The following is a 109,167-nucleotide window of genomic DNA, read 5'->3' as shown; positions in this document are numbered from 1 at the left end:
AATGATGACACTGACATGTTAGATTGGCTGGGTGATAAAATATGTGCAATGCAAAATGTGCAAGCATTGTGAACTATAACAAATAAATATCACAAATGCCTATCTGGGCATTTGTAGCGTACAAACTAATTAGAATACTACACTACCAGTCAGACTGGATACCTATTGGCATAACAAAACCTCTTACTATGTGAAGGGAAACATAACCAACATGTTCCACATGTTATGTCTCTTGACATGTTTGTGATACTCAAGCCATGCTGTAAACAACTGTGATCAAACTGGTTTTATGAAAGGAAAGCGCAGGAAAAAAAAGGTTGTTTACCCTGAAGACATGCTTGTGGTTTGATGGTTGCACTAAACGTGTGTCATCTGCAGCCTTTTGTCCAACCAGCTTTCAACCTGGTGCTTTTACCATTCCTTACCATCCCATCCCATCCCATTGCAATGTTTGAAACTGTCTTGCTGTGTAGACCAAATTTAATCAAACAACAGCAGCCAGGCACTAATCTCCCTGAAGACAACAAATGGAGCCTTACAGTGTTTACTCAACTGCTATGCAAAAATGAGTCACGACATGCTGAACAATGGCTGCTGAGGTCCAAAGAGAAAGCTGTCCAAAAGATGTTTTGCACTTGTTGGTTTTACCTACATTTTCTATGATTTCATCTGAATTTGTTGTTTGACCTTCCATAATTTGTATTTCCAGTCTTTACGAAAGCTCCTGTTCCACCAATCAGTTTTGATGGATGGTAAATGGACCTGTACTTGTATAGCGCCTTTCTAGTCTTCCGACCACTCAAAGCGCTTTTACACTACGTGCCACATTCACCCTTTCACACACATTCACTCAGTGATGGCAAAGTCCATCAAACAGAAACTAACATTCATACACACTCACACACCGATGCACGGCATCGGGAACAATTCGGGGTTCAGGATACTTCGACATGTGGCACCAGGAGCCGGGGATCGAACCCACAACCTTCCGATTGAGGAACGACCTGCTCTGCCTCTGAGCCACAGCCGCCCTTTTGATGGCACCTCTCAGGTTGAATGTTGTCTTCACAAATGAATGGTTGCTAAATGAAGTCAGCTTGTATTTCTTTCATGCCAAAAACAATGACTGACTGTACACAGTCAGTGGTCATGACTCAAGTAAATGTTTATTACCAGAATGAAGAGACAAGGTACTGTATTTGTACTGCTATGTACTAAAACAGTTTTTTACATTTAGCTGTGTAGCCAAGCCATCCATGACAAATGTATCTATGCTCTTTGTATGGAGCTGAAAACATTGGTGCTATCACTGTCTATGGCTGGTACAAGACATCTGTCATAACTAATATTTTTGGTTTATAGTCTCACAGACTACATTAGCAGAATCAGTGGTTGTTGCTTGCGAGTTTTCATTTCATTTTTCATAACTTTCATAGATCAGTGTTGGCCAACCTTTTACCGTAAGTGAGCCCTTTTCTCTCATTGGGTAAACTGACGGCCCCTGAATGACACATTTTCATGTATATTTCATATTCAATAATAACAATAACAGAAGAGAACCACTGATGAACTGTACAATGAACCTGAACTGAACACAATAACTGCAGGAAGTTTGGATGAATTCTGAGCAGATTATTTCCTGTGAACACTGATCAGAGATGAGCTTCCTGTTTTATGTATTTTATTTATAACAATCATACATACTTAATCTTTTTTTGACCAATTTTAAATTTTCTTCTCCCTGACCCCTTAAAATCATGGCCTCACAAGTCCACGTGAAAATTTGGTGACCTCTACAGAGGGTCAAGACATAAAGTTATTCCGATACCGATACCAGTATCTGGATTTCCTCCGATACTGCTTAAAATGCGGTATCAGGTATCAGAGCGTACGCCTGTCTGCGTACTGATCCGATGCTACGTGAGTTATTATCCCTGAAATGGACCCTGCCCCCAGGATAGTGAAGTCATGACCCACCGTATTGTGACTCTGACAAAGGGTTTAATCTGAACCAGGACATACAACAATAATAGTAATCATAGTAGTATAGGCTTGTAAAAAAAAAGAAAAAAACAATATATATATATGTATGTATACATATATATATATATGTATATGTGTGTGTGTATACAAATGGTATCAGAAAATCTCTAGTCAGGACCCCCGGTTGGGAACCAGTGTCATAGAGTGTATTTAATAACTGAATTGATATCCACTATGAGTAACTTTTAAAAGTGGCAATAAAAAAACAAAATGTTTTTTCACCTGAATCAAACTGCCTGAATATTGATTTCTCTTTTTATATATATATAATAATATACTCTTATTCTGTACATGTCATATGGGGTTACAAAGAGGATACAAACTGACAATTAGTGACTATGTCTGTTTGTGGTCATTTGTTTGTCATCCAAATTAGCTTTCAATCACAAAACCAAACTTAAGTCGTCATCATAGTGGTTGTCATATTGTCCCGTAGCAGCTGTTCATTATTTACTGAGTATGAACAACCTCATCACATCAGTGTGTCGCTGTCATGTTCAGCTCAAGAACACTTGTTGAAATTAAATCCACAATAGTGCACAAAAAATAAGAGTAATTTTCCCTTTAACTGCTCACATAATAATTTTAGGGGATGCATATGCACAATATCTAGAGGTGTGATTAGATTTGAAATACAGTCGGTTAGAAATGGAAATAGCACAGGCAGAACAATTTATCAACCAATATGTAACAGTTTATAAGCAGATCATCTCTTGCCTGATGACTCCTTGTGGTAGTCAGCTGATAGAGAGGTTGCTGAAGGAATTCTCATAGACAACACTGGTGGTTATAGTGAGATTACGTAATAACTGACATGCTTTTTATTCACAGTTGAACACAGACTTTGCAGCTCTGTGTTAATAATTGAAAGTCAGTTTATTGGTAAGTTTCTGTTCTGTTCATTCGGTCTTATCAGTGGGATAAAATGTTATCCCACCAAACATTGCATTGCTCTGCACTAATACAGTTTTTCACAGCAGCCATTTTGACATGAAGTAGTAAACTGGTGTTACCAACGATAATAAATAAGGTTCTGTTCCATTCAGGTCAAACAGAGTCAGGGTGCAGCTGTGTTTACCCTACTATCTTATGTCAAAATAGCTGCTGTGAAAAAGGTCATCATGCTTGGTTGGCAATGTGCATTAGCAGCAAGTCTGTCTGTCCTGCTTTATCTACGGTTTGTCTTACTCATGAACAGTCGGGAGTACTCGGGGGGCTTCAACATTTAAATAGTTTGATAATTAAATTCATTAACACTTTTTGTGTTGCTATTGCTTATGCCCAGAGTTTCGGATACGTTCGGTATTCATCGGCTCTGTCCGTACAGCTGCAGAAAATTACGTCACATTCGGTGAAAAAAACAAAACAGCTCGAGCTCCCCATCCTTCGTCGTCGATCCGCCTGGACAACCTCCTCTTCTTCAAGCTCTTTCGAAAACACACCGAGGTATGAAAAATATTCCTATTTTTATTGAGTTTGCCATTTGAAGGGAGATTGGTTGCACAATGCAGACTGTGCTTTCACGGCTGCCTTGTTCTGTTAACGTTAATTCATTTTTCGCTAGCTCGGTGGCTAACGTTAGCTAACGTTAGCTGCAATCATTCCTTTTGTTGAATGATATTTACAGCACAGCGGGTAGAATAATAGAATAATAAGGGTATACAGTGTATGCCAGTGTGCCTCTGAAGCTGTCTGAGGTTATGGCAGATATGATCTAACGTTAAATGTCAACATTAACAGTCCACCAAATGACATTATGTTAGCTTGCAATGACATCAGTCGACCCGGGTTCCATTCAAACAACATTGTTGATTTAGTTAAACGTTCATATGTCTATAAATGTAACGCCAGCTAGCTAACTATTGTGTTTTCCTAGTGTAACGTTTTATTGTTTGTGTCGTTAAAATGCTCAAGTGAGCCAGCGAACACAGCCAGTCGGTTATCGGGAGCTGCTGCCTGCTAGCTTGTCCGCTAGTATAGAACATAAATTTGCAGCAACCAAATTTCCTTCACCGACATTCAATCGAAATAGATCTTCTCTCCCAGTTTGTACACTGTGTGTTGTGACTCATTTAATCAAATACAACTTCATTTAGAGTGACATGGTTGTGTAGGTGCATTAGGTACGGTAGCTTGTCGGCCATGGCTGAAAGGGAGCCGCCCAGAGCAGTTGAACAGTGAATACCTTCGGACATATGGCCCCAGCTGTCGTCCTCTTGTTACCCTGCATTTATTTAAATATCGCGGTTAATAATTTACACCTCTTCTCTGGTAGACGGATATTCTCATATAAACAATTTGTGACACAGTTTTGACTCATTTATTGCCAAAAGAAGCCCTGGTATTTGCAAAGGAGCATGGCGAACTACAGTTGACATGAAGATAGTGTGTAGTTTGCATAAATACGGTTGTGGACAGTAAAAAGAGCTGCAGTTGTTAGAACGTGATGGCGCTATCTCACACCGTTGCTACTGGCTTTGTCAGGGTGGTGCCAAGTTCTTCACATACCAACAACTGCCCCTCCACTCTTAACAGGAATTCAGATAGATAGCTGCAGTACACAGCCGACAAGATGGTGATTAAGCACCATGGGAATGAAAGTACCATAGAGCAGATAATTGCATTGTTACTCAATAAAACACAATATGTTAAATGGTTTTGGCAATAGAATTTGAATTAGCTTAAGAACAGTTACTCCCATGATAGTCATATAAATTCTTTTGGAAGAAACAGTTAAAAGGTTGTGTCACAAAACCCTTTCTGGAATTCAACTTGAATGTAGTGTGTGTGTGTGTGTGTGTGTGTGTGTGTGTGTGTGTGTGTATAGTGTAAATTAGGTCTGTACAATTAATCTAAATATTATTGAAATCGCAGTATGGCCATGTGCACTATAATTTTTTTTTTTTTTTTTTGATACAGGTAAAATCACAAAACAGCATTTTAATGAAGTACTGTAGTTCTGCAGAGATGCCATGGTCTAGATATTTTCCTCCAGATTTAAGAAAACATGTTTGTTTGGAACGCACCCCCAAAAATTCACTTCACTTCAACTTTGATGCAAAAATGCTTGTTCCCAGACAACATTGCTGTGTTTTTTATGTGTACCGGCTGAGACTTAAGTGCCCCTTACAGTCCACCGTACGTATTGTGACATGCGCAAATGAAAAATTGTTCATGCAGTTGCTACAGTGTAGAAAAGCTCACCAATCACAAGATTCCAAGCCTATATTCCCATTAATATTCATATTTTGTCAATAATGACCCTCTCGCCTACCCCCCTGCTGTATCCGCCATGGCTGTGCAGCTCAGAGAATGAACTCGGCAGTGTTGTGTTGTGTTGAATGTTTTGGCAAACAATATTGATTTAAAACATTATACAAACTACTAAAATAACACATTATGAAGTAAGGTAATGAATTGAAAAGAATGCCAGGCAGAACTCAAGAGTAATTTTCATTTTCCGGTGGAGCCATTACATTGGCGCACTGCTGATGAGACAGAAAAACAAAACCGTGCAAAGCCGGCTTATTAAGTGAATGATGATCACAGGATATCATTAACAAAGGGTAAGAATGTATGATCTAAACACTAGTTCACTTCCATGTGTTGGTGTGGACATGGACAATATTAAAGACTAGTGCTGGGCAGTATGACCAAACATTTGTATCACTGTATTTTTTAAAATTTTGAAGGTGAAGGAATCAGAATGTAAATGTAAATGTTTTTATTGTGCAAACTGCAGGGTAGTAAAAACTGAACCAAACCGAACTTAAAACTAAAAAAGAGATGCTAGCAACTTTAACGTTGCCTCCTTTTTAAAAGAAAATATTTTGAAATAATTGTATAAAGATTATAAACTGACATAAGTACTCAGAACAATTTAAGTATTCAAAGCGATATTTCTCAAATGTTCTATTGCACCAGTGTAAAAGTGGGACAGCTCTTAAATTAAACCCTACATATTCCTCTTCTCCAAAATCCCTTGCAACCTGTACAGCCTACAAATTGTCTCTCATCATCGGAACTGTAGGGTGACCATGACCCAAATAGAAAATAGGCCTCCTGTCTCCAGGGCTGTCAGGTCTGGTGTTGGGCCTGCAGACACAGTACAGCCTGCTAACTCATTGTCATTCTGCTGCTGGCATGAACTACTTACAGACATTTTGAGACTCTGTATGGAAGTTGCTGGTTGTTTCCATCTCAAATGTACAGTGATTCTTGATTGCATTGACTGCTGAAACATTATCATGATGCACTGCAAACATAATGCTTCCTGTGAAAGCATCTTGTTGTTGTGACTACTCACTGCTGATAGCTCTTTACTGATCGATGTTATGCCCTACACAGATAACGCAACATGTCAACCTTTACTAAACCCAAACTCAAGGTAACATCCATATTTGTCTCACTTGTGTGCTGTGTGTGTGCGCCTCTGTCTTTCACTTCATGTATAAAGGAAGGTTCCAGAGACTTGTAGGGCAGTGGTGATGTTTTGCTGAGTAAAGGGTTGAGTGAGAGCTGAGGGAGGGGTAGGATGTACAGAGAGAAAGAGAGAGAGAGAGAGAGAGACGCATGGGCTGGGCTACATCTTGGCTTGGCTCTTTTGTACAGCATAGTCATTGCAGGTGCAATGCGTCTGTCTGCGCTGCGTATTAGATGAGACTTTGCTCCTTCAACCCCTGTCAGACTGTTAAGGAGTGTACTACAGACGTACACACTACTGCCGACTATGACTTCGCCACAGATGTAGCCTCCTGATCATCCAAGATACAAGAAAACCTGAGGATCCAGACAAGAAAAATCTAATGTGTGTATCGTGGTTGGTTTTGCACTAGTTGCCTTCTGTTTATCCTGTCGAATTATCAACTCAGATCTGTTAGTATGTAAGTGTAATGTGGGTTTAATTTGAATGTCATGAAGATTTGGTAAACTTAGGTCTGGTGATCTGAACTGTGCATGCGTTTGTCTGTTTCTACTGGCCTTTCACTGACCTAGGATTATCATGGTTTATCAGTGAATGGCTCTTTTCTCTTGCACTCTGTGTGGAAAAAAATACACTAGTTGATTTTTACATGTGATTCTTGCATGTCTTCTGTTGGTGTGACACACCTTGCATGAAAATGAAGTGCAAGCCTACCTCTTTTTAATAGGAAAACAATGCAGTGTTCAGTCCTTCAGAAAACATTGAAATTAGTTTGCATACTCCTTGATGTCTGCTAGTTATCCTAATATGAGTAGTGAGACTAGTTTAGCTGACTGGAGAACAGCTTCTGTCAACGTTTGAACGCCAAGACTCAGCAAATATGAATAGATTGTGTTTGAGCTCATTGGTGTTGTTTATTAGAACCTTTACTGTAGATACTATTTACATAAATTCAATTTCAGATGTGGATTTTATATTTGTTAACACTTGTAAAAGACTACGGTTGCCTCAAATTCCTGATTCAACTATTTACAGTTATTGTGAACTTGTAGATGACATATTTCTCTTTAAATGCCCGTCTGTTTTGACGTCATTCCTCACTTTCTTCTGGCTGGCCATGCAGTAAAGCAAAGGGCCAGCTGCAGGTTGTACATAGTTCAGTTTGAGGAAAAGGAAAAGACAGGGTGTTGCAGTTATATCATCATCCTTTCTCCTCGTTTCCTTAGTATTAGAAATAGGCTTGCCTAGTGTCATGAGACTCTCCCATTTCCTGCAAATTCCTTTAGCTTCCATCCTCCCAAAATGGCGTCATTGTGACCCCTATTCATAACAGATGGTTCACCATAGTAACTGGGAGTTGCTAAGTAAATGACTTCACTTGATCCATTCCTCTGTGGACCTCTAATGACAACAGAGGATTTAGGGAAGGCCAGTACAATCCAAACTAATGTCTGGAAAGACTAAGACTGCTGTATTCACTGAGAGTCAGAGTCTAATGTCAGGGTGTACCCTTGCTTCATGTTAACAGCTACGCACACGATTACTTTACGTATTCTTGACTTCGCTAACAAGCCTCTTGTTTTTATTTAAGTGGATCTATTAAGGCTCACCCTGAAAGTCATAATCAGTTGAGAAGAGCCTGAGTCGACTCACATTTTGTCAGTGGAATCTCTGCACTTTAGTTTTTTAGCTGCGTCATTGTACACAGAAGAACAGCATGGCAGGCTGTAAACTTTAGAGTCTCAATGACCACAAACCACAAAACTAACTGTGATGGAAGCGGACAAGAGTGAGAGAAACAGAGGGCTGGGTTGATGCTGGATGCCCTCTGCTCTGGTGGGGGAAGTCGGCTAAACCTCTTTCGAACCAGACGGTGGTCTAACCTCTGTACTGCCGTCCACAGTGACTGACTATTAGGGACTATTAGTAGCCCGATAACAGAGATGGTCTGTGGTGAGCTGGGATTTAAAAACTGAACTCTGAGCAAGAAGCACTCTGACTGTGTTGAAATCTGATGTTTTCACATCACAGATGTCAAAACCATTTTCAATGTGAGTTTCTCATGTTTCAGGTAAAACATGACTCGTAGGCTGTTACAAGAGTTTAGTGTGGCGGTGTGGTAACTGAAAAAAATAAAAAGGAATGGATAGTCAAATCTTCGTACTGAACAGCCAAATCCGATATCACTGACAAAATTCTGAGTTGGTTACAGCCCTAGAGTTCAGCTTTAACATGGGTTTAGGCTCAACCACTTTAATTCCATGCTCCATAATGGCTTTTAACTTAATCAACAGCTAGGTCTATTAAATTGACCTCCTCTGACCCCATCAAATGTGCACTGAGCTGCTGTTTAATTCAGAGAAGCTTCAAAACATTTAAAGCCTGAGGTGTGTTTTGGATCAGTGTAGCAGTTAGTTGGTAAGGATTTTTGTTTCTACCAGGAAGATGCATGATGGCTTTTTGATGAATAATCCATGTAATGCTGTGCTGTAGTATGTGGGCAATCATTTTAATGGAGTGAATCGATGACCATTGCCCTCCATTCATCCACCTACACACTCATGGTTTTTATCTCCTGGCAGAGCAAGTTTTCTGTCAGCACTTAAAGGGCCACATGGGATCTACAATGCATCTAAAAATATCAGTGCTGACTTTTCAGTATTGATTATTATTGATAGATTATTCTGACAATAAACTAATCGAATGAGAAAAGTCTTTAAGAACAAGTATTAACAGAAATTGGTAGACCATGTCTCTTGAATGAGAAAAAAATGTTTTCCCTGAACCATAATACATTAAAATTATATTGATTATTTACTCAAACAACTGGTAAATGTCTTATAAATGGCATGATGCACTTCCACTGGAAAATACTTCTCATAAGCAGGTGCATTTTTTAACTGGTATGCCACTGGGTGATGTGATCCTTGCGTCAGCTGTTTAGGCTATGAGGTAGCTAAGCTAGCAGGGCCTCCCAGATAGCTGAATGCAGTCCTTCCAACTGTACTGCTGAAGTGCAAGCATTTGCATTTTGCAAGTTCCTTGTCAGTGCTTGTTGCCAAGTTAGCTCAGGGAGTTCTAATATCCATCCATAGGGAACATAAGACATTTTTGTCTTAATGTTCTGCACAAAATAGGCACATTTTCTGCATCATTTCCGAACAGAGAAAGGTGGTAAAAGTGACAGTAACTTTGCTGTGTCTGTGCCCGTAAAAGTGGATAATTGGACTTTGGAAGGGTGATGACTTTGAGAGTCACATGCAGCTGGCATAGTTTGAAGTACCCACCCAGCATTACATTTTGAATATGCCTGTCGGAAATGGAAGAAAGCGAGTAAGGGTTAGGACTACCACCCCCAATAGAATGGCAGCTGATAGTACTGCTGGCTGATATCGCTGTGTGTGTGGGTGTTTGCTGGAGAGAGCAGAAACCCCCCTCAGAGGCAGCAGTGAGGTGAAGAGGGAAAGCTGTTATCTACTGATACAAGATGGGAGGACGTGCTATCAGCAGTTGCAGGGCTGTATTTACAGGCGTCAGAGACCTGTAAGAAACCCTGCTCTAATTTTGTCTTGTTTTTTCACATGTATTTAATCCAGTGTGAAGGATTTAGTGGCATCTAGTGGTGAGGTTGCAGATTGCAACCAGATGAATGCCCCTCACCTCACCCTCCCCTTCCAAGCTTCTAGGAGAGCCTTATTATATTCCATTATACGTGCATTATATTCTGAGCATTTTATCTGCTTCTGTTTGTCTTACTTTTTCTCTTTAAAATCCCGATTCCTTGTTTCAAGTAGTAAGAAATGTCAAATGGGTATTCCCGTGTGGGAGAGGAGGTGCGAGATATATGATTCCTGAAAAATCGTCAAATATGTGTAACCCAATGACTTTAAAGTTTGAGGAAGTGCCTGTTACATTTGTCTATCCCCTTTTGCTGCAGACATCACTGTGCAGAATGAGGTTGAGGTCAGTTAAATCAGAGATGATTTAAGCTCTCTGTGAACTGGGGCAAGTTAGGGGATGGGGGAGGGGTGCTGGCATCCCGGATAGTCACTTTTTTCTGGCAGTGGGTTGATGCCAATAATCGGCTTACAGTAAATTCACTGTGAAACTATATTGTTGCGTGTATGTGTGGGCTCACTGGGATGCTTACTTGTGTGGAAAGCTAATGGCGCCTCTGGGGACCAAAGCATCTCTGTCCTCTGGCTCTGGTTAAAAAGCCCTGCTCTGCTGACTCCACTAATCCTCCCATTGAGTTTAGACGTAGACCAGGAGGCTGTTTCACATCTAGCCATCGCTTTGTGTCTCACTGTCTGCAACATCAACAAAAACCCCATGTTCCTCTACATTTAGGCCCGACACACTCACACACACCCCCACACCCACCCCCACCCTGCACTCAGCTTGGGCGTCAGCTATTGTGCTTGTTGACCTTGGTTTAGTTAGACAGATCAATATCTCTATCTCTCTTCCTCTTTGTGTCCGTCTCTGTTGATGGGTGGAGTCTGAAAGTACTTTTATATTTCTCACTGGTGCATCCACCATATAACCACAAGGTGAAATTTGCAATCTGGTAAAATCTCCAGCAGTTACACCTCAATTACTTTCACTGAGAATTGCTTGCATTTTCAATTGTTTCTGAATGGTTTTCATCTCAGCTCTTTAGACTGCTCTTTTGATCGCCTGATTCCTAAAAATGAAGCTGGTGTTGGGTGCCTGTTGAACTTCAACAAGGGTGCTAGCTAGACATTTCCCACAGTTTGAAGCTACACTGGCAGTGGGGCCAGAGGCACAGTGAACAGAGAGGCTGACTGCAGTGATCCCATTGTGTTGTGAAGCTGGGTAACTGTTTGCATGCATGCGGAATTTCCGCCCCCACCCCTCTTTGGCATTTTACTATTTCAGCTGCCGGCCCCTTGGTTTCTCAGCTTGAGACAGGATGGGGGATTTTTGTTTAGGCTTGTTTTTTATATCCTGCCTCACAGTTCCAAGCCAAGCTTCTGTTAAAGGAGAGGTCTTATCAGAGAAAATAGAAAGAAATGAATTTGATGAACATTATTGTGTGAGATTATCTGCAGCTGGGTTGTATCTATGAATGGTATGGTATCTGAGAACAACTGATTTGGAATTATAAAAAGTGAGGTCACTGTCTTGGCTCTCACATACTCTCCCTCTCCTTTCCTCCTCGTCTTGATGAGCCTGTTACCGAAAACTATAAATAGCCTATGCCAGGGTATTGCAAATTAAATCCAGCATGGCTGGAAATTGATCTTCATAGTGATTGGATTTTGTCTCCAGACTGCAACCAGGCACATTTTTGTCATACAAATTATATAATAGGGACACCATTATATATAGAAACATCAGTGCCCTTAGTTTTTTTAAATATTGTATATCAAGTGAAACACCAGGATGGAGAAAGAAGAGTGTGTGTGTGTGTGTGTGTGTGCGTGTGTGCGTGTGTGCGCATGTGCGTATGTGCGTGAACAGAACTTTGATGATCCGTGCGGACCCTCTCCTGCATGCATGTGAACCACGGATTAATTAAATTCAGTGTGAAATACAGTTTCAGTTGCCGCTGTTCATTCATTCCCTAAATCTCAAATTGCAGTGAAAAACAAGTAAGATGTTTACTGTGTTGCACTCTGAAGGCAATGACTCAGGGCAATTTAAAAGCTGTCATTTTCCTCTCCATTGAGTGAAATCCTTTGACACGCTTGTCATCTTTATAAATAGATAATGAGATTGTGATGTTTATTGTAACTTTGGACAATATCTGCATCTCCTCTGCTCACTCACTAGGGCAGCCCTGAATAATTCAGTTATTACAGCTGCTTTACTGAACACAGTTGGTATGTCAAGGATATTTAAACCAGTTTAGTAGAAAACAATCTGACATTGTACATGATCAAAATTAACTTATGAGTCTTATCTTTGGTGTGTTTCCAGAAAATGGACACCGCAGGGGTCAAAGTGCTGGAGACAGCTGAAGACATCCAGGAGCGCAGGCAGCAGGTACTGGACCGCTACCGGCGTTTCAAGGACCTGTCGATTATGCGCCGGCAGAAGCTGGAGGACTCATACCGCTTTCAGTTCTTCCGCCGTGACGCCGATGAGTTGGAGAAGTGGATCCAGGAGAAGCTGCAGATCGCCTCTGATGAGAACTACAAGGACCCCTCCAACCTACAGGTTTGTCAGCCTGGTTTCTCTGTGCACAGTATTAGAACTTCATTAGACTGCTTATATGCCATTAGTACTGTCCCAGAATTCTTAGTTCACGGTGCATAAGATTTTGTTGTTAAAGTATTTGGTTAAACCTTAACTTGTCATAAGCTTTGACTACAACAAATGTTTTCATGATAGTTTTAATACATTTTGGTTTTTTTTCTATGTTTCTCCTACACAGGGTAAACTGCAGAAACATCAGGCCTTTGAAGCTGAAGTCCAGGCCAATGCTGGGGCCATTATCAAACTGGATGAGACTGGAAACGTCATGATCACAGAGGGCCACTTCGCCTCTGAGACCATTCGGGTAAGACACACACTGATGAATATATGGTCACTGTAATATGAATATGAATATGCATATGTATATGCATATGCATATATCCTGTACCTTTTAACCTGCTCCATCTGATTCAGTCCTACACGCCTTACCGGACAACACAGAGACCCATAGTTACAAGTGTTAATATGGCTGAGTATATACAAGTAGGTGTTGAGCTGCTGTGGATGATGTGTGACTCTTGAGTGCTGTGAAAATCCTTCCATATCCAGCTCTTCACAACAGCTATCCGTTCTTGTCATTCTGTTGTAAGAAATGGACTGACATTTTATTGAATTCATATTAGGTTTCCTTCAGCTTATGAAGGAATTGTGTTTCTGGACATTTTTTTTGCTTCCAGGTAGTATTTTAAACAGATGTCTGACTTCATTTAATACATTTAAAACGTCAGGACCCAAGTTTCTATTTTAAATACAGAAATCTCTAATTCATTCATTTTCCTCTTTGCAGTATTTGTTGAAAAACTCCCTTCCTTTCCCCCCTGTGCACTAGACTCGTCTTGAGGAGCTGCATCGCCTATGGGACCTCCTGCTGCAGAGGACCAAGGAGAAGGGCATGCGTCTCCTGCAGGCCCAGAAACTGGTTCAGTATCTGCGTGAGTGTGAAGATGCCCTGGACTGGATCAGTGACAAGGTCAGATTCGCACTGGGGGGAAAGATGGTGTATGTGAAAAATATTGCTACTGGAGCGAACAAGTATTTCAGTTTAAATCTGTTTTCTTCTAGTTATTTGGCAGAATCTAAAAAAAATATTTCTGCTCATTTGAAGGAAATGGTAATTGGAGTTGCCTGAGGCCATTAATCTGAATGAGGAATGAAAATTAGGTTAATATTATCAGATAACAAAATGTCAAGAGGGAAACTTTAGCTTCACCATTAGCTAAGCAACTAAATTTCAAAATACCAGAGTAATGACAAGCTGTAGGTGTACATGACGGTAAAGCTAAGTGCATGAATAATCTGAAAAGTTGAATCGAATTGTGAGGTTATCCAGTTCATTTGGTAGGAGGAGGGATAAAATATTGCTCAAATGTTAACTGTTAGCCACCTTAAATTACATTTTGACATTATAATCAGAAATGACCTTATTCAAACCTTGTAAATTAAATCTAATGCCATTTTTTGTGGCTTTAAAGTTTAGCAATTTGATATGGGTCTCAATGTTGTCCATTTCCACCCTTAGGAGGCCATGGCTACCTCTGAGGAGCTGGGGCAGGACCTGGAGCATGTGGAGCTCCTGCAGAAGAAGTTTGAGGAGTTTCAGACAGACCTGGCTGCCCACGAGGAACGTGTGAATGAGGTGAACCAGCTGGCAGCAAAGCTGATACAGGAGTCCCACCCAGAGGCTGAGCTCATAGTTCGCAAGCAGGACGAGGTCAATGCAGCCTGGCAGCGCCTGAAGGGCCTGGCCCAGCAGAGGCAGGGCAAGCTGTTTGGGGCTGCTGAGGTCCAGCGCTTCAACAGGTAAACGACATCAGAACATGTGGATGTATAGTGCTAGACATGTAATAAAAACACTCACTTTAACAGGGAAGCTGTGTAAAAATACATACTTGGTTTAATTCCAACAACAGGGATGTGGATGAGACCATCAGTTGGATCAAGGAGAAGGAGCAGCTGATGGCCTCAGATGACTTTGGCCGTGACCTGGCCAGTGTGCAGGCTCTGCTCCGCAAACACGAGGGTCTGGAGAGAGACCTAGCGGCCCTGGAAGATAAGGCAAGATCCTCTACACAATATCCTCACATATACAGAACAGCCATGTAGTTAAAAACTTGGTCATCTTAACTTCTTATTGTCTCCCCTTTTTCTTCTCTTCCAATCAGGTTAACACATTGGGTGGTGATGCAGAGCGCCTGCAGCAGACACATCCCCAAAATGCCTCCCAGATCCATCTGAAGAAGGACGAACTCATCACCAACTGGGAACAGATTCGCACTCTGGCTGCTGAGCGCCATGCCCGCCTGAACGACTCCTACCGGTAAAAAAGCCAGACACAGCTTGGTGATAAACTGTGTTGAGCCACATCTCTGTTACTTGTTCGATACATCAAATATGCTGCATATGTTTTTTAAAAATTAGAATATGAAAACTGCTTTTCCACAGACAGATATTAGTTCAGTGACAGTATAGAGGACATGTAAGGCTGCACCAGAGTGCCACTCTGTTAAACATATCTCCACAGAAGCCTGCTCACTCCTGCCCTCTTGTGACAATCTCTTTTAGGCTGCAGCGTTTCACTGCCGACTTCAGGGATCTGACCAGCTGGGTGACAGAGATGAAAGCCCTGATCAATGCTGATGAACTGGCCAATGATGTGGCTGGAGCTGAGGCTCTGCTAGACCGCCATCAGGAGCATAAGGTAAGGTCTCCGATAACAGACCACGTCATAGCTTCTTTGATTTGATGACCGTTTTAGCTTTGTCCTTTTTAAAAGCTGCACACTAAGTAAAATATATTTATTTCACCTGCAAAAAGAAGCAATGTATAGTTGGTTATGGGTTTTTCTTTTTTGTTTCCCAGGGAGAGATTGATGCCCATGAGGACAGTTTTAGAGCCACTGATGAAGCTGGCCAAGCCTTGCTCAATACAGGACACTACGCCTCTGACGAGGTTAAGGAAAAGGTAAGACTCAAAGCAGGTTTCACTTTCTTTCTTTTTTTTGTGTTGATATTATCCTACTGTATCTTCACTACACTACCATATACCATGTTTTAACGTTTAACATGTTTATAATGTTTTATGCATAGCTGGCCATCCTTTCTGAGGAGAAGGAGTCTCTGCTGGAGTTGTGGGAGGTTCGCAGGCAGCAGTATGAGCAGTGCATGGACCTGCAGCTCTTCTACAGGGATACTGAGCAAGTTGACAACTGGATGAGTAAACAAGAGGTAGCCTGACACACCAACTGACCCCAATACCTTTCTACAGGAAAGAGTTGTATAACCTAGTAGATGCCAGTTTTTAATGTTGTGTGTTCAACATTTAGGCTTTCCTCCTAAATGAAGACCTTGGTGACTCCCTGGACAGTGTAGAGGCACTGCTGAAGAAACATGAGGACTTTGAGAAGTCACTGAGTGCACAGGAAGAGAAGATCACTGTAAGAAACTCAAGTTTTTCTACTTTCCACAATTGACTTTCCAGTTTGGAAGTTGTACAATCAGTCAGATTTTATGCAGCTGTTTCTAGGGTTGTGTTGTTATGAAATACAATACCCAACATTTAGAATCTCTTTGTCTTGTATCTCAAGGCCCTGGATGAGTTTGCTACCAAACTAATCCAGAACAACCACTATGCCAAAGAGGACGTGGCTACCCGCAGAGATGCTGTAAGTACCACTGTCAGCTTCCACCAACTTCCCTTAAATTGAATGTATAAACCAAGCAGCAGGCAGGATTTTGTCATTTCTGTCAGTGTGAACTCAAAAGCAACATTTCTTCTCTTTGTTTGTACATTTATAGCTCCTTAGCCGCCGCAACGCTCTGCATGAGCGTGCTCAGTCCCGTCGTGCTGCCTTGGAGGACTCTTTCCACCTGCAGCAGTTCTTCAGGGACTCTGATGAGCTCAAGAGCTGGATCAACGAGAAGATGAAGACCGCCACAGATGAGGCTTACAAGGTAGTTTGGAGATCTTGTTATGTGTGTCCTTTTACAAATGTGTTTGTGCAGCTCACTGTTTCTGATCCCATTCTCCGGTCTATGTGCCTCTGCTCTCTTGACTACAGGACCCCTCCAACCTTCAGGGCAAAGTGCAGAAACACCAGGCTTTTGAAGCTGAACTCGCAGCTAATCAGAGCCGCATCGATGCCCTGCAGAAGTCTGGCCAGGAGCTGCTGGATGGAAAGCATTATGCCTCCACTGAGGTGGCTGGCCGCATGGAGGAGGTCAGCTCCCAGTGGAAGAAACTGCTGGAGGCCACTGAGCTCAAAGGTACTGGTTGCAGGCAAGCTTGGGTTGACCAGGTTTTCTCTGAACTTAACTGATGTTAATGTAGGTGCTACATTTAATTTAATCAAAGTACACATTTCATATCATCAAATGTTAAAATTTAAATCAAATATAGCAGTATTATGTCATACAAATTATATCATACCATAATTAAACAACCAGCATAGAAGAACAACCTGTATGAAACCAGGCAGCCAGTAATCAAGCAACAACTGGAATCAATATAATAAAATACAAAAGTCAAACGGAACATTAGAGGGATTTAAAATCTCCAAGGGCAATGTAAGAATCTAGCTTGAGAGCAGTTTGCAGTTCCCACCATTTAAATGGTGCATAGTACCTGAAAGTAGTCCTGCCAGGTTTAGTGGGTGCTTATGGGATATCTGAGGTTCAGTAGTTATTGGATTGTGTACTGTAGTTATAAGGCGATTATAGAGTCATAAATTCTTGCTGTGATTTAGCCGAGAGACATGATGGACTGCAAGTTGGTCCCCAACCAAGCATAGCCTTCTTTCACAACCTGCATGATGTCATCAGAAAGGAGTCGCTAGAGACCGACTTCAAGATTGTAACAAATCGTGTGTATGATACTGGCTGTCTCGTGTTTGGAAAAAGAAAAACCACAAACGTCATCCTTTCTCTTTGCTTAGCCATGCTTAAAATTGTGCACGGTAGAGCACTCTGTGCATCTATTGGTACAGAGGACAGTGTGAGCTGAGTTTTCATTGTAAATTTGCTTCCTTTAAATGTATTTAGGAATCAAGCTCCGTGAGGCCAACCAGCAGCAGCAGTTCAATAGAAACGTAGAGGACATTGAGCTGTGGCTGTATGAGGTTGAGGGCCACCTGGCTTCAGATGACTATGGAAAAGACCTGACCAGTGTCCAAAACCTGCAGAAAAAACATGCACTGCTGGAGGCTGATGTGGCTGCTCACCAGGTACCCAACACTAGATATGCATCATTATAGCATACCTGATATGAATTGAAGCTAGTGGGCGGGTTTTGTATAGAACAGTGAAATCGCATTATTTATTTTTCTCTCTCAGGATCGCATTGATGGCATAACAATTCAGGCTCGTCAGTTCCAAGAGGCTGGGCACTTTGATGCTGACAACATCCGCAAGAAACAAGAGGCCTTAGTTGTGCGTTATGAAGCTCTGCGCGAGCCAATGGCTGCACGCAAGCAGAAACTGTCAGACTCTCTCAGGCTCCAGCAGCTGTTCAGAGATGTCGAGGATGAGGAGACTTGGATCCGTGAGAAGGAGCCCATTGCTGCCTCTACTAACAGAGGTAAAACTTGTGTAGTGTAGTCTCCTTCAAATAGACAGTTTACATAAATAAGCAGTTAACTTTGAAGATGCTTCAGTTTCAGTTGAAGCCCACCACCCTCAGATGATTGATTTTAAAGTTCTAAAGAAAAGTTTCTCTTGGTGTTTTCCCCAGGCAAAGACCTGATTGGTGTCCAGAACTTGCTGAAGAAGCATCAGGCCCTGCAGGCTGAGATCACCGGTCATGAGCCCCGTATTAAGGCTGTCACCCAGAAAGGAGATGCCATGGTGGAGGAAGGTATTCCTTTAAATTCTTGTTTGGTATCTTCTATAAAATGTTTGTGACCATCAGCAAGTGAAATATTGTCCCAACATTCAAAATGGTGATCATTCATGCGTGTTCCCAGGGCACTTTGCTGGTGATGAAGTGAAAGCTAAGCTGGTTGAACTACATGGACGCTGGGACACCCTGAAGGCTAAGGCATCCCAGAGGAGACAGGATCTGGAAGACTCTTTGCAGGCCCAGCAATACTTTGCTGATGCCAATGAGGCTGAGTCTTGGATGAGAGAGAAGGAGCCTATCGTGGGGAGCCCAGACTACGGCAAAGATGAGGACTCGGCTGAGGTACATGAACTGAAGGGTTTTAACAAAAGACACTGTCACCAATTTGTCCTCTTTTTGCTATGCTTGCTAAGTATAACGTATAATTTATTGGACTTTTTGTGTTTCCACTCTCATCTCTATGATCATGTTACATTTATAGTCCAGTTCTCTTGTTTATATTCCTTTGTCACAAATGCAGTTGTGCTGAATAGTTTTTCTTCCACAGGCTCTGCTAAAGAAGCATGAGGCCCTAATGTCTGACCTGAGTGCCTACGGCAGCAGCATTCAGGCCCTGAAGGAACAGGCCCAGTCTTGCAGGGTAAAACCCAATTCCTATTCACACCTCAACTTTGCACATGTGCTCAACTCTATGGAAGGGCTTTTAAATGCACACTGAAGCCTCTGATCACTAGTAATTTTCAAATAATCAAATGTTCTCCAGTTTAAGCAGTAATCTCAAATCAATTCAATTTTATTTGTGGATGGATGGATAGATGGATAGATGGATGGATGGATGGATAGATAGATAGATAGATAGATAGATAGATAGATAGATAGATAGATAGATAGATAGATAGATAGATAGATAGATAGATAGATAGATATTGTTATTTAGAAAGTCACACAACTGTTTGGCGACTACTTTCTCCAGAATCTTAGAGAGGAAGGGGAGGTTAGAAATCGGTCTATAGTTGGCTAAAACCCCTGGGTCAAGAGTGGGCTTTTTAAGAAGGGGTTTAATTACAGCTACTTTAAAGGACTGTGGTACATATCCTGACAATAAAGAAAGATTAATCATATCCAGTAAAGAAGTGCCAATTAAGGGAACAACTTCTTTAAGCAGCCTAGTTGGGATCGGGTCTAACAGACAGGTTGATGGCTAAGATGTAGAAATTATTGAAGTTAAATGATGAAGATCGATAGCAGACTGTCTAAATATATATATGATTTTACATTAGTTAAAGTTCCTGAACTTGGAGAGCAGGTAATAACTGTTGAGGGCATTTGGTTATTAATTTTGTCTCTAATAGTAATCATTTTATCATAAAAGAAGCTCATAAAATCGTTGCTACTGAGGGTTATGGGGATACGTGGCACTGGCTACAGTGCTGAAGAGGAACCTAGGGTTGTTCTTATTTTCTTTTATTAGTGTTGAATTATAGGCTCTTCTGGCATTACGGAGGGCCTTTCTATATTTTTTTATAATTTGGAAGAACACCATTTCCTTTCAAATTTACCGCTTTTTGCTTTAATTGGCGGGTTTGGTGGTTGTACCACGGTGCTAGTCTCCTATGTTTTAATATTTTCCTATTTATAGGGGCAATAGAATCTAGTGTTGTTTGCAGTGAGCCTGCAGCACTGTTAATCAGTGACTCAAAAGTTTTGTTTAAATGAACAGCAACAAGTCGCACCAACTGATGATGAGACTGGGAAGGAGCTGGTCCTGGCCTTGTATGACTACCAGGAGAAGAGTCCTCGTGAAGTTACCATGAAGAAGGGAGACATCCTCACCCTGCTTAACAGCACCAACAAGGTAGAGGAGCCATAGGATTATATAGAATATCAATAGAAATATCCTGTAATTTTGTGACCTGAAACAGCCATTGAAGCACTTAAAGTGAGTAAACTAACAAAGTAAAAGTGATGATTTACATCAGAAAATATCTCCCTCTCCTTCTCCTCTGTGCTGCAGGATTGGTGGAAGGTGGAGGTGAACGATCGCCAGGGCTTTGTTCCTGCTGCTTATGTAAAGAAGCTAGACCCCACCCAGTCCTCTTCCAGGGAAAACCTGCTGGATGAGCACGGCAGCATTGCACTGCGCCAAGACCAGATTGACAATCAGTAAGGAACCCACACACATCTTCAGTTTTGTGGAATGTAGATTACTAACTCATTTCTCCTTTCCTACTAGATTTGTTTAACTATTCCTCTTTAAGTGTTCAGGCTTTTCTCTGCTCTTTAACCTAACCTTTCTCTACTTCCATCGAATCATACTTTCTGCTCAGTTTTTAACACAAATGACCTTGCCCCTGGCCTCTTTCTCTCTTTTCTGGTGTAATTAACAACTAAATCTTGTCTTGCTGTGCGTTCGCCTTGCCTTGCCTCGCCTCGCCTCTGAGCAGGCTTGTCACCAAGGAGGCCTGCAGCGTGTCTGTGCGCATGAAGCAGGTGGAAGAGCTGTGAGTAGGAATCGGCGTCCCTCTGCGTGTTCTTGTGATCGTGATACCACTACATATCATCAGCAGTTTTACATCCTTCCCAACCTCAAAACCCCTCATGTTGTGTGACACCGTGTCTTCTTCACCCTTGTCTTCTATTCAGTACAGGGATAGAAGTACCTTGGATGCACACTTGTCACATCCTTCTCATCCCAAGCTTGCCTTTGGATGTTGATTTCAGATTTTCTGTCATGTCATAAGCTGTTCTGTTCTGCAGATATTGGGCTTTGATTCATCTTTGTACGGAATTTTTCATTGTCTGAGGCTCAAGGTACTAGTCAGAGAGATTAGCTTGAATTATTTTTCAATAATTCAACTGATGTGAATGTTACTGATCCTAGTGGCTCCAAGATTCATGATCATGTGCTTTACCATGAGACAATATCATATGTCCATTTAACAAAATCAGTTACATGATAACCAGGATAGTTAACAGTTAAGTGTAACTTCTTTACAGTCACAAATATCTGCAGTCAGTAACAGGTTTGAATTGCAATTGTCAGGGAGAAGAGGGAGGAGAGTCAATACAGTCAGTCACTTCCCAGCAGAAACAGAAAATCATCCCTCACTCTCTAACTGCCTCTCTTTAAAAAAAAAAAAGTTATTGTGCTTTATTTCTGATGCACAGTAAATCCCTGCTGTGAGATCTTAGAACAGTTTTGTTGTTATAGTCGAGATTAGCTTCGCTCAGTCCCAGCAGCAGTACAGTCCTACCAGAAGTTGTAACACTGATCTTCCTTTACTAACGTCAAACTAGGAGTTAAAATAGGGTTACCAGGGCTCCAGACTAACTTTCTGCATTGGTTGCACTGGTGCACCTAACTTTTTTTTTTAGGTGCACCAGCACAAAATTTAGGTGCACACAAATTTTTCATTGTGTTGCCTTTTCTTTCATATAATGCCAATGATTTTTAAACAAGAATAAGGTGTAGAGAAATTATTCTTTATTTGAAGCACAATTATATATAAAAAGAAAAATAAAGTGCTTAAAGTGCTTCACTGAACTGAAATTGAACATTTCAAACTCAAACATTTCAAGTAAAATAATTATTAATGATAATAATAATGATTACTACTGCCTGCTGCTGAAATACAGCTGGCAGAGGGGCCACTTTCTCCACACACACTTGTCACGGCATATCGTGTGTTTTTTAGACATGTTTTTCGATACGAAACATTGTTGACCCGCTCACCAATGCACTATTTCCAGCCATATTCTGACCGCACTCCTGACAGTACACGCAGTGCATTGCGTTACGTCCTTTGTTGTACCTCAGCCAGGGAAATTGTTCCATGAGTGTGTGAGTCCGGTCACAGGAGAACACAGAGAGATGATGCGCTTGTGAAATAAATTATGTTATGTTTTCACCCGGGCAGCGTCGGGTGCACCAGTGCGACCTAGAAAAATTATTAGTCGCACTCTTAAAAATTTGGTCGCACTCTGGAGCCCTGGGTTACAATACAGCAATATAAGCCTGTATCAAACTTATTATTGTTGGGAACACAGTACTCACTTTTAGTCACAGGTACTCTGTTAGCGAGCAGCAACATCTGATCTCATGTCAGAAACACAGCTAGAGGAAAAAACAGAACAGCAAGTTATTCCTGCAAAGAAATTCAACTCAGTTAAACCATCTCTGTCATTGCATCTTCATAAAAACGGACAGATGACAAACGTTATCCTACTGTGTAATTCCTGTTTGAATGTTTAGGAAGGAGATGAGCTTGGACAGAAACAGACACAGACATGCAGAGAATAAAAAAAAAAAGGCGTATCTTTTTGTTTTCACTTTGCATCGATCATATTGGATCGTTGATTATGAAATCCAATCATCAATCCAGATCGATCGTTACACTCCTAGTGTCTGGCTTTTTTTTTTTTTCAACTTGTGAAAACTGATTAATTATTGCAACATGGTCAGTCAATCTTCTGCTAAGCTGAATCAGACACTGAATACTAAATTGGTTAATGTACTTGCTGCACACAGATTTGTGGCCTCATTTTCCCTGAATCTTAATAAGCCTAAAGAATACAATGTTGTTAAGAAAGTAGATCATGTCCACTATAACACTCTGTGAGGAAACTATACTTACACTATCGGTGTACACATTGAAAAAATATTTTGTAGTTTTGATTTGAGAACCATCCAAATTTTCATTCTGTTCAAGCAGATTCTTCATTATTATCAACAATCATTTTTAATCTTTAAAAATGAGCCACTGTATAAGAGGGAGGATAAGCTTTTAAAGACACTTTAAATGATCTGATTCGACTGTGTGGTTGCAACTTATTCAAGGTACGGCACCCTGTTGGAGCTGGGAGAGAAGCGCAAGGACATGTTAGAGAAGAGCTGCAAGAAGTTCATGTTGTTCCGTGAGGCCAATGAGCTCCAGCAGTGGATCAATGAGAAGGAGAGCGCCCTCACTAATGAAGAAGTCGGCTCTGACCTGGAGCAGGTCGAGGTCCTGCAGAAGAAGTTTGACGACTTCCAGAAGGTAATGTTCACTCACTCAACTTTTAAAACGTCTTTTTCTACAGAGAGCCAAAGTCATGACACTACATCTGAGTTAGCCTATGCTCCACTAGCTTCTGTAAAACCCTGCCCACACTACTCTCTTCTATCAATTTTTCCATTTTTTTTTAGCTCTAATCTCTGCTGTCTAAGAACTTTTGCAATGTTCAGTCCTCTCTGCCCTGCTGATGTCTGAGCTATTCATGACCCTCAACTGTCATGAGCCGTGACGTTTTGCCCAGGATGGTCAAGGGCTTGTGGAAAATAATGGCCCCTAAAAACAGAAATGTTGGATTTTAAAAGATATTGTCTTTGTTAAAACATGAAATGAACTACACAACATGCTGTGGGGAGGATATGTACTAAGGCTGTGACATTTTTAGGTTTTATCACTCCTGGAAAAGAACACAGAAATTCTGGAAAACGTCTGAGCTTCATTTCATTTATCTCCCTGTAATGTAAATGTAATTCTAATGTCATTTTTAGGATGAAATCATGTTAGGTGTGTAATTGATTAGTCAGAAACTAGAAGCTGATATTGAATCTTCAACTTGCGTTACTATGCTCATTTCTGCTTAAGTACTCTCTTGGCTACTGTGTGTATTTGTTGAGACTAATTGTATGTCTCTTGTTTGGTCCAGGACCTGAAGGCCAATGAGTCTCGTCTGAGGGACATTAACAAAGTGGCATCTGAGCTGGAATCTGAAGGTCTGATGGCTGAGGAGGCTCCCATGGTCCAGGCTCAGGTAAGTTCTACCTCCCGGGCTGTGACTGTATGAGCCATCTTCCATGTTTTAGCTGTAATTTAATTAAGAGTATTTTTGCTCTCCTGTTTGCAGCAACAAGAACTGCTTGGTGCTGCTCCTGGCAAGGTTATAATTATTTCTGTAATTTAAACACATTTTACTTGATATTTAAGAAATATTTCAAATATCACAACAATGAAATGAATGTCCGATGCCTTATTTCTTGAACAGGATGAAGCAGATTCCAAGACTGCATCTCCATGGAAGGTAAGCTTCTTCTGACACTTTAATGTTAATCTGTATGCAGAAAATACATTCAAACATTCAGATGTTTTATGTATTTTTTTAGACAAACTGCATCAACTGCAAAGATTCGACAGCCTGTCAATCTTGATCTGATACTGTAACTGTGCATGGCTGTTCAGCATTGGGTTGATGTTTGATACTGGTGTGTCACTTCTGGAATTTACTGCAATCATGCCCAATAAGACATTTTGCTAGCATGGGGTTAATGTTACATGTCCTCATGGAATATGATTAGACATTGATGAGACAACCGGGGAGGCTTTTTTTTTTTAGCATACCTTGAATTTAAAATTAAGTCTCAAGATGTCTCAATCATTGACAAGTATATTGTTTGATTCATCATAATTCAATGTTTGGGGCAGGTTGGCTGGTTCTGCTCTGGCCATGGTTGCAGTCTTCACTATGTCCTGATTGGTGTAAACTCTTGGGAGTTTCCATAATACTCTTGACTGGTGTGGTGTTTTTCTGTTTTTGTCCTCCTCCCTTTCCCCCCTTTCTTTCTGCCATGTTTTGTTCACCTTTGACTATAGAATATACGCTTGGCTGTTCAAACAACGGCTAACTTTAATACCATCAAGGTAAGATTAACTAGTCAATCCCAACCTCACTTATGAATCGTTCCCCACCCAAGCTCCCCTGTCCTGTATTATGATCAGAAAACTAACCCCATCGTCATGGTGTCACATGATCCGTCTCTTCCTGTTGGCTGAAACCTGACTCTAACTATAGTGCTCAGTTTTGTTTGGTTCATCTTGTTTCCCATGGCATTTGTTTGTCTAATGATCCATTTTGTTTATTGTAGTGTGAATGATTGTTGGCATACTACATTATTAGTCATGTCTTCCCTTGTCCTTTTGTAGATCCTGACTTTTTGCTGTTATTTTCTTTGTCCTCATGCCATGCATCTAGTTCTGTGCATGTCACCCCCACCATCCACCTGCTTTTGTTTGTCCTTCACTGTCTCTGCCTATCAAACACACTATAGAAATTACCACACATCTTGCACATATTGTATTTGCATGATTATGTTTAGTTATGTTTAAGTTCAATATGTTAGCATTCCTCACCTCACCTTAAATCATGATCTCTAAGGGTGCTTTCACACCTGACCTGTTTGGTTTGGGTACGGACCCTTAGTGCAGTTCATTTGGGCTGTCAATCGAACCTGTTGTGGACCAAACAACTGGACTGAGACAGCTTGAAAGGGTAGACTTTCAAGCAGACTCTGGTGTGGATTGTTTGTGGTGTGAAAGAAAATGAACCAACCACAGGAGTATATGATAGCAGATGTGTGATTTTAGCATTATTTATTAATCCATCTGCTAAATTGTTCAGGAAGTGATCTGAAAAGGCAAGATGTTCCTTTATTGATCCCCTGTTGTGGAAATTCAAATTGGCACAGCAGCACAGAGGAATGTAGTACAAAAAGTAAAGAAAGAGAATAAAATAAAATATATGCACTACATACATATAAAGTACAATATGGTAAAACTGTGTATATCTGGACGTGTGCATGTATAAGTTTATATTTATACAAATTGTTTGGTAACCATGTATGCACGTCAGCGCAGGTATTTTCCCTGATTTAAGAAGTCAAAAGCTGTTAGAGCTGCTGTGCTCGTATCCTACTTTGTGTACCTCATCCGTTCATTAAATGGTAAATGGTTAATGGACCTGTACTTGTATAGTGTAGTTTCTAGTCTTCCGACCACTCAAAGCGCTTTTACACTACGTGCCACATTCACCCTTTCACACATATTTACTCAGTGATGGCAAAGCCTATCAAATTGAAACTAACTCATTCATACACGATTTGTAGTCTAATAATGCTTATTATCATAACCATAAACAACATAAATATACACATCAGAAGCATTGAAGTGCTGCATAAACATCTGTCATGTCACTGTAATTTGATTTCCTCACTTGGGTCCTGATGATGGAGGATGACAGTCTCTAAAATAGTCCAATCAACGAGTTACCTGTCAGTCTGTATAACTTCATGTTTACTTCTCTTGGTTTGTTTGTTAAAAGTCAATGTGAACATGAACCAGACCAGAACAAAATTGCAACAATGTATAATTTTTTTGGTTTGGATCAAATGAACCGAACTACATGTGTGAAAACACCCTCAAACACTCAACAAGTCCCTCTTTAATTTAGGGTATGTTTAGTACACATACTGCAAATCTTTGCAGAGTTTCCCACCAACATTTGAAGGAACTTTCTCTGGAAGAGCTGAGCAAACTCTGAAGAGTGTAGAGAGCTATTTAATTTTGACTGTGTTTTATGTGTAGGAGCTGAATAATCGCTGGAGGTCCCTGCAGCAGCTTGCTGAAGACAGGAGCAACATGCTGGGCAGTGCCCATGAGGTGCAACGATTCCACAGGTAAACACGTGTCTGTAACATCACCTACAGGTTTGTGTTTACGCCTCACCATCATCTTTGACAGTTACAAGAGCAAAGTTGTGTTTGTGCCTCCTCAGGGATGCTGATGAAACTAAAGAGTGGATTGAGGAGAAGAACCAGGCCCTCAACACTGACAACTACGGTCATGACTTAGCCAGTGTCCAGGCTCTGCAGCGCAAACACGAAGGCTTTGAAAGAGACCTTGCAGCCCTGGGTGATAAGGTCAGATTGTCTTTTAGTCATATATGAGACTTGTAGCTGATCTACAACCAAATATCTGGTGTAGATGTAGTATTTGTCTTGATGCAAATTTTTGCTATTCCCCTACCCAGGTGAATTCTCTTGGGGAGACAGCGGAGCGTCTGATCCAGTCCCACCCTGAGGCAGTGGATGACATCCAGGAGAAATGCACTGAGCTAAACACTGCCTGGAGCAGCCTGGTGGGACGTGCTGACCAGCGCAAAGACAAGCTTGGCAACTCCCATGACCTGCAGCGCTTCCTTTCTGACTTCAGGTAAGGAGAGAAGAACAGGTGGATGCGACTGGGTCTCATATGTTGTTCGGGTGATGAATTAGATTGAAAATGGGGTCTAACTGTCTAAGACATGCAGTTCATGTGTGGTATTTTTGGGCTATAACTTCTTCATCTCTACACAGAGATCTGATGTCCTGGATTAATGGCATCCGAGGACTAGTGTCCTCAGAGGAGCTGGCCAAAGACGTGACGGGAGCCGAAGCCCTTCTGGAAAGGCACCAGGTATTGAATTCTTATTCTTTTTCTCTGTGCAAAACTGTTTTTGCCCATCAAACACTGACTATGCATCTTTCATTTCTTTTATTATCTTTCCAGGAACACCGCACAGAGATCGATGCTCGTGCTGGAACCTTCCAGGCCTTTGAACAATTTGGTCAACAGCTGCTGGTGCGAGGCCACTATGCTAGTCCCGAGATTCAGCAGAAACTGGAGGCTCTAGATCGCGAGCGTGCTGATCTGGAGAAGGCCTGGGTGCAGCGTCGCATGATGTTGGACCAGTGCCTCGAGCTCCAGGTATTGGTGTTGAGCCATGACAGGACCAGTTAAAAATGGTTATTATGGCATTACTGTTGATGGCCCTTCACTGACTAACTGTTGTCTTTGTCGCCCTGCAGCTCTTCAACAGGGACTGTGAGCAGGCTGAGAACTGGATGGCGGCTCGTGAAGCCTTCCTTGCCAGTGACGACAAGGGTGACTCCCTGGACAGCGTGGAGGCCCTCATCAAGAAACATGAAGACTTTGACAAGGCCATTAACGTGCAGGTCAGTAAGATGATTCGACTCTCAAAAAGCTTTTAATATTGATTGGTAGTTGTGTTCTGTAAATGATAAAATTTTGCCCTGCTGTACAGGAGGAGAAGATTGCTGCTCTGCAGTCCTTTGCTGACCAGCTGATTGGAGCTGACCATTATGCCAAACCTGAGATCTTCAATCGCCGCAATGAAGTCCTTGACAGGTAGGAAAAGTTGGATTTTTAATATTTATTTTTTCTATTGATGGACACTTAAAGTGGTCCCAAAAGTTTAGAATACAGACACAAAAACATGTAACATACAACTGATCAATGGGGAAAAAAACAAAATTGCATAAAAGATTAGTACCTAGTTCAATAAAATGGCTTAACAGAAGAGTAATTGGTTCAATATCTGTCCTACTTGTGTGACACTTCTGAGACAGTTTCAGTTCCATTACACACAACTTTCAACCTGTTTGCCTTAAACAGCTTCCTCTCAAATCGAATTGAGTTAGTTTTACCTAAATGTATTGAAAGGTACTCCATTACACATATTTAATATCCAAGAGTGAACTTAATCTTGTTTATTTACCAGATGGCAGTAATGCAGAGTCATCAGCATATAACAGAAGTCAGCTTTTCACATCTCATTTTTATACATATTGTATTTTATAGGGATAAGAGAGGCCCTAATGTGGAGCCTTGGGGAACCCCACATGTAATACCGTAATACCCACTGTATCAAAAGCATATTACTTAATTTGCTTAATTTAATTAATTAATTAAAAACTTAATTTTATCTGGCATCCTACAATCAAAAGGATAGACAATTGTCACTAGAATATGCTACCGTAAAGCCAGGCTGAATTTTGTTATGTGAGACAAAGTATTGAGCCTGATTAAACACCCAATTGCTCAAAAACCTTAGACATAGTCATAAAAAATGAAACTGGCCTATAACTCCTTACACCTGCTTTGCTATTCTTCTTAAACAACAGGATAACTTTTGTTGTCACTTAAAACAACAATTACTTGAGAATATAAGTGATGAAACTACACTGCCACTATCCATCAAAAAGCTGACTGGGATAAGATCCAAACCAGTTGCTTTGTTAGTAGGTAGCAAGGGTACACAAAGCATTGAGACGGGCAGCGCCACATTTGGCAACTAAACTAGAGGCAACTGTTGTAAATGTTTGAATTGTATATGCCTGTGTTTGAGCTCCATTTTACACTTTAAATTCTGATGTTTGAAAGGTGGCGCCGGCTGAAGGCCCAGATGATTGAGAAGCGTTCCAAGCTGGGTGAATCCCAGACTTTGCAGCAGTTCAGCAGGGATGTGGATGAAATTGAGGCTTGGATCAGCGAGAAGCTGCAGACAGCAACCGATGAGTCCTACAAGGACCCTACCAATATCCAGGTACACATTTGGCTTCTACTAACACAGGGCTAACTAACAGAAGTTCATATCACGGACAGTCTGAGTGCAAGTTCCGCTCATTAATTTAGTGAACAGAAAAGATAGTATTTGTTTCTTTTTTTAAAGGAACATAGAAATGTTCCTAGATGGTTACTGATTCTAGGGCAGGCAAGCCACAAAATAAGCCAGTCGTGTGTCCTTAGCTAAAATAAAAAAATGCTAATCTGTTTTGTCTCATTGTATTGACGATACTCTTAACTGTGTCAAATCCCTCCCTGTGTCCTGTCTGAAGTGAGACTGAATTTTTCTCCCACTGTCTTATTTTTTTTTTATAGCTGTCCAAGCTGCTGGTAAGTTTGAGTAGTGTGTCAGCTGACTAACAACCGAGCAGGTTATCCATGTGTCCACGTCTTTGCTGTGTGTGTAGCCACAATGTAGAATAGGCACTCCATCTTGAGTTTGTCCCTCATCAGCACTGTTGAGTGCCAGCTTCTTTTCCATCTGGGTTTTAATTTTGTTAATTTCAGTGTTTTTGCTTAATTCTGTGTTCATTTTTTGTATTTTATTCTAGGTTTGTTTTGTCATCGAAGGCTACTAGTTGTTGGGTGTGGCTTCCATTTATATTTTCAATTCTTGAAGGGGGTTATCTTCAAACTTGTAGCACATATTTAATTCCACAGTCAAACAAATTTCTTTGGACCATTAAATGAAAAAGTATTTCTGACTAATAGCAGAGCTGACAAATTCTAAATTATAAGAAGCAATCACCAGCCCCTAAGTGGCTCTGTGTATGATCTTTAAAGAGTAAATAGACCAGCTGAGAAGGTCATGGAAATGTAGAAGGATACAAACATGAAGCAACTTTGAAGTGACCCTTCCTTCATTAAGTTTTTTTCAAGGTAGCTCTTTTGCAGATGTTGTCCTCTCCACCATTTTATGTTCTTCACGTTTGTCCTCTGTGTCTGTCGTTGTCATGGTCGGTGTCCTGTGTAATTTTTATATTCCATTCTCTAGTTTTTCAGTTCCAAACACAATTTTATAAACTAATTCACAATTGCCAATAATGTTAGCCATATAGTACTTCAAATACTTTGTTGAACTGACTTAAATTTTAGGTCTGGCTTACAACGTAAGTATAAAAGCAATGCTAATTGTTAAGTGTTAAACAACTTATCTCAGTTTAAGGAGAGTTCTGAACATTTACACCATAAAACAGAAGCGTGTTCACCTTGTGGTTCTCATTTTGTGTCTGTGTTCACTCCCACCTCTGTGTGTGCTGTCAGAGTAAGCATCAGAAACATCAGGCGTTTGAGGCTGAGCTGCACGCCAACGCAGACCGAATTCGTGGGGTCATTGATACTGGCAACGCCCTGATCCAGAGAGGAGCCTGTGCCGGCAGCGAGGATGCAGTCAAGGTATATTCAACATGTCTGCATACTGTGAATGCTCTATAACAAAAGTCTGTTATTAAATATCCATTAAATATTAGGCATTCAGCAGACACAAATGCAGCTTAATAGCAGAATGAGATTAACAGGTATTAGCAATTAACAATTTGATTTGATTTTATTGATATATATTGAAATAATAATAATAAATAAACACAATTTAAATTCCAATATTGGTCAGAATAATCCCATGGATGTTATCTTTAAATTGTTCAGCCCCACAGCAAGACATGGATTCTGTATAAAATAAACTGAGGCCTATTAGCTCTCCATAAGTTATGTGTAAGAACTGATTTAAATGCAATAGTATAGTGACAAAGTGAAAATAGCTGTTGTCTGTTCCTCAGGCACGCCTCAATGCTCTGGATGAACAGTGGCAGTTCCTTGTCAACAAATCAGCAGAAAAAAGCCAGAAACTCAAAGAGGCCAACAAGCAGCAGAACTTTAACACGGGCATCAAGGACTTCGACTTCTGGCTGTCTGAGGTGAGACTCTGCATACACGATACATGTGTACCAATTCTGGCACACCAATGTTGTTATTATTATTATTAATATTATTATTACTACAGTTACTATTATTACTGTTGTCACTGCTCATTGTCCCCCATCGTTGTTGTCGTCATCTTCATCATCTTCTTCATGTTCATCATCATCAGTCACTACTATTAGTGTAGTTGTTGCTGTGTGTCTAGAGCCGAAGGATCTGTCCTAGGTTTTTAACAGGCAGTTTTTCCTTGCCCTTGTCGCCAAGGTCTTGCTCATGGTCATCTGTAAATAATGTTATAAGGAGTTCGGTCTAGACCTGCTCTATTTGAAAAGTGTCCTGAGATAACTGCTGGTATGAATTGGCGCTATACAAATAAAATTGAATTGAATTGAATTCAATGTGCAGAAGATCATCTCAAAGTCTGATGCATGTTTGTTGTTTCTCAGGTGGAAGCTCTTCTTGCCTCTGAGGATTATGGCAAAGATCTTGCCTCAGTCAACAACCTGCTGAAGAAACACCAGCTGCTGGAGGCTGATATTTCTGCCCATGAGGTATGTGGGTCAGCTGTACCTCAGGGAACAACCTTATTTCACAACATTTGTGAAAATTTTGTCTCACAGATTACAAAATACCCACCTAGAGAGTTGGTAGTGAGTTGGTAACAAGAGTTGAAGAAGTAAACATGAAAGTGCATTCATAGATTTAGAGACTCTGACCCCCTCGCTCCTCCCTGCAGGACCGTCTGAAGGATCTAAACGGCCAGGCTGACAGCCTGATGGCCAGCAACGCCTTCGACACCTCACAGGTGAAGGACAAGCGTGATGCTGTTAATGGCCGCTTCACCAAGATCAAGAGCATGGCTGCCGGTCGCCGTGCCAAACTCAACGAGTCCCACCGCCTGCATCAGTTCTTCAGGGACCTGGATGATGAAGAATCGTGGATCAAGTAAGAGAGTTGCCCCTCGGATCAGGGAAATTAGCTGTGGAGATGGGATGAGATGGTCTTTTTTTGTATTTAATTTATGGAACATAAACAACTGAAATACACATTTCTGCCCCGACAGAGAAAAGAAGTTGCTTGTAAGTTCAGAGGACTACGGACGTGATTTGACAGGAGTACAGAATTTGAGGAAGAAACATAAGAGGCTGGAAGCTGAGCTGGGAGCCCATGAGCCAGCCATTCAGGTAAGGTCATCCATTCATCCATTGTGCCTTTGTTCAGTAAACTTAAACCACAAAATTTTTGTTCCCCTCAAAAAGCTTACACCTTTTTAAAAAAAAGGCTATAGTTGGAGCGAGAAATTCCCCATAAAATGTTATACAACAACAACATACAACATGTTTATTTGTGAACTTTTGAGGTTGAGGTAGGTGTATTTTCTTAACTTTGGACAGAGTAAGGCTAGCTGTATCCCCCTGCTTCCATTCTTTATGCTAAACTAACCTCACTTTAGCGCAGCGCACAATGCACAGACGTGCAGTATTAATCTTCTCATCTGACTCAGAAAGTGATTAAGTGTATTACTCAAAAAGAGGAACTATCCATAATTCATATTTCTCATTTGAGCCATAGTTCAATCAAGGCCTCAAGCAAGTTGTCATGTCATAGTAAATCTAGCAAGTCACTTGCCCTGTCGGGCTAAGAAGGCTGCCAACAAGGCTCGATCGAAGTGAGTTGCCCCAAGGACGTGGGTGAAACTCCTAACGTAACCTAATGTACTGCACAGTTTGCTGCAAGTCTTAGGGCAGGGCAGAAAGAACAGAGATGTTTTTCAAATGTCAAGTTTCCAAAAAACGTTGCTGGAGTGACAACAAATGTTGACAGCATCTCGGTTACATGGCAGCTAAGAGTGCTGCCGACAACGCCTCCTCTGGGGCCTTGTCGGTGCTTGTACTAAGCATGAACACAGAAGCAAGTCAGAATTTCGCAGAACTGATTTCCCCCGTGTATTATGTTTCAAAAACTATTGAACTCTGTCATCTGTAAATTGAATGATGCCATGATACCATAGCAAGTTGCATTATTTGACTATTGAATACCTGACTTGGACCTGAACCCCACTTGAGCTTGACAGTTGTATTTGGTCCACATTCTGGTTATATTCTGGGATAAAGTGTAGCTTTAGTATGCAGGGATTATATGTTCTGTGTGCTCCCAGTCGGTGCTGGACACTGGGAAGAAGCTGTCCGATGACAACACCATCGGCCAGGAGGAGATCCAGCAGAGGCTCGCCCAGTTTGTCGACCACTGGAAGGAACTCAAAGACTTATCTGGAGCGAGGTAAGCCTGCTGAGCTACACACTCTAAGTTCACACATACGCACAGATGGAAGCAGGTGTGTAAGTGTAGGCATGTGTGTTTGCTTCCAGGGGACAGAGGCTGGAGGAGTCACTCGAGTACCAGCAGTTTGTGGCGAACGTGGAAGAGGAAGAAGCTTGGATTAATGAGAAGTTGAATCTAGTGGGGAGCGAGGACTACGGAGATACACTGGCTGCTGTGCAGGTGCTTTTCTGTCACAGACAACACTCCCGTAACATAACTTAAAGTGTTTTTTTAACTGTAGAGTGCTAAGTTGGACCTTTTTTATTTCAACAGGGTTTGCTGAAAAAGCATGAAGCATTTGAGACTGACTTCACCGTGCACAGGGACAGAGTCAACGATGTGTGCACTAATGGAGAGGAGCTCATCAAGAAGGTACTGACTGTGTATCACTGAGAAAATACACTTAAAAATACACAAAAGCAGTGAAATAATCATCTACAGAACAAAGGTTTCAGGATCATTTGCATGTGTTTCAAACAGAACAACCATCATGTGGACAACATCAGTGCCAAGATGTCGGCTCTACGAGGCAAAGTGTTGGAGCTGGAGAGGGCAGCGGCTCAGAGGAAGGCCAAGCTTGATGAGAACTCTGCTTTCCTGCAGTTCAACTGGAAGGCAGACGTGGTGGAGTCCTGGATCGGTACGAACACATTAACACTTCTGTCTTTCTTTTTTCATTCTAAAACAAACTTCTATCAATTTTCTATAGTAGTGTATGTGTAGTGTGTACTGTAATCCCACTAAAATATATTCACTTAAAAGATACCTAATAATATTTATACTGTAAAGATCATTCTGAAAAATCATATATATTATATTATCTAATGCTCAATCACAATCCATAACTGTCTGACTTTATTTTCGTGTCTGAACCTGTGGATGCTCTTTGTGTTTTAGGTGAGAAGGAGAACAGCCTGAAGACTGATGACTATGGCAGAGACCTGTCCTCTGTGCAGACCCTGCTCACCAAACAGGTACTCCATCCTCTGAAACACTCTTCTACTTTTCCTCTGTGCCATGTTACTCTTTCCAATATCTTTTTTTTTTTTCTGCGTCCGTCTACAGGAGACGTTTGATGCCGGTCTCCAGGCCTTCCAACAGGAGGGTATCACCAACATCACAGCTCTCAAGGACCAGCTGGTGGCTGCCAAGCACGTCCAATCAAAAGCCATTGAAGCTCGTCATGCTGCTTTGATGAAGCGCTGGAACCAGCTGCTGTCCAACTCAGCCGCTCGCAAAAAGAAGCTTCTGGAGGCTCAAGAGCACTTCAGAAAGGTAGAGCGTCCTGTTTTTTTAACCATAAATCCTCAGCAGTGATGTCCAAAATGAAAGCTTTTTCTGAGGTTTTATCAGTAAGCCGGACTTGTTTTAAGGAACGTATCTTTTCCACCTACCCCAGGTCGAGGACTTGTTCCTGACATTCGCCAAGAAGGCGTCGGCTTTCAACAGCTGGTTTGAGAACGCAGAGGAGGATCTGACGGACCCGGTGAGGTGCAACTCCCTGGAGGAGATCCGGGCGCTGCGCGAAGCCCATGAAGCCTTCCGCTCTTCACTGAGCTCGGCTCAGGCCGACTTCAACCAGCTGGCCGAGCTGGACCAGCAGATCAAGAGCTACCAGGTGGTGTCCAACCCCTACACCTGGTTCACCATGGAGGCCCTGGAAGAAACCTGGAGGAACCTGCAGAAGATCATCAAGGTCTCCACATCTAAGATGATATACTTGTTCACACAAAATTCAGCACCAAGTATAAACGATTTATTGTGATTTGCAGAGGTTGGAAGTAGTTTTCAGTAAAAATTACCTTGCTGCTGTGTCTTTCTGTCCGTCTGTGAATGTGAGTGTAGGAGCGGGAGCTGGAGCTGCAGAAGGAGCAGAGGAGGCAGGAGGAAAACGATAAGTTGCGTCAGGAGTTTGCACAGCACGCCAACGCTTTCCACCAGTGGCTGCAGGAGACCAGGTAGAGCACATGTTCTTTCAACTCATCAGCTCTTCTTTCATGTAGTTCAACATTTCAACCTAGCATGAATGTTTTAAAGCTGAAAATGTCTTAGTTGCATGACGGTCTTGACACACACACTGGCATATATTTTTCTTAGCAGCATGCAGTATGAAACTGTTAAATGGATCTATTTTGCAGTATGCTAGACCGGGCTCAGCCCGTTTCTGATTTTGGAAAAAGGAAGTAAACAATAGCATGGCTAATGACAGACCACAGCTACTGTGTATCACCCCATCATGCTCCAAAAAAGATCATTTATAAAAGTGGATGTTTATGATTTGCCCAAAGTTACCACACAGATGAGTAATGCCTATCTGACGATTGGAAGGAACCAGATTCAGCAGCATTTTGTCGCTTTACTTCACTGCAAATGTAATGTGTGTTTGAGCTTGTTCCAACAACCACTTCCCAGATGGGTCTGTTTAACAAGTAAGATTGTCATGATACCAGATTTTTAAACTTTGATACAATGCTAGTGTATAAACATTATAATAAATACCTCTTTTCGATACTACAGCAAAAAAAAAAAGGAGGCACACTAAATAGGAGATAAACTACCTTCCCACAGTGCTGGTACTGGTCACTGAGCACATTGAGGACCAGTTGATTTTCTTCCCCGTTGAGTAATCTGTGCAACCTTTGGTTGAAAATCTGATAGATCTTTTTTTATAGTTTGGGTACTTTCCATACTATCAAGTAATATGTTTGTATTATTTTCAACAAGTGGTATCAAAGAGTATTTATATCATATTATTATTGTATCAGAGTATTGATACTTTTAACAACCTGAGTAACACACTAGCTGACACAGGTTATGATTTGCCATCATTTTTCCTAAAATTGCCAATATTCAAAATCTACCACATTGATTTCCTCAGAAATGATCACAAGTGGATTTATTCATGTTGTAATATACAACATTTGCAAACAATACTTCCTCTTTGTTTGTTGTTGTGATTGCTGTGATGGTCCCAGCGCTTTGCATTGTGGGATACAGTAGGTCAAGGAGACTGGTCCGATCCATATTGGAGATTTTTTCCAAACCAGTATGAAATCTGGGTATTTGTGGCATGCTGCAGACGTTGCTTTGCATACTGTGAAGGTGCTTTCTGCAGTGTGTGTCTTTGTGTAAACGAGCTCAGCATGCTTACTGGTGAAATGTTTGCTCTCTCACAAACATTCACACGTGTCTCCATTTTCAAAGCTAGGGCGTCAAAACATTGAGCGCTGTCCACACTGCTGTTAGCATTTTCTGTTTTCAGGGTTGTTTGCACTAAGCACTGTGTCATTGTTAACGTGTATTTGTTCTCTTTTTTCCTCTCTCCATCCCTCCCCTCTCTTTCTCCCTCGTTCCTCTTGACTGCTTCCACGCTGATGCTTGGGATTACTGTGCTTATCAGGACATATCTTCTGGATGGGTTAATATCACTTTTCTTATTTATACGTGTGTTTATATGAGTGGGTGTGTGTGGTGGGTGGGTGGGTGTGTGTGGGTGGGTGGGTGGGTGTGTGTGGGTGGGTGGGTGGGTGGGTGTGTGTGTGTGGGTGGGTGTGTGTGTGTGTGTGTGTGGGTGGGTGGGTGGGTGGGTGTGTGTGGGTGGGTGGGTGGGTGTGGGATGTGATGATCTTAAAAGTGGGTGTTGAAATGATGAAGCTTATAGGACCAGTCTAAAATCATTATGTTCCCTCTGTTTCTCCTTGATGTACATGATTTTCTTTCTGGAAAATCCCCTGTGTTTTCACTCCATTTTCTTGTCTGATGTTTAATCTCTGGTCCTTCCTCCTCCCCATCCTCTCTTTGAATAGCATAGCCTATCGGCGGGTTATCTGTGTCTATCAGTACCAGGTTGCTGATGATCTTTCTGGAAGGTCAACCTTTTTCAAGCCTTGCTCTTATATTCTTTTGCTTTTTCTGACCCACGCGGTGCCGTCAGGCCCTTGTGACCTTATGCACTTCAGTCTAAAACCACCATGTTGGGCTCTGGCGTGCTCAGTACCTTCCTCCTGTACTAACATCCACACGGTCCTCAAACTTAGAGTTGTCACCATGTTTACTGTGTGTACCTCAGGGGTGGAAACTGCAAATTATTGGCTTCTAAACAGTACAGGAGTATTCTAAGCAACTTTAAGTGGAATTTGGTCCCATTGAGTTATTGTGGTTTAGTTTTCAGCATGTGTGCAGTGACTTCACAGTGCACCATTCATCTCCTGTAACAGAAAACTGACTCACATTCATGAAGTACTAATGATCTGCAGCAGTTTCCAGTCCTGTGTGCAGTAGCCCTAGCCTTGCATGGTTTGGGTTACCAGTAGATCTTTGGCATGAATGCAGCTCAACTGTCATAGGACAGAGTTAGTCTGTCAAATTAAAGATTTGTTAAATTGAAACTTAATAGCCAGTTTAATTTGCACCTCGAAACATTTGATTGTAGTTCATAAAGGTTTCTGTGGGAATACTGGATGTATGTCTTGTTAACAGTGTGTCAGAGTGAGTGCTGCTTCCCTGCTAACATCAGTTTGTGTCGGTGTCAGGTCATGTATGGTGGAAGAGTCTGGTACCCTGGAGTCCCAGCTGGAGGCCACCAAGGTAAATATCACTCACTGTTGTTAACTAGGCTCGTGCAGTATCTGGTTTTTCTCATACCTTCCTAACATTTCACCAGGGTATATTGTGTATGACTGCTAGTGACAGAAGTCGCTGTATCATACTGTTTCTGTTATAACCAGCGTAGTTTTTGTAGCCAGTCTGGCATTAGTTTAGAGCCCAGAATCATCCTGCAAATCTGCACTGAGTGAGATACACTGAACACAGCTTGTTTGACACACGGGGGACGACATGAGACACAGTCCGAGAAAATTTCACTTGGCACGCTCATTCTTTCCACGCACACACTATGGCAATTAATGAAATATTAATAAAATAAATGAAAATGAAGAGCCAAGATCTGGTCTGTTTTTGACTGTACTGAAAAATCATACCTTCAGGATTAGTAAATACCCTGGTTTACCTTCATACCACCCAAGCCTCATGTGAACTCTTCTGCTGGTAGAGATGAGCATCAGTTACCAGGACTCTAATGGAGCACAAGTATTGTCAAAGAGCAGCTGAGGTATAGGGCTTTGTTGATGTACTGTGTGTGATTGTGTGTGTGTGTGTAGCGTAAGCACCAGGAGATCCGAGCCATGCGCAGCCAGCTGAAGAAGATTGAAGACCTTGGTGCAGCTATGGAGGAAGCACTGATCTTGGACAATAAGTACACAGAGCACAGCACAGTGGGCCTGGCCCAGCAGTGGGACCAACTGGACCAACTGGGAATGAGGATGCAGCACAACCTGGAGCAACAGATACAGGCCAGGTACACAACAACACAGCACTGAGTTGGCACACTGAAGGTCCACTGTAGGCAAACATAAGTAAGCTGTTGGTGTTGAGAGATCAGTGAGCTGCTCTGCTCACGTTCCTCCTTCGTTGTCTTTCAGGAACACCACTGGAGTGACAGAGGAGGCTCTGAAGGAGTTCAGCATGATGTTCAAGTGAGTGAGATGAGCTGATGACATCGTGACATGTTTCTATCAGGTCTGACAAAGTCTCATCCTCATCATCACCTGTTCATTTGCAGGCACTTCGACAAGGAGAAGTCTGGTCGTCTGAACCACCAGGAGTTCAAATCGTGTCTACGCTCACTGGGCTACGACTTGCCTATGGTGGAAGAAGGCGAACCCGATCCTGAGTTTGAGGCCATACTCGACACAGTGGATCCCAACAGGTTTGTCACACGTTGAGGAAATGACTTTAATAGGGATGTACAGTGTAGGCTGTATGGCAGGCTGTCTGGCTAACTGTGAGGATTGTGTGTCTGCAGGGATGGCAACGTGTCGTTGCAGGAATACATGGCGTTCATGATCAGCCGGGAGACAGAGAACGTTAAGTCCAGCGAGGAGATAGAGAGCGCCTTCCGGGCCCTTAGCACCGAGAACAAACCCTACGTCACTAAAGAAGAGCTCTACCAGGTCAGATGTGTTCATTGCTCGCTCTCTGGATTCACTTTGAGTGTCAAGTCTTCCCAGAGGTCTAACTGTCCCCCTTCTCCTTTTCAGAACCTTACCAAGGAGCAGGCGGACTACTGCCTCTCACACATGAAGCCCTACCTCGACGGCAAGGGCCGCGAGCTGCCATCGGCTTTCGACTTTGTCGAATTCACCCGCTCGCTCTTCGTCAACTGATCCCCCACCCACCAGGGACCAATCGGGACGCGTTTTCCCTCACACACTTCAACACGAACACACGGCTGAAACTGCATGACTGTGGCACTAGGAATACTCACTATTAACAACTACCTGTAATATTTATCTCGCTCTACACTTAGCATAGCATAGTGGATCTGTCTGCATTTGAATGTGATTGTTTTAGCTGTTTTAGCTTGTGCTTTCGATGAATTTAAGAACCTAATAGTACCAATAATGTCATAACAACACCTTAACAACTGCAGTGTGCTTTAATAAACGCTACTGGTTAGAACTGGAACCTTCTACTCCTGTTTTTATTTCACTTCCACAATTTAATTGTTTAGTCTTTGAGATATGAGCATTAAAAACGGTTCACGTAAATCAGTCAGTGAGCAGTCTTCTGTCGCAGGCTAATGTCTCATTCTGCCACCTGATTGGCTATCTGCTCCAGCTGGCTGCTCTCTCTGGGGCTCTGCTCCGTCAAATCTGCACTCAGCTGCCAAACGCTGACTGTCCCGTCCGTTTTCCCAACCGCCAGGAGGTGGGCGTTCTGACGGTTGAAGGCCAAACAAGTTGCAGCTCGCCCTGCAGCACCCTGCTCGATGGTGGCTGCCGGCCTCAGAGACCTGCGGCCCAGGTCCAATATCTGCACCTCACCTGAGAGAGAGAGAGAGAGAGAGAGAGAGAGGGGAGGATACATTCACATACTATTGCTTCATTTACATGACACATCGCGATGTACTGTAAGAACTAATAGTATTTGTTTATTTACCGGATTAATAACTCATCCTTCATTTTGTAAAAGGTAGAAATCAGAGCAATGACAAAGATCTGATGAGTGACCTTAAGATAGACTGGCTGATGTCACCAACTCCAATTTGGAGAGCAGGTCTACTTCCTGATCTTAATCTGATATAGGAGGTATAAACTCAGCTTTTAGCCCATAATTGTCCTATAAAAACATGGCCTAACAGGAAATGAAGAGATCATTTTGAAGGTTAATTAGACCAGGTTATGCTCTACCTTGTCCAGTGGCTGCAGCAAAGACCAGCGGTCTGGTTGGAGACCACTCCACCTGAAACACGTACGAGTCTGAGACCCTGAGTGAGAGCAGCGGGTCGGCCTGCAGCAGAGAGTGGAGGTGGGCCAGCCCGTCTGTCCCTGCACTCACAAACACGTTCCTGCAGACGACACGAGACATGAGTCAGGACGATTGAGTCACCTGTCAGTGATGATGGTGGGTTTGGTTGGTGAGCTGAGCTGTGACCTGTGGAAAGGGGAGCAGTGTATGGAGTGGACAGGGCCGCTGCGGGGCCTGAACGAGAAGACAGCTGGGGCCCTCGGTGTCACACTCTGGCCTTCTGAGGGCGCTGCAGCCGGCTTCTGGGAGGAGAAGGAGCATCTGAGCAGCAGGCCGCCCTCAGAGCCCACCAGGAAGGTGTCGGGGTCCCAGGGAGACAGAGCCAGGGAGGTGACACCCACAGTGCTGCTGCCTCGGGCCTGTGGGCAACACATAAACTACACGTTTTCACTCTGCAGCACACAGGAGCACTTGACACTCTCATTCCTACAGCCATCTTACTGATATGGTTTAAAAAGAAATCTAACATAAAGGAGCATCTAAAAACTGGCTTTTGTTCCTTGCAGTCAACCAGGTTCCTGCATTACATTTATATTTTATTTCTACAGATAAGTAAAACAGCGAGTGAATCTGACTTTGGATTATTCTGTTTCATCCTGTACATTTTGATTTTAATAATAACTAAATTCAATGTAGACACGCAGGCTGTGATACATAATGGTGGGGATTGGGACAGTGAACACAGTGCTGCTTTCTGCCTGCTCTCAGTTCAGTTCGGTTTCAGTGTGAGACTGACCTTATAGCTGATGCTGCTGCTGTGGGGAACCTGCTGTCGTACTAAAGCGTAGGCAGCGCTCAGGACCAATCTGCCCTGGTCAGAGTCCACCGTCCATAGCAGCACCTTTCCTCCTGAACTGGCACTGAGCACCCCAAACTCTCCTTTCTTCTGCAGGGGCACCCAGGCAACCTACACACACACACACACACACACACACACACACACAGAGAGAGAGGACATAGTGTCTTTTAATCCACCAATCAGTACAGTATGGCTCTGTCAGTTCATCTTGTTGAAGTGTTCTTTATTCTTCTTCCCCCCTACAAAACAACAGTAGACTGGACTGGAGCTGTGAGCTCCACAGTCAAACAGACCCAGTATGGTGTCAGGGGAGGGCTGTGCTGACAGAGACAGACTGTGGCGACTCACCTGATAAACAGGCTCTCTGTGGCTGTCCGCCGACATCCCGGTTTGAACCAGCGTCGAGTCCTGAGTCCGACTGGTGTCCCAGACCACCACCTCTCCACTGTACAGACCCCCTGCAGCCACAGCAGCACACACAGTAGTTTGTATGTGATTGCACTGGTTCGGTTAATGAATGACAACAAATATAACACAACATAGACAGCTACTTTAGGCTATTGATCTGGTGGGACTACAAGGCTATCAGTGGGGCTAACAAATGTAAATCTGATCGTCAATAGGCTGTGTGAGTTTAGATATGACCATTTACAGCATTTCAAAAATAGACTTGATGCTAAATGTTTGCTGTAAGAGGCGTGAACAGCTCTGATCTCTGATCACGGATCTGATTGAGGGGTTAAAATACAATCAAACCTTTCCAGGACAACATAGTTCATTTCCGGGATATTTGGTCATTTTCATCCAATTCCAAGTTTTCATGACTGGAAAACTAGTCTCAAAATTTCTAGGTTTTTTAGGACATGGGAACCCTGCACAAGAACAACCGGAGGTTTTTCCATTTCTACCATTCTGACTGACATGAGCTCATTAGCTAGCTGCAGGGTTTCTGCAGGTTACATTTAAGACATTTTAGGACCATTATGAATGCAATTATTCCCACATAATCCTTTCCTATCTGACCATTATTTAATAACTTTTGAATTCATACTATTAGATTATAAGCCATTAGGCAAAACTTCCTACAGCAGATGTCTATCTGACAGTGCTGTAGCTAAATTTAAGGAGGAGATTCCTTCAGTGTTTAATTCAATGCCATGTCTGAATTTAACAGAGTCCTATAATAACTTTGGTCCCTCTGAAATTGATAATCTTGTCGATAGTGCTACAGGCTCACTACGACCAACATTAGACTCTATCGCTCCTATAAAAAGGAAATTATTAAAACATAGGAGACTAGCACCTTGGTATAACCGCCAAACCCGCCAGTTAAAACAAATAGCTAGAAAATCTGAAAGGAAATGGCACTCTTCCAAATTATCAGAATATCACTCAATGTGGCAAGACAATCTTAAAACTTATAGAAAGGCACTCCGTAATGCCAGAGGAGCCTATTATTCAGTACTAATAGAAGAAAATAAGAATAACCCTAGGTTCCTCTTCAGCACTGTAGCCAGGCTGACAGAGAGTCACAGCTCTATTGAGCCACATATCCCCATAAACTTAAGTAGCAATGACTTCATGAGGTTCTTTTATAATAAAATTATTACTATTAGAGAAAAAATTTATCACCAACTGCCATCAACAGTTATCAGTGGCTCTCCAAGTTCAGGGACTTTTGCTAATGTAAACTTAGATATATATTTAGACTGTTTTTCTGCTATCGATCTTCATCAGTTAACTTCAATCATTTCTTCATCGAAGCCATCAACCTGTCTATTAGACCCGATCCCAACTAGGCTGCTTAAAGAAGTTGTTCCCTTAATCTGCACTTATTTACTGGATATGATTAATCTTTCTTTATTATCAGGATATGTACCACAGTCCTTTAAAGTAGCTGTAATTAAACCCCTTCTTAAAAAGTCCACTCTTGACCCAGGGGTTTTAGCCAACTATAGACCAATCTCTAACCTCCCCTTCCTCTCTAAGATTCTGGAGAAAGTAGTCGCCAAAGAGTTGTGTGACTTTCTACATAACAATAGTTTATTTGAGGATTTTCAGTCAGGATTTAGAGTTCATCATAGCACAGAGACAGCTCTGGTTAAAGTTAATAATGACCTTCTGATTGCTTCTGACAATGGACATGTCTCTGTACTTGTGTTATTAAATCTTAGTGCTGCATTTGACACCATTGACCATAATATTCTTTTGGGGAGACTTGAGCATCAAATTGGCATTAAAGGAACCGCACTAAGCTGGTTTAAGTCATATTTATCAGATCGTTCGCAGTTTGTACATGTTAACGATGAATCTTCAATAAATACTACAGTTAGTCATGGAGTTCCACAAGGTCCTGTACTTGGACCAATACTATTTACTCTATATATTCTCCCTTTAGGCAACATTATTAGTAATCACTCCATTAACTTTCACTGTTATGCAGATGATACGCAGTTATATCTATCGATCAAGCCCGATGAAATTAATCAATTATCTAAATTACAAACATGTCTTAAGGACATAAAATCCTGGATGAGCTGCAATTTTCTGATGTTAAACTCTTGGTCCCAAAAACCTTAGAGACTCACTGTCTAAAGATATAGTTACTCTAGATGGCATTAACTTGGCCTCTAGCACCACTGTCAGGAATCTTGGAATTATCTTTGATCAGGATTTGTCTTTTAACTTCCACATGAAGCAGACCTCTAGGACTGCCTTCTTTCATTTACGTAATATTACAAAAATTAGACACATACTATCACAGACGGATGCAGAAAAACTAATGCATGCATTTGTTACTTCAAGGCTGGATTACTGCAACTCTTTATTATCAGGTTGCACCAATAAGTCCATTAAAACGCTCCAATTAATTCAGAACGCTGCAGCACGAGTACTGACAGGAACTAGAAAAAGAGATCACATCTCTCCTGTACTAGCTTCTCTGCACTGGCTCCCTGTAAAATGTAGAATAGAACTTAAAATCCTCCTCCTCACCTATAAAGCTCTTCATGGTCAGGCCCCTTCATATCTTAAAGAGCTCATAGTACCCTATTACCCCACTAGAACACTACGTTCTCTGAATGCTGGGCTACTTGTGGTTCCTATAGTCTCTAAAAGTAGAACAGGAGCCAGAGCCTTCAGTTACCAAGCTCCTCTCCTGTGGAACCAGCTTCCAGTTGTGGTTCGGGAGGCAGACACCCTCATCACATTCAAGAGTAGGCTTAAGCCATTCCTCTTTAATAAAGCTTATAGTTAGGGCTGGATCAGGTGAGTTCCTGAACCATCCCTTAGTTATGCTGCTATAGGCCTAGACTATCGGGGGATTTCCCATGGTGCACTGAGCTCCTCTCTTCCTCTCTCTTTCTGCACTCATTCATGTTCCATTAATGCATGTTACTAACTTCACTTCTTCCCCGGAGTTCTTGTGTTTTCTCGTCTCGCAGGTTCTTATCGATCCTGGTGGAGCCTCCTGCCATGGTCCTGCTAGATTGCCATTACCAATACTGTTGTTGCTGTGCACCTGTGTCTGTCTGTCTGTCTGTCTGTCTGTCTGTCTCTCTGTCTCTCTCTCTCTCTCTCTCTCTCTCTCTCTCTCTCTCTCTCTCTCTCTCTCTCTCTCTCTCGGCACTATACAAATAAAACTGAATTGAATTGAATTGAATTAAAGACCTATTTTACGTCCATACTGGCAAAAAAAGAGGTATGGAGAATATAAAGGAAAATCAGTATTAGTTCCATGTTGGTTTGGTTTTGTAGTCACAGCATGATCAATACACATTTTTGTCAAAAACGCATTTAAACACAGACTGAAAACTGCAACTTTATACAATTAACCTTAACTTCATTAGTGCAATCAATTTTAAGAAAACTGTCAAATCAGTCAAAAGTATTTAAGACTTTTTAAGACCTCACAGATAACCTGTATCTGAATGAAGTGCAGCTGTGTTCTTGTACCACTCTGCTTTGGACCCATAGAGCCAGGCTCAGATAACAGGACATTTACAGAACATCCGCTAATGTCAGCTGCTGCCAGATAAAAAATCCCCTCTGTTCCTCAGGTTGCCAGCAGGTTTTAGTAGTTTTGAAACTCTGCCATTCAGGTGAGATAGTTGTGTTTGACCAGAGTCTGTGTGTTCTCCGCTGATGATGTGAAGGCACAGCCTGGCGGTGTACCTGCAATGAGAGCGGGCTGCTGGGGGTGGCAGCACAGGGCAGTGACCGCAGTGGGAACATCTACGACCAGGTCAGCTTGTTTGGGGTTCAGGCCTCGCCGGTCCAGGTTCCACGTACAGACGTAAGACCTCTCGGTGTTCCAGTCTCCATCGTCAATCCTGCCCAAGGGAAACACACACATCTGAACCATGCGACAACAGGACAGGAAACACTTTCCTGTTGATTTCTTCAGTTATTTTATATATCAGGTGAAACACTAACATACCGACCGTAGGCACAGGCAATAACTGAACCTGTACAACTCCAGGACACACTGGTTACATGAAGACCCCTCTCTACAGCGCTGGGATGTTGAAGGCAATGGAGGCAAGAAACCTGCAAACATGGAACTGTGTCACACAAAGAACTCTCCATGAAGAGCTGCTCCAAAATATTCAAACATCGAGACATCAGGCACAACTACAAACTTTCAGATTCCCCTCTGGCTTATAAAGCTGTCCATCATTGGTCCTCCTCACCAGATTACTGTGGTCTTCCCAGTTCACCTGGAACCCATCGAAGGCGTGACTCCTTGTATTTCTGACCAGCTCCCTGATGACCACGTCCTCAACCCTCTGCAGGAAGTCCTTCAGGCCTGGTGGCTCCGGCTCCTCGTGGTTTTGTTGGAAGAGCTGCTCTGTCACCTGGTACTGTGGTTCCGTCTGGGTGCCGCTGATGGTAGTCGACACAGTCTGGACCTGTGCCTCGGTAATGTGCACCGCTTTGGTCTGGCAGCCTCTCTGAAATACCAGCAAATAGGCCCTTCTACTACTAATCATACTGTCAGCCAATCACAATTTAGAGTTCCACAATTAACCAGATGTTTTGCCACATGGGGCAGAAATAGAAAACTTCTTCATAGTGAAGAATTTAACTTAATATCCGTGGGGGTTGTAGGAGCCAAATATTTTAAGTTCCATTTATTTCAATTGGTTTTCCTAAATGTTACACAGTGGACCTTTAAACGGTTTAAAAAGTGAGTTTTAGGTGAATGCTTCAACTGTAGTAACGTTGTTTGCATTATCCTTGAACACATGTTATTAATAAGTATTAATGTAAGTCATATTGGCATTAGTCTAAAGCTACTGGTTGTTCTCTTGGGGAAAGAAATGTCAGCTAACGTTAGCTAACTACAGTTACGTTAGGAACAATGCTGTTACAGTAGATTGTTCGACTACTAGAAGTAACGCACACATTGGGATTTATGCTAACGGAGCTTAAGTTTGCATTGTTGCTGAAACTTACCGAGTCCTGCGCCGACTGCTGAGAGTTCCTCCACAGAGACTTAATACACACTGAGTCCAGGGCTTCGTCTGTAAACATGCTTATAAATGTGCTTTGCTGAGACTAAAGAACGTTTGAATAATTCACATGAAACGTTTTAATTAGCGTTAACTGCATTCAGACGTGGTTGACAGCTTGCTCCATCAGGTAGCTAGCTGTTGTGCTAGCATTGACGCTGTAGCCATTGTTCACCAAGCTAACGTTACCTTGGTTACGGAGAGACTGTGCAGAGGCAAGAGAGAAACCCCGTGTTCACTTCCGGGATAAACATTCTGGCTTTTCTTTCCGTAGTGTGTCGATGTGGACCCTTTTATTGTATTGTATTTAACATTAAACAAAATTAACAAGGTTAACATCGCCTGGTTATCTGTTTCCACCATATGTTACACTATAGTTAATGATATACCTTAGTAATGTCAATAAAATGGATTGTGGACGCTTCACCACTTCCTGTAAAGGCCCAGCAGTCCACTGTGGGGTTCAAACGTGCGGCCCGCTCTGTTCAATGATAACATTTCTGCTTGTGAAATAATGCTTCCTGAGAGTAGCTAATGTGTTGCTGCACGGCGTGGTCTCCTTCAGTGTCACAGTGCTGCCAATATGGCGAGGCAGGCTCCTTTTCTTTGACCCGGTAACGTCATTAATTATTCCAGTCTCCTGAATGGCATTGTGATCTTACAGTAGCCCCATTAGCCGTCCTGCTTTTCTGCACAGCAAACAAGCTGTTGCACACATTAGTTTATACAGTGAAATCACTGGGAACAAAGCAGCCATGTTCAGGATGACCACCAAACACCATCAAAGCTGTCAGCACATTTTTATTTACAACTCAATGTCGTTTTCTCTTGAGAATATTGTTTTCTCTTGTATCAAGTGAATTATTATTAAGGAGTTTTAAGCTTTGTTGCTTACATGTAGTATTTGTAGTGACATTACTGCAACCATGGAACATCTAATCACTTAAATAAATAACGGATGTGACGAAAAATAAACTATTTTTGTATCAAGCCTATAGAAAAATGACTTCGCCTCAAGTGACAATAAGCCTGGTTGCAGCTGTCCATTTATCTCCTCCGTCCATGTGTGATATGTCTCCACCTGTTGGTGGGAGAACTACATGGCATGTTTTATATCAAGAGAATGTGATTGAAGTATGTTAAACCTGACTTTAACTACTTAAAGGAACAGTATATGTAATATTGTATTTATTTCTATGCAGAGTGCAAAGTCAGACCAGTGAAGTGGTGAAGACCAGCTTTAAATGTGTATCATCTGTTTTTACACACCCTTTACCATGCCACTTCTCTAAGTCATTGGTCCTGTTGTGAAGGTCAGATAAGATACTTACATAATGGGACATTTATACTCACCAGCTCCTACTCTAACATACAAGAGAAGTGTGTGTGCGCATGTGTGTTGTTCAGCCTAACGTGAGTCCATAGACTATTTTTCAGGTTGTTTCTCTTTGCATCGAGGACCTCATAGTAGAAAGACCAACTGTCTTCATCATTCTACTTTATTCTTATTGCTCTCATATGCTTCAATTAAAAGTCTTCCGACTTTGTGGCTCATGTAATCTATCTGCAGTTGTGTAGACCCTAAATGGATGGGCTACTATACTATGACTCGTAGGGATTTAATCCCTACGAGTCATACGATCGAAGTTAATTTGGTGTTTCTGTTCTGCCATGTGTTCAGTAAATATGTCTCCATTTGGGCCAAACTAGTGCTACAACTTTAGAACAATGGTCCTACACTTACACTACTTTTTCCCAAAAAGATGGTTTCTGTCATTTTAGGTAGTTTTTGTCGTGCTTATTGTATGTTCAAGTGTACATTTTTCTGATAAGTTTGGTTGTAATGACTTATTTGAAGCTATAAAAAGGTGTTTCACATCATGATCGACAGCTGAGCCCTGGTCACAATTGAGTTAACCAGGCGTGAGGGCAGGACTTTCAATGCCAACCCTGATAACTGCTCAGACTGGCTCCAAATGGCAAAATATGGCAGAGGCAGTATCCAGAATATTTTGGCTTCATTTTTGGACAGTGGGAGGAAGTGGAGCATGACATCCATGTTTTATGTGTCGATGGTTACATCTAATAACTAATGTTAGCAAAAACACTAGCTAACAATTGGTGTACATTAGCCAGCTAGCGTTTTGATAATATAATATACACATGTGCACATATGTAACTTATCTTTAAACCAAACTTCAAAATTACTTTACTTAACATACTTAACCCTTTTCACCAGATTAGCCTAGCACATAGCATATCTAAGTACAGGAAAGGCAGAAGCTGACCAAGGATCTGAAAGGGCCAAGATTTAGTAAAAGTCTATTACTTGTGAACTGGCCAAGTGTGGGGAAAAAAACAAAAAACAAGCAAGTCTTGTCAAACAACTGCAGCTGAAATGTGATGGAACTACTCCAAACATCATGTATACATTTATTGTAACAAAGCAACTGGTACACTTAATTTAATGTGAACAGGATTCCAGCGGAACAGGAGAAACCGCTGCAGACTCCACAGAGGACTCTACAGAAATCTTTCTCTCTCCCATCTCAAAATGTTAAGCCAAGCTCAAAATTAGATTTTTAGGTTGTTTTTGTTTTATAAAAAAATGTACATTTCAAACTTTTGTTGTGGGTGCCTGAAAAAACAAGATAATGAAAACTTCTTTAACAGAGTTGGTGTCAAAGCCCCGCTGCCCCCACCACACCTCCCCATTAAACTGTGTACAATTAACGACCGTCTTACCAACCAACATACATGTATATCCCAAAAACATTTACAATGGTTGAAAGGAACGAGCTGGTGCTTTCGATCAGTTCCATTAGTACAATAAGTCACAAAGGAAAATGCAACTTCTAATAAGCCTTAGTACCCCCACCACTGGATATATTATAATGTACATTTATATATATAAAAGTGGCTAAGGATGCTATGATTAAGTTATCACTGCACCATGGCTTATTATTGAACTCACAACTTCAACAGAAATATTTTACATAGAAATTGCTATTGTACGTATTTTAAATCTACGTAGGATGACGTGCAGAATGCTACAAATTTTTTTTTATTCTTTTGCATGTCTTTGGGAGATGTAGAGAAACAATGACAGGTGAGACTTCAAGAAAGCGACACCCCACCAGCCCCCCGCACCCAATGTAGACCTGCTGTGTATGGAGCTGGTCTTTAGACATGGCGTTATGGACAGGTCGTGGCTGCAGAGGAAGGGGACGGACACGCTAACGACACACAGGATTTTTTTTTTTTTTTTTTACAAACCCCCCACCCCCCCCAAAAAAAACCAAAAACAAAATATTTTGCTCCCGTGGGTTGTAGGATGATCACAGAGGGAGGGACCAGAAAAGGTGTTGGCTGAAATGTTTAATCATCGTCACCATCATCCTGAAAGAAAAAAAGTAGTGGTCTTTAAGAACTTCTACAACACAGAAAGTGTCTTCTTCCAATTTATCATCGATAACAATAACTGATTTAACACGAGTGTGATAATGCTGCATTCACATGGATTCAGGCTGATGGAAAGCACCTTCTGGATGGTATGACAAGAACAAACAAAACAGTCCTAACAGAATGGCAGGCAGCGTTGGGTGACTGGACAAATATCTGCTATCCAATTGTTTTTTACAGCTTTAGAGCCCATGTATTTTCACATGTAACTGACGGTGGCCGGTTGGAAAACTGTGACATACAGCCCAACCCTAATGCAGTGTTTCCTCTATGTTGATTTTGGAGCGGCGGCCCGCCGCTGTTAAATTTCTGCCGCCACGGTATCAGAAATGGGGCAGACGCACAATGTAGTCACGGTTGCCTTTTAAATGATCCTGCCGACATAATGCACCCCCGTTGGCTGCCGCTCACATTGCAATTTAACAAGTAGAACTATTCAGAGGTTATTGGGGCTGTCCACTTTAACTCCACATACGGTTGTGTTGATGTAGCTTATTGTCAAAACGTTCGCTTTCTTCCAAGTCGACTATTAAACTAACAGCTCCACCAAAAACGCCACCGCAGTGGGTCTGTTTTAATTGGACAACGTTCAACTTGTCAGTTCTCAGCTCAACGTCCTGATATCAAACAGCTGGAAACATTAAAACTGTAAATATATTTGTTTGTGTTGCAGCGAAGTGTCACTTCTGTTTCATACGTAAAACGTTTGCCGACGTGGGGGGTGGGGGGGTGTTCGGACAGGCCTGCCGCCGCTGCTAAAAAAACTGATTTAAACTTTTGAAAAAAGATTATGTTACTGTTGCCAGTATTCTCTGCCAGCCTCGCCTAATTTACCGTTCTGCTCTTGTACACTAACATGATGTCCGGTTTGCCATCTACCGTCTTCCTGAATCCATGTGAATGCAGAATCTGTGTGCATTTCTAAAGTAATCTTACCTCTCCATCTTCTCCATCTCCATCCTCGTCCTCATCTTCACCTTCCTCTTCCTCCCCCTCATCGATATCTTCAAGACCCTCCTCTTCATCGTCATCATCATCGGCATCGCCTTCCTCATCCTCCATGTCGGGGACCTTGGGAACATTCAGACATTAACCACCTGATCCTGGCCAGGGTGCCTAAATACAACTGTTAGTAACAGTATGAGTTTGAATTGAGTCATGAGAAAAGTAGTGCTGACACTGCACTCTCATGGCATATTAGCACCATTAACCAGTACCACAACTAGGTATGTGCGTGCTTAGTCGACTAATCGTTGAAAAAGGTTGCTAGTTGGTTAGAGAAATATTAGGTGGTTAAACTATTATTAATTTTTTAGAAAAGTAGGCATTGTACAACGCTAGTTATTTGTTGCATCTAAGATGTTACACAGACACACAGCAACCCACTTCTCCCTGCACTCAGATGTAGCTAAACCAGCAAGGGGGAAAGAGGGAAAAAGATGGCAGCATGCAAGACCAGAGCAGTTTGTCAGTGTTATGATCCAGTAGAAAATGAAAATAAAGTTGGTCAGAAATAAATTGGCGTATAACCACTCCGGCCAGAGCGATGAGTAACCACATTAATAATTAATTGTGCTCAATTTAAACTTTTTTCCCCAGTGTTTTCTCACTTTTAGACTAGACTGAATTTAAATTTCCATTTAAACAAGGAAATTTGCCAGGAACATCCCTAGGCCTGATACCATTAACACCTATTTTCAAGTCAAAAAGGCTAAAGTCAAATTTGTGACTTGAGTCCGACTGAAGTTCATGCCATGTCGAATACACACCTCTGGTGATGTATAACTCTGTAAGCCTGGTAATGTAAACCCTGTCACTGTGCTAACTTACCAGTTATAAAATCTTGTCACTTTGTAATGTTTTAGTGTCTAATAAGCCTTCAAATTCATTGATATGGACTTAATGATCGTATTTTAACACATCAACAGTACCTCAAGCAATAAGCCCCCACCAACAAAGCACCTTGTGTTGTTTTAGCACAGGGCTGTTTTCTGTCTGCCCACTTTCTAAGAGGAGAAGAAACCACAGTGAAGGGTGATGAGCCTACCAAGTAGTACTGCAGCGGGTTGGGCCAGATGTCGTCCTTGATCACTTCTCCCAGTTCGTCTGCGCCTGCGTCCGAGTGGTCGGTAAACCAGGTAAAGAAGCTCTCTGGCTCCTCATGCTGCCTTTTCTTCCCAGCTTTGTTTGGCGTCTGGCCCGTACGCTTCGTCAGGTCCTGGAGAGGAAAATGTGTTCGAAGGTTAGAACGTGATTATTGATAAGAGAATAGACTTTTTTAATGAAGGCAATTTAAAGGACACTTCCGGTGCAAAATGAACCTGGGGTTAATAACACGTGTATCGAGTTGGTCCGTTCTCTCAGAGAGTTGCTCTGGTCGCGACTGTTTTCCAAAGATAGCGCCCGCCTGTATACGTGAACGCTACTGTTGTTCTAAACTATCTTTTTAATAAACTGTCTGTACACTAACAAAGTTCTCAATGCTTCGGTTTACATGTAGGGGCCCTCATTATGCTACCGTGTAAGTGTGGTGCTATTTTGAGCCTTGTTAGTGGTATAGAAATAGCTTTCTTTTCACGTTACTCTGTGCCCCGTTGACTAGCGTTATAAGGTAATTAGTGGTTTGTGCTAAAACTGGTCACGTTCGATTAGAATGAAAACATATCCCAGAGAACGGACCCACTCGGTACACATGTGTTATTAACCCCAGCTTCATTTTGCACCGGAATTGTTCTTTAAGACCCATTTCATCTTCATACTGGCAAAAGAAGTGCAATGGACATGGAGGGAAATTAGTATTCACTTCGTTTTGTAGGGCCTGAAGTTCAGATTATTTGATTTTAGATTTTTAAGACCCGTAAACACCCTGTGTTACACATGCAAAAACCTGAAAAACATCTACAAATCCAAACACTGGGAGGGCTGGCGAAAGTAAGAAGTGCAATGGAAGACGTAGCACTAAAGTGAAATAAAATGTAGCTGACTTTTCATTCAATTCAATGTTTTCCTACTTCTTGGGTTAACAAGACTGTGTAGTTGTATTTTAAAAAAACGGAATACATTTTCATAAAATCCCATACAAGCAAGCAAGCAAACAAACAAACAAATACAAACAAACCTTTCCAGCTTTCCATTTGATTTCAGTTGATTTGGAAACAGGATCACCACTCTCGTTGACGTTGAACTCTTTGGAGAGGGCTTTGTTCTCAAAGTACGGATTCTCGTCAAAGTACTAAAGAAGAGGAAATACACCTGTGTCACGTCTGAAACAGTATGGTATGATGTTTACAATGTACAACTACAAAAGCGAACCTGACAACTTACAAAATCTATTCTATATCCGGACTTGATATCCTCGAACTCGGTGACCTCCACCCTCGACAAGTAATGAAGTGCTTCCTCGTCCTCCTCTCCCAGAAGAGCTGAAACTACAGGACACGGGCAGAGCGCGCACACTGTTAGTCACTCATCAGGCCATGAGAAACGCATTAACAGAACATTTAAAAGCATGAACCAGTTGTAAAGAAACGGATGTCAGGGTCTCTACAAATACAGACCAAAAAAATAAAGACTACAAAATATTTATTTATTTAATAACAAGTTTACCTTGTGGATGGTTGACGAATGTTGTGACCCAGAAGTTGGGGATTTTGGCTATGAGTTCTGATCGCTTCTGGAAGAATGGCTGGCGTAATTTGTTGTACTTCTGCTCTACTTTTAAAATTTCTTCGCTGGCCTGTTCGTTCAGTCTGCAAAGAAAGAAGAGAAAACACTGTTAATAAGAAAACTGTCTCAGTGCACCCATCTGTCACTGCTCAAAGCTGAGATCAGACTCACCTGTCAATTTCATTCTGTACTTCATCAATGTGTTCGATTGCTTCCTGTTGCTCTTTTTCTGAAAAGAAATGGAAACATTTTTAACATTTGATTTTTGAATAAAAATAGGTACGTACCACTGCTAACAACAACAAAACATTTTGTTATCAACAACACAACACAGTTTCTGAGACTGAAGTAGGCCAGGTGATTTACAGCGGCTCCAACCAGGACACTGGCAAGGATGGGAGAGGAGCGAGCTGATTTCAAAGTAACATTGTACATCATCCGTAGTATTTGTTCTAGTGTTTGGTTAAACTGTGTTGAAACAAATGAACTAAATGTTCAGTCTCCTTGCAGGTTGTTCTTACATATTTAGAATCATTACCACTTTTTCTGTTAGCACTTAGCAGGCAGCTGTTCAAATAATTAAATTAGGGCTGGGGGGTAAACAATTTATTAAATGATTAATCGGGCGATTATTTTATTGCTTAGTCGACTAATCTAACGACTAATTGGACGATTAATCTAACGATTATTTTTCTGTTAGACAGATAACATTAAAAGCTACTGCAATCTGTTTGCTACCGTTAGCTAGATCTAGCAGCTGTGCACTTTGGTGGTGCTAGGCTAACCAACGCAACTTAGCTCTCTGTGCAGTTTGTTCGTGCTAGGTTAGTAGCTAAAGTTCACGTTAGCCAACGTTAGCTACTATAGATAGCTGAGTTCTGCAGCCTTAAGCTAGCTACCATTCAAGCCAACAATAGATGATAACTAACGTTAGCTAAACACAGCTGTCTAGGCGCCAGTAGCTAGCTTACGTTAACGTTAGCTACTGTTAGGGATAAATATTTCAATAGCAATACAAGTGCTGTATTATATCAGAAACAATGAGTGTTTTTATACTACTTAACATAAGTGTTATGATGTGCTCACTCACAGAATAATTGTGTGCACATTAAGGGCGTGGTTTGGTTACACATAGGTTGTTGTTGTTAAAGATCTGCACACCCAGGGTGTAATATAACCGACAGCATGCTCTTATTGTGAAGGGAGTTAACAGTTCGGAGAGGCAGCGCAGGGTTCTTCCTCCCCAGGTTGCTGACCCCTTCCGATTGGAGACAGGAGCAGAGGACGGACATCGAGATGGGCCAATCAGGGGGGAGCTAAGTCTAAACCAAGGGTTCCTCCCCATCGACACTTCTAGACCAATAAGATAGCAGCACATTCTCATACAAAACTCTGTATACCTGTAAGTTAGGCACTTCTTTTTGGGACGTGGGCTGCAGCAACTCGCTCACTCTTAGAGTCAGTGAACTGTGTACATGTTCTTTAATTCTTCAATGCTCAAATACATTTTCTAAAACGGACTTCCGACTTCGAGTTCTCCTTACTTGCAAATCAACAAACGCGCTAACACTACTAACCTAGCACGGACAAACTGCACGGAGAGCTAAGATAGTTAGCTAGCACCACCGAAGTGCGCAGAGCTCAAGCTACACAACACACTACACAAACATGAAATGAATTTAGCCAACGTTAGTACTTCATTGTTATTGTCTCCTTCACGAGTGACAATGGGCTGCCTCCGTTTCAGATGCTCCCACATTGCTGTTGTGCTGGTGTGGTATGCCAACTCCATTTGGCAAAGAGCGCAAAGAACGACACCTTTAAGTTTGGGACTAAATTTGAAGTATTCCCATACCTACGATGATTTAGGGCGAGCTGTTTTTTTTAGGACTTTCTTTTATTGGGACTTTTTGCAGGGCTTTGTTGGGAATTCTGTGAGGAGGTTGCTGTTTCGTCCTCCATTCTGTAATGTTTTGGTCTCCCATGTGTGTGTCGAGCTGTGGCGAAGCGTCAACGTAAAAATATGACGTCGACGTAATCGACGCGTCGCTACAGGCCTAAATTAAATTAATATTAAATGTTCAACGACTAGTCAACTATTGACTTCATCTAACAACTACTAATTGACCAGGAAAATCAATCAATAAATAATCAGTCTATAATGGGAACTTTTGGTTACTATGTATTATTCCAATAACTAAATGATGGCAGATACAGTTTCAGTCAATAATAACTTGCATTGAATTCTTATGCAAAACATGTGATATGCTTTATGTTCTATAAAAGCCAAAGTCTGTTTGTGATAAACTTCAGTGGAAAAAATAAATTTACATTTTTAGAGTCAGAAGGGTTTTGGTTCGGTTAACAACAGTGATGTCAGTTACATTTGGTTAGGTCAGAGCTATGAAATTATTGAATAACTCGCCTGCTAATTACATCTCAGTCTCTCTTAACCCTCAAGTGCGCATAAACTACAGGTTAAGAACTTCTTTTTAAAATACAAAAATGTGCAATTTATCCATTAAAGACCATGAGATGAATGGATTATCCATATTGGCTGGACAAACAACCAATACCATGCATCCATGCAAAAGAGCACTACAAAATTAATTTTTACAGTCAAATATCAAGCTCAATAAATATCTAGGCCACAAATCTAAAAAAGATAAATGTAGGGCTGTTTGGGAAAATGCTATTTAAAAATATTAAATAAAAACAATTGTCAATTGCATAATAATATAACTGATGTGACCTGCCAAATACTGATAGTTGACATGCCTCAAAAATCCAGTATCAGTTGGGCTACACCGTCTGACAGTTAAACACCATAAAATGCCACACAAACATCACTATTTGAGAAGACAATAGTTTGTTCATATAGACTGGAACTATTTGCTACAATACGTGATTAGGTGTTTCCCACTATGCACCTCACATTGACTTCATTGTATCTGTTTAATGAACCATGACTTTACCGGGGATCTAGAGCTACAGAAATAATCATGAGGTGGCCAGAGTGTGCCGAACAATCACATATGAATATTTGCTTTGAAAGTTGAATTCAAAAACATTCTATTATTGTGGCACATTAGTAAAGCATTAAATAGAAATATCTAAAAGGCGGCATCAGAAGTCATTACACCGTTTTATTTCCAAATCTTCAGACATTTTTCAAATACATGTCTTTTTTCAATAACTGAAGCCCATCACCAAGTCTAAAAAGAAATGTGGCCAAAAGAGATCATTAAATTTATGTGTTTTTTAAATGTGTGATTTTAAATATTAATCTAAAAGGAATGTGTTAAATTTGACACCAACAACCAACCAGACATCCTGCAGCCACGGATAGCTTTAAACAACCTGTAACGTTACTTAAACAAACACAGATTTTCATGTTTAAACGATTCCCTAAGTCCTTAATTCAACCTTTTTAAAATAATAAAGTCGAAATAAATTATCTTTCACTTGTCTCACGTATAAAAACACATTTACATTGATTACATTTAATTTAGGAAACGATCATAATTTGATCATTTAAAAGTATTCTTATTATTTCAGTAAAGGAAGAAGCCAGATTCTCCATTGCATGCACGGTGTGTTAAATAACGCGGGACGCCAGGAGTGGTGTGTTTGGTTGGTGTATGTGTGGATCCATAGCAGACAGACCCTCTGCCTCCTGCAGTCTGGAGCTTCCTGTTGCTGCTAAAGGCGGCCTGGTTTGAATGAGAGGCTTAACGACGTCTCGCTGAGAAATGTTATCTGCTTCACACTCATATTAACATACAGCGATGTCCATTTAGGACTCTGAACGAATGTTAAACGCGTATTAGCATCCATACTGCCACATTATAGCGACATTAAAGCTACCTAAACCAATAAAACGCGCTTGTTTACATTCTGCCCAGCTACTAACTCGCACACAAAAGCTCGCAAGCATGCTTCAGTTGAACGTTAGCGGTGCTCGGCCTTTCTGGACCGATGGGAAACGGGATGCACTTGCTAATAATCTGTCCAAACTCTCGTTTATGGAGCTACAGTCCCAAACGTGCACGAGGAGACTCCGCGGCTGCACGCGACCGCATCAATACCTAGCGACAGCAAACCCCGCGAACGGTCCACACGAGCAATAACTGCACAAATAATACAGCTTATGCAATGCAAATACACGGCCTCCTTCATAGGAACTAACGTTAGTAGCTAATGGAAGCTAATGGCTAGCTAACCTCTCACGCTGGCTAAAGTGTTAGCATGCTACATTGTATTGCTACAACACAGCAGCATTCTACCCCGGCGCCTGCTTGTAGGAAAATAAGCTGCTCATCCATAAACATGCACCATTAAAACTCGATACCACACAACAAACTACAGTGAAAAATAACAAAATGACGAAAAACAAATGAAAATGGCGTTGGACAGGATAACCGCCATTCCTTAACGTTACCAGAGGTCTCGTCCGCTCCGTCATGATTTGAGTTCTCCTTCCTACTGACTTTCGCCGATGAGGCCGACATGGTTATCGTTTGCCGTGACACTTCTGACCAGATGTATATAACGGGTGGTTTCTAACTCTTCTCCGGAGGATAAAAGTTACTTCCACCTTACATAGGGTGCGTGTCTTCAAGCCCACGATAAGGAGGAATGAGCGCAGCTTCGCACGCTTGTTTCTCTCTGTGGCGCTCGGTCGGTCAACATATTTATGATGCTCTACTGCCCCGAGCTGGCCGGAGTGCGGTACTGCAACTTAAAGCTCTATTCAGTACAACAAGTCAAATCTGTTGGCGCACAAACAGTGGTGGAACAAGTATTCAGATACTTATCAATACCACACTGGTAATGCTCTATTATGAGTCAAATTCCTGCATTTATAATCACACTGAAGTAAAAGCATATAAATATTCTAAGCAAAACCTACCTAAAGTTTCAAAAGTAAAAGTAGTCATTGTGCAGTACATTTTTCACTGTCAGTGATTTACTATTATATATGATGGTTTTGGATCAATATTTACGCATTAATGTGTATGTGCGCATTTTGCTGCTGTAGATGTTCTACAGCTCATTTGAACTGTTGGGTAGTTTCATCTACAACTATACATCATATTCTGTAAAATCATAATGTTTGCAGCATGGCTGTCCTCTGAGAATCATGTCCACCAACATAAACTTTTTTTTTGTTTTTCAGCTTTGTGACAAGGCATTTTCCTGCTAATCAGAGATGGTTTTTAAGAACAATGAGAATTTTCTCAACCCATAAAGGAACACTTCAGTCTATAAGAAAAAATCACAAACTAAAGTAATACATCTGAAGATACACTGTTTTCATTGAAAGGGTACAAAAAACTATAATCTTTACATACTTTCTTGTTACAAAATCTGGTTCCTCTGGCTCCTCCTAGTGCTCCTAATGGTATTTACAAGAATCCGCCAGGCCAGAGCGGAGACAACCAATAGATGCAATAGACTGCTGCAAATGAGACTCAACAAGCAACTATCATCAAACATCCAACCTAAAGTATCCTTCCATATGTCTCGACTGTGATTGGTTGTTTTCGCTTGGGCCCTGTGGATTCTTGCACATTTTCTTTCTTGGCTTCAGAGTCTAAAAGCAAAATAAATTATTCAAAAGTCTTCTTCTTCTTTTAGTCATGCCATGCAGTCCCCCTCCAGTCAGAAATCAGAGTTTCTTCCTGTTCCTACAGTGTGCTGTTTGAATGATGTATGTGCAGAGTGTGACAGTAGAAGGATGTTTTCACATTCATCTGCTGAAAGTTTCTCTGTGCTCATTGAAAATCAGATTTTAAGGGGCGGGGCCTACCAGCAGGATTTGTGACATCACAAATAGTTTGGTTCGTTTGTACAGTGTGATGTAGAAACCTGAAGCCACCAGTGCTCATCCACTGAGAATGGACTTTACAGTGAAGGAGGAGACATCTTGTGTTCAGCAGGAAAACTTTAGAAATGAACAACATTTGCATATTCAGAGATTCTGGAAGGTTTAATGATGACTTTATAAGGATTTTAATGTGGCTTATTGTACTTATTTTGCAGAAAATAAAGTACAATGCAGATAATTGACTTAGAGACCCCCGGTTTGACCTCTGTTTTCTCAAATATACAGCTGGATTTGTTACCATGTGTGCTCAAGTGCATCACTGAAGGGCCAGCAATTACTTAACCTGCCATTCATAGTTAAACAGGGATGCATTCAAAGTCATGTTTACACATGGAGCAGAAAACTACCAGTGTATAACCTCATGGAGCAAACGAGGAAAACACACTTTTTATTTTACATGACATGGACATGCCCACGGTACAACAACATTTAGACAACATTTCCAGCCCCACCTACTCTCTGTGTGCGGTAGGCAGCTGAAGTGTTTTTCCCCTAAAAGCTTCTCTCATGAAGATAGGCCTCTGTCAGCCATAGGTTACTACAGCAAACAGTTATGTTAAAAATGGCTCACAGAGAAGTTGTTTTTCCAGTTCACTTTTTGTTCTTCATTTATGTTGTTTGGTTTCATTAATGATTAAGCAGAAATAAAGATTTAGAAATTGTAGTTTATTTCTCTCAGAGCTGTGCGTATAAATCAGGTACGGCAGTTATCTTACCCCTATTTTCTCTGTGTTCTGTTTTTTGTTTGTTTGTTAATTAAGATAAGATAAGATAAGATAAGATAAGATAATAAGACAGACTTTATTGATCCTGCATTGGGGAAATGTACTCACTACAGCAGCTCCAGATACAACACACCACAATAGATATACGTTAAATTAAAAATAGAATAGAGATATAAAAAAATCAGGTATGGTAGGAGATGATAGGCTACGTGTGCGCATCACCTCAGCAGGTGTACTGAATAATCGCATGTGATTGGCTCCTTCCGCATCCGCCTGCCAGCCAATCCGGCCGCGCTCTACTGACGTCAGTTTTGCGTCGAGTCCCAGTTGAAACTCAAATCAAACTTTTGCTCAGATTTGTTTCAACGATGAAAACCAATACGAAGCGCCCGTGAGCGGCTTTAGCAGACGTTGAATTTCACATGCCGCTGTCAGTTTACTTAAGCTAGCAGTGCCATTCCTCCTGGAGCCGTTTCACACACTTTCTGGCCCGAGGGAGACCGTTGGGAGCCGGAGCGGACGTTGACGCGGTGTGAATGTCCAGCGCGGACGACTGACTGACAGACGGACGTTCCACCATGTCAGGTTTAACACTACAGGTAAATATAACGCCGCAGGTTGTCTTATTCAAGTGAAGTTAAATTGTCGTGGAGATATGAGGTGCCAACATTACGCCAAATAATATTACCCGACGTTTAGATTGGTTAAATAGTGCTAGTGGCCGTATTGGCAGGCGCACTGGATTTTCCTGTTTGTCTTGTTCTCCTCATAGTTCCTCTGTCTTTCTGCTGTTCTCCTCATAGTTCCTCTGTCTTTCTGCTGTTCTCCTCATAGTTCCTCTGTCTTTCTGCTGTTCGACAAGTACCGATAACGCTACGTCTTCCTGAGCCTTAACTATTGAAACCACTCAATTTCATTAAGAAAATATAGTAAGAGTTAAACTATCTTTTCCACATGGCTTTAACTTTCTTCCAGAGTCGGTAGAGTGAGTTTCTTATTCGAGCAAACACCCAGTCTCTACCTTTTTAAAGGCTTTATTTTAATAAAATGTAGCTTACTTAGCTACTGTTTTTAGCAGCCCTCTCTCCTGGTGAAAGAAGTGCCTTTTGAGTTTAATTAAGTTGAGTTTTAGCCTATATCTAACTTTCCATCTAAACAATTTTTAAAAAGTAATTTGCTATTTTTGCATTATTACAAAGCAGTATAATAAAAGTATAACTTCCCATAGGTCTAGCCTAATTAAATGCAACAATTTTCGAGCGATGTGCCATCCATTGGTCACTGTGATATAAGGTTCATTGTCTTTTAAAAGGATCCAGACATTACAGCCCTTCCCAGGACAGAAAAAGGTGTAGTTGTTTTGACTGGCAGGAGGTGTGTCCCATTAGTAATACAGTAGATAAAAGCTATAGAAAATAAATAGATACCAGTAATACCTGACACAAAAGGCCTCAGCAGCTGTTGAAGTAGGCTCAGGCCCAGTGGCAGAGGAGTAATGATGTAGTGTAGGTTCATAGTTTGTTTAGGTATCTGGGCTGTGTATCCAGTGGTGGAGTGGAATGATTAATGTTGGGTAAATGGCTTTAAGGCTAAAGCATGGCCTTAAAGTTTACCTAAACAAATTCAATAATATTGTCATGAATGAAACATCATGAATAAATAATTTGTTTATTGTTCCTGTATGACATGTTTTCATGTAAATTTGGATCTGTTGTTGCTCACTATGATATAGCCTGCCTTATGAATATCATTGAGGGCTATTATTTGCTATCTTATCGCAATAATATATTGAATCGTAACCCCTGTATTGTTAAATATATCATATGGCCAGGTCCTTGCTAATACACAGCCCTAACCACTTTTTTTTCAAGACCAAACGAAAGTTCAGTACTTACATTTTGGCACTTGCTGATACCGAGCACCAATATGAGTGCCCAATAATGCCATACAGTTCTAGCAATGACTTGGAAACATGTTTTATTATCATCGGGTGTTCTTCACTTAGACTGTAACAAATGAAATGATATTAATATTGTTGTAAAAGCTGTTTAAAATATCTCCAAACTGCTGACATTGCCGCCTACCTGCTCAACTAATGAGAGGTTACGCAACGTCACAATGCCTTAAAGTGGTATCGAGTGCAGTATCAGAGTAGTTTTAATGAGTACTTGTACATCCCTACTTGTTAATTTGTCTGACAAACAGTCCAAAGCTTTAAGATATTATAGAAAAAAAGCAGCAATTGAGAAGCAGGAATTATGCAGTTTGTTTTTTTCCTTTTCCTTGAAGTATCACTTTAACAATCAATCGACAATAAATTGCTGATACATTTTCTTTCCATAGACTAATCAACTAATTGTTCTCCAAACTAATACAAAAACAAAGCATTTCATTGAGGTATGGAATAACATTTATAAAGCCTTATAAAGAACTGGTGGGTGGTGAATGTGAGTAGGTGATATAGTAAGATGAATGGAAAGTGATAGTGTAAGTAGCAATATACATTTATATCTTATATATTTGTATTCATGTTTGAAATTAGCTGGACATCCACCTATGATACTGTACAGTGATACTCAACTTCTGGCCTGCAGGCCAAATGCAAATTAGGATGGATGTTTTCTTACATCTGGAGAATAACATTTGTAGACCAGAGCATCTGTACAGCGCTACAGTACTTCATTATAATGCTGTTTGTCACACATTTTTACCTTTAACAAAAGCTGCTGCTTCTGTGATTTGAAGATTGCACTTGGCCATATTTACTTTCCATACAGCTCAATGGCCAAAGTAACTCTGTTTTGAGTGTGCAAATGTACTTTGAATATGTTAAATAACATACAGGATAGGTGAACTGGACAAAGCTGCCTCTCAGTGTGTCTATGGGTGTCTGTCTCTTTGTCAGCACTGCGATAGACTGGACATATCCAGTAGGGCTGCAACTAACAATTATTTTTAATAACAATTAATCTCAAAGTCAATCGTCTCAATTAATTGATTATATGTTTTTGATTAACTGTGAAAAATGTTGATCAGTGTTTCCCAAAGCCCAAGATGAACGTCCTCAATTGTCCTGTTTTGTCCACAACCCAAAGACATTCAGTTTATTGTCATAGAGGACTAAAGAAGGCAGAACATATTCACATTGGAGAAGCTGAAAGCAGAGAATTTGCATTTAGCAAATCACAAGTATCTGAGTTACTACAGACTGTGGTGCAAAACATGATTAATGATATAAAGAATGGATCTTGACCAATTTGTTGATTTATATAATCTGCAACAATTTGGGGGATTTATTAGTAATTTCAGCTCTTTAATTAAGCAAAAATGACAAATATTCTCTGGTTCCAGCTAAATGTGAAGATTTCTTGCTTTGGTGTATTTTACATTACTTTATATTAAGTATATTTGGACAGTCGGTTAAACAGAACATTTGAAGATGTCTCTGGACTCTCAGAATCTATGATGGGATTAAATGATTAAGATTAAGATCAGAAAACAGAACAATTGATAGAATCACAGATAATGGAAATAATCATTAGTTTTCGGCCCTTATCTTGACAGAACACACTGAGAGGAGGCTGAAACTCACCCTGTATATATGCATTACATTAATGCACTCCCGTTTTCTGTACAGTTTTCTTATCTTTATTTATTTATATTTTAAAAGTACTTTTTTGTGTGTGATTGTTGTGTGATTTGTATATTCTTGTGTGACTGTATATTTTATGCACCACTGCACCAAGATGAATTCCTCGTATGTGTAAAAACCTACCTGGCAATAAATCTGATTCTGATTCTGTAGCCACTGTATAACTCTAAACATATGTTTATCCACAAGGGGGAGGCATTGTGCCATTTATAGTTATTGATCCATTCTTGGTGACTGTCATAGCTTGGTTCAACTGAAATACTTTACTTCCTTAGCAGTGGTTCCCATATTTCTATTCTTAATTTGTGTACAGCAGTTTATATTATAAACATACATCAGGTCAAAAGCTGTTTTATTTGGTCTGCGGTCCACAGTTAGAAAAAAAAACAAAAAAAACTTTATACAATTTGGAAGAGGTAAACACAAGAAATGTCTTCATCCTCCCGTACCAAGCGCGAAGAAGAAACTACAGTGAAGGTGAAAAACAGGAATGGCCCTATCTAGTGCTGGTGTTGGGTTTGTCCATTCTGGGCTACTGTACTGTACTGTACATGGTGGTTTAACATGGTGACCCACAGCATCTGTAGATAAAAAGGTCTCATTCTAAGGTAACCAAAACACAACAATCAATGATTTATGATTGATGAAAACATTCCTATGAATATTATATTCCATTTACGGCAATAGATCCTCCTAAATGTTACACATTGGACCTTTAATTTAACATTCTTTTGAATCCATGGAGTCTAGGTGGATGGTACTTTTATTGCAAATTACATACGTATTCATGATTCTTGTATTAATGTAGTCCAGTGTGTAACAAATAGGATCTATTGGCAGAAATATAATATTCATAGGTTTTGTTACCATAGAATGAACTGTTTTATGTACAGATGCCGCACAGACTCTGCTATGTTGAACTGCCATGTTTCTACAGTATCCCAAAAGCCCAGATCAAGAATAACCCTGCCTTAGGCGATTATAATGTGTTGATATAATATTTGTAACGGGATACATAAAGACAAATAAGCAGAGCGATGAGAGATTGAAGCAGTTATGGTATGTCCTTCAGAACGGTAACCTTCAGGGTCTGGATGAGGGGGATATTCTGGACCCAGAGTTCCAGCTGCGTTTGGAGGATGCCCGTACTACGCTCAGGCAGGAGATCCAGCGGGAGCTGAAGATCAAGGAGGCAGCTGAGAGGCTGCGGCGGGCCGTCACCAACCGCAAGAGTGCGGCCGACGTAGAGGGTCAGCTCAAGGCCTCGAACCGCAAGCTGGAGAAGTTGCACTGGCAACTGCATGAGCTCAACGCCAGGTCTATGGCCACAGAGAAAGACACCACCACAGGTAACTGAAACAGATCATCTGCTGGAGTGCAACTCTTGAACTTATCATCCATCCAACATAGAAACACACAGAAATACTTTGAAAGAAGTCAAAAGTCAAACGTTGGTCCAATCATTGTAAGAAGGATTGGTGCAAAAATCTGTATATAGACATTCATGATTCCAAGGGGATTAAAGCTGCAGTAGGTAGTTTTTATAAAATAACTTTTTGTCATATTTACTGAAACTTTTACTATATACCGAAAGTAGTAGAGGTGACAGATAATCTGTGAAAAAATCAGGTTCCTCTGGCTCGTTCTAGTGATCCTAATGGCATTTGCAAGAATCCACCAGGCCAGGATGAAAAGAACCAATCAGAGCCCAGAAAGATATAATGAATTGGAGGCTTCAAGATAGTTGATGTTGACTCTCATTCCCAGGGTCCTAAAGCATTGGATATTTAAGTTCTCGTAAGATTGAACCCTTGCTTTTTGATAACCGCTGAACTCTGCTGACTACAAAAAAGTACCATGCTGAGACTACTTTAGTTTGGGTTTATGCATTGTATTCCAAGGCACTGCTATTCAGAGGTGCAATATATGGGGGCACCAGTTACCAGATGAGCTACCAGGGTACCCTGTAAGCCACTTCTTAACAGTGATTTCCCCACCTCTCTCTGCTTTTGGTTGGTTGGATACATGAGTGATGCAAGCCCATAGTTGTAGTTAGTTTAAAGCTGCAGTGTGGGACTTTTCCATATAAATGAACTAATGTTATATACAAGCCTTTGCCAAATTAGTTTGCATAATGCTGATTAAGCCTGTAAACGGCAGGTAAATCTCTCACAGTATGGAAGTTGCATGAGTTTTTAAATCTGGCGTGTGTGGCGATATATCCCTACTGGTACACCAGTTGTGATGTATTTTCCGTCAAATAGGAATGATTGGTTTGACAGACCTGAAGGGAGAAGCAGTCGTAGCAATGGAGTAGGCTACAGCAACTATAGGAGTATGGCGGAAAAACGTTAGAAGCATCCAAGAAGACTGCAAAAAAAAGCTCTGCATTACATGTTTGATAATAAGGTTTAATAAGGCCCCTTTGAATATCATTTTTAATGTTTTGGACAATGCTACCCCAGGATTGTGTCATGGTACAAATTAATTGATATTAGTCATGGTTTAAATGTTTTTCACAAGTTTTGTGGCCACCAAAGTTTTCTTTTTTATGCTAAATTGAATGACATGATTTCAGTTAGTTGCAATGTGCAATCTCACCGATAGATGCCACTAAATCCTACACACTGGTCCTTTAACGTATGCCATAATTGAAAGATGGTACAACGATAAAAATTCAGTAAACCCACTCTAATGACAGAGAATTGTTTCCCAAGATAAAGCCTGACCCACCATGTGATCATTTCGAAGCAGGTTGCTTGGAGGAAGAAGACAACCAGTCAGCAGAGTCGTGCCAGTGGGAAGAGGTCACGTCACCACTAGCCAGTCGAGTCAGAACCCTGAAGAAACAGCTTACCATGGAGATCAAAGTCAAACAGGGCGCTGATAACATGATCCAGACTTATACCAACAGCTCAGTCAAGGTAAGGTGTACGCACACACGCACACACACACACACACACACACACACACACACACACACACACACACACACACACTCTCTTAGTCAGTCTGTAGCAGTGAGTTGACACTGACTCATGTGGTAAATTGCTGGCCACAGCAGAAAGCATCTCTGATGTGTAGGAAAGGACAGGGGAGGGACACTGCAGAGAGAGCTGGTCCTCTCAGTGGGAAGAGAATGGTACTAGCATGAACTCTACTGCTGTTGACTGTTCTAATTACATCCCAAACTCCTTGCTATTCATTTCTATTCTTTCATCTTTCTTTTATACTAAACATGTAAAATAAGGGCAGTGTTGCAATAGAATGAAAGAAATAAGGTGATACAGAGAGTAATCTAATGTAAATGGTAAATGGACCTGTACTTGTATAGTGCCTTTCTAGTCTTCCGACCACTCAAATCGCCTTTACACTATGTGCCACATTCACCCTTTCACACACATTCACTCAGTGATGGCCAAGTCCATCAAACAGAAACTAACTCATTCATACACCTCTGAGCCACAGCCGCCCTATGTAATGTATGGTACCTCAAAAAGTATTGTGCTGCCTTAAAGGAGCTCTCAATTCAATTCAGTTCAATTCATAACAAAAGTTATCTCAGGACACTTTTCAAATAGAGCAGGTCTAGACCGAACTCCCAACAGTTCCCACATTTGTTCATTCCCACCTCTCATTTACACTTATGGTGTGAAAATCAACTTTGTGTCATTTCCCCTCAGTCTCTCTGACTGGACCAGAAAAACCAATGGAGCAAAAGTTCTATTACTGGGGAAACATGACCATCTGTTACAGTATTATGTCATATGGATTCACATGGAGCAAATCTGTCAATTAAACATTCATTCATTCTAGTCCAGAATAGTTTAACAAAAATAGGTTCTAGGATAAGTAATGCTGTTTATGCCAAATTCCTACCCTACCTATGTTATGTAACTTCAAGAAAATAACATCAGCCGATTTGTGCCTATTTTAGGTGGCAGGAATGAAAATTAGTCATCCTCTATGTTTGTTGTGTTCTGCTTTCAGAATGATGAAGACAGTTGGAGGTCAATTAGATAGAGAGGATGATCTTTTTCCTGGGCAACTATCATGGTTGGCCATTCTATTTTCTCAAATGGCTTGAAAAAAAAGTGCATATATCTGCTGTATGGAATAAAATCTCCCTGTGCTGTAAGCTAAGCCCCAAATGTTTACAACGTCTGACTCCGCTCCTGATGTGAACTATGAGAGGAATGAAAGAGGATTTATTTGACCACGTTCACACCGCAAGTCTTAATGCTCAATTTGGATTTTTTGCTCAGATCCGATTTTTTGTTTGGCTGTTCACATTACCTTTTAAAATGACGCTCGCCGGCGCATAATTGTGACCGATGTCGATGTAGATTGAGTCGCATCAAATCTGCCTTGGTTGTTCACACAACCAATGCGGCCGCATTGAAAAAAATCTGACCTGGGTCTGATTCAGGACCACATATGGAAGTGGTCTAAATCTGATCCGATTTGGGCCACTTTTGCCTTCAGTCTGAATGTGGTGTAAGTGTCAGCAGGATGACCTGACTGTGAAAGGTTGTACCACAGAGTATCTGTCATTTTTATAACTGTGTAAATTGTTTATTAGTGTCAAATATAAAATTCCCATCCTTACAGAGAACCACTAACCACTAACAAAACATACTCACAATGTTGTGCCCAGGTATTGTTACTCTTAAATATCACCTCATGCACAAGGACTGCAACTAACAACTATTTTCATTATCAAGTAATTGATTAGTTGTTTGGTCTTATGGACCAAACAAATATGTCATGTCATATGTAATAAAATTTGTGAAAAATGGCGGTGTTTCCCAAAATCCAAGGTGAGGGAAAAAAATTCTTCAGAAATTACTCAAAACAGTTAGTCGATTAGCAGCTGACAACTAATCGACTAACTGTTGCAGCTCTATCATGCAAATGCATTACATTTTAACAGCATCCCACATAAGCCTCAATGAGACTAGAGAGAAGCTCTCTAGTCTGATGTCTCAGTGTGTCTCTATGATGCTCTTGCTCTTCTGTGACTACAACTTGCTACTTGTCACTTTTATCATGAAGGTGACACTACTCTTTTCTATAGAGTGTTTTAACAGTTTTATTGGTTAATTTAGCATAGTAGAAGCAATTCAATTCAATTTTATTTGTATAGCACCAATTCATAACAGAAGTTATCTCAGGACACTTTTCAAATAGAGCAGGTCTAGACCGAACTCTTTATAACATTAATTACAGAGACCCAACAGTACCACCATGAGCAAGCACTTGGAGACAAGGGCAAGGAAAAACTGCCTGTTAAAAGGCAGAAACCTAGGACAGCTCCTTTGGCTCTAGGTGGGTGGTCGTCTGCCTCGACCATAGTAGAAGCAATGTGATGGTATTCAGTTGTCCATTTTATTTTCCAGGACAAGAAGATGCTGTCTACAGCCCAGCAAATGCTGCAGGACAGCCGCACTAAGATTGAGCTGCTGCGTATGCAGATTATCAAAGTCAGTCAAGCCAGAGACGTGGATGGCTCTCAAGGTAAATCTTACTACACATACATGTGTCGTTCTTTTTATAATCTCTAACAGCCTACATTATAAATAGTAACTGTGACAAATCCCATATACAGTAAGAGACTGATCATTAGTTGTATTTGGAATGCAAACTTAAGGCAAGTAAGAGAAGTAAATGATATAATGGAAAATGTATCAAAATCACTTGAAGTGATTCTAACTTGACAACAAAAAAAACAACCTCAAATCCATTTCATGGTATTAATCAATAATCAGGAATGATTGCAGGAATAGAAATCATGAAGTGTATGTTGTATGCTGTATTTTGAGGTCAGGTGCAGATGTCTGTTGCTTGTATAAATATGTTATGGTTCAGATACAAAGGTCTTAAAAGACTGGTGCTTTCTGTATCTGTTCTCAAATCTGCTGTTGATGCTCCACCTGCTCTCAGGTCTGCCTGTGGAGATGATCAGTCCTCTGGAGCTGCGGGTGGCTGAACTCATGCACCACATGAAGATTGAATCGGCCGTAGCAGAAGGCGCCAAAAACGTGGTGAGGCAACTGAGTGGGCGTAAGATCCAGGACCGCCGCATACTTGCAGAGGTGGGTACCAGCTGGATAGTCCACACCACATATTAACCTGGGACCTGTGCATACACGGAAGAAACATTACTGCTGCAGCTAACAAGAGTCATAATATAGCATACTGAAAGTTTCAGCAAATATGACTCAAATATGACAAAAATATATTTTTATGTAAATTCCCTATTGCCCCTTTAAAGAGTGATGAAAATGCTGCTTACTATGAGGTTACAGTGATGGGTCAAAGTTTATTAGTGTTATTTCACTTTCAGTTCATTTAAAAACACATCTGCTGATTGGAAAACTGCTGAAATTTTAGACTGAAAAAGATACACATGAGGACGAAATTATTAGCCCCCCTATGAAAATGTAATTTTTTAAAAAGTATTTCCCAAGTGCTATTAAACAGAGCAAAGCATTTTTAACACAGCTTTTTCAAACACCCTAGTTTTATTTTAGATGCTTACATTATTTTACTTTGCACACAGAAACAAAATTATTTCACAAAAACCAAAAACTACCAGGGTCAAAATGATTAGCCCCCTTCAGAACTGACCTTTTTATTGAGCCATAGCACAAACCACTGTTGTGCAATGATGTGTTTTAACTTTGTAATGCTCAAAGCTTGTAAAATCAATTTAAAACTGAGGGTTATCTCCCAATTTACACACAGTATAAAAACTTCAGTAAGGGTTTGAGCTGTCACTTGAGAAAGCATCATGCCAAAAACAACAGAAATCAGTTTAGACTTGAGAAAAAGAATTGTTGATGCTCACAAAGCAGGAGAAGAATATACAAAGTGTCAAGAACTGGAGTGAGAAGTATCATCAAGAAATTCAAAGAGAGCCACACAGTACAGAACAAGCCTGGCAGAGGTAGGAAGCGATTTCAAAGACTCTGGAAAGAAAACTAGTGAGAGATGTGTCTAAAGACCCCAGAACAACTGCCAAGACACTAGTGAATGACTTAGCCAAGTCGGGAATTGTAGTCTCAAACAAGACAACCACTAGAGCCCTTTGGCCATAGAGACATTGCTTATGTTTGGAGAAAGAAGGGAGAGGTGTATAACCCAAAGAACACCGTCCCCACAGTGAAACACGGTGGTGCGAGTATTATGCTGTGGGGATGCTTCAATGCATCTGGAACTGGGAATCTCGTCGAGGTGGAAGGAATCATGAAGAAAGAAGGATATGTGAAAATTTTGAAAGAAAAAGGTTACACAATTGACTATTAGCATCAGGGGGGCTAATAATTTTGACCCTGGTAGTTTTTGGTTTTTGTGAAATAATTTTGTTTCTGTGTGCAAAGTAAAATTATGTAAGCATCCAAAATAAAACTCGGATGTTTGAAAAAGCTGTATTAAAAATGTTTAATAGCCCTTGGGAAATACTTTTTAAAAAATTGAATTTTTATAGGGGGGGCCAATAATTTTCGTCCTCATGTGTATGTACACAGAAGTATGCAGTAGGTGCAGCCGTCAAAATGTGATAAATTAGATGTGAATTGTAAACTGACTCACATTCACAGTGCAGCAGTAAAGAGGAACCTTCAGCGTGGAAAACAGTGTTTGAGTCTGTCAGACTGATTTGTAACACTGGTTCAGCCTGAGGTGAAGCTTAGCCAGAAAAGCCTGATTGAGACCAGGTTTGTCTGGAGGGATACGTTTCCATGGTAACTTGGGTCAGACTTACTTGCCCTTTCTTTATGAATCAGTTTCCTAATTTACTGAATTAAGCCTGTTTTGTTTTTGGTAATGTATTTACAGGTTTGCATTTCAACAGGATATACAGGTACCTCCATATGAACAATAGAAATGATATGGAACAGGAGAATCCCATAGTGAGAAAACCTTTACCTCTCTATCTTTATTATCCTTATCCCAGTTCAGAGGATAGCAGTCATAAGATGCAAACAATACAAATAAATATGACTATGAAACAAGTTGCATTATTTAATGAAACACCCTGCAGGTGTCCTTATGGTCAAAGAGTCCTGATTTGACTGGAGACCTTTCTGTGTCTCTACTGTCACTCTCTAATAAAGGCATGATCCCAAAATAAAATCAAGATGTGCTCTTCAAGAGTCTTGTATGTCTCTCAGGCCCAGGCACGAATGCAAGAGTCATCTCAGAAGGTGGATTTGTTACGTCTATCCCTGGAGAGACGTTTAAGTGAGCTGCCTCAGGACCATCCCAAATGTGCTGCCATTAAGGAGGAACTCATGTTGGGAACCTTGCCTTTCTATGGCACGCCAAAGAAGCAATCCAACGTTTCATCCTCACCTTCTTCTTCATCTTCTTCCTCCTTCTTTAAACCAGCCAGTCTAACAGGTTACAAATATATTCAAAAATATATTTTTATTGTTTCTTTGTTAAATATCTCATCAGACCTCAACGTTTTGTGATTTCTGTAATGTAATATCCTCATGCAAATTAATGTTCCCCATTAAACTTTAAATAGCGTTTTCAAAACTGCATTAATAACTGAAATGTTCTCCTTCAGGCCGGTTGGAGGTATGTTTGAAGGGTTGCCAAGACCTGCTGGAGTCTGTTCCGGGCCGTGGTCGTGTGACCAGTGTCTCGGCCAACCCCGGAAGCTTTTCAGATGGAAAGTCTCTGAAGGTGAGAGCCGGCCTATCAGGACGCAGCGCCAATGGCAAGACAACCAAGGCTGATGAGCTGTCCTGTAAGTCAACACTCCAAGACCTTTTTCACAGCAGCTGCTTCCAGTGAGCCAACATGCACAAAAGCAGCACCCTGACTCTGTTTGACCTGAATGGAACAAAGCATTTGTATCATTTTAATAAGTATTATCATTGGTAACACCTAGTTTATGCTACTACTTATTAAAGCAAGCTTATTTATAAGTTTAAATTCACATCACAACAAGATATTTGTTTTTTTATTATTATGACAGATTTTCTCATTATAACTAGATAACAAATAACATCCTGCACTATGATTTTGTGAAATAACAACAAATGTTTTGAACAAGATAAAGTAATTTGTTATTACAAGAAAAGTTTCTTCATGTATCTAGTAATAATGTGAAAATACATCATAACATGACAAATATCTTGCTATAATGTAAAAAGAATCTTTTAAAAATCCAAAAAGAAACATATTTGTATATAATAATATTGCCATGAGCTCTCAGGACATAGGTCTTAGTAAGGAAATCAACTGAAACTGTAAAAGTTACAAAAATAGGATTTTCTACCTGAAAATAATGTTATTTCTTACTTGAAGTGTTTGTGTTCAGGATTTTCCACGCCTGTTACAACCTTTATCAGTGTTTACTGCCTGTATCAGTCTGGATCTTTGTGTCTGTGCCTCAGCGGAGGTAAGCGTGGTGCTGAAGGTGGACAACAGGATTGAGGGGCGCACACAGTGGAGACAGCTGGGCACTGAGGCCTGGGGCCAGAGCTTCAGCATCGAACTGGAACGGGTCAGTGGCTTTCACTTACACAAGCAACTCAATTTACTACTGAGCCAGAACTACATTTTTCAAATGGAATTAAACTGCATTTTTAGGATGAGAACATCATTACTGAGTTACTTTCCCTTGACTGCGATATCGCACAGCTACAATAAATATATTTTTGGTGAAATATTTCTACAGTAGCCAAAAAGGGACAAACCAAACACTTGATCTAGATCGGCGACATTTGCGCTTTTTGTTCATTTCACAGCCACCATAGTTACTCCTACATGCTTAAAAAGGGTAGGGTGAAGAGTTGTAATCTGCAACTCCACGGCTAGATGCCACTAAATCCTACACACTTAGTAAAATGATAAGGAAACTACAACAAATGGTGCAAAACATCAATTGACAACAAGGGTGCAAAGCACCATTGGTTGCAATATCCCTGGATGCGTAGAAAGTATAAGTATTAGTAGAACAGAATAGACTGGATCTCTATGTTGAGTCTCCCCATTTAACTCCTTTCAGCAGAGCACTGTATGAGAGCAGTTAAAGCAGTGATAGACAAGGTTGTCCTTTGTTTCCATTGCTGTTTATATAAACCTTAGAGCTATTAGCATATGCTGTTCATAGCTTAAAAAACTGATATCAGTATGAGCCTCATAAATCCAGTATTGATCAGGCTATAGTTTGTATTGTCATGTTGTTGTCAAGGAAGAATCCCATTTGGATAATCATTTCTGGCCCATATATAAAAAAATATGCAGGTATTTCTGTGTCACTGAAGCTGACATGAATTTTTTATTAAAGGGATCATAGGGAGGGTATAGGGATGTTATTAACTGGACTACAGTTCATTTCACTGCATTAAAACCAGGCTCAGACTGGAAGGAAAGTGGCCACAATCACTGAAAAATGTTAACTACTGGCTATCCTACATTATACTGAAAGAGACTACAATACAGCCTGTTGATTTCCATATTTCAGTGTGCTGATGTAGGAACCAAAAGACTAATTTAACAATACAATAGTTACAGTTTCTTGCGTTCTTCCTCATAATGATAGCCTGTACCACTATACCAGTGTAGTTAGGTGTTAACCAACCACTGTTGGCTAGATAGTTTATTGCCAAATGTCATCTCAATAACCCCTAATAGTGAACATCTGTTAACAGCCCATGAACAGTAACACAGAGCCTTGACATCTCGTCTCTCACTGGGTCAGAATGGCCAAGTATGTCTTTAATACTTTGTCAACGTCCCTACTCTACTCATGTAATCCCACTGCTAATCCTCTGACATTTGCTCTAATCTGGCTTTACCCACACACACCCAGCATCCCTGCTTAAGACTTGGTTTCTGATATTGCATTCTTTATTGTGCCATGACATTTTAATGGAGAAGTAGTTGATTTTATACATTCAGGTCAGTTTTAGGCAAGAGGGAAAGACCCCAAAAGTGCTTTAGTTGTTGAAATACCCCTACCACAGCACATTTTTATTTACAGGGCATGGGGGAAGTGCTACACAGCCCGTAAAAACAGTTCTATAATATTGAAGAAACCAATTTCATTGGTTGCATCTCAGCCTAGGCTGCTTGAGTTTACCATTCTTTTTTGAATCTGTGTTTTGTAAATCCCCTAACTTTATTAAAGTGCTGTATTAAATCACCAGGGGAAAGATTTTTCCGACGAGTTTCTAATTTTTTTTGTCACTGCAAAGGTCTTACAACATTAGTTATTTTTAGAAAGTGTATTTTTTTTAAGTGTGCCAGAGAGTTAAATCCAGACTGTTTAAACTGAAATGGGCGTAGGCCGTCGCCATCTTGCCAGTTCTGACTCCACTGGCTCCCGGCTAATCCAAAAATGGGCGAAGAGGTGGAGCGTGGGTGGAGCTGAGGAGGGCTGAATGAAGCCTGGTTACTGAAAACAGCCACCTATAATGGCACCCACCTGTCACTCATAAAGGGCCATGCTCTTAATTATGCATACCTTTAAGCCTTAATATAATTTAAACTGGTTAGTTATATAAATAATGTACCCCTGTACAGTCATGAACAGGGAAATTGTCTATAGAGACTAAAAGTGTTTTCTGTACCAGGCTGTAAACATGTTTATTTCTGTTGTTCAGTTTAGTATTTTAATATGGGGCCTTATGGAGATTGACTCACTGTTGGAGCCAGCCTCAGGTGGCCTTTAGAGGAACTGCAGCTTTTGTCACTTGCGCGTTGGCTTCATTTGCCAACTGCTTCGTTAAATCCCATCAACTGTTTATTGCCAATCCCATCAACTGTTTATTTAATCCTTTCCCTCCTTTCAGTAATTCAGAAAATAAAGCCATCCTTTTTTACCAAAGAATTTCCCATTGGGGATTAATAAAGTATATCTTCTTCTTATTATTCAAATCTAAATGTAAAAATGTACTTGATTAAATGAGATTGTGAACATATGAATGTTTGTGTGTGTTGATCAAGTCCAGGGAGCTGGAAATTGCTGTGTACTGGAGAGACTGGCGAGCTTTAAGTGGGGTGAAGTTCCTGCGGCTGGAGGACTTCCTGGATAACCTCCGACATGGAATGTGTCTCCAGCTGGAGCCTCAGGGCATCCTTTTCATCGAGGTTCTCACTTTCATATTGTACCTTCATTTCTCATTCCAGAGTTGACTTAATTTCCAAAAAATGAAAAGTTTTAATTGGTGTTTTTTATTTTTTTGTTTTCTGTTGTTATTGGACCAAGTAGCCTCAAATCCCAAGCAGTAAATATGAATTTTTCCCTATGACACAGGTGCCAAATAAATCGCTCCTCTGTTCATTTCCAGGTGACATTTATGAATCCTGTCATTGAGCGGCGCTCCAAACTCCAGAGGCAGAGGAGAATATTCCCCAAAGAAAAAGGTATCAGTGTTATTATGTTATTCATATTGCATTACATCAAGTTATTTATTTGTTGATATAAATTGTTTTTTATTGTTTGTTCCAGACGTTGTTGGCTTGTATCTGACACTAAGGTTTCAGTTTGGATTTAGATGTAGATATTATGGGTTCCCAAAAGCTATAATTTTACCTTTTTAAAATTGTGGTGGTTGCTAAATTTTTATGTGCAAAGGTCAGCCTAACATTGTTAACATGAAACATGAAAGGTAATTCAAACAGTTTCTGTTTAAGTAGTTTTTCTTCCAGTACATAAAGTAGTTCAGATTTGATATCTCTGCTTTCTTTGTCTGCATTCCTCCTCGCAGGGAAGGACTTCCTGCGTGCTGCCCAGATGAACATGAACTTTGCCACTTGGGGACGTTTGATGATGAGCATTCTGCCTCCCTGTAGCTCCCTGGAGCCCATGAGCCCTCCATTAGCGGGCCCTAACACTGGCTCCACATCATCCAGCACTTCTCCAGCACGGTAAGGCTCTGTGGTGTCTGTGGACACTGTGACCCAGAAACATCTCTTTGTCACATCTATGAAAGAGCTGTTACAAAAGTGAGCTATTAACTTCTTTGCTGAGCTTTCCACAGTGACTTGAGGCTATTTTTCTACCCATTCATTATATCTGAGACTAGAGAAAATGTGACTTCAGTGGAGGGCTGATAGCAACATTATCACTGACCTGCATTCAGAGTTAAAAGGAGCAAGACGTAGAGGTTGTATAGGACTAGTATGTGAAGTTATGAAAAGGACCATTAAAGGTAGAGTGTAACATTTAGGAGGATCTATTTCCAGAAATGTATGTATGCACGTATATGTATGTGTGTGTGTGTGTGTGTGTGTGTGTGTGTATGTATGTATGTATGTATGTATGTATGTGTATATATATATATATATATATATATATATATATATATATATATATATATATATAACTAGCTAACAGTTAAGATTAGGAAAGAAAGGGTGCATCACTGAAGCAAGTCAACAATATTAACACCAGCACAGCCGCAAAACAGCACTGAAACCACAGTAGTGGCAATGTCATGGGTCTGCTTGGTTTTTCAGAGAACCTGCTGTGGTCAATCTAAATTTTACTGAAGAACCACCTGGCAGATCTCCACATCGCACCAGAAAGAACACTAAAGACTCTCCATTGGTAAGCAAGTCTGGTGTTTTGTTTCAGTGGCAAATGCTTTAACAGTGAGAACGCTCATACACAGATTAAAACAAGGTTAATGGCAGAGGATTGACTGTTCGTAAGTCCCACCCTTTTTGAAACCCCGGTCAGGTTCCTCCTTTCCTGTACTTTGATATGCTATGTGCTAGGCTAATCTATGTTGAAAAGAAAACTACATTAAAGATGGTTAAATAATAAAAGCAACACACACACACACACACACACACACACACACACACACACACACACACACACACATCATCATATCTAAATAAGCTAATGTTAGCAAAATGCTAGCAAACTAACTAGCAAATCTTAATCAGTCACTAGCCAGTTAACAAGATAGCTAACAATAGATATATATTAATTGGCTAGTTAGTTAGCGTTTTGCTAAGATATGGCTATATATATATATATATATATATGTGTACCATCCCTGATGTTTCTTCATCAAGGCTGTCATTTTTGTTTAAATTCTTCTTTTTTTAAATTTTGTGTTTGAGTGATGTGTCACTTTATGTCTTTTGTCTGTTTACCCTGTTGATGAACCAGTTTCCTGGTGAGAACAAAAGTCCCAAGCCCAGGCGACAACCCTCAATTCACCCACCCTTACAGTAAGTCATACTGATTAGGAATGTGGAAATCTATGAAAACCTATATAGTTTCTCTATAATAAGATACAACTGCATAAAAATAAATACACAAATAAACTTTGCAGCCTGGGCACCCTGGTGGTCCTTCGCTCAAATCCTCACGCTGCCCATTTTTCCTGATAAAATGTTCACTTGCTGCCTAATATATCCCTCCCACTGACAGGAGCCATGATAATCAGTGTTATTATGCTCACAATGTTATAGCTGATTATAGCACTGAGTAGTCTTTCCACCACTGCGCTGTGCACTACATGCCACACTCACCCCATTCACACACATTCACACACTGATGGCAGTGGCTGCCATGCAAAGTGCCAACTGCTCACCAGAACAGATACTAAGCATTCAGACACAGTCATAGCAATTTGAACTGCCAACCTTCCGATTAGTGGACGACGCGCTCTACCTATGAGCCACAGCTGCCCGCTATTGTGTATTTTATTGTATTGTATTGTATTGTATTGTGTGTGTATATATAAATGAACACAGTACTGAAGTAAGAAAAGTTTGTCTCTTGCTTCTTAGCTAAGCTGGGTGCCATTTTTAAATTCTGTGAATAAAGAATGTACATTCAGGTGGCACCTTAGCTCACGTGGTAGAGCTGGCGACCATCCTGAGTTGCTTCAGCGGCCCAGGGTTCGAATCCGCCCTTTGCTGCGTGTAATCCCCTCTCTCTACCCCCCTTTCCTGTCTGTCTTCAGCTGTCACTATCAATTAAAAGGCAATAAAAGACCAAAAAAAGAAGAAATGTACATTCAGGGCAGCTTATGTATTCATATTATGAGTGCAGAGAAAACAATTAGAAAATGAGTAAGGAATTTTTCAGTTGAAAAAAAACCTTTGTATTCTCATGCAGCACGGACGAAGGACTTCAGATGGAAGACTTTAACTGCATTTCAGTTTTAGGAAGAGGTCACTTTGGAAAGGTATGTATCTACTCTAACTTGTTTTTCCTCTTCATCTTCATTCGTACCTGTAAAAACACACACAGGGCTGCTTTGAGTGACAGGTGGGTGCTGACACAGGCGGCTGTTTTCAGTAACCAGGCTTCATTCAGCCCGCCTTAGCTCCACCTTTTTACCCATTTTTGGATTAGCCGGGCCGGTGAAGTCAGGACTGCCAAGATGGCAAGGGCCGAGCCGACTACACACTGAGCTTTACAAACATATGGGTGACGTCCCAGAGACCACGTCCACTTTTAATCACACAGTCTCCGCTCCCCACATCACCAGACTGAAATTTTGCTGCCTGCCCTTGAGGACTGCCTCTTTGTGGAGTTCTCTCTCCTGATTAGATAAAGTGGGAATGGGATACCAGAAAATGTATTCTGTGTTTACTGCAGAGAGGACAGACTGAGCTACCCACAGTGATGGTTGTCGAAATGTATAGCTTTTTAACACTAACAAAAGAAATATCACTTGCAGCACCTTTTTAAGAGGTAACCTGGAGCTTTAAGGGTGCTGACCCTGCAATCACTACTTCTCCAGTACAAGTCCGGCCAGGAACTTTTGTTGCATGTCGCCCCCCATTTCTCTCTTGTCATTTGCTGTCAGCTCCAGTCTGTACTCAAGAATAATGGCATATGTTTTAAAAAAAACAATTAATTTCTCCTGTACTTCTTGATCCAAGGTGCTGCTAGCAGAGTATAAGAAGTCAGGCAAACTGTATGCCATCAAAGCACTGAAGAAAGGAGACATTGTGACACGTGACGAAGTTGACAGGTGAGCAACACCCCAGCTGGTTCATTAGAAACATTGTTCGGTCAGTGCTTCTTTCCACCATCCTGCTGTTTTCCTAAAGAGTAGTATGTGCAAATATGTGACTGCACAAGGGGCCTTTACCACTAAGAAAGTTAAGCTGAGTCTCTTTTTAGGTTACCTGTCTTCACTGAGAATACCATTAGTGATCATATGAAGCTGGCTCTGGTAGCATTTCACCAATTGTACACATGAAAATCTGATAACTTGGCATTGTTAGTACGATTTAAACCTGTGGAAACAGTTGTGGGCGAGAGCTTTGTCTTTTGCCACTTCATAGAAGTGCCCATTAGTGCTCATCATGTTGATCACAGCTTTGTTGTGAGTAAAAATCGATAATCAAGGTGAGATTGAGTTCATTATGGTTATAATGATGTGTGTTTGTTTTCAGCCTTGTTTGTGAAAAGAGGATATTTGAAGTGATCAACGCCTCACGACATCCGTTCCTGGTGAACCTGCACGGCTGCTTCCAGACCGCAGACCACGTATGCTTTGTGATGGCCTACTCCCCCGGAGGAGACCTCATGACACACATTCACAGCAGCATCTTCACCGAGAAACAGACCCGGTTAGCACACATCATCACATCTGTAAACCACTGACATGCAGCAAAAGTACAGGATGTTAGTGTTATTTCCTTCTCTTTCTCTCTGATTGAAGGTTTTATTCGTCGTGCGTTCTGCTCGGACTGGAGTTTCTCCACCAAAACAAAATAGTTTACAGGTCAGTCTATCTCCTCTACAGGTCAGTATAATGTACCTTGCATCATGTTGTGGGCATGTAGCATAATTTGGTTTGTGTTTGTCTGTCAGGGATCTGAAGCTGGATAACCTGCTTATGGATGCAGATGGTTTTGTCAGGATAGCAGACTTTGGCTTGTGCAAAGAAGGTAAAAAAAAATTGCAATTTTATGTCATATTCCACTTTTAGACTCGACAAAATCTAAAAGACTTGCAACTCGACTTGGACTCACCAACAACAATGACTCGTGACTCCACTTGGACCTTTGACTTGAAAATACTTGATACCTTTGCCCAAGCCCAAAGATTCAAAAGTATGTTATTAGTGTGCCACAAATCAGGTAATTTCTCGACATTTCCTGAATCAACCATAACGCCATTCATTTGCAGCAAGTCGACACTTAATATTTGTGTACACACAGGCTGCGTTGTGGTCCTCGTACAGCAACCATCTGTTTTTTTTATCTATTATTTTTATTATTATTTTATTTCTACATGGTACATTGGTGACATTATGTGATTATCATGTGACATTAAATTGAATAGACATACCAACAACTTACAACACATCTTTCATTTATTATTACTATTAAATGACAGTTGCTGAAGAGTCTTTTATGACTTGTTTAGGACTCGAAACTCTAAGTTTAGCACTTGGGACTTGAGTGTAAAGACTTGAGACCTACTTGTGACTTGCAAAACAGTGACTTGGTCCCACCTCTGTGAAATGTAATTCAACTTTAACAACAGAACTAATGAAACTATTATAAGAAGTATAATTTTTTCCAACTGGCACTCAGTGACGTTAGTTCTTCATGGTTGTCTCCTCCAACCTGGTTGGATGCTGTTGGATTGGTTCACACTAAATGGATCTGGGGAATTAAGTGTTGACTTGCTCTGAATAGTGTTGTTTTAAGAAATGAACTGATTCATGGCACACTTTGTAAACAACATACTTTTTCATATTTGGGCTTGGGGGAAGGAATCAAGTGTTTTCAAATCAAAAGGCTAAAGTCTAAGTGATGTCACGAGTCACTGGTGTCATTTTGATTTTTTCAAGTTGAGTCTAAATCATCAAAATTGTGACTCCGTTTCAAGTCATGTGACTCAATTCATGTGGTCCACACCACTGGTACATGGCAAATTAAAATAAAATAGTTGTAAAAAGGCATAAAGTCTTCAGTGATTTCCATATCTTCGTTGGTACAGAAGTGGTTGAAATATGAACAGCTATTCTTGTGATGGCACACTGTAACTTATTTTCTATCACAGTTGAAGTTCCTATGTAGAATCACTGTTTAATGTGTCTGCACTGATATCTATTAAGGCTGTACTGTGTGTAGGTATGGGCCATGGGGATCGCACCTCCACATTCTGTGGCACACCAGAGTTTCTGGCCCCAGAGGTGCTGACCGACAACAACTACACCCGCAGTGTGGACTGGTGGGGGCTGGGGGTCCTCATCTATGAGATGCTGGTGGGAGAGGTCAGTATAAACATGCCAGGTATTTACCAAAATTGAATGTCATTCCAGTATTCACTCTCTTTTAGCTCTGTTTTTGGTCTCCACCAACCAGAAAACTCCCTTTAGCTGCTAAATGCTCCACTATGTTCAACAGCTATTCTCTAGCTGTGTCTGCCTGCTGTTTGGTGTTGAGCAGGTAGTGTACAGAGGGTTTTTAGAGCCAAAACAGTAAAGCTGCAGCTGGACAGCTAAGCAATGGGCTGAAACTCACTATGAAGCTCTGTAAAGCCAAGGGGTGCTGCATAAGAATGGGATTAGGAGGAATCTCTTTGTGGTCGGTATAGACAATTCCTAATTGCCCCTATTAAGCCTCGGCCCTTTTGGAACCTTGGTCAACTTCCTTCTGTCCTGTATGTTAAAGGTGGTTAAAAGATAAAAGTGACTAATACTAATAGATGTGTGACAATACATATGTCACTTTTCTTATCTTTTAGCCTAGCACGTAGCATAATCACAGTACAGGAAAGAAGGAAGTTGACCGAGGTTTGCTCAGCTGTTATTGGAGCACAGAGCGAAAAGGGGCGGGACTTAGGAAGGGTCAATAATTGCAAATAAAAACTGATTGTTGTTTTTAAGACAGTCTTGAAAAAATGTGAACCTGTCCTATTAATATTCAGGGAGTAGAATAAAGTTTGGTAAGATCTCCCAGTGTTTATCCAGTGTCGAGGCCTAATGCAGACAGATTGTGTGGATCTCTCTTTCAGTCTCCTTTTCCAGGTGATGATGAGGAAGAGGTGTTTGACAGCATCGTCAATGATGACGTCCGCTACCCTCGCTTCCTTTCTCCTGAATCTGTGTCCCTCATTCAAAAGGTTGGCCTCCTATCAAATGGATCCTCATGATCTCTTTACACAGCAAAATCACTTTCTAATGTTGAAACGTTAACACTGCTGATTTCAGTGGACACTTGATGAAAGTACAGCGCTCTAAATGATCTGAGGGTTGTGTGTCCGTTGTACTGACTCCCCTCCACTGCTCTCACTGTGTTTCAGCTGCTGCAGAAAAATCCTGAGATGAGACTTGGGGGAGGAGAGGAAGACGCCTCTCAGATCAAAAGACACAAATTCTTTCAGGTCATTATTGAGCCAGGCACTACTGACCACCTCACACTGTAGGAAGACAAACAGCTGTGCTTCAGCTATTCTATTCAGCTCTCATTGATGTTTTTTACTCGCAGAGCTCGGGTTGCCATGCAGAGTTCCACTGCCTTCAGGAATTTATTTACATTTCACACTTTTACCGGACAGCTCATATTCATAAATAACAAACTGGGAGTTAGAATATCTACTTTTGTAAACAGTAACGGTACAGTAAGAGGAGGTGAATATTCACAAGAGTTGTATAGTAAGTTTATTGGCCATGTGACCCAAATATTCAACAAAAATTTAGAATGCTATTTTTGCCTTTAAAGGTTAAATATACAAAATTCACTGCCACTAGATGTCACATTAGAGCACCAGCATATCAAACTAAAACAACGGCCACTATAACTGACCAGACTCCATTGACAAAATCAGTCATTTTACCTAGCAGACAGTTAGAACACGCAAAATCTTGGGGACAAATTTTCTCGTCTCAGCAGTCCATTAACGTAGTTGTTTTTGCCACTGACCAGCTCAGATTGTTATTCTCAGTGTTTGAGAGCATTATGGAAAGGATCCCTACAGAGATAGACCTTTAGTTTATCCAGAAACAGCCGTATTATCGCTATCACTCTCCACCAGACTCCAGAGACAAAAACTCGAATTTTACGTTGTAGAGCATCGTAACATCGTAACTTCATTCAAAGTGGACAAAAACAAAATAAAACTCACCAAAACCGTCTTTGTTAGTCTTTCCACTGTTCCAACAATCACCAGCTCCAATGGTCACATTAAAGATGGCTGCTGCAAAATAGATGTTATTACATTATGAACAAGTGAAATATATATTTATTGTACACCAGATTGAATCATATTGAATCCATAATGGCAGCTTTTCCCTGTTTGACCATATTTGTGTGTGTAACCTCCCAGTGTCTCCTGTTCATTAACAGAGCGTGGACTGGGATGCTCTCCTGGCCAAAAAGGTAAAACCTCCTTTCTTGCCGGTCATCAGGGCGCCAAAGGACGTCAGCAACTTTGACGAGGAGTTCACCCACCTCAAGCCAGTCCTCACCCTCCCACGAACAACCTGCATCCTCACTGCCGAGCAGCAAGAAATCTTTGTGGATTTTGACTTCTCTTTCATGAGTTGACCAAAAGGGATTTAAGCCTTTGTCCTGCCACGTCGCTGTGACAGGCAGCTCCTGTTTATACCGACTTTTATTTGCCTTAACGCTCTTATGATTCAACAGAAGCTGAGAAACTAACAGTCCTGCCTTTTTTATGTCCACACAGTTCCACGTTCCCATCTCTGGCCTGCTTACTGCCACACACTACAAAATCTTTTTAATGTTTTGTCTCTGCCAAATAGATTTTGAATCATTAAGCAGTAATGGGTTAACATTTAACTGTTTACACTATATGAAATATGTCACCAGTGCAATAATGGGTTTTTGCTTGTGAATTATTTTTTTTACAAATGGACAATGTGCCAGTGGTGTTCCAAACAGCAGCACTGCCCTCTTATTCAAAGTACTAAATTATAAATATGTGATCTTAACGAAGAGAATTGAAAGCTTTGAATGTTTATTAAAATAACTTTTTGTCACATTCGCTGAAACTTTCACTATATCCCGACAGTAGTACATGAGACAGATAATCTGTGAAAAAATCAGGTTTCTTTGGCTCCACCTAGTGCTGCTAATGGCACTTACCAGTATCCACCGGGCCAGAGCAAAAACCAGTCAGCATCCTTCTATCTTTCTCAGCTCTGATTGGTTATTTTATTCAGGCCCCGTGGATTCTTGAAAATCTCATTAGTAGCACTAGGAGGAGTCAGAGGACCCTGATTTTTTTTCACAGATTATCTGTTTCATGTACTACTGTCAGGATATAGCGAAAATATGACAAAAGGTAATTTTTATAAAAATAATGTAATATAATGAAAATAGCCAAATTGTTAATATAATTTTGAATTTGGATTCTTAAAATAATACCATCATGAAGATGATGCTTATATCGAACACACCAGCCTGTATGTTAGGTATAAATTACATGAAGGAAAATATTATTGAATAAATGTATATCTGCTGGACTTGGACCAGGAAACTCTTCATGAAACATTGATTTATTGATGTATACAGTCATTTCAAAGTAGTAAAAAAACATTGCATGACAGTATTGCATATAATTCAGAAGTACACAACATGAATTAAATGTTAATTCATATAAACCAGAGCTCTCACTGACAGTCCAGCTGGAGGCAGTCTGCATTTCATCCAACACCACATTTATTGCTGTCTTACAAGGTTACTATTGCACAAGGAAAAGCTGAAATGGTGATACCAAACAATGTATTGCACTCACAGCTCTCTACTAACTCTTAGCTACTGTTCCGCAGTATTCCTCCAGTCACTCCGTTAAAACAGTCGTACAAAACTCTAAAGACAGAATCTGCTTCAAAATAGTTTAAAAATGATGTACAATATAAAATAGCTTGAAATGCTGTCCACAGAAAGTCAAAGCATCCTGTACATCGTGGTTGGATTAAATGCTGGGAACAATACAGTACAGTTTTCACACCATATCTCAAAATATTCATATTTTAATATTAGCAAAAAATGATTGTAATTTGTTCTCTCACTTCAACTAACAGTTTTGTTCAGACAAAAGCTGTTGAAGCAAGTGGACCCTGTAAAACCTCTGTGCAGAATAAATATGACAATTACAGAAATGTAGCACATGAAACAAGCACAGAATGAAACTTTCTACACTAAAAATGACAAGTGTACAATATTAAAAACCAAACTTGTTAATCAGGGTCTACCTCCAGTGAGTGCAGAGAGAACCCAACCACAGACCTGGATTGTCTACACATGCACCTAAAACAAGTATATTTGAATCAGATGTTTATGCAATATTCATTAAGAGTAAACTTCAGGGTTAATTAACAGTCCATCAGTCAGGTGTACCATGTGTCACTTCAAACGAGTAATTACTGCCCACATAAATGATTCAGTGGAGGAGGCAGGAGTCAAGTGGGACGTGGGTGTGTAAACAACTGGGTTTTATGACTAGCTTCACTCAGAGCCCTAGTTCCTGTCTTAGGGAAATGGTAAACAATGATACGCGTGTAACAGAGCCTTTCCAGTGGGTCAGCATGCACAACAGCAGCACCCTGACTATCTGACCTGAATGGACCAACTGTAATTAGTATCATTGTGTTTACCCTACTATTTAATGTCGATATGGCTGCTGTGGAATAGATCTATAGTTAGAATAAGGGCTACGTAGCTGTTGTCCATGTAGAGGTGGTCACCAGCAGTTAGGTACCTTATTCTGGAGACAACTTTCAGTCTGTTGGCAGCTGCTTGGAGAGAGGAGGGAAGCCGGAAATGTGGACTGCGACAACGCAACAAGACAACACAAGCAAGCAATCCACTGCAGTGCTGAAAGGAGAGATGTTAGAGGGGAATGCTGCAGAGTTATGGCACAACAGCCTCTATAAAGGTAAACTGCACACAAGGATAGCTGATCTCCCAACTTTGTGGTCAATGTGTGATCCCCGAATCCAGAAAGCTTGTCCGTGAGTGAAATCCAGTCTATAGTCTGTTAGTGCTTGTCATGTGTTCTTAGACTTGGTCGCTGCCCTCCCTGAAGTACACCTGCTCCCACACCACTGTGCCCCACACACAGAAGAAACCCCACAGGTTGTGGAAGGTGCCGCGGTCAAAGGGGTTTTCATCGGCGCCGCAGTGTTTGAGGTAGGAGATGCGGTGGCGCGACATGAACTCCCACGTGGTGGTGTTGAGAGAAACCAGGTAGAGGTGGGAGCCGAGCAGGAGCAGCACGATCAGCGAGAGCAGGGCCACCAGCACGGCCACGGCCAGCAGCATACCGTTGGTGCGCAGCCACAGCTGCCAGGTGGGCGCGTAGCTGAAACCTGTCCTGTGGAAACGAGCAGGAGAGAGGCCATTGGTGGAGGCCTGCAGCTGTAGGATAGATCTACCAGCACGGATGATTGACAGTGTCGTACTCACCAGGCAATGTGCAGCCCCCACAGCAGCACCAGCAGCTGGACAGCCAGGTACAGCACGAACCAGCGGTGGTTCCTCTCACCCACACAGTTCTCAATCCACGGGCAGTGGTGGTCGTAACGCCGGACGCAGTGCTGACACGTCTGGCAGTGCTTTGATCTCATTGGCTGCTGCTTGGAATAAAGATTGTTGTATTTAGAGGAAACATAAATAAGACACTGTTAGATAACTTCAGTTACTTTGGAGATTCACATTGTAAACACAAAATGTAACAAATAAATGATGAATTATTATAGATGAAGCTAGTATAAAGTCATTAAGTGATCAATGCACCAATAATAATAATAATAATAATGCAATCATATAATATATATTATTTTGAAATGGGTTACCTTGATGTTTATACTTTTGTACTTTTACTTAAGTACGATTTTAAAAGCAGGATTTTTACTTGCATTATTGCTACTTTTCATTAAAGGTCATTTTTATATTTTTATATTTTATAAAATGTACCCACTGCAGCTTTAAGTAAAAAGATTCCAGTACTTTAAGCATATGTTTACTTAAATGCTGTAATAAATAACTTCTTTACATTATCTTTAATATTTAATGATTACTCTGCTATTACTCGTGAAGGTGTAACCAATCAGATGGTGTTGTGGGCGGGACATTGAGCGAGACTACAGACTGTCAGAGCCGAAGTGAAATGGTGTATTTTTAAATTCATTTATTTGATTGATAATTGGATAAAAACAAATAAGAATACCGATAATGGGAAAAATGCTAAATATTGAACCTATAATCAGACTATCCCCGAAGAATACATATTAACAACCAGGTTTGATGTGAGTGAGCCCTGTCCAGTGTTCTGTAAAGCTCATTTTGAGCAGTGGTGTGAATAAAATAGCTTATTTTGCTCATCAGCCTGGAAAAAAACCAAACTGTAATGAGATTTGTGAGGCTAGAGACCTTCACTGAGCCACATGATGTCCCAATGATGTGTGTGTTACAGTGCTTTTCTCCTCAGTACTCGGGCTCAGCCATATTAACCATCTGTTAAGTCACAGAACATCCAGGGAGCTTGAGAGATCTCGTATCTGTTTGTGGCTCCACTATTGGACCCAAAAAACAAACAAAAAAACAGGAATATAGGAGGTGTGAGGAGGAAAAAGCTGCATGCGAAGAAAACATGGAAATATGTCTGAGCTTTCCAGAAAACACTGGGATAAGGGCCAGTACAGATACCTATCAGTTATTATGGAAACTAATAAGATATTTACAACCGATATATATTTGGAGTAAAAATCCTGATTTTGAATTACCAGTGGTGCAGTGTAACAATGTTGACTTTATGCAGATATTGAACTGTTCAATCCACTACATTTATTTGATAGCTTTAGTTACTTTGCAGATTCACATCATTAATACAAAATAAAAAATGATAATGTATTTATTTACACAGCAGTTTAAAGCTCCTTTTACCAGTGTGTAACATTGTGGCGTGTAACCAATCAGGAAATGAGCGAGAGTACAGACAGAGAGCGGAGGCTGCATCAGAGCGAGAGTAGAGCATTTTCAATCCATTTATTTTATCCACCACAACATTAGAAAAATAACAATGATGATAAGTCTATCCCTAGCTGCGTGTTGTGTGGAGACAACAGTTGATTATTGGTTGATAGTGAAGGAGTGATGAGTGTTTTACACAGGGACTCTGTGGGTTCCATTAAGACTGAAAGTTGATGTTGAGAGTGAAGACCTTTGACAGACTTTGAGATGTGGTTAAAAGTGTGTGGACCTTGGGTTAAGACTTTTCTGTTGAAGTGTGTGGCTTTACAAGTTCTTTCAGTTTAGGGTGAAATAATAATGACCTGTGTGTAAACAAGACTGAAAATAACTCTTACACAGCGTCACAAAACATTCCATCTACAGCTAGTGATACCAGCTTCCAATCTTGTGTTTGAACTTTTCATTGTAGGGTTCAACTTGAGTTGGACGTTACAGACATCCAGCCCTGTATGCTGCTGTGCACAGAGCCCTGACTGCTCCTGTATCATATGATGTTCAGTGTTCACTTGAGGTGCTACAGTTGTGTAACATAGAGCTGTGCTGCTTAGCAACCCATCTGTTATTCTATACCACTGAGGGAAGTACCGGAGAACTTCAAGTGTCACATTTCAGCCTCAGAGCTGCCACAGAGAGATGACAAACTACAAACACTGTGTCCACAGACGCTCCATCAATCAATCAATCAATCAATCAATCAATCAATCAATCAATCCCGCAGGCTAAGAAGAAATCTTAACTCAAGGTCTTCTGCTATATCTAATGTTCTACAGATCGTATATTGTCTGGGTTGAAAGCCTCTGTCTGGCAATATTATTATTTGACTTTTGACAGTCAAATTGGAGAACTATCCCAGTCCTTCTTCCTTGTGTATTTTTAGAAACTCAAAATTTTATAAATTAGAAAACAAAATAGGCGCAATAGGCTAGTCTCTTTTCTTTTTTCCATACTCATCCAGACCTGGAAGAATTGTCAAATTCCATACTTTAACATACTGAGTAGGAATCCTGTTTCCTAGGTCAAAAGTGAACTTTCACACTCAACCACAGCATGTTGAAAGTATGAAATCAAGCACAGAAATCTACCACAAAAATGTTTTTAAAAATAAAAAAAAACGAAATAACCCACAACAACACACACAGGGATAACTATGCCAACAGAGTTCACACTGTTGCTTCATAAATCACACCATCTTTTATCTAACTGTGTCAACCCATGTGGAAGTGCTTTCATCCCGAAATAGTGCACAGCGGTGCGCTGACATGGTGGGCAGCTTACCTGCAGCAGGCAGTGGCCACAGCGGCGCTGTCGAAGGGACTTGGTGGTGGGTGGGATCATGTCCTGCTGCTCCTCGGTCACTCCCAGTGTGAACTGGCACAACACAGGAGATAAACTGATCAGAGAGGGAAGCCACTGCCCGTTTCACCTTGACTAACACATTTCCTGCGGGAAACCCTGCATCTCACTCTAAGGTAACAAAAACACAACGATTCTTATTGTCAGGTCATTGTACACTAATGGAAACATACCTATGAACTAACAAAGTACAAATACATATTTACTGTACGGAAGTACTTTTACCCCCTATGTTTTTACACAAATATCTTTCTACTCTTTACATTTTTAAAACAGGCTTGTTACTTTATTTTTACTGCATTTGAGGGGAACCCCATCATTGCACGCCTTCCCATTATTAAGACTGTTGCATAACACACATGACATTACAATAACAACATAACATAACAACGTAACAAGATGACGGATGCTTGACGCCTGTTTGAAGTTTCAGTTAGCTGGTAGACATGTCCTTCAGAGAAACCAAGAGAGTACTTTGAGTACATTTCAGAGCCTGTACTTTTTCACTTTCACTTGAGTAAAGTAGTTGAATCAGTACTTCTTTTTTTACACAAGTATCTGTACTTATCCTTGAGTAAAGAATATGTGTACTTTTGCCACCCCTGCCTACAAATATTATATTACATTTCTGGCAGGAGACCTTTAAGTGGCTTCCCTGACACACTGACTGCAAAACAGGGATGCATCAAATTCATGCATCACCTGAGCTGCAACACAATACATCTGCAATGCCAGGAGGAAGCAGTGAGAGATACTGTCAGCTGAAATCAATAAGTGTTTCTCAGGTCAGGGAGCCAGTCTCTTAAACTAATGAAGGAAATAGCTAAACACAACAAATCAGACTATATTTTGTGTTTGGTTGAGAAAATGATTGCAGAGATTCATATAAACAAGTGTGCCACATGTTTTTCAACCAGCAGCCAGTGGTGGAGAGTACATTTACTCAAGCACTATACTCAAGTACAATTCTGAGTTACTTGTACTTTCATTTTCCCTACTTTATACTTCCACTCCACTACATTTCAGAGAGAAACATTGTACGTTTTACTCCCCTACATTAATCAGGTACCTGTAGTTACAGATTTTAAAAAACATGAGCACCAAAAAATCCAATGCATTGTTATATAGTAAAATAAACCACCCAACAGTATACAAATGAATAAAATGATCTCCATGTTACTGCACCAATAATGATAATCTATAACATAATATATATAATAATGTAAAAACAACAGAATCCATCTTAGCCACATAGAGAGTACTTTTACTTTACTACTTAATATTGGAATTCAGGAATTATTCTTGTAAGTTTGAGTATACATTGTGGGACTACTACTTTTACTTAAGTAAAAGATCTGAATACTCAACAACATCTACTTAACTGCCTTTCCACATGTGATCATATAGGCCCCCAGTCCCTGTTAAACCATTATTGCTGCTTCTTTACCAACCTATGCTAATTGATAAAAATATACATAAGTTATGAATCACCTGTAAATCGCTGTCATCAGACAAGATGAAGCCAGGGTCCATTAGAGAGACAGCGAAATACAGCAGCACCGACACCAGCACCAGCAGGACGAAGAGCACAGGCTGGACGAGCTGGCCTGTCTCCTCCTGCTTCCTCAGCTCTTCAACCCAAACACAAAGCACAGATGGTTTAACATTTCTACGTTTTAACTCAGTAACCTAGAACCTTCTGACCCTAAATGCTAGCTCCTGCCCAGACAAGGTTAAACACATCATGGTCTAAATGCAAGTCTAGAATAACATAGCTTTCTTCCACAGCTAACAGCATGTATATGGTTATTGCCATTATACATCAAGAATTATCTTCTCCATTCCACATTTTATGTATTACTTTAAGCCTACAGCTATAAGTCATGATAACATATAGATAATAGATAATAGTTAGACTTAGTATCTCAGAACAGTGACTTCATTTCTCAAGAAAAAATGACTTAACTGTTAGTATCCCAGTTATTATTCTGAGATACAGATTAGTTTTTGTTGTTTGTTCTTTTTTTTTATCACACTGGCGGAAATGGGCTTCCATAGATATACATAATATACTGCTATGGAGTGTTATCATGTAGAGTGCTTACCTGTATCATGTAGGAAGAGTATCAACGTTATGACCCATGTCAGAATCACATGAGCTGTTCTGACCAGAAACCCTGAGCCGAAAACATTTTTGAACATGGTCCTAGCATGTTAGAGCATCCATCCTGGATCGACCTGGATGTTCACTGACAGGACAGACAGTCAGTGTGCGCTGTTAGCTACAAGCTAACAATAAAATGATATCCAAAAACAACCCGCTGATGTTGACGTCCTGTCAGAAAGCTAGCTACCGTTAATGTCGTCAGAGAATTAACGGTTCTATTGCGACCGTCTGCGCTCGCCCGCGGCGCTCGCGTTGTTTGTTTCGTGCGACTGAGCCAAACATTGAATGAAATATAAGTCGAAAAAAATAATATTTCATTTAAGCGTATTTTTATAGGAGTCAGTGAGTATGCTGAATAAAATAGCACGGTAATAACGCAATACAAACCGTCCGCTCCGTTTTAACGGACTACCGTTATATTTAGTTGTCGTCCCTCGTACAGTCTGCGCTGTGATTGGCCAGCGTCTGTCACGAGACAATCGAGGATAGGGCGGCCGGCAGGGACAATAAGCGCGAGGACCATCCCGAGGTGAGACGAGCATACTGAAGTATGGAAGCCCAGTTCGGCCAATGTGACGGGAAACAAAAGATTCCGCAAGTCATTAACATGAGAAACTCTCAAAATATTGACTTAGCGTCTCAAAATAATGAGAACCGTTCTCAATATTTTGACTGGGTATCACATAATCTTTCAGAGGCTGCAGCGGACTCTGTTTTAAAACTATAGGGAAGATTACGGTGGCCGACAAGGGCAAAACGGCAAAACGCTGCCAACACGGGAATGATGCAAATCAAAAAACACACAAACACATAAAACAAATCCAACAGAAAAATGCTGCAATCACAGAAACGAAGCAGAAGCACAAACTTACAAACCCACAAAACAACTCCAAAGAGAAACAATTCGCTCGACAAAACAGAAGTGTGCCAGGCCACTAGGGTCACAGACATATGACCCGACCTGAGAGATGGACCGGTCCTGTGGGACCAGACCCGAAAGACATGAAGAAGAACAAGAACAAGAACAAGAAGAACAAGAAGAAAGTAGTTTTGGAGAGGAGAGTAAAAAGGTACGTTTTCCTTTATGTCTTTTTTAAACACTTGGCCATAATCTTTTATAATATTATATAATATTATATCATTATAAAATATAATTATAATATTATAATATAATTATAATACAATTATATTATAACATTATTTTTTATAATAATATTAAATAGTATTAAATAATATAACATAATATTATAATACTGTAAGTATATTATAATTATATTATATAATATAATAATATAATTATATTTTTTATAATATTAAATAGTATTAAATAATATAATTATAATATTATAATATTATAAAAGATTACAGCCAAGTGTTTAAAAAAGACATAAAGGAAAACGTACCTTTTTACTCTCCTCTCCAAAACTTAGCCAACTTTCTTCTTCTTCTTCTTCTTCTTCTTAATCTTCTGCTGCTTCTTCTTCTTCTTCATGTCTTTCAGGTCTGGTCCAACAGGACTGGTCCATCCCTCAGGTCGGGTCCCCCTAGTGGCCTGGTGCACTTCCGTTTTGTCGAGCGAATTTGCAGCGTTTCTATCTGGAGTTGTTTTGTGGGTTTGTAAGTTTGTGCTTCTGCTTCGTTTCTGTGATTGCAGCGTTTTTCTGTTGCATTTGTTTTATGTGTTTGTGTGTTTTTTGATTTGCATCATTCCTGTGTTGGGAGCGTTTTGCCGTTTGCGGCGCGTTTGCACTTGTCGGCCACCGTAGCATATACTGGTATATGACACTAGATTACCTAAAGCATCAGTTGGTACCCACCATGTTGTGCTAACATAGTAAGAGGGCTAAATGACATTCCAAAATTGGGTATAGAAAAACTGACCCTTGACCCTCAACCTCAAGATATCGGAATGAAAATGGGTTCTATGGGTACCCACAAGTCTACCCTTTGCAGATATGCCTACAGAAAGCCGTGCAGTTTTTGCATGTGGTATAAATGTGTTATTTTTGCTTAGTGTTTTAAACAGTGTTGGAAGTGCATAAATTGGGAGTGACTGGAAACTACCTACTCCAGTCAAAAAAGTCTGGAAACGCCCCCGTCCACAATTTCATTCTTCCTAGGAAAAAATTACCTAACTTTTCCAATTATGTGTATTGGGCTTTCAATATCATATCTCATATATCCACAATTGCATTTTTTATAGCTAGAATGAAGATTCTGGATATACTACTATCTACTTTTACGAAATGTCACAATAAAAGCTCAACGTTTCATCATTTTGTTTTCTACTTCTTTTCCTGGAGCCTTTTGTGTGTTAAATTATTCAAAACAGACACGTAAAGTTCACAGTACTGATGGGAATTCAGGCTCTTTTTAGGATCCTTTGGCTCAGCTCAGCAATAAAGCTGACTCTTTTGGCTCTCAAACAGCTCTTCATTTAGTTTCTGGGTTTTATAATTCAGCCAAATTTAGTGCACATATCACTGAAATTATTCATAATTAATTATACTAAACCATGTGATTTTCAGAATACCATAATTTTACATTATGCTTGGTATAAAGACACTAGGACTCATCCTGTTATTCTGTCTTTTATATATATATATATATAAGCAGATCGGCTGGTTCAGGGTTTCCCTGACTTATTGTCGATTAGTATAAGGACTTCTTCCTCACCCACTTAACTGACTGCACCTCTCATACTTATCCTCAAACAGTTAAAAATGAACTCTTGGACAATGAAAGTTAAAGAGGAAGTAGTAATTGACTCAAAAAGAATAAGAGAGGAAACAGTGAGGTATTTTGATAATATTTTGTGTTTATATAAATTACCCAAAGTCATAGCTAATCCCTTATTTGCCTCATTAGTTTTCAAGAGATCACATTACATGATTTGTAGCTCCTCCTCAACAAAGACACATTACATGAGATGCATGAGAGAAATGGCAGTTTGAAATGATTATCTTCACGTACAACATTCATGTGAACAATTGTGCATTCGTGGGCTGAAACTACCCAATCACATGCATGCAGGGCTGCAGTCTCCATTCTCGTACCCCGTCCGTTGTACTGGAATAACACAATCTTCTATTAATGAGAGAAATGTTACTGAGCCTGCAGCTCTTTGGCCCTTTTTTCATCCAGAATGAAGGGAGTTGGCAGTGTCCTCCCCTTCAGCAGCGGCTCCAGTCCCTGGCAGAGGAGGCGAGATGGAGGTTAAATTACAGCACCCTATCTGGGCTAATGACACCGCCACTTCAGACACCTCTGTCAACTTCCTCCTTTCCTGTACTTAGATATGCAATATGCTAGGCTAATCTATGTTGAAAAGAGAACCACATTTTAAAGATGGTTAAAAGATAAGAGCAATGTCACTATTATCTTTTAACCATCTTCAAAATGTAGTCGTCTTTTCAACACACATGGAGGAAGTTGACTAGGTCCTGACCGAGGCTTGCTCAACTGTTATTGGAGCACCCAGCAAAAAGGGGCGGGACTTAGGAAGGGTCAGTGAGGAAGTGCTCCTTCTCAAGATAAAACATTGAAAATGACAGCAATGTATTGATTGTGCAAAAATACTTTTAAATGCAAGCTGAGAAAAACTGATTATTTATGCAAAGATAACTCTCTCACTGCTCTACAGGTTTCACCAGTTTATCGCTGTGATCCAACAATTGGTTTACCTATCTCTATGTAGTGAAACATTTAATGTTTTATATGGATCTATGGGTACATTCATGTCCTCACCTCTCCAAAGTAGGAGACCAGTGGTGAAATCTCACACTGTGCTGGAGGATTGTTCCCTGCTGAGACACTGGGGGAAAAACACACATTTTTATTTTTCCACTCTATGTTAATACAACACTCACAAGCCCATATGCAAACTGAAAGAGTTATTGATAGCTGTGATCATCTCTCCTCTCCATAGAAGGAATTTCATACAAAAAAGTAGGGGCACAAGAAAATATCATATTGCAATATTTTGTTTTGTGATATTGTATCGAATCTCAAAAACACTAATTGATTTTTGTGTTTAGACCCCCAACTGCTAGTTAATAGTGTTGTGAACATAAACCGACTTAAAAGACTGATGACTGACTGCAAAAAGAAAGAGTCACACAGAACAAAGACTGTGGATGTCTCACAGTGTTGTCTCATTAGGAAGGATCTCTTCAGGGCCAGTGTGAGCAGGAAGAATCATTACAGAACACAATAACCATTGTTAAATGTCAACGTAAGCAGGCTACCACATATATTGTATTTGTTGTATATTTTTATTTTTACACTACTCTTCAGAATTGGAAATTAAATGGGGAATCCTACACATATATAAAATTATTTTACAGTGATCTGCTTTTTTCATTCTTGAAGTTAAAGGCACAGTGCGTAACATTTTTAGATGATATCAGGAGGTGGAATACATGGAGGAAATGTAAGCACGCTCTTTTGGAAATGTAATTTAAGTTCTATCCAAACACATACCTACTCCAGAACAGTTTAACAAAAGTATTATTGAACATAAAAACGCTAAAATCAGGTAATTTCTGTCTCTTTTTAGGTGGCAGGAGTGAAAATTACTCATCCTTAACATTTGTTTAGACCAATTGAGATACAAAATATAATGTATGTTCTAACTAATTTTTTGTTTACATTTTTCCCAAATGATGTGCAGATTTTTAGGCATTCTTTTATCTCCACTGGCTTGAAAAATAGTGCATATACAGGGAAGCATGCCCCGGACCCTAAAGGTTAAGCCTTTAATGTTTACAAAGCCTGGCTCCGTCTCTAATGCTGCGCCTTCATATTATTATCTTTGGAAATGAGGCACATATAGAACATTTTGTGTTCAATGATTATTACCAAAATGTGTCAGTGATACCTCATTTATAACTATAATTAATTGATAAATAATGGGAAATAGCTCAACTTTTTATTTTATTTTAAATAAGAATTATTAATGTACTCATGTTAAAGGGCATATTACGCCCCCCGCCTGGCTATTCCATATCCATTAGTACTTACACACTGGGCCATTTCTGCCAATGTGATAGGAAAAAAAAATTATCTAGGTCATTATAAATTGTCAAAATATTAATTTAGTATCACAAAGTCATTATTTTGAGATGTTAAGTCAATATTTTGAGAAAGCTTCTCATTATAATGACTTATAGAATCTTTTTTTCCCCGTCACATTGGCGGAAATGGGCTTCCATACTTGGCTACAGTAGAATTTCCATCTATGTGTTGGCACTGACATAATTTCCTAAGTGATTATTGTTATTCTCAAAGTGCATTAAAATGCATAGATTTACATTGTAGTCTTCAAACATTTTCTCAAGGGAGCATGCCCCCCAACCCCCTTAATGGGGCTCAGACTCATGACCTCACTGTTTCTAAAATCCTGATTACTATCCTGATTTAGGGTACATACGTGAGTGGTATCCATTTCCTCATCTAACTGCTGGCCTGAAAGCATATTCCCCAAAAAGTTGAACAATTCTTTTAATGTAATAATGCAATGAAATATGATTTTGTGAAATAAGACCCATTAGACATCTTATTATAATCTTTTCTAATGTGTTCTAATAATGGACAGGTTACATTAAAGTTACTGGTTCCACCTGTGCTTTTCCTGCTAAGAGAAGTAAAAAAGCTGTCTTTTCTGTTCCTATTTATAGTTCCAAGTTCTGACTGTATCTGTTTCTGCAGGGTGTATATAGGAACATTTTCTTCCGACCTGGTTGTAGGAGGAAGGGCATTCCCATCTTCATCCAACAGTGTGGCCCCTGCAGCCGTGGCCCAGCGGCAGTGCTGGGCCAGCAGAGAGTTCCTGGCTGTGGTGGGGCTGTCTGTGGCTGCTCCATCTGCATTTTTCAGGGGGGAAAACTCGTCCCCCCTTATAACCTCAAACACAACGAAGCTCCTGCCAAAGACAGAAAGCAACTGTTTCAATTAGCTGTAGAGACATTGTGTTACTACTTATGTAGTTTAGGTAGAGTAAAACAACAGGAGTCAATATTTGAAGACACATTATAATAACCAACAATACCTTGAGAATGGAAATACATCAAAAACAAATTTCTCCATCTTTATGCCGTTGGGTTTGGTGGGTTTGACGGGATTGCCACATGTGTCCACAAAGGGCACTTTCTTGATGGCAACATGCTGTTTCAGTTGGGCTTCGAATTTCCTGTCAGAAGAAAAAATATTAGGAAATCAAAAGCATTTTTTACACGACCTAACAACATGCAGGAAGGTTACATACAGGCTGTATCCTCTACAAACTACCACAGAAATCTGGACATTCACTTTTGTAGATTTTGAGGCAACTTATTAGGGAAGTGTTAATAAAGAACAAACTTTGGCCCGATGGTGGTGCTACTGGGTAGATCAGGAAATCTTTAAGAATCATCTGCTGGGGATCAATATCACAAAAACCTGTATGACAGTCGGGTCAGTAGTTTCGCTCTGGACCAAAGTCTTGGACAGACATACAGACTAAGAATGCTATCATTAGGCAAAAATGATCTCGGTTTTACACTGTAGGTTATTACAAACCTCTGTATGAAAGGTCTATTCAATTATCAAAATAGTTGGAGATTAATTAAAGGCAGATGCTATTGATGCAAATATTATTTGCATCTACACCACGATCTTCAACTAAACTAAAGATTTAATGCTTAAACCTAACCAAACTGCCACTGAAAACTGAAGAAAAAAAAACTTAAAATAAGTCAACTAAGTTTAAAAATTAAAGTCAACATTAATTCTGTTTTCACATGGGACTCAAGCCCCAGTCTCCCTGGCAACAGGGCTTCTCTCGCTCAAAATGATACAAGCTGGCACACATGGCAGTCTTAACTGCAACTGTTCCGTTTAAACTTTCAAAATAAAAGCTGGGACAGTTGCGTTTTTAAAAAGGATAAGGCTAATGATGTACATTTGTTTGTATTTGTTCACAAATCCCATGAAAAACCAAAACCAAGAATGTGTGAGACTATCCCTCTATACTGGTTTCTACTCAAGATGAAAATGAGTCACACTTTTATTTACCAAAGCAGCTAAACAATTTCATAAAATGGCTGGCCACTGTAGTTTTTAGCAAACATTACTCAAACAGAAGGAAATAGTACATTTGTAAGGGATTTTTTTCAGCTGGGGATTAATCCATATTTTGTGCTCTAGTGAGTATTTGAAAAATGTGCGGCTTAAGAGCCAAATACTGTTCTCAGGAGGAGGAGACCAAAACAGAGAGTGAATATTGGCTGGAAACATGATTCCTAAAGAATTCTTATGTTTCTTTGGATCTGCTAGATTTGTAAATAAGCAACTGACTGCAAACTTGTTTACCATATTAACTTTAAGGTGATAATATGTCAATGTTGTGTTTATAGCTCCAAGTGGCCAAAGGATCAGTTAATGCAGGTTTAACATCCAGATATGGGCGTGTGCTGTTGAAATTTGCCTGATCAGTCCGTCAGAGGGATCCTACCAACACATACTGTATGTGACAGTACAGGCTCTTACTCTGCTACATCCTGCAGGAAGGCCCTGGTAAAGAAGTGATTGCAGATGTTCCCCGCGCTGTACACCAGCTCCCCTCCAGGTTCCCGGAGCTCAGCCGTCTCTGGTTGGATCTCGCTGTACTCCACCACCTGTGCGACTCCTTGCACCCTGCAAACCACGCCCACCGGCTCCGCAGGGCAGGCCTTCTCCACCACCTGACACATGACAGAGCAGATGGAAACCGGAGTCACAATTTTTATTGAATTTAATTCTACCCTTGTGAGATTATTGTTAAAAAAGATGGGACATAATGGTGTGTTTCGGCATACTGTGCGCAGAGGACAGTCCTGTCTCTGTTATGGTGTTTATAACACCTTACTAAGACATTTTATGCTGATTTTTCCTTTAATTTGCCAAAGTTCAAATGGACACCTGCCAGCAACTTTAAAGCTCATTAATTAACATACTGCATCTAGTTTATTTATGTACACAAACAGAACTGTTAAAAGGACGCCACCCAGCTCCAGCTCTTATTTCAAACTGCAGTAGGTTTGTTTTTTTATAAAAATAATTTTTTGTCATATTTGCCAGAGGAACCTGATTTTTTCACCGATTTCACAGCAAATATGTCAAAAGGTTATTTTTACTGCAGCTTTAATGGTCAGACATGAGAGATCAACCTTCCCGTTCAACTACTGTGTGATGTTACATGTTACTCTACCTTGGCTCCACAGTCAGCCCCTTTGTTCACACAGAACCCAATGAACACAGGGTCGGCCATCTTGACCAGGATATTGTCCACACAGTACACATGCAGGTACTCCACTCCCCTCTTCTTCATGTCCTCCAGCACCTTGTTGTCCACCAGCGCCTTGTACAGACCACCGTTCCCATCTGACAGTGGGTGGAGAGAGTTTGAAACATGGCTCATTGCCTCAAGCTATCAGTGGCAACAGGTGAAACCAAAGTGATTTCACAGATAACTGTCTCTGGATCTTCTGCAGGAGCTGCTGTGCACCTACCTGGGGCCATGGCGATCTTCCCTTTACCCTGCAGGATGACCTTTCCATCAAAGGTCACTGCTGGGATCATCCTCTGCTCAAACATAACAATGTTTGATGGCTCCAGACCAAAGTAGTTGTTTTCCTTGAAGAACTTCTCAGTGGGAGCCAGAGTGAACTCGCTGGTCATTATGTACCTGAAGAGTTACAGTAGTACACACTACAGGTTTAACATGTTACATTTATATTTAACCTCCATGACCTCTGTGACTTTATTTATCCTCTAGGCTTAATCACAAAGCCAAAAACAGCCGTGTTTGTACCACTTAACATTTGTTTTAGGGGTTATATATGACTTTTATTGCATGAATATAGCAGCAACAACTATTCTCTATGTAAAGATATAGTGGAGTCAGGGTGTCACTCTCCCTCTGCCTGTGTTGCTATCACAGCCTCTCTGTGGTTTGTTTCCATAGCCAGTCTGCTCCGTGTGCAGCTGAGTAGAGCCACTGAAACTGCTGTCGGTGAATTAAGGATTTGATTCATTAATAAATTAAGCGTGCATTTGTCCCCAAGGATTAACATCAGTTTACCTAGCGGCCATTGCAGCCCTTTCAACAAAGACTGTTTCATCTAACTCTGTGAATTCAGGGTTTATTTCAACCAAACCAGAGTAGTTGATTGTTGCAAAGACTAACAAAGTGAGTTTTATTTTATTTCTGTCCCACTATTTTGGTCTGAGACACTGGTGCTCTAGTGCGACATCTATTGGCTAGTGAATATTGTATATAAAAAAGTAGCTATAGTCAACATTCTTGCAGTTAGCCGTCCCCTCCCTCCTCCTCATGTCACCACACTGAAATTCTGCTGCCTGCCCTTGGGGAACGCCTCTTTGTGGAGTTCTCTCTCCTGACTGAAAAAAGTGAAGTTGCATTCTCTGTTTAATTCAATTCAATTCAATTCAGTTTTATTTGTATAGCGCCAATTCATAACAGAAGTTATCTCAGGACACTTTTCAAATAGAGCAGGTGTAGACCGAACTCTTTAAAACATTATTTACAGAGACCCAACAGTACCACCATGAGCAAGCACTAGGCGACGGGGGCAAGGGAAAACTGCCTGTTAAAAGGCAGAAACCTAGGACAGATCCTTCGGCTCTAGGTGTTTACTGCAGAGGAACTGGGAGACCCACGTTATTTACTGAACACTCTATATCAGTGATAATGATAACGATTCAGACGTTTTAGCTTTTTGTACTCAAATGTCTGGGAGTTTGTCATTTTGATCAACATGATCCTACACATGGTCAGAGTAGTGGAGGAGGATCATCACATAATCTTACCATGGAACGGTGCATTTAGAGCCATGCTTTCTTCCTGCCAGCTCCTGGATGTTGTGAATACGCTCTGCTTGTATTTGATACAAGGTTTTGCCGCTTGGTAGCCCGACATTATACATCCCTTTGGGATACTGAACACCGAGACGCGTCCCCTGACCGCCAGCCAACAGCAGGACTCCAACTCGATTCTCTGAGATTTGCAACAGCCCTGTCAACAGAGTGGTAACACAAGCAACAGCAGGATGCATGTAAGTAAACTTCACTGATTTACAATCAAAGCCTTTAAACTTTACAACAGCTGGCCTACGCAGCACACCTACTGTCAGACTTTACAAGTGACTTTTCATAAAACTTTACAAGCTGACATTTAACTTTAAACTTGTTACTGCTTTGGTAGAATTTTTTTCATCAGTAGGAGCAAACCAGCATAACAACCAGTTATACATCAGTGGTTCCCAACCTTTTTGGCATTACGACCCCTTGTAATAGGTCACATTTGAGCCATGAGCAGTTCAAAAAGTGAACTTTCCCCAAGTTTTTAGAGTTACGAAGAGGTAAATCTGTTTAGTATTTCAAAAGAAAAAGCAATGATTTGAGAAAAGTATAGACTGTGTAATTAAAAATGCCTCTACACAGTGTAGCTGTGTGCATGCAGTGCTTGTTTGACACTCCTCTGTTAGCTTTTTGCACCTGTTAGGTTTGTGTTGCATTCACACAACAAACCTTTTTCTCAGCAGCCATTCTGACATGAAATAGCAGGGTAAACACAGATGTTACCAATGCTACTAATTAAGGTCCCATTCCATTTGGGTCAAACAGAGTCAGAGTGCTGCTATTGTGCATGTTGGCTCACTCAAAAGACTCTGCTTTAAGTGTATAATCACCTGAATATAAGAATTGTTTTTTTCTGTTTTTGGTACCTTAGAACAGAGATGTTTTTTTTGCAATTCCAAGTCAAGTCTGAAGTCTTTGGTCACGAGTCCAAGTCAAGTCTCTAAAAAATAAAAGTCATATGTCTCTTCTGGTTGTAATGAGCCTTCTGTCATCTGCTGCTATCTGGTCTACTAAGAATACTGCACAGCTATATCTAAGAAATTCAAAGCATTTACTGTATTATTATCACTCCTTTATCTATTAGCATACAGTATCAGTACTGATTAGTTGTTTGTTATATGATCACTTTAAACAGGCTATTGCAATGCAATATGAAGAAAACACACAATGAATGCTTTCCTTTAAAGGAAACTGTACTCTTCCAACATGCCGACAGTATAACTATGTGTTTTTCTACGGTTAACAATAGCCAGTAGATGGTGGCAGCGTAGATGATTAACGTTACCAGACCTTTTTTTTTTACGTCATGTCAACGCCACTCAATGCAGACAAGTGCGACAAGCAAACTAACATTCACTCATCTATTCAAATACTCAGTTACAAAGCTAGTAGCAAGCTAAGTGAAGGTTACATAGCTGATGCTGAACTAACCGTCCATATGCGCTAATGTGACTGACCAATCCGGGTGAGTTTTCAGGTGCCTGATCAAATTTGATGTGGAGACAGCTCTCCAAAAGCAAAGCCAAAACATCTTGATCGCCACCTGGTGAAAATGTTTCAAAAAATGTATTTGATGTGTACTTTATGACCTATACTGCAGTATAGGTCAAAAGATGATTTCTGTCATTTTAGGTAGTTTTTATCACACTGATGTTTGTACAAGTGTTCATTTTTTATTTTTTGTTTGTTTTAATTAGTTATTTGAAGCTATGAAAAGGGATTTTTATTCAATATGCAACCGCACCACTAGATGCCGCTCAATCGGACATACTGGTCCTTTAAATGAAACCATCTGAGAAGAAATGTTTCTGTGGTGGAAGTGTTGTCAGAACTGAAACATGAGAAGGGGCCCCAGCCAGACACTTCCTTTTGGAGATTTGGAACCTGTGGTTAAATCTCTTAGCAAAGCACTGAGTTCAAAATGTGCTTTAATGTAACATCTCAATCTAGCAGTAGTGGTGAAGTAAAACGCGCAATATTTCCTTCTGAAATGTAGTGTAGGAGAAATATAAAGTAAATAAAAAATAAAGTACACGTACTTACATGTACTGTGTTACTTTCTATCCCTTTAAATAGTGCAGTAACTGATGAAGAGTATAATGTAAGTGCTTCATGGCAGTGTTGCAGCTTTACCCACTTTTCTAAGTACTTGCAGATTTACCGTAATCCCTTTAAAAACTGCTCACTCACCTTCATTCTCCCACTCTGACAGAGACTTCCTGTCACTTCTCCTCACGCTGCCGATGAACTCCGGAGGGACCGGTTCGATGTTTTGATCCAAGCTGGCGGACGGGGAGGCTGCAGCCCTCGTAGCCCCCTCGCAGTGCTCCTTCAGCCCGTCCAGATCCAGCTGAGACAGCTCCTGGAGGAAACCCTCCCTGTCTTCCTCACTCAGCTCCGACCAGAACTGCAGGACGTGAGACTGCCCTGCGCTCTCCAAGCTCCGCTTCACTCGCTCCAAGGAAAGCATTTTGTGTCAGGGTAACAAAGCACACTGTGCAGGAAGAGGGGTTCACACATGTACACATCCAGCCTCCTTTTCCCAGCAGGCTACAGGAGGTGCAGGAGTGTGCTAGTCTGCAGGAAATGACTGTGTGTCATGAGCAACTCGTGACCGCAGCCCTCGGATCCAAACAAGGATCCTGTGGTGAAAAAGGCAAATAGAACAGGATACAGTGCTGCAGCAGGATGACAGGCGTCTTTATGCTGTTTCAGGATTGCAGAAGCAAAACATGTCTGAAATAAGTCCCTCAACAGCCACCGTTTCCTCTCAGTCAGCAACAAGTAGAGGCTGTTGAGTCAGCAGCAGCCGTCAGCTGACTGTAGCTGGGGACTGATGGACAAAGTCTGCTGTCATTATATTCACACACACAAGCCTGGTTCTTCTTCTGTGGTTCCCAGCTGTTTTAAGCCACTGAGCTAATCTGCCCAGGGACCGTCTCCAAATTGCCCCCGAGCATTTATTGTTGGTAGAATAAATAAAGATGTTCCTTTATTGATCGATCGATCGATTGACATTCAAATTGGCACAGCAGTACAGGAGAATGTGGTGCAAAGAGTAAAGAAAGGATAAAATACGATAACATTAAATATAAAATATATAAAGTATATACAATAATATAGAATATGGTAAGCAATACAACTGTATAGCTGTACCTGTGCAATGTTTCTGTAGTAAAGATAGATAACATTACAGCCCTCCAAAAGTGAAGCCAAAACATCTCTATCGCCCCCTGGTGGCGGACTGCAGTACAGGTCCTAAAGCCCACCAACTCTATGTCAGCAGATGGGACATGGGCAAATCATTTTTTTTTCCAAACATGGTTTCTGTCATTTTAGGTAGTTCTTATCATGCTAATTTTATTGTAAACCACTGATGGTTTGAATGAGTTATTTGAAGCTATACAAAGGAGTTTCACATCATGATTGAAAGCTGAGCGCTGCTCGTGATAGTCAGCCGGGCGTATGGGCAGGACTCTGATACCGCAGTGCCAGCTACTATATACTTATAGAATTGGATGGAAAAATAGCATATTGTCAGTATTTTAGACCCCTCAAAACTTCACAGTTCTTGTCAGGGGAGCTCATGACTAATTAAGAGGCTCCCCAGTAGTTTGGACCCTGATTCAATGACCCCTCGTGTCCTGCATGAAAGCATCTGCATTTGTGATGTTTCTCCACTCATTCATTCAGGTTTTAATTTCTTCTTATTCTTCTTCCTCCCTTTCCGTTGTCACCTGTCTGTAAGCTATAATATCAGCATTTGTTGTCTGTTGGGCCAAATACAACAGACACAAGTATAATTTGAATGTCACCAAGTGTTTGAATTTCCCACCTGTCTGGTCCTATTACTACTTCTTCAATGACTTCATTCCTACAACTCACTCGTTTTGCACAACTTCCCCACTTTCACTTCCACAGACTGTCTGGCTGTACTGCACTGTACCTTAAGGTAACCGCTGTCTGTCACATGCCTGTCACACTGCTTATGGGTATTGGCTCTCTGCCTTTGTGAACAAGCCTGTACAGTTAAAGCGACGGTCTCTCCCATGAGGTGGGTGCTGCTGTGTGGAGTTAAAGTAGTAAATACCAAATAAGCCCAGATCAAAACACTGCTGAACTAGTTTATTTAACAGCTGAGATATACAAGCATATATATTTTTTAGCATAACATTCTTTCAATGGATGCAACAAACTACTGTACAACAACTCACATATTCATTCAGGCATGTCTGTCACTTACAGCTAGCATAATAAAATAAAATAGAAATATATATACTGAATACACTTCACCATTTACCAATATACATTGTGTTTGTATAGTCTAGCACTTCCTGTACAGTTCAAGTTCCACTGGTGATTTGCCTAACTGCCTGTTTGTCAGTACAACATACAGTACAACATACAGTATGGGCTACTGTTAAGACATTGGAGCGTTACTGCACTGTACAAAATATGGAAAACATTTACACGCAGCCACATGGTGACATCATTCTCTGTCACTAATTTATGCATAGAGCATGTCAGAGCAAGGGGTCGGATACACACTTGTTGAGCCAGAGAGGAAGAGGAGGAAAGAGCGACGGGCTGAGACATTTGCTTCCAAGCCTGTGAATGAGGAGCCCTTCGTCCCTTCTCCGCCTGCTACAAAGACACAGCGTGGTTTCAAAAGCAGACGTGGTGCTTTAGTAAGGCGGCTGACCAAAGGCAGCCTGGCATCCTGAAGCAGTCCAACACGAGAGACTGCAGTTCCGTCACACATACACAGATTATAATAGTGAGCACATCCTTCCTTTTGTTACATAACATACAATGGATACAGTACGTTGAGATCCGGTTCAGGTGGTATATCTCCGCCCACAATATGTTTATTCTTCATGATAGTCGGCTGTGCTTTTGCCTGAGCAGTGTCTGCAGCTGAAATGCAGGGTTTTTACTGTTCATCACCAAAACAACAAACTGCTGCTGCGGACACGGTTCCATCAGAGAAATCTTTGTATGGGGCCCCAAAGTGTTCAGTAGCAAATAAGTATAAAATAAATAGTAATACAAATAATTTGAGATTTTTTCTTATTTACCTCATTATGAAATCTTATTTCATCATCTTATTCACATAACAAGTTTTATGGGATTTTATTTTTTTATTCCATAATAGAATTTTTTATTTTGAAATAACCCTTTTTTGAAGCCATTACTTATTTCATAATGTCAATATTTATGACAGAGGTGTTGCCACTGCCCTCTCTCACCTTCAGCCAACCATCTGCCCAACAACTGCTATACAGTTTAGCCAGTTAGCACCTGTGAGCTAGAGCAACAACAATGCCAAAGTCATTTTAAAGAACCAACCGGAGGCTGCTGCTTTAAATAATCACAGGAACTAGACCTCTTCAGCTTTTAGCCTTAGCTTAAAATGCTGCTCATGCTACCAACTAGCTAGGTGGGGTTGTGAGCTTGGTCTATTACTCCTAGTGTTAACTGGAGCAGCTATCAGTAGCTGGTTACTTCTGACACATTTTGATTCTAAAGATGTTGTTCAGAGAGAGACACGGAGAGCAAAAAGAAAACAAAACTCTTTCTGTGGTTTCTCTGGGCAAACAGGAGCCAGCTAACAATGCTAACGCTGACTCTTCACATTGACGCTGAATAAATAGCCCAAACTCACAGCTGGCCTAGCTAGTTAGCTCACCAGGCAGGTAGCATGGAAGCATTTTTAAGCTAAGGCTAAAAG

The 109,167-nt window shown here is 40.7% G+C and overlaps 6 protein-coding genes across 13 annotated transcripts; 2 read left to right on the top strand and 4 right to left on the bottom strand.

Moving 5' to 3' along the window:
* The first annotated feature begins 3,337 nt into the window (after positions 1 to 3,337).
* On the top strand, positions 3,338 to 40,509 carry sptan1 (spectrin alpha, non-erythrocytic 1). Of its 5 annotated transcripts, XM_051412242.1 has the most exons (56): positions 3,338 to 3,489; positions 12,413 to 12,652; positions 12,870 to 12,995; positions 13,521 to 13,661; positions 14,211 to 14,491; positions 14,602 to 14,746; positions 14,854 to 15,008; positions 15,254 to 15,389; positions 15,551 to 15,652; positions 15,778 to 15,915; positions 16,014 to 16,124; positions 16,275 to 16,352; positions 16,486 to 16,641; positions 16,749 to 16,953; positions 17,728 to 17,909; positions 18,019 to 18,262; positions 18,416 to 18,538; positions 18,648 to 18,865; positions 19,071 to 19,163; positions 20,244 to 20,378; positions 20,538 to 20,686; positions 20,968 to 21,024; positions 23,361 to 23,559; positions 24,218 to 24,322; positions 24,416 to 24,448; positions 24,554 to 24,589; positions 25,159 to 25,206; positions 26,926 to 27,017; positions 27,116 to 27,260; positions 27,371 to 27,552; positions 27,696 to 27,795; positions 27,889 to 28,086; positions 28,188 to 28,334; positions 28,424 to 28,527; positions 29,563 to 29,725; positions 30,061 to 30,075; positions 31,009 to 31,140; positions 31,521 to 31,658; positions 32,109 to 32,213; positions 32,399 to 32,607; positions 32,726 to 32,846; positions 33,821 to 33,942; positions 34,032 to 34,164; positions 34,258 to 34,356; positions 34,465 to 34,624; positions 34,882 to 34,958; positions 35,050 to 35,259; positions 35,384 to 35,680; positions 35,830 to 35,942; positions 37,385 to 37,402; positions 38,517 to 38,571; positions 39,144 to 39,340; positions 39,465 to 39,518; positions 39,605 to 39,751; positions 39,848 to 39,995; positions 40,083 to 40,509. In XM_051412242.1, exons 2-56 carry the CDS (start codon positions 12,416 to 12,418, stop codon positions 40,206 to 40,208), a joined length of 7,440 nt encoding a protein of 2,479 aa, XP_051268202.1. In that variant the 5' UTR covers positions 3,338 to 3,489; positions 12,413 to 12,415; the 3' UTR covers positions 40,209 to 40,509. The 5 variants fall into 5 exon arrangements, with proteins under 5 accessions (XP_051268202.1, XP_051268205.1, XP_051268203.1 ...); XM_051412245.1 differs by lacking the exon at positions 20,968 to 21,024; XM_051412243.1 differs by lacking the exon at positions 30,061 to 30,075.
* On the bottom strand, positions 40,508 to 48,126 carry dync2i2 (dynein 2 intermediate chain 2). Its single transcript, XM_051412328.1, has 9 exons — positions 47,609 to 48,126; positions 46,843 to 47,103; positions 46,590 to 46,699; positions 46,325 to 46,482; positions 42,500 to 42,609; positions 42,089 to 42,259; positions 41,479 to 41,711; positions 41,235 to 41,392; positions 40,508 to 40,868 (listed from the first exon to the last, which is right to left on the bottom strand). Exons 1-9 carry the CDS (start codon positions 47,684 to 47,686, stop codon positions 40,630 to 40,632), a joined length of 1,518 nt encoding a protein of 505 aa, XP_051268288.1. The 5' UTR covers positions 47,687 to 48,126; the 3' UTR covers positions 40,508 to 40,629.
* A 1,957-nt stretch (positions 48,127 to 50,083) lies between these two features.
* On the bottom strand, positions 50,084 to 59,454 carry LOC127370372 (protein SET). Its single transcript, XM_051412382.1, has 8 exons — positions 59,234 to 59,454; positions 54,964 to 55,021; positions 54,733 to 54,875; positions 54,451 to 54,554; positions 54,245 to 54,358; positions 53,174 to 53,344; positions 52,063 to 52,197; positions 50,084 to 51,063 (listed from the first exon to the last, which is right to left on the bottom strand). The coding sequence occupies exons 1-8, from the start codon at positions 59,301 to 59,303 to the stop codon at positions 51,043 to 51,045; spliced, it is 816 nt and encodes a 271-aa protein (XP_051268342.1). The 5' UTR covers positions 59,304 to 59,454; the 3' UTR covers positions 50,084 to 51,042.
* A 2,252-nt stretch (positions 59,455 to 61,706) lies between these two features.
* Positions 61,707 to 86,511, top strand: pkn3 (protein kinase N3). Of its 3 annotated transcripts, none has more exons than XM_051412274.1 (22): positions 61,707 to 62,006; positions 66,114 to 66,408; positions 67,814 to 67,983; positions 70,459 to 70,576; positions 71,003 to 71,154; positions 73,234 to 73,462; positions 73,635 to 73,817; positions 74,470 to 74,579; positions 77,027 to 77,170; positions 77,371 to 77,446; positions 77,791 to 77,950; positions 78,542 to 78,632; positions 79,206 to 79,267; positions 80,163 to 80,232; positions 80,936 to 81,027; positions 81,455 to 81,631; positions 81,724 to 81,786; positions 81,876 to 81,952; positions 83,147 to 83,289; positions 84,033 to 84,140; positions 84,321 to 84,401; positions 85,364 to 86,511. In XM_051412274.1, exons 1-22 carry the CDS (start codon positions 61,986 to 61,988, stop codon positions 85,562 to 85,564), a joined length of 2,823 nt encoding a protein of 940 aa, XP_051268234.1. In that variant the 5' UTR covers positions 61,707 to 61,985; the 3' UTR covers positions 85,565 to 86,511. The 3 variants fall into 3 exon arrangements, with proteins under 3 accessions (XP_051268234.1, XP_051268235.1, XP_051268233.1); XM_051412275.1 differs by having other exon boundaries at positions 61,708 to 62,006; positions 66,132 to 66,408; positions 67,811 to 67,983; XM_051412273.1 differs by having other exon boundaries at positions 61,708 to 62,006; positions 67,811 to 67,983.
* An 11-nt stretch (positions 86,512 to 86,522) lies between these two features.
* zdhhc12b (zinc finger DHHC-type palmitoyltransferase 12b) lies at positions 86,523 to 94,053 on the bottom strand. Of its 2 annotated transcripts, none has more exons than XM_051412383.1 (5): positions 93,475 to 94,053; positions 92,861 to 93,000; positions 91,292 to 91,384; positions 88,451 to 88,620; positions 86,523 to 88,358 (listed from the first exon to the last, which is right to left on the bottom strand). In XM_051412383.1, exons 1-5 carry the CDS (start codon positions 93,569 to 93,571, stop codon positions 88,043 to 88,045), a joined length of 816 nt encoding a protein of 271 aa, XP_051268343.1. In that variant the 5' UTR covers positions 93,572 to 94,053; the 3' UTR covers positions 86,523 to 88,042. The 2 variants fall into 2 exon arrangements, with proteins under 2 accessions (XP_051268343.1, XP_051268344.1); XM_051412384.1 differs by having other exon boundaries at positions 88,451 to 88,617; positions 93,475 to 94,048.
* A 2,281-nt stretch (positions 94,054 to 96,334) lies between these two features.
* uap1l1 (UDP-N-acetylglucosamine pyrophosphorylase 1, like 1) lies at positions 96,335 to 106,295 on the bottom strand. Its single transcript, XM_051412329.1, has 9 exons — positions 105,627 to 106,295; positions 103,386 to 103,590; positions 102,065 to 102,240; positions 101,764 to 101,936; positions 101,064 to 101,257; positions 99,586 to 99,726; positions 99,274 to 99,459; positions 97,284 to 97,350; positions 96,335 to 96,728 (listed from the first exon to the last, which is right to left on the bottom strand). Exons 1-9 carry the CDS (start codon positions 105,904 to 105,906, stop codon positions 96,642 to 96,644), a joined length of 1,509 nt encoding a protein of 502 aa, XP_051268289.1. The 5' UTR covers positions 105,907 to 106,295; the 3' UTR covers positions 96,335 to 96,641.
* Positions 106,296 to 109,167: the final 2,872 nt, after the last annotated feature.

This window comes from Dicentrarchus labrax, unplaced genomic scaffold, assembly GCF_905237075.1.
Source record: "Dicentrarchus labrax unplaced genomic scaffold, dlabrax2021, whole genome shotgun sequence".
NCBI classification, from domain to species: Eukaryota; Metazoa; Chordata; class Actinopteri; family Moronidae; genus Dicentrarchus; species Dicentrarchus labrax.
The sequence above is the reverse complement of the archived record's forward strand: the minus strand, read 5'-3'. Positions and strand labels throughout refer to the sequence as shown.

Bases quoted from the DNA above. Each gene is read 5' to 3' on its own strand.
- sptan1 (XM_051412242.1), top strand. From the start codon at position 12,416: ATGGACACCGCAGGGGTCAAAGTGCTGGAGACAGCTGAAGACATCCAG. The intron at 12,996-13,520 runs GTAAGACACACA...CCTGTGCACTAG, and splicing joins TCGCCTCTGAGACCATTCGG to ACTCGTCTTGAGGAGCTGCA. The intron at 16,353-16,485 runs GTAAGTACCACT...GTACATTTATAG, and splicing joins TGGCTACCCGCAGAGATGCT to CTCCTTAGCCGCCGCAACGC.
- dync2i2 (XM_051412328.1), bottom strand. From the start codon at position 47,686: ATGTTTACAGACGAAGCCCTGGACTCAGTGTGTATTAAGTCTCTGTGG. The intron at 47,104-47,608 runs GTAAGTTTCAGC...CTGGTATTTCAG, and splicing joins AGCAGTCGGCGCAGGACTCG to AGAGGCTGCCAGACCAAAGC. The intron at 46,700-46,842 runs GTGAGGAGGACC...CCATGTTTGCAG, and splicing joins GGGAAGACCACAGTAATCTG to GTTTCTTGCCTCCATTGCCT.
- LOC127370372 (XM_051412382.1), bottom strand. From the start codon at position 59,303: ATGTCGGCCTCATCGGCGAAAGTCAGTAGGAAGGAGAACTCAAATCAT. The intron at 55,022-59,233 runs GTAACGTTAAGG...ATTTCTTTTCAG, and splicing joins CGGAGCGGACGAGACCTCTG to AAAAAGAGCAACAGGAAGCA. The intron at 53,345-54,244 runs GTTTGTTTGTAT...TTTCCTCTCCAG, and splicing joins TCAAATGGAAAGCTGGAAAG to GACCTGACGAAGCGTACGGG.
- pkn3 (XM_051412273.1), top strand. From the start codon at position 61,986: ATGTCAGGTTTAACACTACAG. The intron at 67,984-70,458 runs GTAAGGTGTACG...TTTATTTTCCAG, and splicing joins ATACCAACAGCTCAGTCAAG to GACAAGAAGATGCTGTCTAC. The intron at 81,632-81,723 runs GTTAGCACACAT...CTCTGATTGAAG, and splicing joins TTCACCGAGAAACAGACCCG to GTTTTATTCGTCGTGCGTTC.
- zdhhc12b (XM_051412383.1), bottom strand. From the start codon at position 93,571: ATGTTCAAAAATGTTTTCGGCTCAGGGTTTCTGGTCAGAACAGCTCAT. The intron at 93,001-93,474 runs GTAAGCACTCTA...TTTGGGTTGAAG, and splicing joins ACTCTTCCTACATGATACAG to AGCTGAGGAAGCAGGAGGAG. The intron at 91,385-92,860 runs GTGATTCATAAC...GTGTTGTGCCAG, and splicing joins CTGATGACAGCGATTTACAG to TTCACACTGGGAGTGACCGA.
- uap1l1 (XM_051412329.1), bottom strand. From the start codon at position 105,906: ATGCTTTCCTTGGAGCGAGTGAAGCGGAGCTTGGAGAGCGCAGGGCAG. The intron at 102,241-103,385 runs GTAAGATTATGT...GTAACTCTTCAG, and splicing joins TCTAAATGCACCGTTCCATG to GTACATAATGACCAGCGAGT. The intron at 97,351-99,273 runs GTCGGAAGAAAA...TTTTTCCCCCAG, and splicing joins GCCCTTCCTCCTACAACCAG to TGTCTCAGCAGGGAACAATC.